Source organism: Furipterus horrens, unplaced genomic scaffold (genome assembly GCF_987537825.1).
Source record: "Furipterus horrens unplaced genomic scaffold, mFurHor1.1.pri manual_scaffold_4, whole genome shotgun sequence".
Taxonomy (NCBI): domain Eukaryota; kingdom Metazoa; phylum Chordata; class Mammalia; order Chiroptera; family Furipteridae; genus Furipterus; species Furipterus horrens.
The window spans coordinates 24,614,262-24,758,440 of record NW_028327174.1 but is presented as its reverse complement, the minus strand read 5'-3'; the positions used below and the strand labels follow the sequence as shown (position 1 = coordinate 24,758,440).

General features: G+C 38.9%; 4 protein-coding genes and 2 pseudogenes across 8 annotated transcripts; all 6 read left to right on the top strand.

Annotated features, from left to right (window-relative positions):
• Window positions 1-8,849: 8,849 nt before the first annotated feature.
• LOC150011386 (serine/threonine-protein kinase MARK2 pseudogene) lies at window positions 8,850-10,289 on the top strand (annotated as a pseudogene).
• A 4,501-nt stretch (window positions 10,290-14,790) lies between these two features.
• Window positions 14,791-16,230, top strand: LOC150011385 (serine/threonine-protein kinase MARK2 pseudogene; annotated as a pseudogene).
• Window positions 16,231-45,543: 29,313 nt separating this feature from the next.
• Window positions 45,544-68,318, top strand: YBX3 (Y-box binding protein 3). Of its 2 annotated transcripts, XM_090272847.1 has the most exons (10): window positions 45,544-46,020; window positions 50,018-50,081; window positions 51,100-51,133; window positions 53,777-53,866; window positions 55,283-55,405; window positions 58,876-59,091; window positions 64,384-64,481; window positions 66,088-66,256; window positions 66,928-67,027; window positions 67,950-68,318. In XM_090272847.1, exons 1-9 carry the CDS (start codon window positions 45,774-45,776, stop codon window positions 66,991-66,993), a joined length of 1,107 nt encoding a protein of 368 aa, XP_090128973.1. In that variant the 5' UTR covers window positions 45,544-45,773; the 3' UTR covers window positions 66,994-67,027; window positions 67,950-68,318. The 2 variants fall into 2 exon arrangements, with proteins under 2 accessions (XP_090128973.1, XP_090128974.1); XM_090272848.1 differs by lacking the exon at window positions 58,876-59,091 and having other exon boundaries at window positions 45,545-46,020.
• A 7,587-nt stretch (window positions 68,319-75,905) lies between these two features.
• STYK1 (STY kinase 1) lies at window positions 75,906-102,971 on the top strand. 2 transcript variants are annotated; one of them, XM_090272845.1, is made up of 10 exons: window positions 75,906-76,016; window positions 90,249-90,394; window positions 90,822-90,956; window positions 93,365-93,628; window positions 94,582-94,763; window positions 96,220-96,303; window positions 98,437-98,642; window positions 100,211-100,251; window positions 100,834-100,930; window positions 102,216-102,971. In XM_090272845.1, the coding sequence occupies exons 2-10, from the start codon at window positions 90,331-90,333 to the stop codon at window positions 102,418-102,420; spliced, it is 1,278 nt and encodes a 425-aa protein (XP_090128971.1). In that variant the 5' UTR covers window positions 75,906-76,016; window positions 90,249-90,330; the 3' UTR covers window positions 102,421-102,971. The 2 variants fall into 2 exon arrangements, with proteins under 2 accessions (XP_090128971.1, XP_090128972.1); XM_090272846.1 differs by lacking the exon at window positions 75,906-76,016 and adding an exon at window positions 83,266-83,335.
• A 4,556-nt stretch (window positions 102,972-107,527) lies between these two features.
• Window positions 107,528-114,753, top strand: MAGOHB (mago homolog B, exon junction complex subunit). Of its 2 annotated transcripts, none has more exons than XM_090275437.1 (5): window positions 107,528-107,684; window positions 109,672-109,730; window positions 110,427-110,537; window positions 112,819-112,901; window positions 114,355-114,752. In XM_090275437.1, exons 1-5 carry the CDS (start codon window positions 107,591-107,593, stop codon window positions 114,452-114,454), a joined length of 447 nt encoding a protein of 148 aa, XP_090131563.1. In that variant the 5' UTR covers window positions 107,528-107,590; the 3' UTR covers window positions 114,455-114,752. The 2 variants fall into 2 exon arrangements, with proteins under 2 accessions (XP_090131563.1, XP_090131564.1); XM_090275438.1 differs by having other exon boundaries at window positions 107,620-107,684; window positions 109,628-109,730; window positions 114,355-114,753.
• Window positions 114,754-122,194: 7,441 nt separating this feature from the next.
• Window positions 122,195-138,671, top strand: LOC150011381 (killer cell lectin-like receptor 2). 2 transcript variants are annotated; one of them, XM_090275434.1, is made up of 8 exons: window positions 122,195-122,347; window positions 123,687-123,803; window positions 124,845-124,934; window positions 126,099-126,299; window positions 127,927-128,069; window positions 129,603-129,703; window positions 131,603-131,752; window positions 138,380-138,671. In XM_090275434.1, the coding sequence occupies exons 1-8, from the start codon at window positions 122,251-122,253 to the stop codon at window positions 138,396-138,398; spliced, it is 918 nt and encodes a 305-aa protein (XP_090131560.1). In that variant the 5' UTR covers window positions 122,195-122,250; the 3' UTR covers window positions 138,399-138,671. The 2 variants fall into 2 exon arrangements, with proteins under 2 accessions (XP_090131560.1, XP_090131562.1); XM_090275436.1 differs by lacking the exon at window positions 138,380-138,671 and adding an exon at window positions 131,834-132,150.
• The last annotated feature ends 5,508 nt before the right edge of the window (window positions 138,672-144,179 follow it).

The window sequence follows — 144,179 nt, the reverse complement described above, 5'->3', positions numbered from 1 at the left end:
AAGGGTTGCTCTTTTCTCTGCCCATCATTTGGCTGGGTCAACAAGTAGGCAAGGGTCCCTCTTAGAGGCCTTACTTAACCTCCAATTTATACCAAATAGTCCTGCATTACCTGGTGCTTACCCAGATCATTTCAAGTATTATAAAGAAAGCTTTCTATACACACATTTAACTTATTGAAATAATGTGTATACATTAATCATATACAATCAAGCTGAAAAGAGCCAATATATATTATTAGCAAACCTCAGAAACAATATGCAATAGATTCAAAGAATTTTTGAGATTGGAAAAAAAAAAAAGAGGAAGAGAAATGAATGGTTCATGTAGCCAGACATGCAAGTCATGATTTATTTGTCAATATTCTTGGGAAATTGAAGAATTAACTAAGGGCATAGAATGCATTGACTAACAAAAGATTACAAGACCTACTATATAGTTATAAAAACAAAAACTGGTACCCAGTACTTTAATATGAGGGCAATTATAGGATTATCATGGGTAATTCTGTCAATACACAATTTTCCACCTTGTGTTCTGACTTTGGTTCTTAATTAACTTTGTATTAGGTGCATCTCCACTGCAGAGTGTTTTTTCCCTCCTTTTGTTCACTGTTGTTTTCATATAAGCTCCTTAGTCAAGAACACTGAGGCAAAAATCTCAGTGGCAGGATTGTAGGTGACTGTTTTAACACCCAAAGCCACCAAATCTCGCTCTGTCTTCCAATAACACTCCCTTAACAACCTTTCCCTTCTCCATCTATTGTAATAGCGTCAACTCCCTTGACTCCGTAACACTGCTCTGGGAAAGGCACCCATTCTCTCCACATACCCTGAATATTCTGCCCGGAAAGATGGCTTGTGGTGCTGGGGATGGGTAGTGACTACCTGAACAATATACCTGGCTGAAATACACTTGAGTTCACATGGATAGTTGCTTGTTAAGGGGTAAAATGTGAAGATACGTCAGGTCACCAAACATCACTGAAATCAGCAAGAGGAACATCTCTGCTGTCCCTTCCCTTGCTTGGAGTTTGCTTATCTTTAGTTTTCTCCCAGTTCTATAATCAGAAGCAAAGTCATGCTCTGCACTTTCACCTTTCTCCACAAAAACAGACTACGTGGAGAACTGTTGGCATTTTCTGTTATTTTAAGTACCTTGAGGTCAGAGATCTCTATCTGTTTTGCTCATGAACATGCCTCAAATGCCTAGAAGTGTGCCTAGGGCACAGTAGGCAGTCAGGTTATAGTGGAGAAACTGGAGGCTACTTCTTATTGACTCAACTGCAAGCAAAACATAGATTAATGCTACAAGTAATGAAAGAATTTTTGTATCCAGCAACCTCTCTGATCAATACATAGTAGTTTTTACTTTGGTGTGTCTTAGTCCACTCGGGCTGCTATAACAAAATAGCATAGACTAGATAGCCTATAGACAACAGAAATTTGTGTCTTATAGTGCTGGAGGTTGGTAGTTCAAGCTCAGGATGCATGCCAGCATGGTTGGGCGAGGGCCCTCTTCAGGGTTGTGGATCACCAGCCTCTCACTGTGTCCTCACTTAGTGGAAAAGTCCAGGGATCTCTGTGAGGTCTTTTTTATAAGAACACTAATTCTATTCATAAAGCCTCCACCCTTGTGGCCTAACCACCTCTCAAAGGCCCCACCTACTATAACCATCATCTTTGGCATTAGGATTTCAACACATGAATAGGGGGAGTACGAACACTCAGACCATAGTCATTTCCTACTATATGCTTACAATTCATGAACCCACTGATGCATATTTTCTGTTTTAGTCTCTCTCTCCCCAGAATCTTACAACACCAACAGAAAACCTGCCCTTCCCACAATGGAGTTCCTGTTGCCAAAGACCTGAATGATTCCACCTGTCAGATTTTTTTTCCCATCACTTGAATAGTAAAGGACAAAAATGATAGTTTTGTTTTCAATTATTTTGATAAAAGCCATGCTAATGCTGCCATAACATTTTATGAAGGCATTATTTTTCAGACATGCCTGCAGGGAGATAAAATTCCGGTTATCATAATTAAACATGAGTATTTTAAAGGTTTTTTTGAGCAATACATTGCCAAAAGATTTCCTGCTTTAAAGCCCTTAGTACAATAATCATTTCTTTAACACTCGTCTCTTCTTCTGGTAGGTAAGTTCAAAGGGAGATGGGAGTATCTTTCTTATTCAACACTATTTTCCTGACATACAGGGTGGGGAAAAAGGAGGTGTACAGTTGTTCATATGGAAAATAATACAATAATTAATAAATAATACAAAGATAAACTCTGTTTCACGTACTCACAACTATACATCTACCTTTCTCCCATGCTGTATGTTGTATTGTTTAGAGCGTAGGAAGCACCAGGTTGAGCTATCAGTGAAAATGGTTAGACGATACTTTTATATGTGTGTGCCTGTGTGTGTTTGAGTGTATTTGCACTTTTGTTATGTTCTTTTGTTTTTTCCCCTATTTCTGAGATCCAAAGAACCTTTAAAATTGGTCTTACATACAATGATATAATGTAGTAAAAGACATTGGATGTGAGTTCAGATTTAGAAATAATAATAATATAACAATTATTATTAATTATGTGCATATCAGGTTGGTACGAAAGTAATGTCTGACTTTTTTAAAGAAAGTTTTAGATAGCATTTATTAAATTTGTGCCTCTTCTTGTAATTTTTTGATGTCACAGTGACTAATTTATACTTTATTTTTCATTATTGAAGCATTGTTTATAATCATCTGCAATATTTGCACCCATGTTCGTCACATCTAAAGACCACATTAGAAATGTTTTACTCTATGAGTTTCATAAAGGTGCCAATGCAAGTACAGCAGCAAAGTCTATTCAGAGTGTCAATGGGGATGATGCAGTGACTGAAAGAAGTTGCAGGAGGTGGTTTTCCCATTTCCAAAGTGGGGATTTCAGATTAAAAAATGAGCCAAAAGAGGGTCGTCCAAAAAAACTTGATTCCGAAGTGTTGGAAGCTGTTGTCACAGAAAACCCCACTGTTACCTCTAGGAAACTTGCAGAACAGGGGTCTGCTGCTTGGGCAACAGCAGACCCTCCATATCACCCTGCCCAGGCTCTGTAGCTTCAGCTTCACTGGAGAGGACACTCCAGCGTCATCGCAAGATGTCGATTCAACACGGGAGGAGACAGATACCGTGTCACTCCCGAGTCGGACTGCACAGCCATTCTCGGCGGTGCAGAAAGACTCTTAAGAAGCTACACCATCGTCTCTCGAGACGGACGGCTGCCGACGACGACGACGACTTGCAGAACAATTTAATGTAGCCCATACAACCATGCTACACCAACTGAAAAGGACTGGAAAGGTTTCAGTAGTTGGAAAATGGGTTGCACACGCACTGTCTCCAGAGAATCTGCAACAGCATGTTGCTTATTGTGAATCATTGCTTTCACAACACCTTCAGGCACCATTTTTAGGTAGGCTTGTTACAGGTGCTGAGAAATGGATCCTTTACCATAACGTTAAATGCTGCCACTCATGGATCAGTTGAGGTGGAAGAAGAGTTCAACAACCAAGAGGAGGACTTCATCCAAAGATGATCATGTTGAGTGTATGGTGGAATACAGAAGGAATAGTCCATTAAGAACAGTTAGACAACAATCAAACAATTACTGCTAATCTTTACTGTGAGCAACTTTGTCATTTGAAAGCAGCTTTGAACCAAAAGTGACCCTCCTTAGTCAACAGAAAGGGTGTCATCTTCCATCATGATAATGCTCGTCCTCACACAGCTCAACTCACCAAAAATTTCTTGAAAGAGCTTGGTTGGGAAATATTTTTTCATCCTCCATATTCTCCTGACCTTGCTCCTTCTGTTTACCACTTGTTTTGAGGACTACAGAACAATTTTGATGGTCTTAGATTGACATCAAGAGAAGAGGTTGAAAAAGAGTTGGATTCATATTTTTCTTCAAAACCTAAAGAATTTTACAAGCGTGGCATTTATAAGCTAGTTGACAAGTGAAATGAGGTTCTAGAAAGCAAAGGAGGTTATGTTAAAGAATAAATATTTTCATGATCACGGCCTTTTTCATTTTTAAAATAGACCTCAAAATTAGACATTATTTTTGCACCAACCTTATATTATGTGGTTGGAACTGTTTTAAGCTCTTTAAATCTAATCTTTACTACAATATTTTGAGGGTAGTAAAATAATTAACAACATTGCACAGATGAGAAACTAAGAGATGGGGCAATTAAATAATTTTCAAAAGTGACACACAGTTGATAATTGAGGTGAATTTGAACCTTGACTGCCTGGCTGTAAATTTTGTGCTTTTTACAAAAATACTACTCAGGGAATTGAGTCTTTCTCTGTTGCATATTAATAATGTGAATCTCAGTTAAACCTTAGACATATTTTTTTCAACTTGAAATTATAATAATTACCTCAAACAGTGGGGATAATTTGGTGGTATATTTATGAATGTTTTGGGAAATGCAAGATGTTATTAATTTATATAGGTTTATGATAACTATTTTTATTCAATTCAGTGTTTATTTGATCTATGTATTGATCAGAGATTGCTGAATATAAATATCCCTTCATTAATGGTATTGTTAATGAATGTTTTACTGTCAATTGAGCCAATAATAAATAACTAGAAATAAAGAAAATGATTAATAAGTGAGTATTGATCATTAATAAGTGGGTATTAGTAAAAAGATGAGTAAATGACACAACCTTAACCTCACAACACCTTGAAAATGAATTTAAAAATAAGGGCTACAATCTGAACCTACTGGAAAAAAGAGAAAGAATATTTGACAGAGGCAAACAGACACAGGTGACTTCTGGCCAAGATGGAGGCCTAGACTGACACACTCCATCTCCCTCCACAACTAAGAAGGACTACAACTATCACAAAACCAGAAATAACCAGAAGTTCCAGAAAATAAATGGAAGTCCAACATATGAAGGTATAAAGACGTGGTGCTCATACAGACAGGTAGGAGGGGTGAAGCTGGGGTGGAGAGGTCAAGCTGTGCTGGTGGCAGCAGCTGCGATGATGGCAGTGGGACAGTGGTAAGCACAGGCACCCATATTTAAGGGGAGGCGAGAAGCGCCTGGGAAGCACCCCCAGCTGCAGATCAGACCCATCACCTTGCAATTCCAAAGCCAGGGAAGGCAGACCTCCGTTGCCTTGGACTGTGAGGCCTGGAGGGTATGGGGATGGAGGAGGAGGCTCCCGGTCTGTCAGCAGAAAATGAACGGCAGAAATCCATCTTGGACCCCCACCCCCACAGAAAACACCACAGCATGGTGAGAAGGGTCACCTGGTTGTGACGAGTGCATGGGGCTCCACCCCCTATAATGTAGGAGGTGTGACAGCCCCGCCCAGGAAGCAAAGGTAAACACAAAACTGTCAGGATGGCACAGATCATGATAAAGATCCTGGTGACACAGCTGACCAGGAAGCAAATATCTAATCTAACAAAGCAGCAGATAGGAAATCTTTCTGAGGCACAATTCAGAGCTTTGGTTATAAGAATGCTTATAGACCTAACAGTGGATCTTAAACAAGATGGGAAAGGAATGAAGGCTAGTTCTGCTGAAATGGACAAAAACACATATGACTCTAGTGGTGAGGGAGAGAAAACCAGGGATTAAATCAACAAATTGGAACATAGGGAAGGAACAGTCAACCAGTGCAGAAACAGAAAATGAAAAGTCAGAAAAATGAGGAGAGGCTCAGAAACTTAGCAACAGCTATAAGTGGGCCAACATCTGAATGACAGGGTTGCCAGAAGGTGAAGAAGAACTAGAAATTGAAAAATTATATGAGGAAATAATGAAGCAGAACTTCCCTAACTTGCATAAGGAAATAGACTTACAGATCCAGGAAGCACAGAGAGTTCCAAAAAGACTGGACCCAGGGAGAACCACACCAAGACATATTATAATCAAAATGTCAAAAATTAAGGATAAAGAGAGATCTGAAAAACACCAAGAGAGAAGAAGAGAATTATGTACAAAGGGGTCCCAATAAGACTATCAGTTGATTTCTCAAAAGAAACTCTGCAGGCAAGAAAGGACTGGCAATAAATATTCAAAGGAATAAAAAGCAAAAGCCTACAATTACGATTACTCTATCCAGTGATGCTGTCATTCAGAATAGAAGGGCAGAGAAAGTGTTTCCAGGACAAAGTAAAACTGAAGGAGTTCATCAGATCCAAACCACTGTTAAAAGGACTTGTTTAGGAGAAAGAGGATCAAAACTATGAACATTACAATGAAAACTGTATCACAACAACCAACAGCAGAAGCTAGGGAACCAAAACAAAGGCAAACTAAGTAGGTGACGAGAGTGGGAAAAGAATTATAGGTATGGGGAACATTATCGGGGGAAGTCAGCAGGGAGAGGGAAGAGGGGAAAGGGAGGGAGATGGTGCAGGAATTAAGAAACATAGTAGGAGGGAGTGGAGTAGACAGGAAGATGTTGAGAAGAACTATACGCACAACCAATGGGCATGGTCTAAGGGAGGGTGACAACTGGAGTGGGGGGGGGTCATTGGGTGGAGGTGAACAAAGGGAAAAGAAATTGGGACAACTTCAACAGCATAATCGATAAAGCATATTAAAAATAAAGCCCCCTAACTTGTACCTAATTTACCTAATTGAACACCCCAGCCTATAGGAAACCTCAAACTGGAGTTACCCAGTGCTTGGTTTTGCCTTGACAGTTTTACATTAAAGGTCTTATCTTTGGGTCTGTATTGTCCTTGCTGAAAGAGATCATAAAATGTTCCATTTTACCCTGGTTGGTGTGGCTCAGTGGATGAGCACCAGCCTGGGAAACAAAGAATCACTAGTTCAGTTCCTAGTCAGGGCACATGCCTGGGTTGCAGGCCAGGTCCCCACTTGGGGGCATGGGAGAGGCAACAGATTGATGTATCTCTCACACATCAATGTCTCTCTCCCTCTCTTTCTCCCTCTCTTTCTCTCTCTCTAAAAATACATCAATAAAATCTTTTTTTTCTTTAAAGCAAATGTTCTATTTTGTTGGTATTATTTCTTAAGAAACTATTAACATCAGTTTTATAAATTGATATAATTAACTCATAGACTGGAGCATTCTTTGAAATTTTCTCCTGTCTGAGCTTATTCTAATCTCCGACTGTAACTTGTAAACATCTGTCTATAATTGATGAAATGACTGTCCTTTGGGTCCCAGTCAGCTCAGCAACAGAGATTGTCATGCTCAGGAGCCAAGTAGCACTGATGTAAGATAAAAAGCAGCAAACTGAAGTACTGGGGAGGGAAAAGCTCACAGGCAAATCCCTCTAAAGAATCCCTTTACCTCAAAGCTGAGACTTTTGCAGAGACATATTAAAGGAAAATAATTCCTAGAATAACTTATACACATGATTAAAATACTCCATATACTGAAAGTAGGGAGATTTCTTCAGGATTAGCCTGAATATAACATGACAGAGGCTCCCCCTAAGTACCCTCAAGCCTGCCTGCTCCCTCTGTGCCACCCATAAAGGGGTAGAATTGAACCTAACATGTCACCTCACCCTCTGTATCTCTGCAGAAGTCCTCCCATCCAGGCGTTCCCAAGTGTTTTTTACAAATGTCTCTCCATAAGATGGTTTATTTAAGTTACAGAAATTTACCTCAATGGCCTACTCAGGGTCACCTGAGATGTCCTTTGTGTAATCTGGAAAGGGATGTTCAAAATGTAAAGTTACATTGCAGCCTCACTGCAGATCCTCATCACATCCTTAGCAGGTAGCACTGGAGGGAGGAACAGATCACCTTCTTGAATCTTTACAGCAAGGCTCCTTCCAGTTGGCTTTTCCTCAGGCTCCCCACATGCTCACATACCTGGAAACCCAGATTTCAGCTCTACTCTTTCCTATCTTATCTGTTCTGAAAGCTGAGTGAAGACAGAACACGAATTTTTAAAAGATTTTTTTAATGAATCACTTTGATTAAATAAGTAGTTGGTCATATAGTCTCTTGTTACCCTGAACTGTCATACTTATTAACCACTTATCTTATTGCTACTCACCATGCTAGACACAGGGAAGACTACAGGCATGCTCCTGCCTTCGTGGGAAGGTTGGACAGTGAACAAGAACCAGCTGCCTGTAGTCAGTGCTGTGAAGATGACAAACGTGGTGGGCTGGGCGAGGCAGGTAGGAATGGCTGGGTCAGGGAAGTTTTTCTCTAATCAGGTGATATTTGAACTATGACCTGGAGAATTAGACGAAATAAGACTTTTCATTTTACTTTATTTTATTTATTTTATCGTTGCAACTTACAGATTTTTACTTCTAAGAAAGTAAATTTCAATCTTTAATATCCCACATAAACAAAAATCTCATTGGGTAGGAGGGGACCCATTGTTTGTTTGTTTGTTTGTTTTATTCCAGAGCAAAAGGGTAGTGAGACCAAAAAAAAAAAAAAACACAAAAAAAACCCCACTGTAGTTCATCCCCAGCCATGCCTGCTCCACACCATGCTCTGACATCACAGGCACCATTGTGACACCTCTGCAAGCACATCCTACATATACGGGCCTTGGCAGGGCTGAGATTTTGTCCGTTAGAGCCCAGGGAGCTATTGTGGTGACCTGTTGGACTTGGACTTGCGAGCTTTGTTCTTGCTGTTACTTTGAGAGTTTGTTTTCTTTTCCTTACTGTTTTCTTCCCATTTCTTTTTTTGTTTTTGCATTTTTTCATTTTCCTTTATTTATTTTTGTTTCTTTTATTTTATTTTTATTTATTTTATTTTTATTTTTTCTCTTTGTTTTTGTTTTCTTTTTATTTTCATTCTTATTTTGAAGCCACCATGGCTAATGAGCTTGCAGCCACCATTGCCCCTCAGGAGCGTGTTATTGGCGATTACACGCTCCTGCGCACCATTGGCGAGGGATCCTTTGCCACGGTGTGGTTGGCTGTGCACGAGCCGACGGGGACAGAGGTGGCTGTCAAAGCCATTAGTCGGTTTGGCTTATCTAGATATCTGGAGGAAGTTCGTTGTCATAAAAGCTTAAATCACCCAAATATCACACAGCTGTTTGAAGTGATTGTCACTAAAACGATGTGTTATCTCTGCATGGAGCATGTGAGCGGAGGGAGCTTATATGACTACCTCGAAAACTGCGGCCCCAGGACCGAGGAGGCAGCCAGACCCATGTTCCGGCAGCTACTGTCGGCGATGCAGTACTGTCACCAGAAGAAGATCGTCCACCGGGACCTGAAGCCAACAAACATACTGGTAGATGGTGAGAGGAATCTCAAAATAGCAGACTTTGGCTTCGGTAAGAAATTTATCATCAGTAAGATGATCACTGTCTATGGCACCACAGCCTATATGGCCCCAGAGATCTGCAGGGATCAGATCTATGACGGCCGGAAGGTAGATGTCTGGAGCCTGGGGGTAGTTTTGTATAAGATGTTGACGGGGGCTTTGCCATTTGTGGGGGACACACGTGGGGAAGTGAAGAAGAAGATCCTGAAAGGGAAGTTCCAGGTACCACGCTTTCTTTCCAAAGAAGGTCAAAATCTCTTAAAAAAGTTATTGACCTTCAACCCCAGGAAAAGACCTACCCTGGAAGCCATACTACAGGATCCATGGGTCAACATGGGACAGGGGGGGGAACTGAGGCCATATAGTGAGCCACCCTGGGGTGACCTTGACCCCCAAGTGATAGACTTAATGAAGAACATGGGGTTCCCAAAGCACGAGATCCAGGAGTCGGTGACTCGAAAGAAATACGACAGGGTCATGGGAACTTACATGATCCTTCAGGCCACGACCATGAAGTTCAGGATCCGCACCATCCGGGTAAGGCCCTGCCCCACCCCTGTCTCTAACATCGGGGAGAGTACAGAAGAGTCTGCCGGTCCCTCAAGCCACCTCGGGTCGAGGACGTCCGTTCCCCTACCAGAAGCCAGCTCCAGCACATCGTGGCGCAGCCTGGAGAAGATGTTGACGGTTCCCCCACCCAGCCTGGAGTCCAGGACCAGCACTTCCCTACTAGGCTCCCCCACAACCCCCAGCCGCGACAGCACCAGTAACACTGCAGGAGCCCTAGAAGGAACCACGGAAGACCACCGCTCCCAGGCTTCACGGCCTGAAGGTGGGACCCCAGGCTCTCCCTCTGGCCCTAGCCAGGGCCGGCAGGGTGTGGTTCACAGAACCTTCAGGTTCCTCTTAAAGTGTGTGTGCTGTGGGCCGTCCACTTTCAAGCGTCGTCGCAAGCGGACAAGAATCACGCCAACATAATTTTTAAAGTTGTGGACGGCCTACAGCATCAAAGGTGGACACAGACAGCTGCCGGAGAGCGCGGTGCCGGTGACAGGCGACAGGACCCGGTCCGGTGGGCGACGGACGTTGGAGCTGCCGCAGCGTTCTCCGCTCAGGATTCACACCAGGAGGGGATCCCACATCTCTTCGGACTGTCTCCTCCTGGGGCCCTTCTCCCCTCCCCTCCTCTCCTTTGCTCCCAAGTTTCTGGGGGTTCTTAATAAAGTACTTGGTTTGTCCAAATTGTGTAATAAACTTGATGATGTGATCCAGAAAAATGTTTTGGATACTTTGTTTCTCATTCTCTGCGCACAGAATTGGGGCTGAGCGTACTGTGTTTGAGAAGCGTGTACTGATGTGGTCCCTACTTGGGCTTTACTGCGGGAACTCTCAACAGTTAGGAACGTGGTTTTACCTGGAAAAGGCCTCTGGGTCAACACAGGGCACGGGGAGGAACCGGGCCTGCTGGGCAGGTTCCAGACACCAAGGCACAGCAGGGGTGAAGCAGCTAGAGCTCTGCTGTCAGGCAGCAGGCAGCCTGGGTGCTCTGTGACATCAGCAGGGACCACCTCTCCTGACCTGCTGGCTTTGCTTGCTTCCCTCTGGGCTGGGGTCATTGTCAGGGGGGCTCTCCCTTTGTACATTCAGACTTGTAAAGCCCCGCAGGAGGAGTGCTCCAGAGCTCAGTGAGCTAAAGTGAGAGCAGCGGGAGACATGGCTGCAGATGCAGGCAGAGCCTGTGTGCCGTGGGAAGGGTGTGGGCTTTACTCTGAGAACAGTCAAACCCATGAAGGGTGTTTAGCAAGGAAGTAGTATGATCCAATTTATGTTTTTAAACAAGCAAATTGTGGCAAATATTCTTTCTCTGCAAGCATTTTTATCTCTTTCTACATATTATAATATTATTTCTACATATAATATGATTCACCAGGCAGGGAAGGTCTTGTTTTAACTGCTGAAGAAGTGTGAGTGGGAAACTATGTGTCTTTCTCACTTTAATTTTTATCACCCCAGTTCCATTAACACACAGGAATGCAAATTAATCGAATGTTTTAAAAGGGAAAGCCCTACCTGCCTCTACAGACCTGATTCATTGTTTTCACCTCACTGATCAGCTGATCTTGGCCTTGGCACTGAGGAGTGCTGCTGTGGTCCTCTGATTCATCTGTCCCCCTTCCCTGAGACCCCGGCAGCATATGGCATAGACCTGCGTGTGACTCCCATCGCTTTGTATTGTCATTACGTGGTTCCCTTGCTCCCTTGCCCTCATCTTCCATTCCTGAGTTCTTGGGGGCTGGGAACTACATTGTTCACCTTTGTATTTCCAGTGGTTATCAGAAAGCCAGGTCCAGAGTAGGGATTGTTCCCAATCAGGACACATTGGAGCGTAAAAGGGACTGTGGTGAGTGATTATGCTGCAATAGCAGTGTCAAGTTGGACTGGGCTTGAACTGGGATGTACGCACCTCGTGGACCATGTGAAGCATTATGAACAAAATGGTAAAATTTCTATTTCTGGAATCTTTTAGAAGGCCCTCGTACTCCCTCCATTTGCTCAAGCTTCTTTAGCCTGATGTTCCTCACAGCATGGGAAGCGTCATAATATACACCATGTTTCTAAGTAGCAAGGACATCAAGGTTAAGTCATATAGATTCACACTTCCACAACATAATTTACTTTATAATTCTACCTTAGTATTTTTAATTATTATAAAAAGAAGCTAGATTATCTTTAATCCCCTTAAACTCCCACTAATCTTCAGTTTTACATGACAAGTAACCTCAGGATCAGGACCTTTGAATAAGAAATGGTATTTGACTGGAATTTAACATTACTGTGTTAATTAATTTTATTTTTTCCCTTTCTTCATGGCAAGGGACTTGTTTAGGAGAAAGAGGATCAAAACTATGAACATTACAATGAAAACTGTATCACAACAACCAACAGCAGAAGCTAGGGAACCAAAACAAAGGCAAACTAAGTAGGTGACGAGAGTGGGAAAAGAATTATAGGTATGGGGAACATTATCGGGGGAAGTCAGCAGGGAGAGGGAAGAGGGGAAAGGGAGGGAGATGGTGCAGGAATTAAGAAACATAGTAGGAGGGAGTGGAGTAGACAGGAAGATGTTGAGAAGAACTATACGCACAACCAATGGGCATGGTCTAAGGGAGGGTGACAACTGGAGTGGGGGGGTCACTGGGTGGAGGTGAACAAAGGGAAAAGAAATTGGGACAACTTCAACAGCATAATCGATAAAGCATATTAAAAATAAAGCCCCCTAACTTGTACCTAATTTACCTAATTGAACACCCCAGCCTATAGGAAACCTCAAACTGGAGTTACCCAGTGCTTGGTTTTGCCTTGACAGTTTTACATTAAAGGTCTTATCTTTGGGTCTGTATTGTCCTTGCTGAAAGAGATCATAAAATGTTCCATTTTACCCTGGTTGGTGTGGCTCAGTGGATGAGCACCAGCCTGGGAAACAAAGAATCACTAGTTCAGTTCCTAGTCAGGGCACATGCCTGGGTTGCAGGCCAGGTCCCCACTTGGGGGCATGGGAGAGGCAACAGATTGATGTATCTCTCACACATCAATGTCTCTCTCCCTCTCTTTCTCCCTCTCTTTCTCTCTCTCTAAAAATACATCAATAAAATCTTTTTTTTCTTTAAAGCAAATGTTCTATTTTGTTGGTATTATTTCTTAAGAAACTATTAACATCAGTTTTATAAATTGATATAATTAACTCATAGACTGGAGCATTCTTTGAAATTTTCTCCTGTCTGAGCTTATTCTAATCTCCGACTGTAACTTGTAAACATCTGTCTATAATTGATGAAATGACTGTCCTTTGGGTCCCAGTCAGCTCAGCAACAGAGATTGTCATGCTCAGGAGCCAAGTAGCACTGATGTAAGATAAAAAGCAGCAAACTGAAGTACTGGGGAGGGAAAAGCTCACAGGCAAATCCCTCTAAAGAATCCCTTTACCTCAAAGCTGAGACTTTTGCAGAGACATATTAAAGGAAAATAATTCCTAGAATAACTTATACACATGATTAAAATACTCCATATACTGAAAGTAGGGAGATTTCTTCAGGATTAGCCTGAATATAACATGACAGAGGCTCCCCCTAAGTACCCTCAAGCCTGCCTGCTCCCTCTGTGCCACCCATAAAGGGGTAGAATTGAACCTAACATGTCACCTCACCCTCTGTATCTCTGCAGAAGTCCTCCCATCCAGGCGTTCCCAAGTGTTTTTTACAAATGTCTCTCCATAAGATGGTTTATTTAAGTTACAGAAATTTACCTCAATGGCCTACTCAGGGTCACCTGAGATGTCCTTTGTGTAATCTGGAAAGGGATGTTCAAAATGTAAAGTTACATTGCAGCCTCACTGCAGATCCTCATCACATCCTTAGCAGGTAGCACTGGAGGGAGGAACAGATCACCTTCTTGAATCTTTACAGCAAGGCTCCTTCCAGTTGGCTTTTCCTCAGGCTCCCCACATGCTCACATACCTGGAAACCCAGATTTCAGCTCTACTCTTTCCTATCTTATCTGTTCTGAAAGCTGAGTGAAGACAGAACACGAATTTTTAAAAGATTTTTTTAATGAATCACTTTGATTAAATAAGTAGTTGGTCATATAGTCTCTTGTTACCCTGAACTGTCATACTTATTAACCACTTATCTTATTGCTACTCACCATGCTAGACACAGGGAAGACTACAGGCATGCTCCTGCCTTCGTGGGAAGGTTGGACAGTGAACAAGAACCAGCTGCCTGTAGTCAGTGCTGTGAAGATGACAAACGTGGTGGGCTGGGCGAGGCGGGTAGGAATGGCTGGGTCAGGGAAGTTTTTCTCTAATCAGGTGATATTTGAACTATGACCTGGAGAATTAGACGAAATAAGACTTTTCATTTTACTTCATTTTATTTATTTTATCGTTGCAACTTACAGATTTTTACTTCTAAGAAAGTAAATTTCAATCTTTAATATCCCACATAAACAAAAATCTCATTGGGTAGGAGGGGACCCATTGTTTGTTTGTTTGTTTGTTTTATTCCAGAGCAAAAGGGTAGTGAGACCAAAAAAAAAAAAAAACACAAAAAAAACCCCACTGTAGTTCATCCCCAGCCATGCCTGCTCCACACCATGCTCTGACATCACAGGCACCATTGTGACACCTCTGCAAGCACATCCTACATATACGGGCCCTGGCAGGGCTGAGATTTTGTCCGTTAGAGCCCAGGGAGCTATTGTGGTGACCTGTTGGACTTGGACTTGCGAGCTTTGTTCTTGCTGTTACTTTGAGAGTTTGTTTTCTTTTCCTTACTGTTTTCTTCCCATTTCTTTTTTTGTTTTTGCATTTTTTTCATTTTCCTTTATTTATTTTTGTTTCTTTTATTTTTATTTATTTTATTTTTATTTTTTCTCTTTGTTTTTGTTTTCTTTTTATTTTCATTCTTATTTTGAAGCCACCATGGCTAATCAGCTTGCAGCCACCATTGCCCCTCAGGAGCGCGTTATTGGCGATTACACGCTCCTGCGCACCATTGGCGAGGGATCCTTTGCCACGGTGTGGTTGGCTGTGCACGAGCCGACGGGGACAGAGGTGGCTGTCAAAGCCATTAGTCGGTTTGGCTTATCTAGATATCTGGAGGAAGTTCGTTGTCATAAAAGCTTAAATCACCCAAATATCACACAGCTGTTTGAAGTGATTGTCACTAAAACGATGTGTTATCTCTGCATGGAGCATGTGAGCGGAGGGAGCTTATATGACTACCTCGAAAACTGCGGCCCCAGGACCGAGGAGGCAGCCAGACCCATGTTCCGGCAGCTACTGTCGGCGATGCAGTACTGTCACCAGAAGAAGATCGTCCACCGGGACCTGAAGCCAACAAACATACTGGTAGATGGTGAGAGGAATCTCAAAATAGCAGACTTTGGCTTCGGTAAGAAATTTATCATCAGTAAGATGACCACTGTCTATGGCACCACAGCCTATATGGCCCCAGAGATCTGCAGGGATCAGATCTATGACGGCCGGAAGGTAGATGTCTGGAGCCTGGGGGTAGTTTTGTATAAGATGTTGACGGGGGCTTTGCCATTTGTGGGGGACACACGTGGGGAAGTGAAGAAGAAGATCCTGAAAGGGAAGTTCCAGGTACCACGCTTTCTTTCCAAAGAAGGTCAAAATCTCTTAAAAAAGTTATTGACCTTCAACCCCAGGAAAAGACCTACCCTGGAAGCCATACTACAGGATCCATGGGTCAACATGGGACAGGGGGGGGAACTGAGGCCATATAGTGAGCCACCCTGGGGTGACCTTGACCCCCAAGTGATAGACTTAATGAAGAACATGGGGTTCCCAAAGCACGAGATCCAGGAGTCGGTGACTCGAAAGAAATACGACAGGGTCATGGGAACTTACATGATCCTTCAGGCCACGACCATGAAGTTCAGGATCCGCACCATCCGGGTAAGGCCCTGCCCCACCCCTGTCTCTAACATCGGGGAGAATACAGAAGAGTCTGCCGGTCCCTCAAGCCACCTCGGGTCGAGGACGTCCGTTCCCCTACCAGAAGCCAGCTCCAGCACATCGTGGCGCAGCCTGGAGAAGATGTTGACGGTTCCCCCACCCAGCCTGGAGTCCAGGACCAGCACTTCCCTACTAGGCTCCCCCACAACCCCCAGCCGCGACAGCACCAGTAACACTGCAGGAGCCCTAGAAGGAACCACGGAAGACCACCGCTCCCAGGCTTCACGGCCTGAAGGTGGGACCCCAGGCTCTCCCTCTGGCCCTAGCCAGGGCCGGCAGGGTGTGGTTCACAGAACCTTCAGGTTCCTCTTAAAGTGTGTGTGCTGTGGGCCGTCCACTTTCAAGCATCGTCGCAAGCGGACAAGAATCACGCCAACATAATTTTTAAAGTTGTGGACGGCCTACAGCATCAAAGGTGGACACAGACAGCTGCCGGAGAGCGCGGTGCCGGTGACAGGCGACAGGACCCGGTCCGGTGGGCGATGGACGTTGGAGCTGCCGCAGCGTTCTCCGCTCAGGATTCACACCAGGAGGGGATCCCGCATCTCTTCGGACTGTGTTCTCCTGGGGCCCTTCTCCCTCCCCTGCTCTTCTCTGCTCCCAAGTTTGTGGGGGTTCTTAATAAAGTACTTGGTTTGTCCAAATTGTGTAATAAACTTGATGATGTGATCCAGAAAAATGTTTTGGATACTTTGTTTCTCATTCTCTGCGCACAGAACTGGGGCTGAGCGTACTGTGTTTGAGAAGCGTGTACTGATGTGGTCCCTACTTGGGCTTTACTGCGGGAACTCTCAACAGTTAGGAACGTGGTTTTACCTGGAAAAGGCCTCTGGGTCAACACAGGGCATGGGGAGGAACCGGGCCTGCTGGGCAGGTTCCAGCCACCAAGGCACAGCAGGGGTGAAGCAGCTAGAGCTCTGCTGTCAGGCAGCGGGCAGCCTGGGTGCTCTGTGACATCAGCAGGGACCACCTCTCCTGACCTGCTGGCTTTGCTTGCTTCCCTCTGGGCTGGGGTCATTGTCAGGGGGGCTCTCCCTTTGTACTTTCAGACTTGTAAAGCTCCGCAGGAGGAGTTCTCCAGAGCTCAGTGAGCTAAAGTGAGAGCAGCAGGAGACATGGCTGCAGACGCAGGCAGAGCCTGTGTGCCGTGGGAAGGGTGTGGGCTTTACTCTGAGAACAGTCAAACCCATGAAGGGTGTTTAGCAAGGAAGTAGTATGATCCAATTTATGTTTTTAAACAAGCAAATTGTGGCAAATATTCTTTCTCTGCAAGCATTTTTATCTCTTTCTACATATTATAATATTATTTCTACATATAATATGATTCACCAGGCAGGGAAGGTCTTGTTTTAACTGCTGAAGAAGTGTGAGTGGGAAACTATGTGTCTTTCTCACTTTAATTTTTATCACCCCAGTTCCATTAACACACAGGAATGCAAATTAATCGAATGTTTTAAAAGGGAAAGCCCTACCTGCCTCTACAGACCTGATTCATTGTTTTCACCTCACTGATCAGCTGATCTTGGCCTTGGCACTGAGGAGTGCTGCTGTGGTCCTCTGATTCATCTGTCCCCCTTCCCTGAGACCCCGGCAGCATATGGCATAGACCTGCGTGTGACTCCCATCGCTTTGTATTGTCATTACGTGGTTCCCTTGCTCCCTTGCCCTCATCTTCCATTCCTGAGTTCTTGGGGGCTGGGAACTACATTGTTCACCTTTGTATTTCCAGTGGTTATCAGAAAGCCAGGTCCAGAGTAGGGATTGTTCCCAATCAGGACACATTGGAGCGTAAAAGGGACTGTGGTGAGTGATTATGCTGCAATAGCAGTGTCAAGTTGGACTGGGCTTGAACTGGGATGTACGCACCTCGTGGACCATGTGAAGCATTATGAACAAAATGGTAAAATTTCTATTTCTGGAATCTTTTAGAAGGCCCTCGTACTCCCTCCATTTGCTCAAGCTTCTTTAGCCTGATGTTCCTCACAGCATGGGAAGCGTCATAATATACACCATGTTTCTAAGTAGCAAGGACATCAAGGTTAAGTCATATAGATTCACACTTCCACAACATAATTTACTTTATAATTCTACCTTAGTATTTTTAATTATTATAAAAAGAAGCTAGATTATCTTTAATCCCCTTAAACTCCCACTAATCTTCAGTTTTACATGACAAGTAACCTCAGGATCAGGACCTTTGAATAAGAAATGGTATTTGACTGGAATTTAACATTACTGTGTTAATTAATTTTATTTTTTCCCTTTCTTCATGGCAAGGGACTTGTTTAGGAGAAAGAGGATCAAAACAATGAACATTAAAATGAAAACTGTATCACAACAACCAACAACAGAAGCTAGGGAACTGAAACAAAGGCAATGAGAGTGGGAAAAGAATTATCAGTATGGGGACCATTGGGGGGGTGGAGGTCAGCAGGGAGGGGGAAGGGAGGAAAGGGAGGAGATGGTACAGGAATTAAGAAGCATAATAGGAAGGAGTGGAGTAGACAGGAAGATGTTGAGAAGAATTATATGGACAATCAATGGGCATGGACTAAGCGGGGGTGACACCTGGAGGGAAGGGGATCACTGGGTGGAAGGAACAAAGGGAAAAGAAATTGGGACAACTGTAAGAGCATAATCAATAAAACATATTAAAAGGAAAAAAAGAGAAAAAAGAATATCATTAGAAAACAGAAAGTGTTCATATATGTCTTAAAGACAGAAATATAACAGGATTAAATTGAGGGAGGAAATTTGGCTCAAAGATAAACACCACATAAAATGTGAGATTAGTTCTTAAGACTCTTCTGACTCATAATTAATGAAAATGAAGAGGTATAAGGAGCCAAGAATAATAATTAGGGTGACTGCTTAGAGACGGAATGTAAAGCAGTCAGGCAGGCTGGCCCTGCTTCCACACCTAGAGAAACACAGACATTTCCCGCCCCCCCCTCACTGTCTGTCTGTCTGTCTGTCTCTCTCTACACACACACACACACACACACAGAGTTAAGCAGTAAGAACTTCAACACCTGCTTCCAGACCAAAGACGTTAGCGTGAAGAATAACTGGGTCACAGAGGCAATGCAGTGTTCCAGGGGACTGGCACCACCCAAAAGGAATGGAAAATCCTTATGAGAATGACAGTAAGGTTCTGTAAACTGTCTCTATTCCAAAAGTAAATTTAGAAACTCTCCACAGTCAAGGAAAGAGGAATTCTCCAATGTAAATATAAGTCTGTACTCAAGACTAATAAAACACACACACACAAAAATATTCATTAGAGACGCACCAAATAAAACAGCAATGAGAAAAAAATAAACAAACAAAAAAAGGCACAGATATTAAAAAGAAAACAAGGATAGATGAGAAGCTAGTTTTGTCACTTCTGAAAATTATTTAATTGTCCCATCCCTTAGTTTCTCATCTGCACAATGTTATTAATTATAGTACCGCCCTCAAAATATTACAGTAAAGGTTAGATTTAAAGAGCTTGAACTTACAATAGAAGTCAGGGGACAGACTATTCAAGTAAATATACAAGTTCACAAGGTAAATTACTAAAAAATTTAGAATAATGCCCAACACATAGTAAGTAGTATGTAAGTCTTAGTATACAGCAATGATAGATAGAAAATGAAAGTTTAGAAAAAGTTTACAAACCCTTAGTGTAAGAGCTTTAAAAGAAAAACATAAATGTTACTGAAGGACATAATACAGATGTAAATAAATGGAATGATAAACCATGTTTAAGAAGGAAAGAATAAATATTAAGATGTCAAGTTTTCCTAAAATGTTAGATGAAATCCCCAAACCTAAATGATAACAGGATTGTTATGTGAAATTTACAAATTGATCCTAAATTGTATCTAAAAGATTAAGTGACCATTGAGCCCATGGAGAACAGTCATCCCAGTTCAGTAACCGAGAATTCTAGATGCGGTTTGAAAAAATGCATGGCTGAACTAGCAAAAGTCAAAGACTATGCCTAGAGATTTAACAAAATTAAATAAGGCCCAAAATCCAGGGAGCGAAGTAAAGTTTGAAATGGGGGGCTGCCCTAGGAGAATCTGCTAAACCAGGATAAACTTGAGCTTCCATTTTATAACTCACAAGGGAAAATGACAGACACAAAAATGAGTACTCCCTCGTGTTCACTAGTAAAAATTTTTTAATGAGGTTGGAGACTAATTAATGGAATCCCCCCCCCCCCACACACACACGCAGGAGCATGCCTGGAATACAAGAAGCCTGTACTCTCATTGTCAGGGTGAACTACACACAAATTTAGAAAGGAGAAATAAAAACCTGTCCTTAGAAAATGGAGGAACAAATTTCAAACCTGGAAATGAGAGAGAAAATGGTCTCTGCTGAGAATTTATAACTACAAACCAACCTTCAAATATGTTTGCAACATTTAGTCCCCAAAATCTCAACATGAGAATTTGTTTTAAAGTGATGATACCATCAGTTGCTTCTAAAAAGTAAAAAAGAAAACTCTTGTAAAAGAAAACAACTTGAACACAGATCCCAAGGAATGTCCATAGCTAAGCTGCTCGGAACTGGAATTTATAGGGGAAATCACACACACACATGCACTCTCTCACACACACGCACACACACACTCTCTCAGCATGCACATAGGTGCACAAATTAGGAAACAGGTTTGCCACCAGTAAAAACCAGTAGAAACAAAAAGCAATATTTTGTTACTACTTAAATAGATGGTGCTTTTGTTTGTCTGGCTGTTGTTTTCTGCTTGCTTGGACAGATAGAAGCATGATAGAAAAAGGAAGCAAGAGTAGGGACACGACAATGGATCAGGAAATACATGTTAATCATGTACATATATATTGGGAATTCAAGTGCCCTAAAGACATAGTCTTTGCTTTCAAAGAGGTCATAGTCTAGCTAAAGAAATAATGACATGCACATTAAAATAACTCACATACATCAGTGATATGAGCCCCAAAGAGGTAGCATGAGGCCACTGCGGCCTGAAAGGCTCAAATGTAGGTGGAACTTGAATTTGCCTAAAATAAATAGTATTTTGCATAACATTAGAGAAGTGGAGGAAGCAGGAGGAATACTCAAAGGTGGGAATTCCCAAGAAATCTTCAGGGAATAGGGAGAGGCTATTGAACGATCACCCAATGCTTCCACAAAAAAGGACTAGAAAGTGCTTCTAAAGGAAGAAAATTGGCAGCACGCAGGAGAGGGACTAGAAGAGAGCGGGATCACACAGTGCGGTAAAGCAAGTTAATCGATCAATTAACTATGCCTATAAAATAAGTATATCATGAAAAATAACCATCAGCTAATTATAAATACAAACCTCTATTATCCAATTGTGTAAATGGGAAGTATGTTTAATTGAAAGTCAGGAGACCTAAATTCCAGTTATTTGGGATTGAGTTTTTATATTTGAAAACTGGATAGGAGGGAGGTCTGTTATGGAGGGTGGATTAATTAGTGACCTCATTCACGCTCTCAGCGCCCAGCACGGCATTCAGCCTTTACAAACCAATGCTGAGAAGAGGGTGCCGGCAAAGACAACTGAAACTCACTAAAGCCACAGTAAGCCCTCCTTGAATGTCTCAGAGGAAATGTTTCATTTCCCAAGAAATCCACAAGGTGGCAGTAACAGTGAAGTAAAAGTAAATTCTGAGTTGGATTCTAAGAAACAGGCTTCTTCAGTGACTAACGTTTACAGATTTCACTTCCCCCGCTTTTATGATGTCACTGAGGCCAGAGAAGCTGGAGAACAAAGGCTGTGCGCACAGCACCGGTGATGACCGCTCCCATGGGAGGGCCAGCTATGATCTAGACCGTTTGCAGTAATCACTGTCATCCGAAGGAGACTTTACCATCCTCTTTCTCATTTTACAGAGGAAACTAGGAACGTAGAAATCAAGCAAGTTGTCCATGGTAACAGAGACAGTAAGTGTTAGATCCAGATTCAAAACTTAGTGCCCCTGGTCAAGGCCCACGGTTTGCTCACCACACTTGCTAGGAGCTCTGAAGAAAACCCATTTGATTAACACAAAGTGACCTTCCTTCCTAACCTCTCTCCTCATTGATATAGAAATAAGACGTTTGCTATTTTCTTTATACTTGAAGGGATGCTTAGAAGATCGTGTTTATTTTTAGCACAGAACAATATAAATAACTTTCCCAGACACTATTAAACAGTGGTGTGGTCACTAATAGCAATTTCAGTTTTAAGATTTATTTCAAGGTTGTTTCTTTCTTTTCCACTTAGATGAAGCAGGAACATTTCTTTATTGGTTGTCATCTTAATTAAGGCACTTTATTTTGAATGAAAAAATGTAATTTCATTCAAACTGGTTCAAGAAAAAAATGAGGGATGATTTGTCAATAGAATAAAGGTTCATTTTAAAGAACCCAAAGATAAGAAGTAGTTTTAGGTGATGCAGAAAATTAGAAGCCAGGAAACCATTAGGAATTATTGCTTAAGTAATTCCTTAAAACAAATCTTTTAAGCATCCCTTCAGGTATAAAGAAAATAACAAATGTCTTATTTCTGTATCAATGAGGAGGGAAGTTAGGAAGGAAAGTCACTCATACTTATTCTCTTTGTGTCTACATTCTCTAGTCCAGGGTTTTCTTGGCATGTCTGGGCTATTGCCTCGTCTAATAACTGGTTTTCTTCACCAGAACCCACGGCTCTGAACTCAGACATCCTCAGCTGCAGTGACTGGCAGAGACTAGCTCACATCTTTACATTTAGGTTCCTAAGCTCTGAGAGAGAGAATCCCACATAGTCTGGCTACAGCTATAGAGTCGTCGTCGGCAGCCGTCCGTCTCGAGAGACGATGGTGTAGCTTCTTAAGAGTCTATCTGCACCGCCGAGAATGGCTGTGCAGTCCGACTCGGGAGTGACACGGTATCTGTCTCCTCCCGTGTTGAATCGACATCTTGCGATGACGCTGGAGTGTCCTCTCCAGTGAAGCTGAAGCTACAGAGCCTGGGCAGGGTGATACGGAGGGTCTGCTGTTGCCCATGCAGCAGACCCCCCCCCCCTCTCTTCGCAGCTGAAGGGTCCAAGGGAAAGACGGAGTCAATACAGCTCGGCTTCAGGTGCGCCGCAGGAGTTGCCGGTGTTGACTACAACGTCAAACCGCCTTAGGGACTCCGGCTCCGGATTTTCTGTCGGGGTTTACTCCCTTAGCCTTTCCCCTGAAGAGGTATGCCGCAAGGCAGCGGAGGTTTTTTGGAGTCAGAGTTTTCCTTCTCTGACAGCTATAGAGTAACTAAGCACAAACAAGGGTGACGATTTTCAAAGAAGGATGTTCTGAACCAGGGAGACAACCCAGAAAATGTATGTTATGACTGGCTAACCATCTTTCTGGGAAATTAGACAAGAAATTAGAAAAGCCATCAGGATGAAATTCTAAACCAATGGGCATGTCCACATTTCCCCCTATGTTGATGGTGATAACTGTCAAACCATAATCTGGGACAAAAATTTTGATAATTTTTTCAGTATAATGTTAGGTCAAAATTAGAAAATTTTGAATTTATATTTATGAGACCTATATCTCAGCTAATCTATTTTAATATAAATTATACAAATAAAAAATCTGCCTTGATGACTGGTCAAATAGCAATACACTTAAAATCACAAAAGATCAGTCAAGAACACACAATACAATATACAGATGATGCATTATAGAATTGTACACCTGAAACCTATATTAACCAATGTCACCCAAATAAATTCAATTAAAAAATTAAATCACAAAATACTAATTTAAATTTGACATACAGAAGGACTATTGACTAAAGCTAGAGTCACTGAAACAAGTTAAATTTGCAGTGGACACTTTTCACCTGGAAATCAGCTGTTAAATAATCCAAGCAGATCTAGCAAAGGATATTTAATGTCTTGATTAGAACCAAGTCAGTGAATTTTTTTAGTGACATTCTTTAATTGTTAAAATTAACATGTATTTTATTTAGCAAAAGAGCAATATAAAAGTTACCAATATGTTATAAATGTAAGCTACTATCAAAAGCCTGAATTACATGCCACTTAAACCCTGCATCTGTGATTTTCAAACTGGAGTGCACTTCAGAAGTGCCTGGAGGTCTTGTTAAAATACAAATTGATGCCTGTAGCACCCCATCCCACCCCTCAGGTTTCTGATTCCATAGATCTGACTGGGGTTAGTAATTTGTAATTTTAATTTCTAACAAGTTCCCAGATGACAATGGAGCTGCTGGTCTGGGAATGGCACCTGGAAATCTCCTGTTCTAAACCCTTCCTTCCTGCCTCCTCCCCTTCTTTCCTTCCTTCCTTCCTTCCTTCCTTCCTTCCTCCCTTCCTTCCTTCCTTCCTCTTTTGGTTGTTTCCATGTTGACTTTAAGAAGTTTAATGGTGTACTGCATCAAGTGCCCATCCTGCTCAAACAGCATGATTTAGGGGGCTCAGGTGATTATAAAAGACAAAGGAAGGATTTTCCTTGACAACACATTCATGTTACAGCTAACAGAGAGGATGGGGAGCTTCTGTGGAACCTGGAGTTTAATATAAGTCTGTATTTGGCATCTCAATTGGTGATCATCATGATGCTCTCTTCACAGTTTGTGATATAAGGTTTTCTCACAAAATTCACACCTGTCTGTGCAAAAGGCCTACACAATGCCGTGTGGTTTAAAATGTGTGCAAACATTCAAATCCTTGAAGCTTACCAATTTTTCTTGTATTTTAAGCTTTATTGAGGTATAATTGACAAGTAAAATTGTAAGATATTTAAAGCATACATCATGATAATTTTATATAAGTATAATTCATGAAAGATTTCTCCCATCTAGTTAGTTAACATACCCATCATCTCACTTATTCGTTTATTTATTGGTAAGGACATTTAAGTTTTACTCTCTTAGCAAATTTCAATTATACCATGTAGTGTTATCACTATAGTCACTAAGTTATTAGGCCCTCAGGCTTTATTCAGCTTGCAGCTGAAAGTGTGTGTCCTTTTGCCAAACTCTCCCTATTTCCCCAGGCCCAGCCCTTGGCAACCACTTTTCTACTCTCTACTTTCTTCCATTCCATCAGATGCCTTTTCATTCTGCTGCTTTTTTTTTTTTTTTTTGCTGTGTTTGGCGTTATTTTACCTTTGCTTTTAAATCCAAGAAATCATTGCCAAGCAATGTCAAGGAACTCTGAGAACTCTGAGAACTGCTGTAAGTTGAGGACAGGGAAACAATTTCTAACCACTGTTTTCTGGGTTCATACAGAATTACACCAAATACACCAAAAACTGTAAGCAAGCAAACAAACAACAAAATGTTTCATTGGCCTAATTTTCAGGATCCTGGTTCACCCAAATTGAATATGGGGATGATGGTACTGGGAGTGATAGATAGATAGGTAGATAGAGGATAGATAGAGGTAGAGAATAGATGATAGATAGGTAGATAGATAGATAATAGATGATAGATAGATAATAGTTGATAGATAGATGATAGATGATAGAAAATGGAAAGCTCAAAAGCTGGAATCAAGGCTAATAGCAGACATAATAAAAAGCAAAGAATATGTGTTCAAATTGTCACATATTTGTGACAAATCCTGGTATAATGGAATCATTACAGATTTTGTTGTCAAACTATCCAGAGTTCAAAGCCTAGGTCTGCCATTTACTAAGTATGGAATCTTGTATGTTGGTTTTCATAATTCTTCTTGAAAGTGATGTTGACAATGTTGTCAATGGGGTAGGCAAAAGTAGGTGTATGGTTGTAATATACATAAATAATACAATAATTAATAATACTAATGCAAGAAAAAACTGTTTTGTGTTCTTCCAACTGTAAACCTACCTTTGCGCATCCCTGTATATATGACATAGATATATGTCAGATAACATATTAAAATGTCTAGCATATCGTAGGCATTTATAAGTATTAGCCACATATACTAAGAGTTTTATTACGTACAAGGTACTCAATTAGGTGCACTGGCTTGTTTATGCCTTACAAGAGCCCTCTAAGTTGTTATCATCATTATAAGCATCAATCATCATTTTCATTTCACAAACAAGAAAACAGAATCTCAAAATCACTTAGGTGGAAATTTAAGATCAAACCCCTAACAGACTGAGGCCGAATGCTTGCTTTTCTATGAAGATGAGTTTTCTTGTGCCCTTTATCTTTCCCATCTCAAGTTCCCTGGCTATCATTATGAACCAAAGGCTCACTACAGAATGACTTCCTCATTTAGTTGATTTCCATGCCTTACCCTTCGCTTTCTTCTAAGTAATGTTCACTACTTTTATATCATAATGTATAAGGACCTTGTTGGCAGACCTTATCAGGCAAAAATAAGATGTGGGGAAATTTATTTTTCATAATATAGTCTTCATTTTTTTTCTGCATTGCTCCAATAATTTTTTTGTCTTTCTACTATTATATTCTGTTCCTAGGGGGAAAAAATCTGACCCTGAACTTCTTCGGAATAATTGTTCATCCTCTCTGGCTACTTGATACAAAGGAGTCTGAGTCTGTTTTATAGTATAATCTAGTCTATATTTTATTGTCAATGATAAAAATGCCATAGGAAGGCATTTTATTCTCCTCTCCTCTCTCTTCCTGAGGACAGTGATACCTATCACCTCTCTCAGTAAAATATTATCTATTTGTCAAGGTGTAACTCAAATATCATTTTCTTCTTGATTCTTTGCCTTATTAAAAATTTTTTTAGCCTCCAAATCCCCACAAATGTTCAACTTTCTATATTAAATATTACTTGTTTTCTCCTGTCCCCTCCTCCAGCCCCAGATTGTGATTTTTCTTGAGAGTTCACATTTACTCACTCATTCTTTTGACACCTGACTTTAGTTAGCCACTCTGCTAGTGCTGCAGGGACTGTCTGGCAAAGAAGATCGGGAAGCAGATTTCCAGAGGCTCACACATGAGGGTCTCTAGAAGATGATTGAAGAAGCTAGGGACAGGCTTCATAGAGAAAAGTAAATTTTAAACATAGTCTGGAAGGAATTGTGAAGGCTCTCAGCTGTGCAGAACGGCAAAGTGTGTTCCAGATAGAAGAAGCAGTCCGTAAAAAGGCATGCAGACATGACAGCACTAGAATAAAGAGGATGTATAGATGAGGCAATACATTTTCTTAGAATGTCAAGTCTGAGCCAGGGATGCCCCCACTATTCCCTTATCCAACCATGCTAGACATCACTAATCCACAAGGCTCTCCTTCAGGCTGAGCTCAGACAAGCTCTTACTGCAGAGTCCTCACCAGGGCAGTCCAGGCAGCCCTTACCAATCAACTGAAATTTGCACAAATATGCACTCTATTTGCCAAAAGTACCCTAACAAAAATGTATGAATTTCTGGACTCCAGGAGGTCGACAAGCAATTCAACCTTTGTCCTCCAGGATGTTTGCAAGCCATTGATGGAGATGGTATCTGAGCCCTTGTGTTCCAGGGAGGAAACACCAATGATGCAGATCAAGAATTGTTGATCTGCAGATAAAGAAATACTGTACTATGAAAGTCACTGCCAGACAGCCACTCTTATCTGATTAACCTTTTTATTCTAAACCCCTAACCTACCTTTCTGGATTCAAAACTTTAGTGAAGATTCTAAGAAGCACCAACAAACAATAGGAGTCACAAAAAACAAACAAACAAAAAAAAAAAAACAAACAAAAAAACTTTAGTGAAGGTCCTGGCCAGGTAGCTCAGTTGCTTAGAGTGTCCTACCAATACGCCAAGTTTGTGGGTTCAGTTCCTAGTCAAGGCACATACAAATAGCAACCAATAAATGCATAAATAAGTAGAACAACAAATCAATTTTCTTTCTCTCTCTCTCCCCTCTCTTTCTTCCTCTCTTTCTCAAAATAAAATAAAATAAAAGTATTTCTATGTGGTAGAATTTCAGTCCAGAGGGGCAGATACGGTAGGAGGAGATTGTAATATAAATAAATCAAATTGTTCTCACTGGTGACAGACAGCCTTCTTGTCTACATGTCTGTCAGGTGAAAGTAAAGAGATACCAGTGTTGCTCAAGGTGGACCAGGAGCTGGGAGAGAGGAAGAGTGATAAAAGGAGCAAGAAAAGGGCATGCTGAGTTGAGCGCTGAGAATTTTAAGTATGTAAAGCAACCTTCCTGGGCTATTTGAGTACTTACCTCTCAGAAGCTGTTTTGAAATTCTGTTCCATTATTCACTTGACTCTGCGTAGGTACACCATGCATTGCTCCAGGAATTAAGTCCCCAAATAATAACAGTACCTTACATCTTTACTGTCATGATGTTCACATAATAATATTATATTAATTTCTTTACTGCGTCCTATAGGCAGGCAGGTCTTCACAATTCCCCCTCGTCCCATCCTTTACAATCAGAGACTAAAGTGCTGCATGTGGCAGAGATACTCTGTCATTATTAACTCAGGTTTATGAGGCACTGCTAAGTTAGTGAAGTCTTTTACAGTTATTTTACAAGCTACTCCTCATAGCAATACTCAGAAATGGGTTAGCATTGTTATGGCCCTTAACAGATAGGCTTCTGTTAAGTTGGCTATTTTCTGAAGAGCTGACAATCAGTAGCAGAGCCTTTCTTATAGCTAAGATCTCTTTGGCCGTTTGGTCATGAGTACTGTACCTGACCAAGAGGAATTAATAAAATAATACTATTTACGTAGTTATCTTGGAATTGTATTAAATCTCTGAAATATGTTAGATGCTATACAGGTTACAAGTCTGACATATATTAAGATGGATAAATGACACAATATGTCAAATGTATAATGACCCATATTTATTATATGTGATGTGTTGTATATTTTAATTTGTGTGCTTATATGTAGTAAGATATTTAAATTATGCTCTTCTCTTCATCACCCTCATTACTCTCCCATTCCCATCCTCCCAAGTGACCATAAAAGCATAATCAATTACAAAGATTCATTGCTTGGAGGCCTGCCCCTATTGGCGCGCTATTGAGAACCACTCCAACTCCTCTTCAGTGCCTACCTCTGCGGTTTAATCATAGCAATGGATAGGCTAATTTAAAAGTAAATTTGATTTGTGATGCAAAAAAATGTATTTGACTAGATAGTCATATATATATATACACACATATAGTCTGTCCAGAAAAAGTCCAGCCAGTGTTAATATAACAAGAATGGTTTGTATGACATTGATGTAACCTGGAAGCCAAGAAGCCAAGAAGAGTGGACTGGAATGCACATGCATGAACAATGATGATTTCATTGTACTAGTCAGTAGGGGTGGTAGATGCCACTGAGTGAGCATGTGTACTGTGTGGCCATCACATTCAAAATGAGCAAGGAAAGCAACAAATAAGCATCAAATTTTGCATTAATCTTGAACATTCCTCTGTGGAAACTAATTGGAGAGTTCAGAAGGCTTTCAGGGAGGATGCAATGAGTGCAGGGCAAATAAAAGTGCGGCACAAATACTTCAAAGATGTTTGGACTTCTGGCCAAGATGGAGGTGTAGACAGACTTGCTGCATCTCCCTCCACAACTAAGAAGGAATACAACTACCTCAAAACTAGAGACAACCAAAAGTTCCAGTAAGTTGAGCTGCATGGAAGTCCAACAAACTAAGATATAAAGAAGAAATACTCATCTAGACAGGTAGGAGGGATGGAACCGGGGCAGAGAGGATGCAGTGTGGTGGCGGAAGTGGCGGCAGTGGCAGCAGTGGCAGGCTGGCAGAAAGCACAGTCACACATTTTAAAAGGTGGGGAGGGACACCTGGGGAGCACTCTCAGCACCAGACCAAACCACACAGTTCACAGTTCCAGCACTGGAGACAATAAAGCCTCATTGCTTCTGACTGTACAAAACAGTGGGGGTTGGGGCAGAGGAAGAAACTGTCAGTTTCTCAGCAGAATCTGCTTGTTTAAAGGGCCCCCATGGTCCTAGAATGTCTGCAGACTTATCCACTCTGTGATAGATGGCCAGAGTAATGGCTACAGAGGTGCCAGTCCCATACAGAAGTGGGAGAAGTGTCTGAAAAAGGGGCGAGTGCTAAGCAAGTGGCATTATTCCCTCTCAGACCCCTCCCCCATATATGGCGCCACAATTTGGCGAATGGGTTGCCCTGTACTGACAAATATCTAAGGCTCTGTCTCTTACAATGTAACAGGAGCAACAGCTCTACCTAAGACACAGAGACAGACAAACATAGGAGCCTGTCAAGATGAGAAGACAGAGAAGTATGGCCCAAAAGGGGGAATGGATCAAGGTTCCAGTGGGAGAACTAAGTGATGAGGAGATAGCCAACCTAACAAATGAGGAGATAGCCAACTTAAAAGATGCAGAGTTCAAAACACTGATGATAAAGATGCTCACAGACTTGACAAATATGCTTAAGAACAGCAGATACATAAGGGAAGAAGTGAAGGCTGTGCTCAGTGAAACAAAGGAAAATACACACAAAACCAATGGTGAAGAGAAGGAAACTGGGGTTCAAACAATGATTTGGAATATAAGGAAGAAAAAAAGTCAACCAGTACAAAATGAGGAAACAAGAATTGAAAAAAATGAGGAGAGACTTAGGGACCTCTGGGACAACTTTAAATGTGCCAACATCCGAATCATAGGGGTGCCAGAAGGAGAAGAAGAAGAGCAAGAAATTGAAAACTTATATGAGAAAATAATGAAGGAAAACTTCCCAAATGTCATGAAGAAAATAGACATACAAGTTCAGGAAGCACAGAGAGTCCCAAACAAGCTAGATCCAAAGAGGACCACATCAAGACACATCATAATTAAAATGCCAAAGGTTCAAGATAAAGAGAGAATCTTAAAAGCAGCAAGAGAAAAGCAGAGAGTTACCTACAAAGGGTTGCCTATAAGACTATCAGCTGATTTCTCAAGAGAAACTTTGCAGGCAAGAAGGGACTGGCAAGAAGTATTCAAGGTGATGTAAAGCAAAGACTTACAACCAAAAATACTCTATCCAGCAAGGCTATCATTTAGAATGGAAGGGCAGATAAACTGCTTCCCAGACAAGGTAAACCTAAAGGAGTTCATCATCAACAAGCCATTATTATATTAAATGTTAAAGGCACTTATTTAAGAAAAAGAAGATCAACACTGCGAACATTAAAATGATACAAAATCACAACTATCAACAACTGAACCTAAAAAAAAAAGAAAACAAACTGAGCAAACAACCAGAGCAGGAACAGAATCATAGGTGTGGGGATCATTTTCAGGGTTATCAGCTGGGATGGGGGAGGGGGGGAAATGGGGAAATGGTGCATGGATTAAGAAGCATAATTGGTTGGCACAAAATAGACAGGAGAAAATAAAGAATAATATAGGAAAGGGTGAAGCCAAAGAGTTTACATGGATGACCCATGGACATGCACTAAGGGGGGTTGGACTGCTGAAGGGGAGGGGGTACTGGAAAGAGGGGAGTAAAGGGAAGAGAAATTGGGACTACTGTAACAACATAATCAATAAAATATACTTAAAACAAAAGAAAGGTATTAGAGAATCTGTTGAAAGTGATCCACATCTGCAAGGCCTGCAACAAACAAACACCTGAGAATGTTGAATGTGTATGGGCTGCAATCAACAACGATCGGCAACTGACAGTGTGAGAACTGGAAGCTGATCTGGGGATTTCAAAAACTACTGTGTCCGAGATTTTGATGGCCGCAGCTATGGGCATCTGGTGACTGGCAGCTTCATTACAACAACGTGCCCACTTATGCATCACAAATTGTGCAGTTTTTGGTGAAACATCAAATCACTCAGGTGACTCAGCCACTCTGCAGCCTAGATTTGGTGCCCTGCAACTTCTGGCTTTTCCCAAAATGAAAATAACCTTTGAATGGGAAGAGATTTCAGACCATCATTGAGATTCAGGAAAATATGACAGTGCTGCTGATGGCGATTGGGAGAACTGTGTGAGGTCCTAAGGAGCCTATTCTGATGGGGACTGAAGCTCATTGTCCTATGCACAGTGTTTCTTGTACCTTGTATGTTCTTCAGTAAATGCCTCTTTTTCATATTACATGGCTGTGGCTGAGATACTTCCTGGACAGACCACACACACACACACACACACACATTGTAAATGTATAATATATAAAAAGGCAAAAAAGTAAAAAGCATGTTTTTAAAGTCATTTAAACTTTATATTAGCAAATAATTTCAAACATACAGAAAATTTGCAACTATAAGAATAGTATGAAAATAATCCACATACCTTTTACCCCCACTCACTTATTAACATTATACCCCATTTGCTTTATTATTGTCTCTTTTTTGCCTTAACTATTTGAGGGCAAGAGACATAAATCATGGTCTTTTTCTCCTGTACTTTTCAGTATGTATTTCCTAAGGATCATGATAATCTCTTACATACCCCTGTACAGTTAAGAACTGCAATACATTTAACACTGATATAATAATTATATCTAACCTGTCTGAATTCCACTTTTATGAATTAAGCCAACAATGTCTTTTATAGCATTTATTTTTTTCTCCTTCACACAAAAATTCAATCTAGTACTGCATTTAGTTGTCATGTCTTTTTTAAACTTTAATTTAGTCCCATTTATTTAAATCATTGCATTTCAGCTGACAACATTTTGTGACATATTCTAAGCATAATGATTCATTTATTTTTATGCTCTTTAGCCTCTTTCAATCTGAAATATTTCCATAGCTTTTCTTTGCCTCTTATAACATTGGCATTCTTTAAAAAGTCTCCCCTCCTTTTAATACGACATTCCTTATTTTGAGTTTGTCTGATATTTCCTCATTATTAGATTCAGATTATGCATTTGCAGCTAGAATACTAACCAGGTGATGCTGTGACCTTCACAGGCAGCTCATCTAGAGATACAAGATATCCACCTGCCTCTCATTGGTGGTATTAATTCTGATCACTTGGTCAAGGTATTCTTTATTCTCCACTGTATCATCACTACTTTTATTTTTTAAAATAGATCTAAGGTTCCCACGAGTCCCCTCCTTAGGTTTGATTAATTTGCTACAGTAGCTTAAAGAACTCAGGAAAACAGTTTTCTTACTAGATTACCAGTTTATTACAAAGGATATTAAGGATTATGAATGAACAGCCAGATGAAGAGACACATAGAGCAAAGTCTGGAAGAGTCCCGAGCACAGGAGCATCTGTCCGCTTGGAATCTGGGGTATACCACCTTCCTGGCATTTTTGCTCAACAAACCAGCTTTCCACACCTTATTTGGGAGGGGTTATGGAGGTGTTATTACATAGACCTCACTGATTAAATCATTAGTCAGTTAGTGACTAAACTCAATGTCTCCTCTTTCTTCCCCAGAGGTCAAGAGTGGGACTGAATATTCCAATCCAATAATCACATGGTAGGCTTCACTGGCATCCCACCCCAGATTTATTGCTCTCATCACTTAGGCAGTTGCAAGAGTTTTAGGAGCTGTGTGCTAGGAATGGGGAGAAAAACCAAATATATATTTATTATTATAAATCACAATATCACTGCAATACTTTCCCCAAAAGCTAAATACATTAGCTGAGCACAGGAGACATTTCCCATCTGTCCCTTTGAGGAACTGGGCCCTCTTGGGAAAATGTATTCCTCCCAGAATAGCCCCAAATTTTCCCAGTGAAGAGCAGGTTCAGAGTCGGTATTAGCCTCAGATAACTTGAAGTCTCAGATAATAGAGCAGCTCTAGGGGTGTTAAAAGATAAACTGAGGTGTATTAACAAACTTGAGAGTTTATCTGAGCAAAAATCCATCTGAACAAGGCAGAGCCACACCAGAAGTGGTTAGAAGCGCTCCACTGACGGGAGCTAAGAGAAGACTTTTATAGGGAAGACAGAGAAGCAAAGCCAGGAAATTGACCTACTCTCTTGCAGGGTTTGGGCCAATCGAGTGAACCTTTTCTGAACTTCACCTCCCTGCTGTTGAAGGAAATAGCTTCTTCTTCTCCTCCGTTTTCACCAGCAACACTACTTGGAAGAAGGTTAAAAAGGAGTTGAATTCAGCCAGTTAAGGTTTGCACAGGGAAAGAGGCTTATCTTTGCTACTGTTCACACGTGTGCTAAGTGGGTCAGCTGTACTCTGTACTCTCCTCTGGGATCTAAGGGCAGGTTCTTTGTAGCAGAGTCTCTAACCTTACTGTGAATACGGTAGTCCCCCCTGATCTGTAGGGATACGTTCCAAGACCACCAGTGATTGCCTTAACCACAGATAGTACCAAACCCTATCTAGATTAGGTTTTTCCTATACACACATACCTATGATAAAGTTTATCAGGCAGTCACCATAAGAGATTAGCAACAATGACTAATAATAAAAATAGAACAATGATAACAATATACCTTAATAAAAGTTATGTGAACGAACATGGTCTCTCTCTTTCTCTGATAAACAGGATATGCTGGACAAAGGGATGATTCACATTCTGGGCGGCAGAAAGCAGGATGGTGCAAAATTTCATCAGGCTACTCAGAATGTCATGCCACTTGAAACTTACAAATTATTTATTTCTGGAATCTTCCATTTAATAATTTCCAGATGGCAGTTGACTGCAGGGTAACTGAGTGTGGAAAGCAAAACTGCAGGTAATGGAGGTCTACTGTATAGTCAACTTTTCCTAACTCTCTCAACAGGGAGTCTTACCTACCATATTGTCTCATCTAAGCCCTGGAACCAGCCCTCCAGTACCTTCCACCATGACCACAGAAATGTTTTACTTGAGAACACTAGTGGCCTCTTCAGGTTGACTTCCTCAGACATGCCATAGATTGTGTTCTTTTTCTCAGCTCCCTGCCATCTGTCTTTTCTGAACTGTCTTTTCTCTTGGGATGGAAATTATATCACCTAAAAACACTCTCAGTGCTGGCAACCATCTCCATCTCAAGCTAAGTGACCTTTCCCTAGCTCCATCATCTGTTTCAATGTGTTATACCATGCCTCCGATGTCAGGTCTAGGCATGAGGAATCATTTTCACCTTGGACCCAGATTCTGACAACACTGCTCCTCCATCTTCATTCAAGTAGTGGGCTTAATTTTTAACAATTCATTCCAAAATGAGGGTCTCATGTCCATGCTCCACTAAAAAGTATTTTGAAACAATAATTCAGCAGAGATGCATTTATCTTAATTTCCTCCTGGACAACCTTATATGTAAAATTGGGTATTAACTTTCAAACTCTGTCTCATCATATTTCACTGGACAGAAGTCACTAGGAATTTCTTTGCGTGCACACACAACTCTACACCAGAGTTACAACTCGGTTGCCTGGGATAGAGGCATTTCCCAGGACGTGGAACTTTCAGTGCTAAAATCTCCAAATGATTTGGCTTCAGTGCTAGAAGTTCTAATCTACCTTTGGCCCTTGATATTGCCTGCACAAAGATTTTTGGTAATTCCGGGGGGTGGGGGGGGGCGGGGCGGGGGGGGGGGGAATTGCACGTAAAAGAGTTACGAATCCATACACTTCCATGTGAAAAAATAAAAATCTATATAATGCATTAGTCAGGGTCCTGTTAGGACAAAAATGGCACAATGAAAGGTACTTGATTGAGCGGATTTAAGAAATAAATTACATAAAAGGGGTAGATAGGATTAAAGGAAATCAACTGTGAGTAATGCAGCCCCCATACCCCCACCCCAGGCTAACAACAATGGAAAAGCATCTAAAGATTTTAGATTTGAGATGGCAAGGACTGGGAATGTTTGAAAGAACCCAACCTAGAGAGAGTAACTGCGAGGGAGGGCCACCAGGCAGGATCTGCTGCCTTCACTAAAAGAACCCAGTCAACCTCACAAAGGGATCCTTGGAAATAAATATCCTAATTTATTCTCCTCTCTTCCTCTGATCTCCTGCTAGTGCCTCCCAATGGCTGGAATCTGGAGGGCAAAGATGTCTGTAGCAGCGGTCCAGAAAGGTTAGCCCTTTGGGGCACAGAGCAGAGAAGAAAAAGTAGAAAATAGACGTAAGAGACAAATAAAAAAATTCAGCCTACATTATTTTCTGAATTTTAATTGGAGAACCTATCCCACCAATTCAGTAAGAAATTCAGTCAATAATGGGGCTCTGCCTCCCCTCCTCACCCATGTCCATCCCACATAAGACCCTTAGTCTGTAGAGCGAACTTTCGTCTACACTGGATTCACACTTGCTGCTGAGCTGGGCATTGTCCAAGCTTACAAGAACATCCAAGTCTGGTGGCCCTGTGGCTTTGCACCACAGTATTGACGGGAGCCTTTACCAGAGTTGAGAACACTGAGGGATGTGATGTTACCCAAATACACCATGAAGACATCTCCCACACCACAAGTCCTTCCAAGGGGCACTACAGGGGGCAGGCCACAGTCCCAGTTACTCACAGTAAGCTATTGTCTCTTATCCGGGCTTGAGAATCTTCTTGTCTTGGCTTCTGCGTTTGCATATCTCCTTACAAAGACACTAGCTCTTCTTCCCTTGCACTTGAAATGCCCTAGCATATTATCTTTACTGGGTTTGTATTTACACGATACACAACTGAGGTCTTCTTGAGTCAGCTTTTGCCTTCAGTCCTATAGGCTACCACCTGCCAAAATATTGGCTTTCTTTTTGGAATAAGAAGAAAAGAAAATTACAGAAGCAAATTCAGAATTCTCTCTTATTCTTCTATTGCAATGTAAATAATATGGAATTTAATTTACATACATCAAATTGGAAATTTAAATGGTATTGAGGTACTATAGCAGAAGAGATTGCTCCTAGCATGTAAGATAGGAACAATAATATATATGGAAGTCAGTATATAAAAAGACAGAAAAACTGCAATAAACTAGTCCCTTATTACATTCCACATAGATCCTTTTCTTCTCCTTACTTTTGCTTCCATGTATTTGAGCTTCTGAGTTTGATGGCAATGGAGGGATATGAGAGGAAGAAGGCAACCATACAGTGATATGACTTCATTACAAGTTTAAAACAAACTTGTCTCTGAATGAATGCTAAGTTACTTTCCAGCACTGATATCCTCCCATAATCTCTTATATATGGAGAAGAGCCATGGGAAGTATCACTGTAGAGTTGAATAGATGGTAGATGGTCCTGCCTTGGACCTTGAAAGATCCTAACTACTCTGGTGTGGTTACCTCCACTGTAAAATAAGGATGATGATACCAATATTGCAGAGCTGATGTAAGGATTAGAAATGATAAATACGAGGCCCCCGTTTAGTACCTAGACCATGACAGATAACAGATAAATGATGCCTCCTGTTAGTGTTCAAGTAATCGTGCCACCCTCACTACTACAGAACACAACGCACAAAAGAAAGATCTGAGAATTTGATGGATTTGAAAACGAACTGAACTAGAGTTAAGAACAAATGAAATAATAAAATATAGCAAAAGAAGAGGGTCAAGTGAACAGAATAAAGTCTTTATGTGGGAGATGTTTCATTTCCCTTTTTCATTGTTTGAGAGGGGGATTGGAGAGATCCTCTGATTACAAAATGTACTCATCTGGAGAAAAAGGTGTCGGTTATCCCAATCCATCATTTTCTTGACAGACTTCTATTTCAGACAGCACTGTGGCCTCTTTCTGTAGGTATGTACAGCTTGCTTAAGAGTTTCAGTCATAATAGAGGTCAGGTAAGTGCCAACTAATCTTGAAGGACCTGAATACATTAAGATCAGAAACTAGGGCTAAGGTGTGCCCAGTTATACCTGTTCAGTGGCCATAGTGAATCTTATTTCCTAAGCGATGAAAAAGAGTTGAGTGACACTGTGAAGTGTCTATCACTCTCCAGAGCAGACTCCTGCTCCTGTCAAGTCTGGGTAATAAGATTCCAGTTAAGCACATCCCTGTGGGCTTTTATAGTCAGCCAAGACTACATCTTGCCCACAAAAACTCTTTAGAGCCTTCTGAAACAGGGACACATCAAAGTCATTTTGTCACATGAATTACTCACCTTTTCACAGTTGGAGACTCTTTTTGGTACAACCTGTGTTCTTTTGGTTCACTCTTGTTAAAGATAACAAAAGAGCTGGCTAGCATTATTCCACATCAGTGAAAATTTTTTTTAATGGCATTCTTCTTCTTTCTTGGACCCCAATATGCCTTCTAGGTCCCTTTAAATGTCAGGTTCCACACTTTAGCTTTAGGAAAATATTTCATTTAATTATATTTATAAATTATAAACCTTGAATATGAATAGAAACTCGTGAAAATGGAACACAGGAGAATAGGAATGGCCACATTCAAACAGTGAAACGTGTATTACATGCTATTGCGTTGGCTTCAACTGCTGGCAGCCCTATGCATGAGTGAGAACCACTTGACAGCCCTGCTCAGCTCCTGTAGACTTATGCCTGTGGCTTCCTTTATGGAGTTAATCCATCTCATTTTTGCTCTTCCTCTTTTCTTCTACTTTAGGATGTCCATCATCCTGATGACATGTTTTTAGCCTAATGGAATTAATAATTATAATACATACATACATACATACACACACACACACAAATTCACCCCCAACAACCACCAAAACAAGGTAACTGTCTCAGAAAACAAACCAAATTATTCTACTTGATTCTTGCAATCTTGTTTTTAAAAATTAGCCTACCTTAGTTTGTTTTTCCTGTTGACATTTCACAGCTCTTAAGTTTTTCATTTCCCATGTAAACTCTTACTGTGGAGTATAGTCTTAAACTGTAAAATATTTACTTTCTTCTTTAAAAATTCTAAAATTGTTCCATATTTAACAAAGAAACCATTCTTTTATTACTGCTTTTCACCTTAAATGGCATAAAAAGCCAAAGGGAAGAGAAAACTGGCTTAAAAGTCAAGATGTTGAAAATCACTAAAAGTTTCCAAAACAGAAATACAAATAAATGAAAGAGTATTTTGCTAAAACAATTCTGAAAATATATTTAATGCCCTTATTAGGTGGATGTGTATTTGGGAATTTACAAACTTCTCTGTAATTGTAAGTTATCACCTCAAGGATACAAGTATCCTATTATAATATTTACTATTGCTCAAACTCTACTCCCTAATATCCTAATCTTATTAAAAGACCAACATCAATAGTGATAAATAGAGGTAAAGGCAGAATAAAAGGAAGAGGACTAGAAATAGTTCACTCACAGTGTAGTTAGCTTTCTAGAGACCTAAACACTTGGAAGAGGTAGATATTATTCCTTGTTTTTATTTAGTTCAAATATCAAAGTAAATACACACTCGGATCTACATTAGCAAATATTGCTACTTTACGATACTTTTTGTATGTGCATATATATTTTCTTCTTCAACATTGTGACCTTACCATCTAGAAGTCAAAACTCTGATGGCACTTGACTAATCTTTCTCTCTTGCAATTTTATTAGGATCAAGCTCTTCCTTGCCCTCCCCAGTTTTTTCACCCTCAATTTCTGCTCCAAAGTTTCCATGTTAGAAGACTATCAAAATTAAATTAAACAGGTATCTCCTTAAAATGAGTACTAAATAGATTATTACAGTGAGCAATTAGGGATGTTAATAGTAATCAAATGAAAGTCTGACTAAGAGGAAGAGTTCAAACTAAAGAGGAGAAAGTATTTTGAAGAGGAAAAACAGAAGAAGAAGTCTATTGGATGCTTTTCCTTTATTCTTTTTTGTCGTTGTTGTTCTTGAGGATCTATTTTCCAGAATTATCACATCTACCAAGAAACAAGACATTAGACCTTCTAGACAAGAATTCAGATTTTATATGCCATGAGATTTCCATGAGCATGTAAAGGGAAGTAATAAAGAGGATGAACATGAGTAGATAAAGTGATTAAAACAGGGAGAGAAAGAGGAGTATCCTACGTAAAAAGAGATAGAGGAACGCTGTTTCAGGAAAAAGAGAGTATATTTTATTCATTGTTTCAGGGAGTTAGTTCCAAAATGCTATAAAATAAAATTTCACATAGCTGTTTGGTTTCTTCTCCAAAGGTCCTAATTGGAAAGATATGAACATCTTGTAGTGGTCAGAGAGTCTTGCTCAGTTCACTCATGCTGAGGTGAGTTCAGAGTGTTTACAGACTTCTCTGTATGTTTCTTTTATTTTACCAAATTCCAATTATATACTTAATTAAAGAGAAGCATTCAAAAACCACTAGACTCAATGCCAGAGCATGGGAATTTGTTTCAAACAGAGTTGTGTAGTACAAAGAGCACTGGATTGAGAGTGTAAAGAGACTCAGGTTTTGGTTCTAGTTTGCCAATGAATTGATTAATTCGTTTAAGAAAGCTGGTAACTTTCCTGATTCTCATTTGTAAAATGAGTATGGTTGAAATGGTACTTTCTAAGATTTCTTTCCAGTTTTTATTTGTCTATTTGACAAGCTTTCCAAGTTCTTCAACCAAAAGTAAGCTAATTTGCTAGTCTTCAGAGAAACATCTTTATCTAAATAGATAACAACAACAGAAGCAAAACTAACTCAACAAAGTCTTTTAGAAGCTGAAATTTTTTATATAAAATCAAAGTATGCTGAAATAATCAGGTTTTTAAAACTTCTCAGTAATTGCTATCCCCTCTCAATAACCTCAGATCCAAAGGTGCAACATTTTCCAAATCCTAAGTCCAGCTTCCCATAGAAGAGAGTTAAGTCACAATCTCCTACCTTACTCTTAGTTTTCTTAATGAAAATGCAGAATATATCTGCATTTTGGAATGGCAATATATATTAAAGATAATGAAGAAAAGAGTACGTCTGCAAAGGCAGTGGTAGCAAAGAATAGACATTGTAAATTAACTTTATTTCTACACCCTAAAACTTATCAATAACACCATCATTTAGCTACTCAGAATTATGGAATAATGGTTCATGTAAACTCTTTGGTTATTACATGTCATAAGGAAGCTCAAGCAAGACCAACAGGTAGCATTATCTTGATGGGTTATCACAAACTGATGTGTAATCCAAATTAGAGGGCCAGACCTTTTTCACAATGGGCTTCTGGAAAATCATTTCGGGTAAACATAGTTACCTAGGAGACCTGTGCAACTCACATGGTAGCCACTCGCCATAAGGATCACTTTAAATGTGGCAAGTCCAAAATGAGATGTGCTATAAGTTTAAAATATACACTGGAGTTTGAAGACAATACAAAAAAAAAAAAAAAAAGACTAGAAAATATATCATAATGATTTTTATATTGATTACATATTAAAATGGTAATATACATTTTGGATATATGGTATTAACTAAAGTATATTAAATTAATTTAATCTATTTCTTTTTACTTGTTTATTTTGGCTGCCAGGAACGTTTTTAAAAGATTTTATTCATTTATTTTTAGAGAGAGGAGAAGGGAGGGAGAAAAAGAGAGAGAACTATTGATCAGTTGGCTGTCAGAAATTTTAAACTTAGATCTGTGAGTCATATTTGGGATTCAAATTATATTTCATTTGGACAGTGCTCGTCTAGACCATAAGATCCTTGAATAATAGGGTCATGCTGGTAGTGATTTGCATGCTGTTCTTAAACACCTAATGTGAATGATCAATAAATGTGTTGAATGTATTATTAGTGAATGCCAAACAGAGTCTTATAATCAGGATACCTTCTTCCCTGAACTTCATCAGAGACCATGAAAAAAACCTTTGCTTTCTTATTCCTCTGCTTTTGTATTTCCAACTGACCATATCTTTTCTGTGTTGTTTTAGCATCAATCAGGTTTAGATTAAATACTTCACTGTTTTCCAGTTTCAGATGTGCTTTATACCAATACATCCATACTTTAAGCTCTAGTCCCTTGAATGGATTAAAGTCCCCTCAATCTCCTTGGTCAACTAATTGCATTTTTTTCCTTAGGGAGACATGCTGGTTAGTCCTTTGTCAACTCAGCATCCTCCTCAGCTTCCTCAAAGGCAGTCACTACATCTTTTAGAATCTCTTTCCCTGTATGGTTCCAGGTCTGTCTATGAGAGGCACTTGCTCAAGATTTAAAAGGCAGAAGAGACCATTATTTTTCCAGAGTCGATTACAGAAGGATATGTGCATAGGGGAGGGTTCAAAACTGCTTTCAGATAAATTTCTTGAAGAAGTCCTGCATTTATGTTGCTGACTGAGACAGCTGATGTGGAAGGAATCGCTGAAGCTAATGAAGTTGAAACTTCAGGGCTTCTTTCTTGCATGGACCCTTTCTAGGATTCTGGGAGTGGTTTTTATGTACATCATTTTATTAATTTTTTTTTTTTTTGTGTGTGTGTGTGTGTGTGTTAAAGAGAGCTCTCTAAATTGCATAAGCTGTAAGCCTCACAAAACTTGGCTCTAGTCCTGAATGGTTAAGAGCCTCCCAGAGATCTTGTGACTTCGTGGCTTGAAGATGCTCCTGAGAAATACCAGCTTTGGGACTGCAGTTAGAAATTTTTAGTGGAGCCTCTGACTTTCTCTTCCCCTGCCTGCCGTTCCCAACAGTTGTAGAAGCTCTAACCCCAAATGCCACTGGGAGCTGAGTGACTTTTGTTTACATGACCAAATCAGTCATTGCTTAAAAATGATTGTGTCAGTGATTAGATTATGCGTCTTCTTTTGTTCCACTTAATCTCCAGTTTAATAACTAACATTTATTTACACTAGAAATGATAGAAAAACAATTATTTAACATCACATGAAAAAAGCATTAGAGTAAGCTCCATCCTGATCAACACTGGACACTCATCACGCAGCACTTTGTCCAGCACATAGCGTGTGCTTAGTAAACACGTGCTAATGTGCAAGTGCATGAATTAGTGAGTGAGTGAAGGAATGGATGACTTTATGAGTTGGTTCCTAGTTATGATTATTAAAACAATACAGATCATGTCTGTTCTAATTCTCTCAAGATTTATTTAGCACAGTATCAAGAACTCCCAGCTGCTCACTGCTTTTTTTGGATGAAAATAAGTAGATTCGGGAGCCATTCCAGCACAAATTCTAGGAAATTCCAGGATGCATCTGTAATTATTTTAGGGCCTTCCAGAGGTTGGAGGCCACACCTGTTAGTTATAAATTATTTTCCAAGGGTGAATATTGGTATATATATGTGTGTGTATATATATATATTTAAAGGCTTTGACTATTGGATCAGAGTTTAAAGAGTTCAAGCCCTCTCTCTGTTTTTCTTGCAATCTAATTCTGCATAGTAAACAGCAATAATAATCATTTTGTTGGATAGGGAAGTCAATGGCCAGTTCTCACCAGAATAAATCATGCTTATAATTTAATTTTACGACTCTAATCTTTAAAAATTAAGGAATAATTTAATCATGTTTAGAATTACACCAATTTTTTTATTAAAAATAATTTAAACCAATATTTTTTAAAGATTTTATTTATTTTTAGAGAGCGGGGAGGAGGAGAGAAAGAGAGACAGATGAACAATTGATCAGTTGCCTCTCAATCAGGGACCAACCAAATCCACAACCCAGGCATGTGCCCTCACCGAGAATTGAACCAGTGACTCTTAGCTTTGCAGGATGACACTCAACCAACTGAGCCACACTGGTCAAGGCTAGGCCAGTATTTTTCTTAACCATCCACATATAATAGGTCTGACCAGAAAAAGTCCAACCGTTGTTAATATAACAAAAACTGTTTGTGCAACATCGATGTAACCTGGCAGCCAAGGTGAGTGTACTGGAATGCACATGCGTGAACAATGACAACTTCACTGTACCAGTCAGTAGGGGTGGTAGATGCTACTAAGTGAGCATGTGTACTCTGTGGTCATCACATTCAAAATGACTGAGCAAGTAGAGCAACAAATCTGGATCAGATTTTGCGTTAATCTTGAACATTCCTCTGCGGAAACTATTTAGATGATTCAGAAGGCTGCAGCTATGGGCAACGAGAGATTGGCAGCTTCATCAAGACAACGCGCCCACACATGCATCACACCTCCTGTGGAGTTTTCTGGCGAAACATCAAATCACCCAGGTGACTCAGCCCTCCCCCCAAGGGCCCAGATTGGGTGCCCTGCAACTTCCCGCTTTTCCCAAAACTAAAATCACCTTTGAAAGGGAAAAGAGTTCAGGCCATCAATGAGATTAAGGAAAATATAACAGGGCAGCTGATGGTGATTGGGAGAACTGTGTGAGGTTCCAAGGTGCCTGCTTTGAAGGGGACTGAGGCATTATTGTCCTATGTACAATGTTTCTTGTATCATGTATGTTCTTCAGTAAATGTCTCTATTTTTCCTATTACATGGTTGAACTCTTCTGGACAGACCTTATGTATAACAATACTGTATGCTCTATATTGAAGTCAAACTAAAATATGACTCTAACATTTAGGAGTTTGCAATTCTAAAAAATATTGATGAATTATATGAAAAAGTAAAAAATCCTGTATTTTGATTTTTTCCTAAGAATTAATTTTCTTTAATTAGTAGCTTTCATGGCTGGAGTAAGAAAGTAATAATGTAGAATGGTTTTATAATTATTGATAATGAATGTATTGGCAAGTAATTACGTTTGGAAATTTTTGGTCTTTTTCTTTTCATTTAGTAAACATTTACTGTGTTCCAACTCTATACTAGGTACTCTGCTAACCAGTGGAAATATAGTGAGTTACACTTGATAGTTACCCTCCTGATGTGGAGCCACATAACATAATTCCAGGGGGAAAAAAAATAGGTAAGTGGTTTAGGGAAATAGGGAATGCAAAAAAGGAGCTTTTGGGAGACCAGACACTGGAGTTACATATGATAATCTCATCTACTTTCCATAGCACTTTTATGAAACTCTCCTGAAGGAGGAAACTGACCTTGTGACATTGAAGACCTGGCCCAAGTTAACTCGGGTTAATAAAAAGCAGCACTAGAAATTTAAACCTGCATTTGCCGGGACCCTAGAGGCAAAGAAGACAAAAGAGTTCTGTATTCCACGTAGTTCTTGGGTACAAGTCATAGTCCCTCTGGCATGTGTTTAGCATATAACCCAGTTCATTCTCTGTAGGCCATGTGGGCTCCTTCAGCTGGGAATAACGTTTATTGGGTGATGTTTCTCTGTATCTGTCATCCCTGAGGCTAAGAGGGTTCAGTTGCTTAAGCTTTTACCAGATGGCCCAGGCCATTGGAGCAGAAGGTAGGAGGTGGATTTATTTCAACTACAGTATTAAAAACATTATTTATTCTGTTAAATAGGTTTAAACTCTGATATTTACATTAATTCTCTAAGGGCTGGACTTCAATTTCCTCACCTGTGGGTTATAGATGAAATTAACCACAAATTATCTTTCAGGAGTAAGTCGTCAGATGGTCTTAAGATTTCATCATTTCTGTTCTTAACTGCTGTATTAAGTAGTTTCTGGTGCTTGATACATGTATAAAAACAACTGTTTTGGGGAGAGAAGCGCCGCGTAATTTAGATGCCCTATTTTCCTCTACTAAAGAGCAGTTTCAGGTGTCCTGAGATCGTGAGGGACAAGAGCACTCTGTCCCTCTCCACTAAAGATACAGCAGAATGTACTCCTCAGAAAACTCCAGAGTGCAATGCCGATCTCAGACTTACCATAACTTTCCTTTAATCCTCTCCTCGGGCCCCTGCGCTCAGCCTCGCGCGGATGGGTGGGTTGGAAAGGGCACCAGGCGCCTTTAAATGCTAATCAAGTCGATGCCCAACTCTGAAGCCAACTTTCCCCACCCTCTTCCCTCGCCCGCCCTTCCCTCCCTGGCCCGTGCGCCGCCTAGAAAAACTTGTGCGGGGCCATTTTTGGGGCAGTAAGATCCAGCGAGGAGCCCGAGAGCAAGCGCGCAGCCCGAGAGCTCGAGCCGCCTCGGCCGCGAGACCCCACCCCGGCCACCGCCACCGCCGCCTGCGCCGCGAGATCCGCACCGGCCTCCCCGAGAGCGAGCCCGGCCGCCGCGACCACCAGCCGCGCTAACCGCCAACCAACCGCCACCGAGGTGCCCGAGTGAGAGCAAAGGAGGCGGCATGAGCGAGGCCACCACCACCACCACCAGCACCACCGCCGCCGCCCTCCCGCAGGCTCCGGCGGAGGCGGCCGCCGCGGCCACCCAGGACCCCGCGCCCAAGAGCCCGGTGGGCGGCGGCGCGCCCCAGGCCGCTGCCACGGCGCCCGCTGCCCTCGCCGCAGGAAACCCCGGTGGGGACGCGACCCCCGCAGCCCCCGCCTCTTCAGCCCCCGCCGGCAGTGAAGACGCGGAGAAAAAAGTTCTCGGTGAGTCAGTGACGGGAGTTTAGGAGCTGCCCCGGGCGGGGCGGGCAGCAACCAGCAGTCGGGCGCGTGTGGGCATCTCCAGTTGCATTTCCCCCTGGGGAGGAGAGCACCGCTTGGGATCCCCAAGGGCGCTGGGTGCCCAGCACCTGTGGCTGCAGCCCGCCGGTCCTGCAGGCGCTCCCAGGTGAGCGCGTGGCGCCCTGCGCTCCTCGCCGTCTTGTGCGCGATACTCTTGGTCCTGGGCCAGTTGGGTCTTAACTTTGGTCACTGTCATGCATTCCCCTTGCTTGGGTCCAAAGAGAAAAGGAGTGGCGGTCTGGGAAAGGACTCAGGGTGGGGATGTAGGTGGATGTATGGGAGGAACAGACACGTGGGGCGGCGACTTCGGAGTCTTTGCTTAGGTTCTGGGTAGGGAGGGGGCGACAGGATTTCCTTTGGGGAAGAATGAGGCGCTTAGTAGGAGACTGGAAGGAAAGGTGGAAAGGCTCCTTGCGGGGGAGGTTCAGGTGTCTGTCCCTGACGCCCTTCCCACTTTGGCACGGGGAAGGCGCCATGCTTCTGTCGGCCGCATGCTGGGAAAGGGGTGTTGCAATCTCCTTGGGTCTTGGTCCCAAGCCCTCCTCCCTCCCTGTGCCCCCTGCTTCGCAGAACCTGTTTCACTGTTTACCAGTCGCTACACTTTTTCTTCTTCCTGGATTGTGGGAATGCACTTGGTGCAGCAGCTGGAAAAAGTTAATAGGAAGTGTGGGTATGGCGTTTGTTCACTACATCGTTCTCTTAGTAGTTGTAACTTAGGAAAGGAAACAGGCTGATAAGACGTTCCGGTTTAGGGGGGCGGGACAGAACATCAGAAAGAGTTTCTGTGATTCTTGTTGGTTTTGTCACATACTACAGTCTTCTTTCAAGTGTCCCTGTGTGAGGCCTTAAACAGGCTTACAAAGCACGTGGGTGGGGAATAAGCTTTCTCAAGTGTGTGTGCCCGTATTATTCACTCTTTTAAACAGGAAAGTTAAGAGATGATGTAGGATGCTTCAAAGAAATTTTCTGCATGTAGGATATGGAGTGTTTGATCTCTCAGAGCCTTCCCAATTTTCTAGGAAGAAAATTAAGGGGTTAATGTGAAGAAAGTAATATGATTTCATTTCCCCACCTTGAGAGGCCCGTCTGCCACCTATCGCCCTTCCACCCCTTGGGGTTTTACTCAGTTAATGCCAAAAACGGGCTAAATGTAACCTGTGTAGGTCAAGAAATAAAATAGCCCGCTTTTTGCTGGACTGAAAGTTGCTTAAGTCTAGTCTATATCAAACTGTGATATTTCCGATGAGTGCTTCTTGGCACACTTCATGCAAAATGTCTGAGAGAGAGACAACCTTGGGTTATCCAAAGTGGTGTTCAGAAATATCCTTTTTTAAAAATTCTGTTGTGTAAAGGGGATTTTGCAGTTTTTCACTTAATCCTCCTACTCTTCTGGATCTCAACTAACTTCTGGAATTTAAAGCAGGTATTGTTAAATATGAAGGAAATAGATAAAGTTAATTTTTTGTCCACAACTAATTGCTCTTAAGCCTCTCCCACATCCTGGTGATGAGTCTGGAAGTTTTTTTATCTTTCCACTGCAACTCCAGCTCTCAAAATGGACAGCCTGCTACATGACATTTCAGCACTGGTTGTCTCTGTCCACTGTGTTCTGCCATCTCCTTTCCTTTGCCAAGCAAACACGTGGGGTGTAAAATGTGCCAGGCGCAGTGCTGACTGAAATGGAATTCAGGTTTTGGATTCTCCCATTCTAGTTTTTACAGATGGTCTTTAACTTCAGTGCGCATATAGCCATAGGCCCAGAAAAGTAGTTTACCTGAGTGAGACAACACTTCTCTTCTGATGAACATTATGGAAACCATATGGTCTTCCTCTGTCTCCCCTTCTCCCCTTGCATTTGTGAAGTGAGTTTATGGTTTTAAAGCAAGACGTGTGGATGAATGTGTTTGGCCATATGAAGTGATTGGAAATCTGCGTGGGATTAGGAAAATTTTTAAAATTACATCGGGGAGTAAAAATAACCTTCAGTCTTGATTGAAGTTAGACTTGCAAATCATTTTTTAAAATCTTTTCCCCTATTATAGTGTTGCCTTTCTAATCAAGGTTATTCCTTTGACAGTGGTAGACATTAACTTATATGAAAATGAGTCAAAAACAATTCCTTTATACTTCCTAGGTCATTAATTTAGGGCAAATGAGAGGAGGCACCAATAGCAAATCATTTAAAATAATGGTGACTTAAATGCATATGATTTATAAAAAACAGGCCACTTCAGCCCTGGCTGGTGTGGCTCAGTGGATTGAGCTCCGGCCTCCTGATGAAGGGGTTGCCAGTTTTGTTCAGGTCGAGGCACCTGCCTGGGTTGTGGGCCAGGTCCCCAGTTCTCCAGTTGGGGGCGTGAGAGAGGCAACCAATTGCTGTTTCTCTCACACATCATGTTTCTCTCCCTCTCTTTCTCCTCCTTTCCCCTCTCTCTAAAAATAAGTAAATAAAATCTTTAAAAACAAAAACAAAAACAAAAAACAGGCCACTTCTATGTACATTTGGATGTAAAACATAATTTTTTCTTCTTCTTTGCCCTAATACTCTAATTAGAATGGCCTACCACTGAAGATTCCAGGGGTTTAACCTCTTCTTTGGAGAGGTCTTCTTACTTGGTGTTAGAGCTGGAGATTGCTCAGTTAGTAGTAGTAGGCTAAATGACTTTGGAGGCATAAAGAATAGTTTTTTATTTTTCTTTTTATTAAGAGAACTAAAATATTTCCTCAAGCATGTCAGTCTAGCAACAGTCAGAATTAACCATCCCCAAAAGAAAGTAAGTACTAATTATTGTTTTAGTCTTGAGTTTAAAAACAGAATCCTTATTGTTTATCCTTGGAAATTATAAATTTTGTATCTCAGAGAGGCAGCATGGATTAATGTTAATTGTTACTTTCATTCTCTGCTAAGTTTTTTTTTTAAGTACTCTATTGTCAGATTTCCTGTTTCATTGAGTCTTGATAATTGCTTTATGCACTTCCTGAATTTATACATAGGCATTTCCTTGAGGTACTGAATTTGGCATTCACAATTGATTTAAAGGAGTCATTTCCAATCATACATGGTGGCTGAAATAACTATGAGTCTATGAAGTACAGGTTTTATAACCATGCTCTTTGTTTTCTCAAGTTCTGTTAAAATCTGGTGTACAGAAATGCTCGTACTCATGATGGAAAGTAGAGACCATAATCAAGTCTAAGAGGGGGATTTTATAGAAAGTGCTGAGCTTGATTCCCACCAACTGCAGAGAGTAGGATAAACAGTGAAACAGAAGCCCAAATGCATCACTGTGGTTTGAAAAGTCCTGTTACATCATGTCTCAGGGTGGTGAGAACTGCACTGAGACAGCATCAGTTCTATTATTACTCTTGACTCCTCTGATAGGCCACCATGTGGCAACTAGACAAGTGACTTTATGTTATATCTCTGTAGAGTAACTATCAACAAGCAGCTACCATTTCACTTAATAGAGCTTGCCAGTATTCCAAAGTGTGAAAGTGGTGCCTTAAGGTCATTTGTATTCACCTGGTTCATCTAGCTGCATTTTCTTTCATTGTGGCCCTTCTTTTGCATTTATAACGTTTTTTCGGTGTTAAAACTTTGAACTATTTTTTTGTTTTTCCTTAAACACTGTTTCTCAATTTTAATTATCGCAGAATCAAATAGAGTTATGACCACTCCTTATTTGAGGACTTTACTAAAGGGTTGAACAGGGAAGAAAGGTTTAGTCTTCTGAAAAGTAGTTCCCTACAATATCTTTACTTGTTCCATTTTACTTTTCTAATATATTTTGGAATTCAGCTTTTAATGGTTTCCTCAGGTGTGTTTAGGCTTTGTATAATGCTAATAAGACCTTAAGTGATATGAGCTTTATCTCTTTGTATGCCAACTGCTAACTTTATCTACTTAATTCTATTTTAGCCACCAAAGTCCTTGGCACTGTCAAATGGTTCAACGTCAGAAATGGATATGGATTTATTAATCGGTATGTGTATGTGCATCTCTACATGGCTTAAATACATACTTACGTTGTAGTACCAGGAGTTATAACTTCTTTACCATACTTTATTAATGATTTGTATGAGTTTTAAGATTTGTAAGCACTGTAAATATTCCCATGTCTAAGATAATGGTCACTAAATAGTAATTAAAATACATTTCCAGAATACTAATAAATAACTTGTTTTATAAAATCTAGTCATTAAAAGAAAAAAAGGAGGGATAAATCAGAAATGGTAAGGGCCTAGGATAATCTGAGTCCATATCTATAATTTCCGAGATGGAGAAATGGAGTATTAGAGTGACTGGTTAAGCCACTTTCCTCAGGTCACACAACTAGTACGTAATTGTCTTGGAACTGTCACCCCGGTGTGGTCCAGCTCCTATAGAAACGCTAGTGTTTTCTTTAAACCATGGTAACGTCTAACCATATAGGAATGAGAATATAAGTGCAAGCTATTGGGAGTATTATGTTTTTATGTGATATTATCATTTTCTTTGCTCCCGATCCCACCTCACACTGCCTCCCCGCCCCCCCCCCCCCTCCCCAGCCCCTGTTCTTAAAAAATTCCTCCAATTTCTCCCTTGTCTGTTTCGGTGAGGGTGCGGGGGATGAGTTAGGGTGGGGTGGTGGTGGTAGGGACTGTTTTTGGTTTCAGTGTAAGGAGACCCTGGTTCACAGCTGTGCCCTGTCCTTTTAACCGGCTTGCTTTGCTTTTGCTGGGAGGGCAATCTGGGGCTCTGATTACATAGCACGTGACTCAGCGAGAGATGAGAGAAAGGGATATTTCTGTGTCTTGAATCTGTACACTTGGATCTAAGTGCTGTGGTAATGTGGAGGGGTAAGATGGTATCTCGGGGGTTTAGAAGTTTTCAATGTGGATGGATTCCAGGCATCTGAATTGAGTTTAGAGGATAAAAATTTTTGTTGTGTTTTGAAGTTTTAGGATCTAAACTCAAGTTTTGTTTGTTTGTTTGTTTGTTTGCTTTTTGTCTTCCAACAGAAATGACACCAAAGAAGATGTATTTGTACATCAGGTAAGAGGGTTAATGTTACATTTTATATGTGAAGAGAGGGGTGTCAGTAATGTGCTTTTTCCCATTCCTGAATGTAGTCCTGTACATCATTATTCTGCCCTAAACTTTGTGACTTTATTTTGGCAAAGGAGCTCAATTCCACGTTTTAAGATTGGCAGATAAGCTCTTCTGTCCCACCACAGCCACTGTTTCCTAATGGTTTTTATTTTTGAACAGCATGAAGTGATACTCAGACCCCTTTTTCATTTTTAAAGCCTTTGAGTCCTTAGCACAAAACCTGTTCCCCTGTTGGTGCCCTACTCACCCGACTGTGCAGATCCCCTGCAGTGTGCAGCTGGAACACATCTGGTTTGCCTGGGTGGGCATTGGTTAAAGGTTCTCCTGCAGAGCAGCCCTAACTTGAAGTAACCTGCACAGCGAAGCAAATGGTTGGGGTGTGTGTAAGATGAGAGAAAGCCTTCTGGTCCCAGAATAGTCCTCACTCCTGTTAAAGGTAAGCATGGTTAGCACATGGCCAGGTCAAAAGTCCCACACTCCCTTAGACTTAAAGCAAGTGTAGGAAATGTGTAAAAGGTGGAAAATATGGGCTTCTCTGCAGCAGGATCTCAGTCTTTCTTTACATTATTAGCCTAGGATGTTATTTATTCTATTACCATGTATCCTGGCCTTACTTTACAAAATAGATTAAAAGAAAACATATATACCTACCCTTACTGTTCTTTTTGTATATTGATTTCAATGAATTGTCTCAAAATATGTGTGTAGCTCTTAGTATATAACAATAGGGAAGCATAGAGGCAGGTACTGTTACCAGCACATTTACCTGCAGGGCTCTGTCAATCATTTGGTTTTCAGTGGTTTTGCTTCCTTCTTTTTAGGGGTTGGTTGGGTGTGTGTGTGTGTGTGTGTGTGTGTGTGTGTGGCATGGGGTAGGGTGACTGGCAATAGTGATAGCTAAGAATAAACCCTCTAGTTGTGGTTCCTGTTGTTTATATTTCTGCTTGACTGGATATATTTCAGTTGTATTTACATAATTCGAGTAGATTAACTTTTAAAGTCATAACAGACTGACAGGGAGTGTTGCTTATCAATACAGAGAGATTACTAGACATTTTGGGGTAAGAACTCCACATTTGGTGACTGCTAGAGTAAAAGGACCTCCCAAGTGTCTGTGCTGGTGGCCGTTTGGGTAGCCTGTGAGCGAATGTGTGACCTGATTCCAGCCCCTGTGAGGGCTGTGTGGTGAGTCATCTCATGGTGTTGAGGCCTGCCCAGTTTAACAGGAAAAAGGGAAGGAGCCGGCAGGGAGGGGCTGGCTTTGGAATGGCTGAATGCTCAAGCTGTGTGAGCGTATATCCTGTCCCGAACTGCCTTTTTCCTCTGTGGGTGAAGCCTCTGCTCTATTGGCTCATTCTCTTATTTTTTTTTTTTTTTCCCTTCCTCCTACTCAGAGTAAGGGAAGGGCTGGACTACACACGCCTAATCACTTTATAAAGTAAGGTTGACCTAATTCCATAGAAACTCAGAGCCCCTTTAACTATTTAGAGATGCCAGCTGAAGAAGTAGAAATTCATTGCAGGAATGATTCCGCTTCCTTCTGCTGGTTGAAAAAGAAAGGTCTATTCATAAGCAGATATTTAGGTGCAGATGTTTAATTCAGGATAATATCTTCATTAACCTTTTAATGTATTGTCAGGGATCTAGCATGGTGTGATGGGGCAAATATTGACTAAATTATATGTAAACACAGTACAGGGTCCCCGCTGGCTGCATCTTTAATTTGGCCTCAGATACACATCACTTACTAGCCTCATGTTTCCTCATCCATAAAGTGGGTGGTGGGGGTGGGGGATAAGCCAGATTGTCAGTAATGTTCTGATTCCTGAGGCAGTTTTGTAAATTCTATCAGAAATGTTTACCCCTTGGCATTTTCTGATTCCTTTTTCTTATTTGTCTTCCCTCCTCCCCTTCACACGTTCTTTAATACCTTTTGAGGTTAGCAGTTTCTCTTGTCTACAGAAACCTTTATACTTACAATGTGTTCGCGTGTGTATACAAGATTTTTATAGAGACGTCCCTCTGACCCACCCTAATGGAGCTACAGTCTGAATCTTGGATGATTACTAGTTTGAGGGAACTAATAAATCCAATATCATGATCAGGTGATCAGGCTGTTATAGAAGAGTAACGACTACACATTCTGTTTAATCTACCCACCAAGATGAATTTTGAAGGATAACATAAATCAAGAAAGTAATGCAGAACAGTTTTTATAATGTTTTTTTCTTGTTTTGTTCGATAGATTCATGTTAGAAGGAGAATGATAATTTTAAAAAAGTGTTGTCCTGGCTGGTGTGGCTCAGTGGATTGAGTGCTGGCCTGTGAACCAAAGGGTCACTGGTTCGATTGCCAGGCAGGGCACATGCCTGGGTTGCGGGGGCGTGCGAGAACCACACATTGATGTTTCTCTCCCTCTCTTTCTCCCTCCGTTTTCCTCTTTCTGAAAATAAATAAAATCTTTAAAAAAAAGTGTTAATAATAATAGGTCAACAGTTTCTTCAATATATGCAGTAAACTTGAAAGCGGTGAAAGTGCACCAGTATTGACATATACTGTAGGTGGTATTTTTTCTTCTCTTTACAGACTGCCATCAAGAAGAATAACCCACGGAAATACCTGCGCAGTGTAGGAGACGGAGAAACTGTTGAGTTTGATGTGGTTGAAGGAGAGAAGGTGAGAGCAAGTTGTGGCTGGGTATCAGAGTGAGCTGGCACCTAGTTTTCTTGCAGAGTAAATGGTCCCTCAGCCTCTTATGAATTCATATTACTTTTTTTATATGACAGGAAGAAGTGACTTTTAAGTAGAAATATTTTTGATAAGTATGCTTTTATATATATTATGAAGACATTTTACTGTCTCATTTAATAAATGATGTACCCTATTTAATTATGGAAGGAAGACCTAATTTTTCAAAGTTTAAAAGACATTTTGATACCAAATACATATCTAAGTAGATTAAAATTTAACTTGTTATGTATGAATAGCATTTTCAGGCTGTGATTTTTAATAATATCAGTAATACACAGTGAACAATGTTTTAATCTCAATAAAAGAAGATTCAGATTGAATATAATCACTGTGTTTTCTCTTTGGCTTGGATTTTGGAAAGCCAGAGGCTTCTTAGGGTTCTTAATGGACTATATAACAGCTTTGTTCAGGTGAAGCTAATTGATCATGTAGAATGTATCTCTGGATTTTTTAAAATGCTGTTATATATTTAATTCAATATTAGCAATGTCCTTAATGTCTTGTTTTAATCAACAGTGTATTATAGATAGCAGTAAAGCAACATAGCATTAAAAAAACATTTTAAAATCATATATGGTACAACCACCATGACAGTTAATCATGGCAGCTAAATTATAAGCTATGCAAGTGAATGACGGGTTAACTCCCATGCATGCGCTTGAGGTATGTACACACACACACACACCATTCTCTAGTCCATACTCTTAGTGGTTCCCAAGCTGTTGTATTTTAAAAGAAAAATGCATTATTTCATTTAATATAGTAATTTAAATGCTAAGTCTGTTTCAAGGATAATAGGAAGGTCTAAAGAGAGACTATGTGTGTGGAACTCTGTATTACTAAATCAGGGATCCTTCTTTCCTGTTGCTGCCAACTTTCACTGTCGGTCATTGCTGGGCAGAGCTACGTGAGCCCACAAATAGGGATTCCCCTGGTACCTATCAGAGTAATATAGGTTTCAACATTTTCTAGGAGGATGCCATTATCTCAGTTATTTTCCCCTGAGGAATATCCTTCCTAGCCTAGCATTTCTTCTTTTATAGTTTTATTATATTTACCCATTTAATGTTCTCCAAAGAGGTATATGCTGCTTTTGAACTTAGTGTGATCAAACAAGATGGCAGAGTTTAGGCTGTATGAGTAAACAAGCTGTATATATTTCAATCAGGACATCAAATACCTTGCTCACCTTATTAAAACATGGGTATATTTTTGAGGTCTAACAATGGGAATTATTAGTGCATTCTGCCAGTCTGTACCACTCTGGCTGTGTAGGGCTGTTTTGGGGGGGGGGTGGGTTTGGTGTCTTTTAAATTTTGAGACTGTTCTTTTCTGTGTCAGGGTGCTGAGGCAGCCAATGTGACTGGCCCAGATGGAGTTCCTGTAGAAGGCAGTCGCTATGCTGCTGATCGGCGCCGTTACCGACGTGGTTACTATGGCAGACGCCGTGGGCCTCCCCGTAATGTATGTTGGTGTCTCTTTCAAATCAGTGATTGAAAAAATGTTCACATCTAAAAGTGTGTCCATACTTAAGAGCAGATAAATGCTGTATCTTCTCCTGGAGATACAAAATGATCGTTTTCTTGATGGGATATTTTTAGTGTCCAGAGTTTATCCATAGCCACTGGTCTCACTAGAAACTGGCCATTGAAAATTTATATCAATTTGTATGTATTTGGCTGCAAGTAACAGACATTTAGTTATTTTGTAACCAGAAAGCTTAATTAAGGTAGGCTGTGCCAAGGTTGTCAAAAAGGCAATCACTTCATTAGGTTCTTTCACCTGTCTGGAACCCAGTGTTGGGGCATTCACTGGTAAAGGGAAATGGGGCCTCTGTGATTTCTCTAAACTGCTGTTCATCCCTTGGCGCTGGCACTGTTGACCTCTAAGAAAGTCAGCCTTCGGTTGGCCTGGAAGAACGGGGAATAGCTTGGGAATAGGCAATAAACAGTACTAGTCACAGAAATATTAAATTTACCTTGAGTAAGTGTCTATTTCACTTAGCGTAGCACTTCTTTTAACGTAAAGAAATAGTAAGGAACTCTGGATTTTTAGCTCTTCTTTTTAAAAATATTTATTTATTTTAGAGAGAGGGGATGGGAGGGAGAGAGGGAGAGAAACAGATTGGTTACCTCTCACATGTGCCATGACTGGGGATGGGGAAGCAAACCAGCAAACTTTTGCTTTGCAGGCTGATGCCCAGTCAACTGAGCCATACCAGCCAGTGCCTAATTTTTAGTTGTTTAGATTTCTACCAATCCAGGTGAAAGGGTTTACAACCATGTCTAGCTGGAGCTTTTTTAGGAGGCTCAATATAAATACTATCCCATCCATTTGTGGTCATGAGGATTCAGTAGATTTGAGTCACTTTTTGATGTTTCTAGAATTAGTGCCTGGGATTGGCACCACAGAATAAAACTCGAGGTGCTTTGTGAGCACGAGATTGTGGCTCTGTTAGTCATCAAGGAAAACTTGAAAAATCTCACCAGAATTCAGTATCTGCAGATTGGGAGTGATTTATCTCCATGCTTCTGATAGATTTATATCTTTGTGCTTAGCAGAATGCTTTTCCCCTTTATTCTGTCATTTTCATACCCTGCCCAAATTGATTTTTATCAGATTACTTATGATATCTTGTTTTCCTGTTTCTGTATTTTTCTTATCCATCTTTTGCTTATTTTGTTTGATTTTTAATAATAAGCTGTGCAGAGGGTGGAGGTAGGAATGAGCTACCGTAGCATTTACTATGTCAGATTAACTTAAGTTCATCAGATTCACAGAGCTCTAGGTGTGATTGTGTTGATTCCTAGGTTAATTCAGAAATAAAAGTGATAGAAAACCTTTAGTGAAAACTGTCTCTTTAAGGACTTTTCACCTCAACTGGAAATTGTGAAGTCATGCATGTAAAAGATATTTAGAAATGTCAAGATTCTGAAAGTGTACATAAAGGTTTTCTGTTGCAATGCTTTTAAGGCGTTACAGCTCAAGAGTATGTTTGGCAGTAGTGCTGCCATTATTTTTATCTTGTAAAAATGAACAATTTGGTTGTATATGACTCAAAAAGATATGGAAAGGCCTAAAAAGTAAAGCCATTTATCAAGTCTCACACTTAATATTTTGGTGAACATTTGCATGCTAATGCGTGTTTATGTAATTGAAGATCATATCTGATACAGGTTTTACAAAGTGTAGCATGGTTTGACTTGACTGAAATTAGATGAGCTCAGGCTATTGTTGAAGCTTTTCCTGTTGGGGAATTTAGTTGCCCATGTGCGCTTGATCTGGAAGGTTCTGAATCTTAAATATCCCCACCCTCCAAAAGAAATGGGTCATTATTTTGTTAGTTTTTTAATTAGAGAGAGGGAGAGAGAAACATCAGTCTTTTGTTCCATTTATTTATGCATTCATTGGTTGATTCTTAAATATGCCCTGACCGTGGATCAAACCCTCAACCTTGGTATATCACATTGATACTCTAAAACAACTGAGCTACCTGGCCAGGGCTAATTTATTTATTTTTAATAACTATATTTACTTAACTTAAAACTACCTTTGGCATTTTCACATCCCCTTTTAAAGGAAGATTTGAAATAAATTCTTTGAGGGATTTTTGGCTGTTTGTTTTTAATTTTTAAGTATAAAATATTAGTATATGATATGGTAGTTTAAATAAGAAAAAGTATAAAATGACTCAGTAATTCCCTTTGTTAGTAAGGCCTATAATTTATTTATTTATATATTTTTAAGAGATTTTATTTATTTTTCATTTTTAGAGAGAGGGGAAGGGAGGGAGAAAGAGAGGGAAAGAAACATCAATGTGTGAGAGAAGTTGGTTGCCTTTCACATGACCGGACCCCACAGCTCAGGCATGTGCCCTGGCCAGGGATTGAACCAGCGATGCCTCTGTTCACAAGCCAGTGCTCAGTCCACTGAGCCACACCAGCCAGGGCAGTAAGGCCTATATTTAGAAGCTACCTGTATATATTACTTACTAACATCTGGTAAAGTGCAATTAAAACTTTATTCCTAAGCAAATAAAAAACAAAACATGCCATAAGTTAGTGGTTCTCAAATTTTATGGTTTTTGAACCCATTTATATGCTCAAATATTATCGAGGATCCCAGAGTTTTTGTTTATTAAAATTTATTATAGTAGTTTAAAGCAGAAATTTAAAAAATATTCAATTGATGTAAAATAAGCTCATGTAAATAAAAATAACATTTTAATGAAAACTATATATTTTTAAAATTGAGAAGAGTGGCATTGCTTGATATTTTTGCAAATCTCTTATGCTTGGTTTAATAGGAGACGGCTGGATTCCCATATCTCCTTCTGCATTCAGTCTGCTGAGAGGTCACATGTCAATGTAGCTCTGGGAGACCCCACTACACACCCATGAGATGAGAGGAGATGGGAACAGGCAGCTAGAATCTTCACAGAATTATGAGAATAGTTTGACATCAATAACCTCCTGCAGGGCTTCGGAGACCCCATCCACACTTTGAGAACAGCTGCAGGAACTATATTATGTAGAACTATTGACAACACTATGAAATTTTTTTTCTTGACTCCCCTGACTTTGTCCCAGTGGGTGGCAAATACTGGGAGACACACATTTGGCTGGACTAAATATTATAAACATTGTAAATGTTGTTTGGGTGGTTGATTAGATGACTGTTAAAATTATAGATTGGTTGCTTTTGCTTTTCTGCTGCTTCGTATTTTATCTGCATAGATCTACTTTAATCTTAATGTAGTTTACCCCAGGTAATCACATGATGATCTGGGTTAAATGCATTTTGTCTGTATAAAAAAGGATTATTATTCCATTTGAAGAAATATTTTTCTTTTGGTGATATTCATCCTAAATGGTATTCTTTGGTTCTTTCCTTGCTGAAACTTCTTCTGAACCTCTGTTTCTTTGCTTCGCTAGTACGCTGGGGAGGAGGAGGAGGAAGGGAGCGGCAGCAGTGAAGGATTTGACTCCCCTGCCACTGACGGGCAGTTCTCTGGGGCCCGGAGTCGGCTGCGCCGCCCCCAGTATCGCCCTCAGTACCTCCCTCAATACCGACGGAGGTTCCCGCCTTACCACGTGGGACAGACCTTTGACCGTCGCTCACGGGTCTTTCCCCATCCCAACAGAATGCAGGTAAAATTGCACCTGGGACTTCTCTCTAGCAGTCCTCACCCTTCCATCCTTCCTCTGCCTCCTCTTCCTCCTCCTCCTCCAACACCAGCTGCCAGAAACAAAACCTTGCTTGTGGGTTCTCGATGCTACAAAAGCTGAGGCAAGGCCTTCAGTCTTTCATTCTAGTAACGTTTCTAAAAGCACAACCACATGAGCCATGCCTATAATTGAGGACCCTGGTGGATAGGGTGCACTTTCTAGTTTATGGAAGAATAAAAATAGAGAGAAGATACTGTACTTAGGAGCTTAAGCTCTGAAGTCAGTCAGACAGGTCCGGATTTGAATCTTGTCCCTACTACTTATTATCTGTGAGCTTCTGATAAAACCAAGCTTTAGAGAGATTAACTTGTTCCATCCATTAAATGGCTTTAATAACATACCTCTACTATGGGGTTTATGATGATTAAAACAGAAGTAAAGACTTGAGCACAGTGCCTCAGGATATCTAGGGTTTATAAAGTCCTTAATTTAGATGAGACGGTGTTGATGGGTAAGAAACCCTACCAGAGAGTCAAGATCATTGATCATTGGTTGATTCTTCTTTTTTACCACAAAGTATTGATACAGCTATTGTGAACTTGGCCTGTAATTAATAAGCCTTATACCAACTTTGCAGTCTCTGGACACTTGGAGAACTTAGGCTAGGACATCGTTTTTGTTATCACTAGCTCCAAGTTTTTCCTCTTAGTGTCCTTGGGTTGTTTTTCCACCAAGTGTTTTGACTGAACATGATGTTCAGTCTGTTCTTTGCCACCCTTCTCCTATCCCATCATGCATGACAGTGTTCTTTCTGCGTTACTTCTTTTTTTTTTTTTCCTTCCACTCTTTACCAGCTGTCCCTGACAAATGTGCTAAAAATAACAAGTAGACATGTATCTGGAGAGATTGGGTACACGAGACACAGTAGGTTTCTTTAGGGCAGCACTTTGGGCTTCTAGGAAATGAGGACAGGAAGAGTCAGTGAGATTGTAATACAGTTATTTTTAGAGTATTAGTAGTACTTTCCTGAAATAATCACTTGTAGTATTTAGTGTATACATATGTCAGTTTTTTGAGAATATGATGATTCTTTTTCATCTTGTTTGAAATAAAGTATATTTCACCTTAGAACTTCAAGGCTGAGAGCAAAGTGATTATTTAGTACCATGTAGAACAGCCTTTGCAGAAGCTGGTTGAAAACTAATTTTAAAAATATGTATTTATTCTGATAACAGCATGCAGTTGTTTTAAGTTGGCCTGGATTTCTTACCCATTTCGTTTCTGAAGTAAGAACTGGTTTCGACTCCTTCAACAGTTTTCCTTAGAGCCTTTCTAAGGCATACCATGTTTGGATATCCCCTGAGTAAGAGGTCTGCTGAAGCTAACCAATTTCACTAAGTGAAAATTCATAAAGCTTCCATACAATTGCATGGTTGTCAGTGTAATGACTTAAAATTATAGAGAGATCTCTAGATGGTAAAACTTACTGAGGTCAAATAGGAAAGTCCTCCAACATTTTCTACTGTAGACAAAATTGAAAGTCATTGGACACCACAGGAAAAAGATAATATGCAGGTCAATAGTATTTCCTTTACGTACAGAAGAAACAATATAGCACGGTCAGTGACCAAATGACTTCCATTTTTTAAAAAAGAAACTAATTCTCGGTGTCTGAAAATTAAGTAGAATCGGTTACTAGGCCAGTATCAACTATTTGTAGTCCTTGAGAAAAGAAATCTATGATAGAGGAAAGGGAGCAACAATTGTTTGGCATCTGCCAAGTGCTTGACATTTGAAATCAATTCTTCAGCTTCCCTACAACTTTATGCAGTTGGCAATGGGCTCCATCCTGTTATTGTTACAAATGAAGAGATTTGGGTATTTTGAAATGTTAGAAACTTTTACCTAAGGTTACATGGGCAAGAAGTGGTAGAGCTTCAATCTGCTTTTCCCATTCTATCATTCTAGTAAACTCTCAGCCTCTATTCAAGTTAATTGCTCTTTCTATTTGTCCTTTTTTTTTTCTTCTTCTAATCAAAGTTCTTGAGAAAGAAGCAGCTTTGCTTGTTCAGACAGCTAAAGGGAAGGTCGTGTGGTTGGGATGGTGTGAGTGGAGAGGGGAGGACTGGAAGGTGGGATTAGGGTGCTATCTTAGGGCCAACCATACATCCCTGGTAGACCATGATAGGGCCTGCTGACACACTCTCCGTGTGATTTTAAAGAAGAAACAGTTAAGGAATCTATACACGGAAAAAGCATTTAAGAGATCAGTGGGCTGTTTGTAGAGGCTGGGCCACAGGAGGCAGCAAGTAGGGAGAGAAGTTCTATAATCTCCCTCTGAAGAGATGGTGAGGATCCGGGCCTGGATGAGAGTGCTAGCGGTGGTGGAGGTGTGATACGTGTTCAGGTTCAGGAAATGATTTCAACATAAAGGTGACCGCATTTGATGCTGGAGTGAACGTATGACGTGAGGAGTAAAGTATGACGTATCATGTGTGTGTTTATTTAAACATATAGAAAAAGAATGAAGAAAGATTAGGTTTGGGTGAGAGGAGGAAATCATTTGGAGGTCTTTTCCCAACATTGCATTATATGTCCAGGAGGAGATGTCGGGTAGACATAAATAAATAAAACAAAGCGGAATCAAGACGTAGGAAGTGGCTTGAGTTAACAAGGTGTCATATTAGGGAAGGTGTTTGACAAAGTCTTTGGTGCTGCATTTGAGAAGAGACCTAGGGAGGCAAGGGAGCGGGTTGTTTGGGTGCTGAGCATGGCACGCATGGCAGAGGGATTGGCAAGTACAGAGGCTGAAGGGAACCTGAAGGGGACAAATGAGACTGTAGATATAACTCTGGAGACGTGAAAATGTACTGAAAGGCGTGGTGTGGGATGAGATTAACTATAAAATGAGTGAGGTAGAAAATAGACCCGGAGACTGAGTTATGGGGCGCACCAGCAAGGAAAGATTAGGAAGATGAGGAGTCTAGCAAATGACAATGAGAAGGAGCAGATAGAAAAAAAAAAAAAAAGTATTTCGGGAAGGAAATGCTGTGTTAGATGCTGCTGAAAAGGAGAGGAAGTTAGGTTGAGAATTGATTGTTGTGTTTGGGAACTTGGAGGTTAGTGGCACGGTAAGGACACAGGTCTGATTAGGATGAATTCAAGAGAGAGCCACGGGGAAGGAAGAAGAGGTGTGTTCTTCCCCTTTGAGGAGGTACCCGTGGTGGTGGTGGTGGTGGTGATGGGTTTCCTTTAGTATGTATGTCTGTAAAGGAGCCCAGAGCCATGGAGCAGGATCTGGAGGAGAACATGAGGTTGGGGCAAGGTTTTGGTTTGATTTATTTTTGTTTTTACATTGAGTGAATTCTGTCCTGGTTCCCTTTACCCCTTCCCTCACCAACAACTTGATCATGATGTCATTAGGTGGGCAGATCAAATGCCCCCCCCCCCATCTGTATGTGTGGAGTTTATAGTGTGTGTGTGCTCCTTATTTCTGTTCACTGAAATCAGTGACACATTAATAGCATTGAGCTTTCTAAATACCTTTCTCCAATAAAAGCAAGCTCCTTTGGAGAAATGGCTGATTTCAGATCTGGACCAGAGAAAGTACAATATGAACCTGGAACATCTTGTTGTTCCAGAAAGCAAGGAAGTACTCAAAAGAATGTTGGAGACATGTCAAAAGGACACAAGCCAGCTTGAATGGGTTCCCATTGGCCAGTAATGATAGTAACAGATTATAACTCATTGAAGAAAATAGAAAACCGTGATTCTGTACAGATACAAGTGAATGAATGAATGTATTGAGAATTTGATGAGAAATGAAATATGTATACTTTGAAAGTATGTCTTCAGAATCCTTCTTAATTACAAAGGGGAAAAGCGTAAACCACCTTAACTACTACTCCATGCAAGCACTGTCAGTAAGGGTACAGAAGGAAGCCATACACCACCTGGCAGGTGCACGGAGAAGAGTGCAGTGTCACTTTTGTGGCTTCCCTGGCATCTGCACATAAACTAAAGCACAGGAAACACCAAGCGACCACACGGAGGGGTATTTTAAAAATATCTGGCCTGTAATCTCAAAAAGTGTCATGGTCATGGAAGCCAAGTAGAGACTGAAGGACTGTGTCAGAATGAGAGACAACTAAATTCAGTGTACGGTTGTAAGTGGGTGGTGGTGCTGCTGTTGTAAAGGATTATGGGTGAGACTTGAACGGAGTCTGAGGATAAGATTCTATACATCCAGCTTTCCTGTAAGTGTGTGATTATTTCAGAATAAAATAATTGAAAGCGGTGGTGTTATTTCAGCATGTTTATATGCCTGGATGGAGATGACAAGAGTAGAAAAGGGAGAAAGTGTATCGTGAAGGGGAGGGATAAAGAGTAAACTAATCAAGTAGGCAAGGGAGATGGGTGGGCTTTGGATATGGGCTTAGGCCGCTTATCCAGTGCAATGATAGAGAAGAAAATTAATACAAATGTTGATAGCTTGGTAAAAAATGTAGGAAATACTTTGTGATTATTCTTTTCTTAGTGAAATATGGAGAAGGAAGGGATGCTAGTTTTGAGGGGAGAAAGGAAGGTTGAGATTGTGGCTGTATTGTAATGAATTTCAGAGGCTGCTGGTGGGCTTATTGTTTTTTGTTTTCATTTTTAGTTATTCTTCCTTCCCCTGGACGTTCTACAATAAAATTATTTTATTCCCAAAGCTTAAAATAAGTTTATCATCAAGAAAGTGTATTTTATTTTCCAAGATGTTATACTTAAATAGATAGTGCAAGCAGGTACAAGGAAGAAATTGTGAAAGGAAGAACTCAGAGGTGAAGGCATGGTTAAGAGAGGTGGGAGATGCTTTGAATGTGGAAACCATTAAATATTGAAGGGATACCTAATTTGTAGGATTAGTGGGTCTGAGTTTGAAAAGATTGAAAAGCTTTGCTCAAATGTAGTATAACATTGCATTTCCTTTTACACTACAGATTTTCTTTCAAAAGATAAAAGGAATACTGCAAAATATTAAATTATTGTGAAATAAAATTAGTTACTCTGGCATAATTCAGATGACTCTTCTAGTGAGAGTGAGTTTTCTTTTCTATCATTCACAAAGAACGAGTCAGTAAACAGTTCACTGTTATTGTTGAGAGTTCCCAGCTTTGTAAGGAAGCTTTTTTTTTTCCCTTTTCAAAAAAAATCCTGAATGCAACTGTGTGCTCTGTGTTTCCTGTATCTTGTAGCATGATGCTCATTTTCAGCCCTGTTCCACTCTTCTAGGCTGGGGAGATTGGAGAGATGAAAGACGGAGTCCCAGAGGGAGCACAACTTCAAGGTCCAGTCCACCGAAATCCAACTTACCGTCCCAGGTACCGTAGGTATGTAACATTTCCCACTAACTCATGACCAGCTGAAAGACTCGTGAGTGATGGCAGAATGGATGAGGATATTGTGGGTCTGTTCTGTGGATTTATTATGAAGTAGAAGTTGTGGCTGCTTTGAATGCATGTCCAAGTTTGGGTGGGACTCTGCAGTGTATGTTTTCAGATTACCTGTGACATTTTACCCCTACTTAAACAATTAGAATTTTTAGTTTTCCCTGTACCAAAGCATTATTTGTATTTGGTAACTTTCTTATGATAGAAGTTAATACTTATTTTTTTTATTTTTAATGAAAGAAGCAGAAATTAACTGATGGGTAATTCAATGGTAGTGCTACAAATGGAGGAAGAATGAGTGCCGGAGAATATTTGGGATTCTGGATATTCTGTTAGCTGAGCCAGTCTAGTGTAAGGGTTAAATCAGGATATAGATCAAGTTGTCTATTTAAATTCCTGCCCTTCCAATTAGTAGCTGTAACTCCTTTGACAAGTTTGTGAATTCTCTTAAGTCATCAGGTCCATAAAATGGACATTAAGGAATATTCTACAATTGTCAGTTAAGTTAAATGTATAATGCATCTAACATAATTAGTAAGTTTCCTGGTAGAATAAGCACTCAATAAATGATGTTAATATTAGTGGACTGTGTTATTTTATTTGTTCTTTATCCCTATGAAAAACTGCAAGTTGAGCTAGACCCCCCTAAGATCCTTCTTCAGCTTTTTATATTATAAGCCTTACTGTTTACTTACTCTATCTTTGAGGTAAGTAAAAAAACAACTTCATTCCTGAATGCCATTTATACCACCTTGAAGTCTGGCAATATGACTTTATTGAAAGGAGAGTAAGTGTATTATTAAGGGAAATGATTTGTATGATTTTGTATCCTTTTCCTCACAAGATTCACTCCAGTTTTAGACATCATCACTCTAATGATTAATTACTAAGGACTCTCAAATAAAAGAGACTTCATAGAAATGTCTTAACAGAAATCGAGGAGACAGGACAATATGTGAATCCCAACTCTGTCAATTCCTAGCTGTGTTATCCTGGCAAAGTTAGAGCTGACCTATAAAAGCAGCAAGTCCACGTGACTCAAACAAGTACTTATTTTCACTAAACCTCTTGGATTTCTCAGTATAAATCTAACTCACTGAACTGGCATTGAAATTAAATTACTTAACATGAAAACTCCCCAGCACAGGCTCTGGCACATAGCAAGTGGAGTTGGTTTTCTTCCCACACTTGATCCTCTTAGTCTCCACTGAACTCTGTTCATGGAGGGCAGATACCAGACCACTTTCCTTCCTTTATTTTCCTATCCTCAGTGCCAATCAGAGTGATGGGTAGGAACACAGTACGCATTCAGTATGTTTATTCACTACAAATAGGTATTCCAGATGAAGGGAGAAAATGATGGACAAAAAAGAATTTTTTTTTAACCAAAACCTTGTTGCATTTACTATATTAGCCTGTGCATAATTCTAGCTATACTCACCCGATCACTTGATGTTTTAATCTTGAAAAATGACTAAAACCTATGTTCTTGAGGACCCCCGTCTCATTGCATTTTGCTCTTTTTGTTTCATGCTCTCTGTTCTAGGGGACCTCCTCGCCCACGACCTGCCCCAGCTGTCGGAGAGGCTGAAGATAAAGAGAATCAACAGGCGGCCACTGGTCCAAACCAGCCATCTGTTCGCCGCGGATATCGGCGCCCGTACAACTATCGGCGGCGTCCCCGTCCTCCGAATGCTTCACAAGATGGCAAAGAGGTGAATCCAGCCAGTCAATAGGGGTGTTGCCAGATTAGCCTTAATCATGTCAAAGTTCAGTATTCTATTCTAATAGTGGTTTTGTAGTCTGATAACTGACACAAATATATATCTTTATATATGAGTTTATGTAAAATTTACTTAGAGAAAACATTTGTATATAATTATTTACACATAATGTTTTGTATAATAAGTAATATATGTTATATTCACATATTTTATATATATATATGTATATTAACATTACACTTAAGGTCTGTCTGTATATAGGGAGAATATGTATGCCTTGCACATAACATGAACCAAATATTTGAATTTAATTAATTTAACATTCTCTGAAAGAATTATCTACACTGTGGGGATTCGGAGCTAATGTATTTAGGGCTGTCCAGACCAAGGAGAGCATTTACAGAGAGGAGCCTGCTTCTAAGTGTGTGGGAAGTAGTTGCACGTCATAGATGTTTGTTATGGAGAGTGATGGTGTTCAGTTGCTGTGTGGAAGCCTTCTTCCGGGATACTACTTTGTGACTCACTTGAGAATAGATAAAATTTTGCAATGATTTGCCTTCACAGGCAAGAAGATTCCAACTTTTGAGGTCTTTTAGTCTTGAACTTCCCACTGTCACCTGAATTGTTTCATTTCTGGTCTGTGGTTCTGTTTTGTGTTACAGACCAAGGCAGGTGACGTGCCATCTGAGAACCCTGCTCCGGCCACCGAGCAGAGCAGTGCTGAGTGACACCAGGCTCCCCAGGCACCTTCACCATCAGCAGGTAAGAGTGTGGGCAGCCCGGGCTTCAGTCGACATGTTCCTTTAAATGTCACTGATTTCTCAACAGTCACACAGATCAGTCTAAAGGAGTTCTGCGATTCACCTGGAGCAGAGCGGTTTTGGTGGTTAAATATCTCTGAGACTGACCTTCTTCTGCTAGGCTTTCAGTGCATAAGCATTCACACAGTTAATCAAGAGTCCAATTCTTTTTTTCGAGACAGACAGTGTTTAGTTATTATAGTATTAAACATGGTCATACCAGGTAAGAAAACTCTTGAAAATTTTACTTTTGTGACACCTAGTGGCCAATTTGGTAATTTTAAATGCCTGACCAGGCCTCATTTTCATAACTGGAGACTGATTTGTAGAATAAACTAGAGTGGTATTCTCCTTCCCTTTTCCCTTTGATGAGAGGCATTGCTTTGGAGGCAGCCCAGTGCCGTGTGTATGAGCCACCAGGTAGTCTGTGTATCCAGGGCAGCATCTGCTGCTCATTTGCCTGGTGATCTTGAGCAGTTCATTGATTTCTCCTCTGCCTCAGTGATGTCTGCTGCTGGTAAAGCGGGAACACCCCCTAGACCTACTCACTCAGGTCCTCACAAATATTCAATGAGATAAAACCTAGGAAGTAAAACAGGGAGCAGTAAAGAATTACCTCTTCATAAAGGTTAGCTTATCATCTTCACTGTGGTTTCACTACTATGTACTGACTGTTCTGGTTTATAGAAATAGTCTATGCAAAAGAGTTTCCATTGAATCAGTGTTTAGTTTACAAATGTAGAAAAGATGAATGTGTAGAATTTGTTTAGAGCTTTTGAGATACTGTATTTTAAAATACATGAATAACAGTATTTTTGCCTTCATATCCTTTAATTCTTGGTCATTTTGTCCCTCTTTATAAGTCTGATTTTAATTCTTTCCAGGTGACCTAAAGAATTAATGACCATTCAAAAAGTAAAACAAAAAGCAGACCACAACCTTACCAACACCAAAGAAACATCCAAGCAATAAAGTGGAAGACTAATAACCAAGATGTGGACATTAGAATGTTTACAACTATTCTTTACAAAATAAACAAGTACAAAAGGAGAATGTCAGCCAATGTTTCCAGCAATTTGCCTGCACAGAAGACAAGAGAGCAGCCTCCCCAGTTTCAGCACCCACTAGGTTTATATTTTTTTCCTGGTTTTTACTGTTTTGGTAATATGAATTGAAAGAAGAAATATTAATACCACATGGGGAGAACCCCAGCCAAAGAAATCTGAAATATATAGTAAATGCTTTTTTTTTTTCCCTTTTGTGTTCATTTTGGATGCTGGTGCTAAACTCTCAAGTATCGTGGTTTAGAAGAAATTTTATGCCCTTCTTATTTATTTCTAGGATGAGGGGAAGATAACATTTTTGCTTTCTTATGTGACTCTCTTTGAAAATGTGCAGCATGAGGTTCCTCAAAAATAAAATTTTTACCCTTGAAAGGAAAAGGTGTGTAACTGGAGTATGTTTTCCTCTCTTAGCTTATGTTTTGTCTTTTTTCCCCACTTTTTTCACTTAATAGTGTAAGGGTACATTAGTGCTATTTAATGCATGTAGGCTTATGAGTTTGGGATGGTAGAGGGCGGGATTCCTTTTGGAAGGTACAGCTGGGAGTGAGCACGTGTGTGTCTGAGCTCAGCCGCAGGCATGCCTTGTTTTTGTTTAGGCCTCTGTTATCTTTTGAGTAATCTTTCTGGAGGTGACTGGATGGCATTTAGGCTAAACAGATTCCTTTAGGTTGAGGAAAGAGTCCATAGCTCTAACATCCTTGAACTTCCGGCCCGAGGCAGTATGGTAGGTTTATGTGTGTGTCTTTCAGAAAGAGGAAGGGTGGCTCTTTGCAACCACGTTACAGATTTCTTCCCCCAGGAAGTAGATGGTGCCCCCAAGCTGAGAAACCACGGCATACCTCAGTGCTGCATAGGCTACTTCTCAGACGCACTGCACTTTTCAAATCATTTATACTTGACTCAAGTATGTACCTGTGGAGCCTGGGGGTGTGCCAGTCGCCATTCCAGTGGCTAGGAGGGAACAAAAGACTCCAGGCACAATGACTTTAGTGAATATAGAGAATAAGCAAATATGTAAACAGATGTGAAATTTTATGTCAGATGGCAGTAAATGTTAAAAGGGAAAATAAAACATGGTAAAGGGATAGAAATAGACATAATTTCAGGTGGTATGTTTATTTTAACTAGTGGAGGGGCCCCCTCTCCTAAATGATAAGAGAATATATACACAGAGTCCTGACATGGAAAATCAATAACCACTTGAATACCTTGAGAAAAGCATTCCTGGCACAGGGAGCAGATGCAAAGACTAAGGAAGGGACACACTTGGCTTGTTCAAGAAATGACAAGCAGGAAAAAGTGGATTGTTAAAGAACCTTGCATTGCCTCACAGGTTTAAAAAGAAATCAAAATTGGTAATATGCACAGGGCATAAAGTATTTTATAATTTTTTTTTCCAATTTCAGTCCTGATTCTCTCCAGGCAAGCAATTAGCCTGCTTTTTCTTTTTTTAAATACATCTATTTCAGATATTATGTTTGTGAGTGGTGTGTGTGAAAGAGATTGGAGAACTGAACCAAAAACTGATCTAAATTTGGGAAGAGGGAAGGGATTTTAATTGCAGTTCCCTAACAATTCAACAAACATTAGAAAGAACTTTAAAATTCTGTGGGTAACTTTGCTGTCCAACTGGTCCTCGCTTAAACGTCTTAAAAATGTACCATGTACTTTTTGGCACTGAGGGGTTTTTTTTCCACCTAATATTTTTATTTTTACTGTTCTTCCATTATCTGTGTGCAGAGTATTCTCATCATTTGTACCGGTTGTATAACATTTAATTATAGTTTTCCATAATTTTGTCCTCTATTACTGGATATTGAGGGTTTTTAAAATTGCAATTATAAACACTTTATCTCATAATTCCAACACCCTTGCTTCTAAATGCCAGCTGTTTCAGGGTTACAGCCATTTTCACAGAAAAAAGAAATCAACAGTGTAGTGTTGGAAACAATAATCTTAGCTTTGGTAGTGGACAGAAATACGACCTGAAAACACTGGCTGAACATACAGAAGAAAGAAGACACATTGGATGTGATTTGAGGGTGGGCTTGAAATAAGTTCTTTCACAGCAGGGGATCAGGGACTTGAACTGTTTTAGCAAGACCCACAGGCTGCCCAGGGCGGAGCACAGCCAGCAGTGAACCAGAAGGCTGGCAAACCGGTTGCACATTAGCTGTGATTGGTATTTGAAGCTCCTGAGTTTTGCGTATTTGCTGGAACCGATGGAACAGCACCTATTCAGAAAGTAACCATACCCCAGAGTGCCTACTATTTGCTTTCATGGCACAAATCCCTCAGTCACAACAGAGCCATAGAGGATCCTGTGTTTACTGCAAAGAGGCAGTTTTTGGAAGAACTTTTGTTCCTAGTGGAGTGGAGAAATGTACTTTAAGGGCAAATACTTTTGAGATTTGAAGTAATGAAGTTCTTTAAGTCTTAGAGCTGACACAGATGAAAGCTTCTGGGAGCTGGTACTTGGTTTTAGCTGAAGAGGAAAAAACAAACCTTGACCCCATAGGAGTGATTTTTGTACTTTATGGTATAAGTGTCTTCTTTAATAGGAAAAATCTGTAAAGGAAATAGGTGCTGATGTAAATCTCTGAAAATAAGGTGGTATTTTTAAAAATTCAATCTTTATTGTATTTTTTTTATTACCATTTAGTCCCCTTTTACTCTCCTCCCCCCAGCAGTCACCACACTGCTGTCCATGTCCGTGAGTCCTTTTTCCTTTTAGCTCAATCCCTCCACCCCCTAACCGACCCCCCCAACTAACTGTCATCCTGCTCTCCATCTATGAGTCTGCCCCCATTTTTCTTGTTAGTTCAGTTTGTTCATTAGATTCCACATATGAGTGAAATCATTGGTATTTGTCTTTGTCTGACTGGCTTACTTCACTTAGCATAATGCTCTCCGGATCCATCCATACTATTGCAAAAGGAGAATTTTTCTTTTTTATAGCCTAGTAGTATTCTATTGTGTAAATGTCCCATAGTTATTTTATCCATTCCTAAGGTGATCTTGTCTGTGGCAACGGTAAGACTTCATCAGCTTTGTCTTTTCCCAGGGTTTCATAACCTAGCTCCAGAATCACTCAGATTTTCAGAATATGGATGGGGAGCTGTACAGTACAATGAAACACACATGTTCTTCACAGTGTCCTCTGTGACTCATAATCCTCTTACAAGGATCAAACAAGGTGATGAATCTGAAAGTACGTTGAGACTACAGTTTAAGATCATAACTGTTTTCTGATCTGCTTTCCATATTTGACAAACATGTGCCAGGCACTCTGCTAGCGTCTAGATGTACTGATAAATTGCGGTCTCTGCCCCAAGGGAAAATAAAGCCTAAAAGGAGAAACAGACAAACTTTAACAAGCGAGAAGCCCTCTAGGTGCTGAGAACACAGGGCAGTCTGTCCTAGCCGTCGTTTTGAGGTGAAGATCAGGGAACACTTGGAGGCAAGCTGAATGCTAAAGAATCAAGAGGAATTAGGTAAATTAGGAGGGAAAGGATCACAACAGGCACAGGGAACGGGTTGCAAATGCTTGTGGGATGAGAGGGCTTACTCATGTTTATTTTTTGTTAATGTGGTAGGGAATATGAATGGTATGACGAAGCTAACAAGAAATAGGAAGATGTTTATGGAGATGTGCAGTCATTAAGAGTTTTTATTCTGCAGTAATTTAAAGATTTTGAGTCTTCATGGTAAGACTTGCTTGTTGGGGATATTCTGGCAGCAATATGAAAGGTTAGCGGAAGAGTGAGACAGGAATGGAGGCCGACTGGAAGCCTATTACCGAAATTCCGGCAAGAAAAGAGGGAGTGAACTCAACAATGGAAAAGACAAAAGAAGGATGATAGAGATTTAAAAGGTAAAAGGACCGTACTTGATGCCGTTTGATGCAGCGGAATGGGCTGCAGAAAGTAAGTATCGATGCAACATTTCCAAGCTTTCTAATTTGCAGTTAGCTGAGCTGTGGTACTCAGCTTGAAGCTTATAGCCCCATAGGGAGATAAATAACATTTTGGAAAATCATATTCAGAGAGTGTTTATCAGTTAGTATCAATCTTTATAGAATTATTTAATGGCATTTATTAAAACCCTCTTTACCATTATCCATGAGGTAGGCAGAATTTTTAAAAATTAACTTGTAGTTGGCCTTATCTCAATAATTTAGGCAGAAAGGTATGTGTCAGAGATTTGAGTCAGGATTATTTTTAATATGCTCAAAGAGGATTGAAATGAAAAATTTTAAAAGATAAATTTATTAACTACCATAGATTGCACAAGTACACACCAATAAGATTATTACTATCAGATGATAATATGGCAATTATTTCTGTAGTACAATTGATTTTTGAGAAGTATTTTAAGTGTATTATTTGAACTAAACATCTCTCTGAGATAGATATTTATCTCCATTTTATGAATAAGTTTGGGTTAGAAATGTTAAGTCACTTAGTATGAGCAAAAATTTCTGACAATCAGCTTTATGAATGGAATGAGCTGCCTGATAGCAGATCCTCAGCCCTGATAAAGCTGAGACAGAGCTGATGTCTACCTGCCAGGGATGTTCGACTGTGGTAAGTGGCTCCAGGAGGCAAGAATTTGGACCATATGAGGTTTTTTTGAGTTCAAGGATTAGAGAATCAGGGGATATGAAACTTGGCAAGGACCTGGGGCTAATTTATTCCAACCCCTTATTTTACGAACCAGGAAGCTTGAGGCCCAGAAAGGTCAACCTGTCCATGTTGATGTAAGCTATGGAAACTAAATGTAGGCCAGTAGTTTCTAAATTACACTGAATGGTTCTGAGGATCTTGGGGAAGGGAGAAAAAGGGGAAGAAAGAAACTAGTGGAGCATATGGTTGGCAGAATGTCCCACAACATGACATTTTTAATAATAATCTTGTATATTTTGAGCTACCAAGTTGGTCATAACTTGTTGCATTAGCAATAGAAAATGTACACACAATGTAAAAAGAAACAACATGTGCATGGAAAGTTATATTCCCATAATCAGTAATCCTTCAAGCCTGAGAAAACACAAGGCTATACTGAGAGGTACAGTCCATGTTCTCTTGTCTCTTGCAGAACCTCTGGTTTCTTTGAAAAACCCTTTCCTCAACTGTCCCTGGGAGTCCTCAAGGCAGTGGAATAATACCTCATCAATTTTCACCCACCCAAATCCCAGCTCTTACATAGCATTCCCCATTTTCCTGCTCTATTGCTGTCTACTGTCCTCTCGGTGCCTCAGCGGCCCCATTTCGGTGCCGGGCATTGCTGCTGACTGGACTCACAGCTTCCAGCCAGGCTGCTGTGTCCCTGTGCCAGGAAGCTTGCAGGTAGGCCCACATCCCGTGGAGCCCCTGCTGCCCCCTATGCTGAGCTGAACTGTGTTTTCAGATAAAGTTGGAAAAATCTGACTGCCTCCTATTTGTGTTAAATTTCTTTGGAACAGTTCCAAAGCAATCATACCCAAGGTTTAACGTAGGGTATTTTTGTTTGTTTGTTTGTTTGGTTGGTTTTTTTTTTTTTTTGGTTGTTTTTGTGTGTGTGTGTGTGTGAAATAACTCTACCAGTTGTACTTACAGTCTCCTTTCCTTCCCCAGGACTCAGTTGTAAATCATGAGGCCTTGGCCAAAGGACTTTAAGAGGCAGATATAATGCTGAACACCAAGCTATTCTTGTTATTGGGCAAAGCCTTCAAGCTCTGACGCATTTTTTCTTCTTCTTTATAATGAATCATTTCCCAGGGATTTCTCAATGCCTCATGTAAATAGATCTCAGGACTATTCATCCCACCAGACGTCAAGCTGGGATACCTTACAAATGCAGAATTGTATAAGAGAAATACACTAAATAACACGTGGGTAAATGGCTGTTCCAGGGTTTAGAGGAAAGCAGGATCTAGTTAAGGTTCATGTGGAGGAAACTAGAATGAAGAGATCCCCAGTGTGTATTTCAGTCTGACTTCCTGCTGTCCAGTACTTAACATGAGCAGAGCAGAGAATGAGCACTCTTAAATGCTTATTGAATTAATACTGAGGTAGGAATAACCATCTGACAGGGATGGCGGGACTGCAACATTGCCAAAAATTAGTCAGAGGGCCAGAAATGAGAGACCGAGGTAACTGAAATTGTGAGGGAGTGAACATTTGGAGAGAAAAGAGAAATAGCAGATTTCTAACCACCTTATTCATGAGTATAATGAGTGGGACATTCTGTTTATATCTTCTGTTTAGCACTCTATTTAGTATGTACTTTGTTGTTTCTATGCCTTGCCATTTCCAGGGTCTTCCCTATCAGAAATTATAAAGTTCTTAGGTCCTAGAAGTTATAACGTCTTCCATTGTAATAGCTCCTTGACAATAACAAGATTTTTGAGCATAATTCTGTATATCTGAATAGGTATCTAGCAATAAACTAGGGTATTGCGGGAATTACAAAAATCGGTAAGCCACAATCTCTGTCCTCAAGATTAGGGCGCTTGGAGGAGTAGAGTGGGAAGTTACATAATAGTTTCAATCTGTTCATTTGGCTTTTATTACTCAATTACGACATAAAGGATAGGAAAAGCAATTGGCTGATGAGATGTCATCATTTTAAACAATTGAGATAAACTCTGACCAGTGTGGCTCAGTTGGTCCAGCATTGTCCCACAAAGCAAAACATGGTGGGTTCAATTCCCAGTGAGGGCACATGTCTCAGTTGCCAGATCGAAGCACGTATGACAGGCAACCGACCATGTTTTTTCTTGCATATTCATGCTCCTTCTCTTTCTCCCTCCCATCTCCTCTCTCTAAAAATAAAGACAATCTTTTAAAAAAATAATGTAAAATTTATATGAGAAAGTTAACCACTAGCCATTTAAAAATGTTTAGTTCAGCAACATATAGTACATTTTATTCTATTTAAAAATAGCTCTGAAGGAAATAAAAATTTTAATAGAGAAGACTGGAGAACGGAAGTACCTGATTCTCTAAATACTCCGCATTACATTGCACGCTGACTCCTGTTCTAATGGCAGCCCCTTTCTGCTTGGTATGCCATGAATGCTGAACAAATCGGTCACCTATTCAAGTTATCAACGGACCTATACTTCTTTAACTGAATTTGTTTCAGGTGTTAATATCTAATTTACAATTCCTTAATTTTTTTTCTTTAGTGTTTCCTATGATTGTAAATTCCACGTGGGCGGGTCAGATAACTCCCTTGTATCACCTCTGCATCTCTAGACGAGAGCCCAGTATGTATTTAAAAAGTATATGCTAATGATTGATTACCTAACTCTGGGATTTTTGTTTCCACTTATTCCTTATCGATTTCCTTATGTCATAGCCATGGTCAAACTCCCTGATAGACGCAGCAAAAACTCGGGGTTGCGATTATCCCTAGGTGGGACTAATCAAGCTTAACGTCGAAGCCTGACGGGTTTCAGCACCAATGAAGGCGGCAGCGATGGGGTCGGGCCTGAGGAGGCGCTGTTGCACTTTACCAGGACTTCCTATTTTCACCTGGCCTGACGTTTCCTTTATACCTGATCATCTACCAATCAATCACCAGGGAAGAGAATGAGCAAGTAGATCAGCAGCAAGTCCAGCTTTCACAGTTGCAGCAGAGGTTTCCGGCTGGCTGGTGTGTGGTGAGCCCTCGAAACCTCAGCGCCCACAGACTTCCCTTGTGGGGAAGCCCGCCCAAACTCCATCCTTTGCAGGCAGCCACGCCCCACAGGAGGGACTGAAAAGCACTTCCTTGAGGCTAGCACACCTTGCCCTACCCAAACCGGTCATTTTATTTATTTTTTCTTCCTTTCTAGCTGGGCTAGTTCCATCTGAAACCAGTGACTGGAGGAGGGTCACTGTAGTGCGTGGAGGTTTGGAGGTACGAACGGGGGGGGGGGGGCGAGGGGGAGGGGGGATGCAGCTGGGGGTGGACTTTGGCATTAGGGAAAAATAGAGGGAGGAGGTCGAGAGTGGGATGGTTGTGAGCGGCTATTGGTATTTCATGTGAACAAACAAGAATCAGCAGGTGAATGAGTCTGTATTTCTTTTGAACAAGCATCTTGTGGGTTTTGCCTGCAATGTTTTGATGACTAGAGACTAACCTTGCCTCAGCGATTTTGGCAAAGAGCAGCAGCACCAGGAAGCCCAGTGATGTGGGGTCTCTGTGTATTCCTGGAGAGTGAGCAAGGGGGCGAAGGGAGGTAGAAACCAGCAGAGTGCAGCAATTATGTGTCATAGGACTACAGACTCATTCAGATGTGCGGCCTTGGGCTCAGTGCACTCAGCCTCAGCTTTCTCGCCTGTAGCGTCATGATATTTAAGTGAGATGCTTAACAACTGGACAGTGTGATATGCTGTTCCCTGTTGACCGAATTTCTGTTTTCTCTTAGTCTGTCTCCTCTCTTTCTCTTTCCTTTCTCATTATCCAAACCTTGGCCTCAGCTCCGTTTTGTCTCCTTTCTTTCCCTTTCATTTCTATGATTGTGGCCTCCTTCTATTACAGATCCTATAGTGTTGCTCCTATATTTCAGACCAAGCTTTCTTCCCACTACTGAGTGAGAGCCATTGGCTGCTGTGGAAACAAAGGCAACTCTACTGGGTAGCACACCCACCCTGACCTGCAGCTGCAAACAGGGAGTTTTTGCTTTCAGTCCTGTGTACCCTCCTCAGTACACCGGACTCACCCTCACAGCCAGTATGGGGCCATCCGGGTCTTTCAATTAGAATTTGCTTCAGTGCCCTCATCGCTGCATTGGGGTGCTAGGGCTGCCATACAAAGTACCACAAACTGAGTGGCTTAGATGACAGAAATTTATTATCTCTCCGTTCTGGAGGCTAGAAGTCTGAAATCAAAGTTTTGGCAGGGTTGTGAGGGAAGGATCTGCCCCAGGCCTGTTTCTTTGGTTTGTAGATGGCTGTCTCTATGTTCATATGGTATGTGTCTGTTTTCAAACTTGCCCCCTTTTTAAGGACACCAATCATACTGAATTAAAGCCCACCCTCGTGGCCTATTTACTTTGATTACCCCCATTATATTTCAATTCCCAAATATGGTCACATTCTGAAATGCTGGAAGGTAGGACTTTCAACATCTGAATTTTGGGGCAGCACACTTCAACCCATAACAATGACTAGTTCTCTAATTATGCTTTTGTTCCAAGTTAGTTGAGCATCTGTTTCAGTTTTCTTCTGCAGAAACTTGGTTTTCCTGTATTTTGCAACCCCTCTCAACTAGCTCCTAGACGCATGTGCTCCAGAATTCCACAGGGAGTTACATGATCCTGCAGTTCCGTTTTTTTTTTTAACCCAAGTGTGCTCTTTTCTTATCGCTGCATTAACAAATTATCACACACCTGGTGGCTTCAAACAACACAGATTTTTATCTTACAGTTCTGGAGATCAGAAGTCTGGCTTGGGTAGGCAGGTCTGTGTTCCTTCTGGAGGCCTTAGGGGAGACTCTGTGTTCTGGCCTTTTCCATCTTCTAGAGAGGGCTTGCACTCCTTGGTTCATGGCTCTCTGCCTCCATCCTCAAGCCACATCAAGTCTTTCTCACTTCCCATGTGCTGACACCAACCCTTCTGCCTTCTTCCCCATGTCAGGGTCCTTGTGATGACTCAATGAATAATCCAGGTTAACCTTCCTATTTTAAGGTCAGTTCATTAATCTGTCTGCACTCTTAATTCCTCAGTGCTAGTTTAACACTATTAAAAACTAACATATTTATAATTCTGGGGAGTTGAACATAGACATCGTTGGTGGGTGGGTGGGTGGGGCATTATCTGCCTGCCACACAGCTTTTAATGCCTGGGTTTTCTTTATTGGGTTTATTGTTCTGTTTTCACTCTGAGGGATCAACATTTTTGCTTGCTATGTGTAGTAAAAACTTTATATTCCTCTTATAGAGAAAAGCAGCAACATCTCTGATGACAGAACTAAAAATGTCTCCCTGTAGAGGAGAAACCTGGGTACATGACATTTCCCATATAACACTTAACATCACTCCCCATTCCTATGTGTACTTTTAGCATTACAATTCAATCCTTCATACCTTATTAATTTTTATGTTATTTCCCTATAAAATTTATTTCAGATCCAATGCTGGTTTTATAGATGAATTTAGCTATTTATTTATTGAACAAGCATATGAAATCTTGATATGTGCCAGGCACTGGTCACCTCAGGTGCTAGGGTTGCGGCAATGAAAGAGGAACACAGTGATGAAGAGAATAGCCGTAGTCACCAAATTCTGGTCCTCGTGAAGATTTCTTGCTTTTTCTTCTAACGCCATCACTTTATTTTTGTTTCCCCCACCAGCCTAGGTTGAGTGGTCTCAGATCCTCAATACGCCATCTGACTTTAGATGTGGCTACCTACTGCTCTGTGTCCACTTCTTGGCTCTGCTCAGAAAGAACCTAAAGACGCTGACTGTGTTCTTAAGGAAATTACTGCTGATTGGGAAGAAACAGATCATAATAGGCAACCTAATTAAGTACTGAATAAATAGGTTGGGTCGTCAATGCTCTATACTAGCATATCATTTCTTGGACACAGTTTCTAATGTGGGAAAATGAAAGTAAAAGCAGCTAATTGCACAGACATCAGTGTAGAGCCGAAAGAGCTGTGTCCTAGGTCCAGGGACCTGCAATCTGTTTAAAGCTCTGGCATATTTTTAGAAAATGAAGGGTAGAGATAGATTGGGAAATTGATACTTATGATAGCCTGTTCTGACCATGGGGAGCAGGCTGAGGGTGGGGAACAGGGGGGGCCACCCGGGGAGGCCATGGGAATGGGACCTGGGAGCCACCTGTGCACTGAGCCACACCCCTCAGGAACAGAGAGTACTGAGGGCGTGGCATGCAGCTGAGCCAGGTTGCATTTCTGTGGGACTGTGAAGCCACGTTGCCTGGGTTACCCAGCACATGCGTTGTACACACTCTGCCTCCCATGCAGAGGTCCTACTCCTGGCTGCAGATGCCCACCCTTCTTGCTAAGGCCACCATCAGCCTGAGAGGCCATGTGGGGTTTCCAGGGTTCCTTTACTTAGGCCTTGGTTTGGTCACTCTCTGTTGGTGGGCCCCAAGTGTGGGCAACTCACTGCACCCAGGAACTAAGGTGTGGCAGGGTATGGAGCTGATGGAGTTCCAGGGAGTCTCCCTGCCCCCAGCCAGGATGGCAGCAGTGGGAGGTTCTTACAGTGAACATGCAGAAGGCTAGCAAGATAATTGGATAGAGGAAAAAGCCCTCCTCCCCCTTTCTGGTACCAGATTGGGAATGGGCCTCGGGGGAAGGCAGGCACATGCGCCATAGAAGTCAAAATGATAGGAGGGGAGGTGCTGGACCAAAGAGGCCTGTCAGTTTAGCCTGGGGAAATATGGATGTGGACCCTCCTGAAGTGTGCAAAAGTTTGGGAAGTTAATTCTGAGAAAGCACCTGACTCATCTGAGAAAGCATCCGACCCATCCCACACTCAAAATAAATACATTCCCAGGAGAACAGTGAAATGCTCCCTTGCTCATGTCTTGCTGTTCAGGACTTGTCCTCTCCATGGGTCACATGACCTTAGCAGTCACATGGCCCATGGCCTCCAGAAGGGAGTCTTTCTTTCACTTGCTGACCTGGTGAAGCATTCACCCATGCATTCACAGCTTTCCCATCTGTGAGCACGTGACCTTGTGGCCCTGGCCACAGGCTCCACACACAGCCTCTAGTTAGCCTGGAGCTAGCCAGCCAGCAGCTGGGAACAAGCTCAGCTCACTGGATGACTGCACATCTCCAAAGGGTAGTACTTTAAAGATTTTATGTACTTACTTTTAGAGAGAGAGGGAGAGAGGGAAAAAGAGTGGGAGAGAAATATCAATGTGTGGTTGCTTCTTGTACACCCCCAACTGGGGACCTGGTCGACAACCCAGGCATGTGCCCTGACTGGGAATTGAACTGGCAGTGCTTTGGTTTGCAGGCCAGCACGCAATACTCTGAGCCACACCAGTCAGGGCAAAGAGCAAAGACAGTACTTTAAAATGGAGCAGTAACTCTGGGCCCTGCCTTTTGTTTTCGTCTTACTGAGAAAGGCTGGGTTTTGCTGGGATTTGCTAGGTTTTGCTGGATTTTGAAGAGGAGATGAACTTTAAGACGAGGAGTCCCTCATTCTCCCAGATAACTCAGCATCTGGATAAAAACTTCTTTCCATTCTCACCAGCCTCTACCTCTTGCGTTTGCCTTTTGTGGCAGTGGGGAGATGAACCCCCTTTTTGGTTTGGTAATAAAATCTTAGGATTCTTCCAGGCTTAAGAAAAAATGAGTATTTTATTTTTTAACATCTCATAATATCTCTGAGTTTCCTAACTAGAATAGTAATAAGGAGGTAGGTTAGAGTTTAATCACCCCTGGATATGGAAAGGAAAATGGGGATGGAGTGAAGCAGTTCCTATGCAACCCTTTTCTTGAGCTTCTTTTCCTAAACTTACTCTTCCCCCTCAGCTCCTGTGGCCTTCTCCACTACTTTCCGCTCCCTACAACTGCAGCTGAATTGGGCAGTGCAGATTCCAGCTTTATCAGGCTGTGAATACCACTTCCTAAGGGTGAGTCTTTAGACAATAGGCCTACACTTCTATACTTTTGTGGACTAAACTACTGGCAAGAATCATAAATGAAAAGAAAACCCATTTTAATGTTTCCTTCTACGGTAGTTAGCATCTGATAGACTCAGCCATAGTAAACGGACCCATCTTTATGTATCTAACACTGGTTCTTAAAGTTGTCAGGTAACAAAATACTTAGAAATATACTGCTATTTCTGAATATTGATCTAAGTTAAAATGACTATATATATAATACTGTAGCAAATGCTAAAGATTAAGGAAAAAAACATGTTTTAAAAGGTACATTGGGGCCATAGGAAAATCTCAATAATACACATGTAATGCTCATATTTTAAGCCAGGATGCTTTCTGGAGAAAGTTTCAAAATTATTAGGTTTTGTTGTATAATCAGTTGTTGAATGATTATCTTAGTTGTATAAATTATGAGACCAAGGCTTTACAAGGTTAAGATAAATCTGTCCTGTACCTCTGACTTTGTTCCCTGTGTTCTTTTTACTATACCACAGTTTGAGGGGGATGATACACTAACCTTGTTCCTGACAATTCCAACTTGGCTCTCTCCCAGGTAGGAAAGATAATGCCTTTAGCAAGCAACAGGAAGAACTTAAATTCCAGGTCTTCACTTGACTTTAGGCCAAGAGAGCCTTCTATGAAGCCATAAGTTTTGATTTAGTGATTCTCCCTCATCTTTAATTCTGATCCATAGGTCTTTGGGAAGATCTTTTCCCCTTCTGTATTTTCTGTCACTTTCAGCCAATTTCTTCTTTTGATGTCTCTGCTTTCAAATTGTTATGCCTTCTAGCCTTCTTTTCCATTTCCTCATTGCAAAATAATTAAGGCTTAATTCAACCATACCTGATTGGTATAGCTATGTGACTACTCCCAATCTGGGAGACAGGTGAAGAAGGGAGGGAGGAAGGGAGAGACTGATGCCTATTAATTGTCTGTAATGGGCCTGGCACTGTGTATTAGGTATTTTACATGAATTATCCCATATAACCTTTGTGGCTAAAAAAAAAAAAAAAAAAGGATTCTATGGAAAGTAACCTCACAGGGTGATTTGATCATAAATTCCTAATTGAGCAGGTCATGATGAGTAGCTATGCCCCAGGTACAAAACTTTTTAGTACAGGTTTATCGTTGCCTTAATCAAGCCCTGACCATTGTTATGTGCATCGAGGTTAACATACCTTTGAAATAAGCACCCTCAAGAGAGCACATAATTTCATTAACTATTCTGTGATCCAATCCCTGCCTTGCTTTCTCCCACCACCTTAATGTCAAATGCATAAAAGCAGCTGCAAAACTGTTACTTTCTGGAGCGTTTTAGATATGTTTATCAGTTTGGCTCATAGAAACTCTTAAAACAATTCTCTACATGTTTGGATGTTTTTTCACATCAACGCTTTCATGAGTCTTGGATGGCAGGCATTACTGTCTCCACTTTACAGAGAGAAAAACAGGGGCTCAGAAACTGAGTACCTTACATATGCTGAGTGGTAGAATTGAGATTCAAATAGAAGCCCAACTACCACAGCCTCCTTATCCTATCACTCCCCCTTAGGAAATTACAGTCCGGGTAGGAACAGGAGCAAAAACTTGGGAGATTCTGGGGCCGCCATGACATGGGTAGGAAGATGAAGGTGCAAGGGAGCCTTCAGAATTTGAGAGGTGGAGTTGAGGGGACTTGTCACCTGGCCTGCCCACTTCTGTGATTCACTTCCTGTTGCTCTCTGTAGCTCTTCACTGCCCTCAAGAGAATGTCCTGGTCCTTAAACTAGGAAGGGAAGGAATGACAAGGTCAGGTGATATGCCTCCAGGTAGTCGATGAATTACTTACCAAACCTGAACTAGAATTTCAAACTTCTGACTCGGTCATCATAGCACCAGGTCAACGCTGATCCCACTTGCTCCAACTCCCTGGGGCGCCCAGCTGTGGAGCTCTGCACCACACTCACCCACGCCGAAGGGGAATCTGCCATTTGCTCTTGGCTGTGCGGAAGGAGGTGGTGAAGTGTCCCTAGAAGTGTCTTTAAAAAAAAAAAAAAAAAAAAAACCTTGCCAGGGATTTGTTTTTGTTTACCTGGGATCGCAGTTCATGTTTGGCATCTTCACAGTGACACACCCCGTTTGACACAGGGCTGAGGTGAACAGCCGCTGAGTGCATTTCCTGATTGTGAAACCTCCTGGCCATTCGTCTCCCAGCCTGCCTGGGTCTGGGACTCATTAATCAGAGAATGAGAAACTGCGTGCGCGCGGGGATGCAAGCCTGTGAGTGAGTGTGTGTGTGTTCCTGAAATCTCTTGCAGACTGTCTTCTCTCCTCCTCAGCTGGGCTCCTCTCTGCCAGAGGTCAGTGTGCTAGAACAGGCTGGAGGAGAGGCCAGAGTACAGAACGGATCTCCTTACTTATGAGGGAACACTAAAAGGTGTTTAACGTGCTAGAAGCCCCCGCTTTAGAAGAAAAAGCCAAGCAGGATGAGTTGCAAAGAGGGAGACTGATCCTTGAAAATACAGTGTGACTGGCAACAGTAGGAACAAGGTGTTCGAAAGAACCCTGGGAGCAGCACGTGCAGGCGACTTCTGGAGTATTAACCAGGTAGGAGAGAGGAGACACGGATGGATCAGAAGCAGATCTGTGTTTAGAGAGGGATGTCCTTTGTGTGTTCTTGACTTTTCCCTCTTCTTGATAGCCCTTATTCTGGGCTGGGGTAATTGCTGTTGATTTGTAACCCCAGGAGGAGAAAATAATCAGAGGGAGAATATCTAATTTAAGATCTATTATTTCTGAGTCAGACAGAGAAAGACAAATCCCATGTGATTTCCTTATATGCAGAATCTTAAAAAAGAAAATAATTGAACAAACAAAACAGAAACAAACTCGTAGATAACATTTTGATGATTATCAGTTGAGAGGGAGTGGAGGTGGGGGGGGAGGATGAAAAAGGGGACGGGATTAAGATGTACAAACTACCAGTAATAAAAATAGTCACAGGGATGTAAAGCGCAGCATACAGAATATAGTCAGTAATACTGTAATAACTGTATAACGTCAGATGGGTACTACACTTAATCAGGGTGATCACTTCATAAGTTATATAAATGTCTAATCACTACACTGTAAACCTTAAACTAATGTCATATTGTATGTCAATTGTAATTGAATTTTTTTTAAATTAAAAAAAATCCTGAGCCTCCCCTCCCCTTCACCCGCCCCCAACAACAACAACAACAACAAAAAAGCATTTTGTGGGACATTTTTTGGGAGGTGATTACAACCCATTAGACTCTCATGAAAGCTAAAGAACATCTGCCTCAGAAACATGAAAATGTCGATAAAAATGTACTTGTGGGCTAAGGTTGATTTGTAAATGCTATTTTGATGATAAAAATAAAGCAACAAATAAAATTAATGTAAAAAAGGGTATATTATTATTATTATTATTTTTTTTTTCCTTTTGGGGCCTGGGTCTCTAGGAAGGTAGGGGAAGGTGAAGGTCGGAATAATTGCATTCCCTCTGGGGAATCTCCTTCCTTTTTGCCTCCTGAACATTAGGAGGTATAACCAGGCATGAAGAAGTTATCTACACAAGTCTGAATCTCTGAATTTTAAGAAGGTCACCTCTTCAGCATGCCCTTCCATTCGCTCTGTTCTGCCACAAATTTGCTTTAGGAGAAAGGTGGAGCCTGGGCCACTGAGTGACGACCCTAATTTTTAGGTCAGTGCTCCCCTCCTCTGGGACTTCTGGCCCCTTCCTGGCCTTCAGGCTCACTGTGAAAGATTGCTAGTCCTGGAAACTATGCCCTTTCCTTCAAAAAGCAGAAGATACAAAATAGGACTGGGATCAGATCCAGGAAAGTGAGCAAACAAAGAAACTGACCCAAGATTCCATAATCTGGTGAGCACTAGGAAAAAATTTCTGATTCTACTCTTACTTTCAGAGTCTCTTTTAAAGACAGACAGGCAGGCATCCTCTGTCCCCCTGTAAGACCTTAGAGCACACGCTTACAGGCAGATTCTACTCATTGCTCTTTCCAATTTATGGCACTTGGGTGGTGAAATTTGATTTCAGCATTATGGTTTCCATGGTTCTTTTGGATTCTGACATTAATCCTTTTTCACCACTTACTGACCTCGTGCATTTGAGTGAGAAACACATATGTGTAGTAAAGGGGTTTAAGGAACACTGGGTTTGCCCTTAAAGGACAATTATGGAACCTTGCTCCAGCATTTACTTGGTTTTATTTATTTATTTTTTATTCCTGGCTGTTTCAGAACTTACTGTCCCTGAATCTCAGCATCCTCCTAGCATCATACCCAGCATATTATAGTTGTTCGGTATATGTTTACTGGATGTGAAAACAAGGAGGATGGCTTCTTTTCAGAATGCTGTAATTCTAGAATCCTCTAAGCTGAGTGCTTCTCTATCTTGCTTCCAACTCAACATGTTTATTCCATTAGAGGTTTTTGTTTGTTTGTTTTTGTTTCTTTTGCTAGATAGCTTATGGGTAAGGATGGAGGAGGGAAGAGGAGGGAAGGCTGAGTGACTGAGCTAGAAGGCAGACATCAGTGTGAGGGCTGCTACCTCCATATATTTTATCCCTTTCACTTTAAGTCTTTGCATCCTCTGCCCTGTAGTTCATAGCTCTTAATAACTACTTTAACCCAGTGTGGCATCCACCTAGGAAGGTCGGTCACTTTTCTCTATAAAAAGAGTGTGGCTGGCAGATCCACTTGTGTTGATATGCAGGTAGTAAGGTTGAGGGTGAGGCTAACATAACAGACTTAATCACACATTATGGGAACAGTAACAGATGGTCTACAGAGGTCAATCAAGGAATTACTCACAGCACATATGTGGACAGTGTATGGGAGAACAGCTCGAATTTTTCAAGATTTACCTGTAGGTATATTTTGGTAAGAAGAATTCCTTTTGGACACTCATGGGCAAATTGCTGATTATGTCTGGGAGACTATAATGTGCTAACTGAACAGAAATATTACTATATTGTTGCAGACAACTGTCTTGTGTGTAAAACAGATGTAGAGATGCAGTGTGGCATTGTGCTTGCATTGTGAAGATTTGTAAGAGTTTGGAGAGTTAATTAATATTTAGTTCAATTCTAGTTATAATTATTAACTTCTATGGTTTCCAAACTATACATTTGCTAAGATTTGGTTTCCCCATTTCACTCCCATTCTCTTCTTATTTGTATGTCCTTCTTCATTGTTCTGTTCGCCCCTCTATGTTCCCAGCTCAAAGGGAGCTAACCTTTTAAATGTGCTAACAGAAAGTCAGAAGCAACTTAGTAAAAATAAGAAATAACAGTCATAAGTGAGGCGATAATATTGTTTTAATTAGAGCCCTGCCTGAAGAGATTTGGCAGTATAGTTTTGTGTAAACTGCAGGCAAGATATGTAGTTATTTCCCAACTGTCAAACATAGTTATCAGAATACAGTAAACAATTTTACAGCTTCACTTTATTCTTTATTTCAACATCCAGAATTTCAGAATACATGGCACGCAAGTGAGAATTTAAAATCTGCCAACTTTGTCTTGATTAGCACTGTATAAAAATGAAATGAAATATTTTGTTTAAAAATTAAGTGATACACAGCAAAATAAAATTAGACCTGTAGAAGGACTATAGGGGACCACAATTGTCTGACAGGTGCTGTGACCATGCCCTTGAGCACTAGAGCAGGAGTCTTGAGTAGGAGGAGAGCCTTTAATAATACTTCAGGAAACAATGGCATGAAAGGATAAGGCATATGGGATTATATTTTATATACTTAAGAACTGAACAGTTCAGTTAAGAGAAGAAGCAGTAGCCAACATAGTTTTGTTTTGTTTTTTAAACACAGTGAGGAACTGTCTAGATGTAATTGAAGGGGACAGAATATAGGCCATATTGTAGAGAAATGTTGGTCAGCAACACTCTTCTGATAGTCAGAGGGGTTAGAATCTATCCCATTGGAAGAATCGTCTCAGAAGGTTTTGGTATCAAGGCATGCCTTTTCTCAGCCTGACACTGAATGAGCAGGCAAAGTCATGTGGTGACCAAGTAAATATTAATTGCAGGAAGAAAAACAATGTAGAGAGGAATATTGTTAGACGTGAATATGAGCATCTTCTGATAGAGTGCTTTGGTGCGCTCTGTGAGGTAAGCTGGTTTCCTGCGTGAACTTTCATGGATATGTGGGTATATGCCTGGTGTGTATATCTTAATATTTCTAGATTTATTTGGTGTATTTCATTTGCCTCTAGACAAACTGTAATCATTGGAAAGAGTTGGAAAAGCTATTTATTAAGTGGGCTCTACCACACTATAATATTTATTTCCTTGCTCCAGCATCCAATTTCATTGGGCAGCTAGGTGTTATTAAGACTAACTCTTTAACTCTCTATGCACAAATAAGACAGATGTTGAGAACGTTTTCAGAAAATGTAATAAAAGATCATATCGTATGCAAAGGTGGCTGCTCTGTAATAAATGTGCTATCCAGGCGCAGGAGTATAAACATGGATGTGAGACATTGGGTGTGGGTCTGTTTGGCCATGTGCTTATATTTGAGAGTGGCCCACCATGAGCAGCTCTGTGTGGGGGCACATCTGCACACTGGGCTTCAAATGACTTTCTTCAGTATGTGTTAGTGGGTGGGGAGTTTGGTTTCTGGGCAGAGCTCACAAGTTTGAGCTGTCTGCTGACTGACCTTTCTTCCACTTGTACTATGAAGACATTATGCACACAGAACCTGTTCCTCAGAGAGCCAAACTCATTACACTGGCTGCTCCCTGAATGAAAATAATTACATTTGATAATGCACTGAAAAGGAAGTAAGAAGAAAGGAAAATAAGAATGCAAATGGTAGTGAGAAATTTCCAAATAGCTTTTGAATTCTCCTAGTTGAATGCATGTTTATTTTTAAGACTATCTCCTTCATTTCACGCCCTCAAGACTCTGTTTTTTGTTGTATTATTAGTACTTTTCCTTCCACGTGGTCCTATGGAATTGTGGAAAATTTCTCAACTACATTTCACCTTACCTTTTTGGCTTACAAACTAAATGAAATGGACTTTGCTGTCTTATTATTCATTGGCTTCATAGATCCCTTGGTATGTACACACCCAGGGATAAGAATTTACTTCTCCTCTCTGCAATTTTTCTCCTTCAGGCTACTCCTCTGTTTACTTGGGCTTCTGTCAACCAGCTACACACTTGTCTTTCTTCTTCTTTTTTTTTTTTTTAATTTTATTTTTTTGGTTTTTCAATTACGGTTGTCCCATTTTTTTCCCATTGCTCCCCCCACCCAGCCCACCCCTTCTCCCACAATCATATCCCTCCCCTTTGTCCATGTCCATGAGTCATTCATACACATTCCTTGACTAGACCCTTCCCTTACATATCCCCTTTCTCTCCCTCCCCCCTCCCTACTATCGACTACTATTCTACTCTTTGGCCTACTTAGTTCGTTTGTTTGTGTTGTTCTTTAGTCTCCTGTATTGGGTGATAGCATATGGTATTTGTCTTTCATTGCCTGGCTTATTTCGCTAAGCATAATTCTCTCTAGTTCCATCCATGTTGTCGCAAATGGCAGGAGTTCCTTCTTTCTCTCTGCTGCATAGTATTCCATTGTGTAAATGTACCACAGTTTTTTAATCCACTCATCTACTGATGGGCACTTAGGCTGTTTCCAGCACTTAGCTATTGTAAATAGCGCTGCTAACACCGGGGTGCATAAGTTCTTTTGAATTAGGGTTTTAGGATTTCTTGGGTATAATCCTGGCAGTGTAATCGCTGGTTCAAAAGGCAGTTCCATTTTTAGTTTTAAGTTGTAAGGAAATTGTTTAAGTCTCATCCCCCCATACAAGCTCACGGAGCTCCAGGAATAGTGAAAATGGGGCCTTGGTTGGAGCTGGGAAAAATATATATTTTTTTATTTTAGAGAGAGAAGAAGAGAGAGAGAGAGAGAGAGAGAGAGGAACATTGATTTGTTCTTCCACTTATTTATGCATTCATCGATTGATTCTTGTATGTGGCCTGGTAGGGGCTTGAACCTGCCCCCTTGGTGCATGAAGACCGTAACCGACTGAGCAACCTAGGCCAGGTCAGGACATTTCTTTACATGTGTGTTTCAGGCACTAAAAGACTCTGCCTCATTAGATAAAACTTTGGTTATTAGTATCAATAATAAAACACAGCATGTAATATAATATAGCTAATGTAACATATGTATAATATAGTATATCACATAAGCTACAATTCTAATTTAAAAAATTATACCTTGTTACCAAATGACTGCAAAAGGAGATAACAAATTTAAGATTACCTAGACAGTGGAAAATCACCATATTTTGTATCAGATCAATCAGAATTAAATAAGTAGGCTTTGCTGACCATAGAGCCAGGGGAGACTCTTGTTAACAAAAGTGAAGTTTGTAGATATGTGGAATGGTGGTAACCACCAGTGCTCTTCAGAAGGAATGATCCAGGATTTTGAAGGTGTCATTTCAAATATGTACTTATTATAGAGAATTAAAAGTGATTCACATAAAGAATCTCTATAGTAACTATAACCTACATGAAGGAGAACTGGGAGCTGGACAAATGGAGAAGGATGGGTTGAAAGAAAGATTTTTATGGTATATCATTTTACATTTTTACTTTTGAACCATATGAATAATTACCTTTTTTTAAAAAAAGAGAGGCAGAGAAGATGGCTTGATACTGATATTCCCTTTAATCTATATTCTGGTAAGAATGAGTGTCTCTATATATAATGGGCAGGGGAAGCTCCCTGGAACTCTGAGAACTGCAAAACTAAATAGCTTTTATTGATAAATGCTGTCTGTTTATTGATTGTGAAGCTGCAGTGGGAAAATGTTGCTGAGAAAGAAAGCAAATGCATAACTCAACTCTTTTGAAATCTGCAAACTGTTTATTCATTGTCTTCGTTAGCTTTGTATGAAAGTGAAATGAAATACAGGGTCGGGTAAAAGAAGGTTGTATGTGAAACAGAGTTTATTCTTGTCTTATTACTTATTAATTATTGTATTATTTTCCATATGAACAACTCTAAACATACTTTTGTCCCACCCTGTGTTTTTAAAAAAATAAGTGATACACAACAAAATAAAATTAGACCTGCATAAGGACAATAGGGGAGGTAAATCTTTCCCACATAACCCGTGGACCACAATTGCTCAGACAGATGCTGGGAACATGTACTTGAGCACTGGAGCAGGGCTCTTTGGTAGGAAGGGAGCCTTTAAAAATACTTTGAGAAACAATGGCATGAAAAGATAAAAGTAGATCAGGGTTGTACTTGCTATATAAAAGAGAAAAATGCCAAGAAAAGAATAAAGTTCTTCCGGCCTGAATATCAGGTAGGTGGACAGAGATTAATGTATGACTCAGTTTCAGGTTGCTATGTACTTTATATCTAGTGATCTGCAGATGTGTTTCAGAGTGCATGAGTTCTCTGTGTACTCCATTTTATATCCTTCAGAACGACTCAATCCTTGGGGATTCTCAGCTGTGCTCTGTGCATTCTCTGTGGACCAGGCCTAGAAGTGGACAGCTGTGGGGCAATGGGAGACCAGAAGGGCATGGCACGAATGCTGCTGGAATGCAGTCTCAGTGACAAGTTGTGTGGTAAGTACAGATGTCTATGTTCTGACCTTAGAATAATGAAGATTAAGTTCTGGATGGATTCTAGAAGGAGGATAATTTGATTTGTAGCAGACATAAGGACAGTATTGATAAAGAAATGGGCATTAGAGGCTATTGTTTTTGAGAAGTGGCAAGTGTCAATCAGAGATCCAGATGTTACACTCTTCATCTCAGTAGGAAAAATAAGAGAAGAGCCACAGAACACACTTTTGGGGCTAACAAAGAGGGACACTGACATTTCCAATAGAGAGTCACTCCCAATAGGGTTTCCATTGAATGGAAGTGGAAGAGAGAAGAGATGACCATTTCAGTATGATGAGCTGAGGACTGGTGGGTAAGGGAACTTGTGTGGACATCAGGTTAGGCTTCTTCTTTCATTTCTTATCTTCCTGTTTAATTTTCTACACAGTTATCTCGCAGCACCAGTATGAAATCGTCATCATCCCAGTCCTTCTGGTTGGCATCTCCCTTATCATCCTTGGGGTCATCTTGTGGCTTTTTTTCAGAGGAAAAAGAACTCAACAACAGTTTCCTGGACTCCAAGGTAAAGCTCAAATTGGGGCTGGACAGAGGCTCAGGGAAGATGGAGATTGCAGAGAAATAAAACCCAAGTCTCAACGGGTCCAGCTATAGATGTCTAGGTTTCTGTAGTGAAAGAGAAGGTGTAGGTGCCCTCCTGTGGAGTTGAGGGAGAGATGAACTCTTCCCTAGAAAGTAGAAAACTCATGAATAGAAACTCCATATATACCTGTTAGCTGAAACCAGAATAGGCAAGAGGCCTCATATGAACTGTTTCTGTCTTCTTGGTCTTATTGTACTATCAGATCTTTGGCTTCATGAATATCTTAAGGATCTGGGAGGAAGACCTAGTGGGTAAAGCCCAAGGCTTTGTAAGATGACATCTTACTCTATAGTACATTCCAGCAGTACTCTATGCCCCTGGAATATATGATGGAAAGGGGTAGCTTTCATAATAATCTTTGCAGTGTTAGGTAGGAGATGATAACATGCTGTTCTGCAGTGTCACTGAGCTTATAATGAAAGACAATTAGCTAGTACATGAAACTCAGAGTAAAAAGAAGGAAAAAATCTGACAATAATATGAAACTTCATAGTGGTTGATCCTTAATCCCTCTTTAAATTTTATTCCAATTCTCTTATAATTCACTCTTGTAGAAAAACTTCTCAAAGAAGTTATTTAAACTTACTTTCACTACTGATCAATGCATTCTCTCTTGAATACACTAAAATAAGGCTTTTAACCTTACCAGGCCACCAAAACTACTCTTTCCAAGATCACCAATGACAGCTATGCTGAATTCTCATCTTATTTGACCTGTCAAAAGCATGTGAAACAATTTTGTATTTCTTTCTTCTTGAAACATCTTTTTTCTTTAAATCTCCAGTCACATTCTAAATGGTCTTTTTTTAAGCCTATAGATTCAAATGCTTTCTCTAGTCTAAGTTTAATTTCCCTTGAACTCCAGATTCTTATATTAAATCACCTACTTTGCAGTTGAAATCTACTACACTCTCATATGTAATATGTCCAAAGCAAAGGTACTGAAATCCCCTCACAGATATCCTCTGCTAATAGTCTTCCCAATCTTAGTAAAAGGCAAACCAACCTATCCATGTGTTTAGTATAAAATAGTAAAGATGTCCTTGAGTCCCCCATCTCTCACACTTCGTATCCAATTCATTAGCAAATGTTGTTAACTCTGTCTTCAAAACTAACACATACCACTCTCATCTCACATGGATCATTGTAATACACTCCTAACTGGTTCTCTTGCTTATGCCCTATCCCTTTATGGTATATTCTCCTTAGTAGCAGAATGATTCTTTTCAAATGTAAGTCAGTCCTGTCAATTCTCTGCTTGATACTCCCCAGTAGTTTCCCATCTTGGAATGAAAAGAGACAACATTCTTTCAATGGTGTTATGTGATCTGGGCCCTCCCTGGCCTCTTCTCCTATAATTTTTCAGTTATTCCATTTGATTCCAGCTGCACTGACTTCATTAGTCTTCTTCAAATATGCAAAGTATGCTCCTCACTCAATGCCTTTGTACTTGTTCCCTTTGTCTATAATACCCTTCCTGATACCATATGGTTTACTCTCTAACTGCTTCCAGGTATTTCTCAGATGTCATCACAAAGGCCTTTCCTGACCTTCAAACATGAAGTAGTATCATGATGCTTCTTATTCCCCTGTTTTCCTCCATAACACTCATCATAACCTGGCATATTATTGTTTCCTCTCTCCTACTGCTAGAAAGTACTTTCCATAAGAATCTGGAGTTTGCCCATCCCTGGCACCTAGAATAGTGCTTGGTGTGTAGAAGGTGGTATTTGTTGAATAAATTGATGAATTAATGAATGATTAGAGATTTAATACAAAGGATGAATATCTCTATTCCCATGGAGAAAAGTTGGCTTAGGAAAGGAGAAAGTACCAAAAGATTTTTTAAATAAAACTAAGAAACATGGACTAATTTGATGATGGAGAAAATCTGGAGTTAGAATAGCCATAGCTTAGAGTTGAGTAGTTATTCATACCTCCCCACTACATTTGGGAGCCATTTGATTGAATTAAATGATAGTCCACTGGCACTTACCACCACCTTTAGGTTTGAATACTTATTCAGAAACTTTCTCAATTGTCTCCGTACTATATTCATACTGAACTGTGATCCTGAGAAACACAGAAAGGAAGTGCCATTACCACTTTCCAGAGGTCATCTTAAGTTGTCTTAGCAGTAATGTCATTATTATAAAAGTTCTACAAGGTTGGTATTGATGCTGGTTCATAGAGAAGCATTAGGAGATAGCCCCACAATGGCTGGAGAAAAAAAATTGTTAAAGGACCTTTCTTGACATTTTTTTCCAAGCTCTGCTTTTCTGAAGTCGAGAGTAGGAAAAAAGCTGTTCAATACTGTGTTTTTGTTCTAGGCATTGCCCCTGTGCCATCTAGGAGCCTAAATGGGGAAGCAGGAGGACATGGAGGAAGTGTGTTTGTGCCACTTAAGGAGACATCGGTCAAAAGCCTTCTACAAACTTCCACACAGACCCTGGCTAAGTTGCAAGTGCCCCGGGAGCAACTCTCTGAAGTTCTGGAGCAGATCTACAATGGTAGCTGTGGGGCCATCTATCGAACCAAGATGCACACTCGGGATCCTGCCAAGTCCAAGATTATTGTTCTCAAGGCTTTAAAAGGTAAAAGAAGTGTTAGACTTCCCTTTCCCTTTTTACTTTTCCACTGTGAGCCTCCCTAACAGTAAATGCTAACAGGCTTTGCAGACATTAAGATGTTAATCAATAGATAGGTGTGATCAGAATTGTGTGCAGAATAAGAAGGGATTAGAAAATGAAAACTCAAGACAGAAATGTTCTTCTTAGGCTCTGTCAGGTAGCTCAGTTGGTTAGAGCATCGTCCCAATATGCCAAGGTTGTGGCTTTGATCCTTGATCAGGGCACATAAAAGAATCAACCAATGAATGCATAATTAAGTGGAACAACAAATCAATATTTCTCTCAAAAAAAAATCAATAACAAAATTATTCTCAGGTCCTACCTCTGAGGCACACCAGGAGTGATATCTACTCCTTGGTACTAGAGAATCTGTTTATAAAGAAAATAGAAAGAAAGAAATATCTTTCCTTAGCTCAACCTTGCCTATCAAGGCTGTTCAAACTGATTTTAACATATTGGCTATTACTTGGATGACGATGTTGAGGTTGATTCTTCATTTTTCTTCATTATTTGATATCTTTTTCTGATATTGTATTTCCTTTGTTTTTTTTTGCTGATACTCATAATATGGGCCAACCATGGTGGATGTATAGAACAAAGATAAGATAAGCAAGAGTATTAATCAAATGGCCTGGACCATGATAACTTTTTAATATGAAGAGAACACTTGCCTATTTGTGCAGATGAAAGCCTACCTAGTTGCAAGACTTATGATTCCATGTTACCTCTGATAAAAGATCAGTGAGGATCATCTTCTAATTTGTTTCCTTCATATTTATTTTTTGTCCATATTCACTCCCCTTCAGAGCTTTGAGAATTATCATCTGATGTTGCTTCCTGCCTCAAATTTCCTGTTTTATCCAAGATGTTTTGACTGTTCACTGGTTCACTGCCCATGGCTCTTCTGTTTTCCACAGAACCAGCTGGGCTCCGCGAGGTACAGGATTTCTTAGGGAGAATCCAATTCCATCAGTACCTGGGGAAGCATCAGAACCTGGTGCAGCTGGAAGGCTGCTGCACAGAACGAGAGCCACTTTATATGGTGTTGGAGGATGTGGCCCAGGGGGACCTGCTCAGCTTTCTCTGGACCTGTCGCCGGGTGAGTAATAGAGTAGAGATGTTAGAAAGGAAAGGCTTGACCTGGCTGATTAGATGTTCACATGTCAATGAGCCTAACAAGTGACAAGGCAGAAAGGTACTATAATGGCATGACAGAGGAATTGAGTTTCACATTCCAGTAGAGCTTTTTATGATGACAGTAATGTTTTATATGTGCATGGTTCATTATGGTAGCCACTAATCCCATGTGGCTATGGAACACTTGAAATGTGGCTGATGTGGCTGAGTGCCTGAATTTTCAGTTTCATTTCATTGTAAATAATTCACACTGAAATGGCCACAAGTGTATGATGGCTCAATCTGGGCAGCGCAGATTGAGAGTACAGATTTTAGGCTCCACCTCCTACTAGCTACGTGAATTTGGGCAAGTCACCTCCCTGAGTCTGAGTTTTCTGAATCTGTAAAATGGGAGTAATAATAAATTATTATTAACACTAAAAGAAATTATGTATGTAAAAACATAGCAGTGATTGGTATATAGCAAACACTCAAAATGGTAGCTGTTATATGATACTTACATAACACCATTACTATTTAGTACAGATTGCTACTGTTATTGTTAAGTGTGTTTTCCATTCTGTTACATCACCCTAGTATGCCACGGCTGCATTGAGGAGAAATTCAACTTTTAAGCTTTTGTACTTCGAATCCATTTATTAAAATATTAATTTCCAGCTGATGTGCAAATCTTTTTCCTTACAGTTCCCCTACTTTTCTATATATTCCTCTTTCTGAAATGCTACGTTTCCTTAGTTAGTTCTTTACTTGCCAGTGAGCAAGTGTGATATTAAACAAGCCTCCTCAATATACTGATTATTTTACTGTTGAGATCCTTCAGATCTCATCAAAAGCTTTTCTTGTTCACCACTGAATTGGTTATCTTTCCCCCACCATCGTATGCTCTTTTACATTTCCTTCATGTGCTTATAGATATGTAATTATACATTTACATATGATTCTTTGATTTTGATTCATATGCGTTTGCCATACTATAAACTCAGAAGGCAACATACATGTTTACTTTGCTTATTCTTATTCCTAAGATGGAATCTGGCACATAGTAGGCATTCAATAAAAATATGTTGAGTTAATGTGCTTAACACACACACACACACACACACACACACACACACTACCCCAGGAAAACTAATGATTTATGTGATAGATAAAGCATGTACCTGTCTTTCTTACCTGCTATTCTGGTCTTTCTTCATTCTGCTATTCACCTACATTCTTTATTATTTTTACCAGTCCAATAAATCACTGTATTTCTCTACCTAAGAATCTCTAATATCAGCCTCTCCTTGAATCCTACAATTCTGTTTTAATATCTTTTTCTTTGCTTTTATATATGCATTTAAGAACATCTCTGCCCATATTTTTTCCCAAATATGTTTGTGCCATTTTTATATAATGCCTTTCTCTTGTCTCTTTAGGATGTGATGACCATGGATGGACTTCTCTATGATCTCACAGAAAAACAAGTGTATCACATTGGGAAGCAGGTTCTCCTGGCTTTGGTAAGCTGGGAAAAATGACAACAGATGGTAGGGGTTTTTCTTGTTAGCCTGGGACTTGATGTCACATTTTTCATATATATATTCCTAAGTGAAGTATATATTATAACAAAAATCAGACGGAAGTTAGCGGACAAAAGCTCAAGCACTGAAAAATTATATTCAGTTCAGTCTTTATGAAATCATTTAGATAACATATTATAGGACTGATAATTCCTGATGGAAAGTAGTCAACTTAGGGTTTTTAGAAGGAACAGGAAGGGGTTTAAAGGTCTCTCAGTCTTAAAGTTCAAAAACCAGGGCCCAGAGCTTACTTCCCCATATATATTAATATTCATAGATGTAAAAGGGGCAAATAGACAAATTAGGAGAAGATATGAGATATAAACTAAATGGGTAAAAGGCTAAAAACCAGAAGGAAGTATATTTATACCTGAAAAACAAGAAATACTAGTTCAGAACATGTCTGGTTGGAGACCTGCTTTGATACTGAGTGTGATAGGAAATACATATACTTTAAAAAGAAGAAACAAATGTAAGAGGAGGAATAAAAAGGGGTAATATTGAGATCATTCCTTTATTTTAAACCGACAAATAAAGGGGTAAGAAAAATAACTTGGGGTTTAAGAGAAAAAAATTTATCTTTACCTTAATGACTCAGGAAATTTAGATGACTATGTCTACAAATTATTTAGATAATTGTATTTAAAACAGCATTTGCTATAGAAAATCAGAGCTCTGTGAAGCTTCTACTTTAAGTATTGTACATATATTGCCATCTGGAGGTGTGAAATATACCAGGGATCTAAATGAAATAGGGGAAAGCTTAGAAAAAAAGAAGTAATGAGATGAGAAAAGAGTAGCAGTTATAGTTAGAGTTCCCATGGGGCAGAGGAGAGAGCACATCACATTAATGAGTATTATCTCTGGTGGCTGGAGGACCTCGTTGGTGTATTTCTTTGGTAAAGTTAGGTGTCAGCATACCACCTGGATTCTGAACTATAAAGGCAGAAGTGCCCTATCGGGATGCATTGATTCCATGGATACATTCGTCAGGGCCCTAGGTTACCAGTTATGAGACAATATCATACTGTTTTTTCTTACTTTTCACATCCCCAAAGTTATTACATTATTTAATTCTTCTGATTGATGTATAATTTCTTTGTTCTAAAACATCACCAGAGACAGAAGATTGCTAGTCACTGTTTCCTTCATCATCAATGATTGGAAATTGCCATCTTAATCTTTTACTTTTTCATACCATGTTGTTTGGTAATCATAGACCTCAATCTCTACCTCTTTGGTCATGTGTAGCTTTCCAATTTCTCCCCATGCCTTGAACAGCTTGATGTTGGGGCAAATCCAGTGTCATCCAGGTGCAATGGTTCCCAAATGCCTTGTTGTCTGTGCTTAGTATCATTTAAATATTTTTTTAAATATAAGATTACCAGACCCCTCTGCCTAGATTTCAGTTAAGTAAATATGGAGTAAAAATCTTATATTTTTAAAAAGCTCTCAGACAATTCTGGTTTTTAGCTTAGCTGAAACTATGTGGCCTTGTGTAATCATTTATATTTATCTAAAAGATCTTCCCTCACTCACTTCATGCAGTTATTTTAGGAACAAAAGGAAGTGATGTAAAACTCCATATAAAAGTGTTATTACGACACTCAACTTTTCTATGTATATATTACCTTGTTTGGGGGATTGCTGCTGGAAACTTGAAACCTACTCCCTTCTCCAGTTGCTAGCTGGATCCTGTCTGAGAGGACGGAATCAGGTGGGGGTTAGGGCATGACACAGAGTGGGTGGCTAGACATTCCAAACCCAGTATTAATGTTACTCGGATATTTGCTCGGTTTCGTAATCCTAAACAATTTTATAGCTAAAAAATGAGAAATACTAGTTTGGAATACATTTGGTTGGAGAAGTGCAAAATGTTTGGTTCATTATTATGACTTGGAAGTGTGTGTGTGTGCGTGTGTGTGTATGTGTAGAGAGATGTCAATATTAATGAGACTTGTTTGGAGTAGCAAATATTTGTATATTTTGGTGATTCCTAGCACTGCTTCCCCTTATGTGTGATCCAAGCCATGACCTCAGACAGCTGATCTATCTTTGATCTTACATTGGCAGGAATTTCTTCAGGGTAAACATCTGTTCCATGGGGACGTGGCAGCCAGAAATATTCTGATCCAGTGTGACCTTACTGCTAAGCTCTGTGGACTGGGCCTGGCTTACGAAGCCCACACGCAAGGGGCTATCTCCTCCACTCGCACACCTCTCAAGTGGCTCGCCCCCGAACGGCTCCTGCTGAGGCCTGCTGGCATCAGAGGAGACATGTATGGTTTGTCCCTGCCCTTTGGAGTTCTTCCCTTCTCGACCGGAGTTTCCTCTCGTTCCTGACCATGACAGCATCTGTTGTCAATTATGTCTGCAAATGAAATCTCTACTTAGGAGCCAGAACAGACTCTCAAGCAGAAATGAGTATTATGTGACAGAGCTCGCTCGTATTGGGCATCTGGCTGCAACCCTTTTTAGTGCCTTATGAAGTATTCCTCTGTATCAGATTAACAGCCTTAATTAAGAAAGCACAAAGAAAAAGATTATTCGCAATGATATTCTAGTAGAGTCCTTTTTATTTGAAGGATGTGGGTCCACTTAATCAAAAGTTCAGTTTATTTTTATTAAAATAAAAAGAAATATATATGTCAAATAATTTAACTTAAAACATATAAATGAATATTTATTTATTGATCTTTTGGAGGAGGGCCAAGGTTTTTTATATGAGGATGGACCTGCAAAATGGCGTTATATGTTGTTTCTTGTATAAAGAGTATCCATAATTGATTATTTTTGCATTTCACTTTGGGATGATTCTGAGTGAGAAACTGGAAAACAGTTGTGAAGCAACCACAACATTTATTGTTATTTTTGCTAATATTTTATAGTTGTGTCACCCACACAATTGGAGACCACTTTCTTTTTAGCAGCTTATTTTTATAGAATATTTTCAAAGCATTTAGCTTACTTTTCAGGGAGCTAATATGTTTTTGCATTTATACTTAATTAGCTTGCATAATATTTAATTGATGATATGTTTATATGTATGATTGGCATAAACAGGACTGCAAAGAATGATGATTGAATTCTGGTAATCATATAACTCAAGTGCTTGGAGAAGTACACAGGTGTAACATAGACTTTTACTAGCCATGAATGTCATGAGCAGCAGAGGAAATTTAGAATGTCAGTTCATATGGTTAAGAGACTTCTATTACTGCTTCACTGACATATGCTCTTCAGTAGAAATCTGGGAGTAATAAGCTTAACTGGGAAATAGACTCATTTAATGATGATGTTATAGAATAGTGAAATATACATCTCTCGAATTATATTGCTTAGGGAAATATGTATTTCATTATATATAAAGCTTGTTCTGTTAATATTTTTCCTAGATTTGGACTGTTAGACATACTGAGGAAATAGTTGGTTAATTATACCTCTCATTTGGCCTTGCATTAAGAATAAAAGCTAGAATTTCAGCAGGAAGGAATGAATGAAAAGGATGAAAAATGTGCAGAGGGGAGTTTCTTTATGTTTGGGTGAATGTGCTTGTGTTTTTGCATAAACACATGCCCATAATTTAGTCAATAATAGTAAATACATATGAATATGAAATATAGGAAAAAGGAGACATAAATCCAGTCCTCAAAGAGATCAGATTCTAAGGGGACTGGACAGAAATGCTTTCTAATGGCACTATTATTTGGGTTATTTTATCAGACACCTTCTGTTCCCTTTCATTGCTTTCTTTATGGGGCTCTTACGGAAGGGCTCTGATATTTCAGTGAGCTCTTTACGAAAGGCAGAAATAGAAATAAAGTAAATGACTTTGTTTCTTTTATAGCTGGTCCTTTGGGATCCTGCTTTATGAGATGGTGACTCTAGGTATGTATCTGTATGCAAGTATGTTTATTTGAGTGATGGATGACGTGCTACCAGAAGGGGCTTCAGTAAAATCTCTGAGGTTGGGACCCAGCTGGCATAAAATCCTTCTCCTTTTAACTGTCTTTCGCTTTCTTTCTCTCTTTTTCTTTTCCTCAACGCTTTACCAAGTCCAAGGATGTTTTAAAATCCAAAGGATAATTCCAAGAGTGATCTTGCATAAACGTAAAAATGTTGTCTTCAGATATATTAATCCATTTGATTGAGAAACTGCAATATCTTTCCACATTTCGGGAGTGGATGGCAGGTGTTAGTCTTTGCTTTATTTTACTTTCCTAAAGACTCAACATTTTCCTAAATTACCATTTTTTTCCCTCAAACACCCTTTGGCCCCCCGATTTCTCTAAGCTATATCTTTAGTTGACTAGGGAGCAACTGTATTATATCTAGTATTTTTCTTATGGTTATATTTACTTACCTTTTGCAGGCAATTAGCACAGATGGATGGAGAGTAGTCTTAGTTATAGTTCATGCTCTAGAGGACCTAAAGCTCTCTTGCTACTCTCATTCTTTCCATACCAACAGGGGCACCACCATATCCAGAAGTCCCTCCTATCAGCATTCTACAGTACCTCCAAAGAGGGAAAATCATGAAGAGACCCAGTAGTTGCACACAAACCATGTAAGCGGCTTTTAAGGGCTACTCTTCTGTCATTCCAAATCTCTTTGATCCCTACCAGTCATGCCCTTTTCAGGTATAATCCCCAGCTGTCCTTTATGTACTAATGTTCATCCCTACACTAATGCAGCAAAACACATCTGCTCATATGTTATATATCATACATATACATACCATTTATATGTATAATGGATATGTGCGACTATATACTCATGCACAGTGTGGAGGCAACCATCGAGAACTATGTTAGGAATCAAAGCGTGATAAAGTTTAGTTCTCCCAGAAGCTTCTAAAATAGGTAAGAAGCAGACCAAATCCAATGCATGAAGCATTTTATTTGTCTAAATGCTGTCTCAGTCAGAGACTGCCAGCCTCGATTTTAATACAGCTGTCATAAAATCCATTGCACTAGAGTTATTCATTGGCTCTTATTTAGTATTTAACTAAATATGTTAGGTAGAGGAAAACCACTGTGGGTTCTTCCACAGGGATGGGATATGATGAAAGTGCTTGAAAACAGACAGCATTCTACATGCTCTCAACTGGACTGAAGAAAAAATAGATTAAAGAGGGTGAGCACTTTTATCTAGATTAAAGCAATTTCTCGAAGAAGGTAAATTACAAAGGGGGAAAATGACCTGGATTAATAGAAGGAAAACCTAATCACATTATCCAAAATTAAAATGAATAATATTATTCCATAAATTCTAATATGTATTTTTATAATTTTTTAATTTTTCAGTTACAGTTGACATACATTACTTTCAGGGGTACAACATAGCAGTTGGATATTTACATAACTTATGAAGTAAGCACCTCAATAATTTTAGTACCCATCTGATAACCATACAGTTATTACAATATGACTATATTCCTATGTTGTACCATAACTTCTTATTTTCCTGGCTGTAATATACCTTTTACTGGGAGATAAGTTGTAGCAATTTTCTGGAATGCTGCAAGTTAGTAACATCTAAAGATGAGAACACACTTCTGAAAGAGCTTTGGCCAGTGGGATGGGGTAAAAGCTGTTCTGTCATACTGATTGTAGCCTGAGAAATCTTCAGGCATTCCTATCATAAAAAGGGCCCTATTGAGAAGATGATATTAAGAGACTTACTACTAAAAGGATGTGATGAATATTAATCTCTGGGAAGGATATAAGAGTCAGGACAATAAGAAGTACATTAAAGAATTGGAGGGTTTTTGTTAAGGTTTGTTAGGTGAGGAGACATGTTCTTTATACACTTGCCTTGCCAAGCAAGTCAGTTTCTCATTTCCCTTTCAGGTATAGTCTAATGAAGTCCTGCTGGCGCTGGAGAGAGGACAGCCGTCCCTCACTTAGAGAGCTCCGCTCACGCCTAGAAACTGCTTCTCGAACTGCTGATGACAAAACTGTGCTGCAAGTACCAGAGCTGGTGGTTCCTGAACTGTATGCAGCAGTGGCAGGCATCCAGGTGCAGAGCCTCTCCTACAGCTATAGCATCCTTTGAAGATCCCAGGGAAAGAACATGTATGTGTGATCACATACCCTTGGAACTAATTCCTCTAAGAACAGAGGATGGACTTTCTAGTGGGACGTGAAGGGAGAAGTGGGACATGGAGCCTGGATCTTCCCCTATACATTTCCCTGGATATGTGAAATGATGCTTGGGTGAGACCCTATGCACCTTGTACCCTTAAGGTTGATAAATACAGTTTCATTTATGCTGTCCCAATCCTAAAGACTCAGGGTAGAAGGGGCACACAGCATCACTACAAAGGAGGTTTTAGAACCCTGCCATTTTGGAGGGGCATGGCACAAAGAAGCTGGTCCCTCCCACCACAGGCTAGTGTCCTCTTGAAGGATGCTTTTATCTACACTGTTATAAGGTCCAGAAAAATTAGAACCAAATGAGGAAAGAGAAAGCAAAAAAAGGAGTTGCTGAGAAAGAAAATTAAAGGTTCTATTTGCTCAGGGATATAGATGTGGACCAAGGTCATCCTTCAAAGAGAAGGTGGAAGAAAGATGTGAAGTTCTGAGTAATGGTCCCTTCCTGCAGGGCAGGAGAACCATGAAGGGAAGTTTCTGAGTTTCCCTCTGGTATAGGTAAGGGAAAGGTGGTCCCCCTTATCTAATGCTGAAGCAGGTGAACTCTGTTGATGCAATTTTTAACTAGAAGCTAGAGAGGTCATTTTACGATTAAGGACATTTCAACATGTATTTTTTTATCAGGCTAGCTTCCTGATCCCTGTAAGACTAAGGAGACTGAGCCTAGAGTCAATTAGGCTGATGACTAATACACTGTGTGTGTTTAATAAATAGGAGAGGTAGAGACCAAGCAAGAATGCTTAGTAGGCCAGAAGGTCTTTAACAAGGCCCAGCAAAGGATATCCAAGAAAGAAGGGTGGTAGCTTCCTATTTTCCATCATACATTGACGTACTGTGAAATGTATTTCATTAAATTAATATTTATTGAGTGAAAGTGGGCCTTTCAGGTATACAGTTGCCTAAATCTCTACAGTAGAGATGATAAAAGTAAACAAATGGAAGTGAATGTCAACAGAAAAATTCAAGAGATAATCTACATTCCAGAAAAAGAATAAAATGCATATAATACTTACCTCACAGGGTTGTTGTGAGGACTGAATGAGAGTGTGTATTTGTATAGTATCTGGTACATAATATGTGCTCAATAAATATTAGTTTCTTTTCTCTCCCTCTTTCTATCCTAGAATCTTTCATATCTTTTTCATGTAAAATCTAATGTGGCCAAGAAGAAAATCTTGGTCATCAGTCACACGTAAAGGCAATGGTATGGTTCAAGTGTCATATGAGTAAAATGTTGAAGTCATCATTTTTGTGTGAGCTTCTATATGATGATAATAGTCTCCTATTGCAAAACACTGAAACTATGATGACGGCAGTTCAGTTGAACATGTGATCTGTGATTTTAAAGAATACTCACTCTGGGTACTCGGGGAAGGACATCTAAGACAGCTGTAGGAAAGATGACTGGTAGTTGAATTATTTTGTAGAAGTTAAAATCCTGATGAAGTCATGATGAGTTATCCAACTAAGTAATGATTCTTATACCTGTAGGAATACCACAATGACTAGTCAGAATGTAAATGGGTGATAAGTAGCAGTAGAGAGAAGGGAGGTTGCGTAGCTTGGCACAAAATGATAGTCTTCATGGAATCTCATTGCTTCTAGTCTGTTCATTTGAGTCAAATTTACACAATATTTCTTTATTCAAATATTTGTTTTCAAACTGAGTGTTAAGGACAATGCCAGATATTGTGCTAGGTGTTGAATAAAAGAAATAGAGAGCTTTTGATCACAGTCTAGAAAGAGACATTATATTCATATTTGTGTGAATATTCATAAACTACACATTGTGGTTAAGTGCTGTGAAAAAAGGTATAGAATAGTAGAAGGGAGTATAAAATTGAGGAGCTGCCTGAAGATCTGGCATTTAAATTGAGACCTTAGGGATGGGTAAGTCTGACTGAGGAGAAACTTCCAGGACTACACGTGTGAAAATTCTGAGGCATGAAATTGTTTGTGGAACTGAAACGAGGCAAGTGGAATGGCAGCATAGTGAGGTAAGAGGACACTGGAACATAATAGAGTTGTTCTTTCATACTGTATGTTAATTTTTGTTTTTGGAAGAGGGTAAGAAGCAGGCAATGACTGTATTAAATTTTTTACCCATAATTTTGTTTTCCTGGATACAGGTCTGGAAAACTGGATACACTGGTTGTTTATCCTAAGAAAATTGGGTTTTGGACATGGACAATGATGTGGGTGGGGATTGACTGTGGGGTTGACAGAGGGGGATGAAGGGCGAAAATTGGGACAACTATAACAGTATAACAAAAAAGAAAACTGGGTCTTTTCCTCACTTGGCTAGGCTTTTTCTAAAAGAGAGATTATATTTGTGGAATCTTTGACTTATCAGTCATACCAGGTATTTCCAGCATTAGATCATTGTATTAAGTGTCTTAACCATTTCTGGCACATAGCAAGACATGTTATAAAACTCATTATATAATGCTTTATAAATTTTAAATCTATTTTACATGCATTATCTAATTTGATGCTCAACAATTCTATGAGCTTGGCAAAGTTGATTGTAGTGTATTTATTTGGCTGATAAACAAACAAGCTTAGAGACAGTGACTTAACTGAGGTTAGGTAGAGGTAAGTGTTGGGAATGAATCTCAGGTCTTCTGACTGCCACTCTTCACTAAATTCCACTGAAGGCTAAAGGTCATCAATAGACAGGATTATTCTGTATGTTGGTAAAGAATAATAATCAATATTAGATGAAATACAGAATTTCTGTAGAAGTTCACCTTATCTTTCCCCATCCTTCAAAACCCACATCACATTGGAACATTCCTCACTTCCCGATTTAATTCTGTCTGGTAAGAAACATGTGCTAAACCATTCAATCTCTTTCTTCTTTTTTTAATATTCAATTTTATTTTTTTTAATTTTTATTGTCTTTTTTCCATTACCGTTAAGACCCTTCTACCTCCCTCCCCACTGCAATCACCACACTGTTGCCCATGCCCATGAGCCCTTTTCCCTTTTTGCTCAATCTCTCCACCCCTTAACTACCACCCCAACAATAACTGTCATCCTGCTCTCTATGAATCTGTCTCTATTTTGCTTGTTAGTGCAGTTTGTTCGCTAGATTTCACATGTAAGTGAAATCATATAGTATTTGTCTTTCTCTGATTGGCTTATTTTCACTTAGCATAATGTTCTCCAGGTCCATTCTTGCAGTTGCAAAGGGTAAAATTTTCCTTTTTTATGGCCAAATAGTATGCCATTATGTGAATATCCCATAGTTGTTTTACCCTCTCATCTACTGATGGACACTTGGGCTGCTTCTATATCTTGGCGATTGTTAGTAATGCTGCAATGAGCATAAGGGTTCTTATGTTCTGAATTAGTGTTTTGGGTTCCTTCAGATACATTTCCAGAAGTGGGATCGCTGGGTTAAGAGGCAGATAGATCCATTTTTAATTTTTTGAGGTGTCTCCATACTGCTTTCCACAGTGGCTGCACCAGCCTGCATTCCCACCAACAGGGCAACAGGGTGCCCCTTTCTCCACATCCTTGCCAGCCCTTCTTTGTTGATTTAGTGATAATGGCCAATCTGACAGGTGTGAGATGATAACTCAGTGTGGTTTTAATTTGCATTTCTCTTATGATTAGTGACGTTGACCATCTTTTTATATGTCTATCGGCCATCTGTACTTCCTCTTTAGAGAAGTGTCTACTCAGACCCTTTGCCCACTTTTTAATTGGATTTTTTTTGTTTTTTAATTCTTTATAAATTTTGGATATTAACTCCTTACCAGATGTATCAGCAAATCTATTCTCTCCTATTCTGTTGATGGTCTCCTTTGGTGTGCAAAAACTTTTAAATTTGATGTAGTCCCATTTGTTTATTTTTTCTTTTGTTTCCCTTGTCTGGGGAGATATGTGAGATAAAATATTGCTATGAGCAATGTCTAAGATTTTGCAGCCTGTCTTTTCTTCTACACTTTTTATGGCTTCAGGTCTAGTATTTAAGTCTTTAGTACATTTTAAATTTATTCTTGTGTGGTATAAGGTGGTCTAGTTTCATTTTTCTGCTCTTATCTGTCCCATTTTCCCAACACCATTTATTGAATAGACTATCTTTAGCCCATTGTATGTGCTTGCTTTCTTCTGTTGAATCTTAATTGACTGTAAAGGTGTGGGTTTGTTTCTGGGCTCTTTATTCTGTTCTGTTGATCTATGTGTCTGTTTTTACACCAGTACCAGGCTGTTTTGATTACTATGGCCTTACAAGTATAGTTTGATATTAGGTAGTGTGATTCCTCCAACTTTCTTCTTCCTCATGATCACCATTGCTATGTGGGACCTTCTGTGGTTCCATATAAAATTTTGAAATATTTGTTCTTGTTCTGTGAAATAGGACATTGGAATCATTTGATCTTAAGTCACTGCCACAACTCCAGAGGGCACTGAAGATTAACCTTTAATGAACGAAGTTTTACTATCAAAAAACCCCTCTCTTTTATACCATGACTGTCTGGGTTTTCAGTTTCAATGTGTTCAAAATTTCAGATCTCTTGTTGGATGGATTCTCTCCTTTGTCTATTATTTATAGGTTTCAAGTTGCCGGTTAACTAGTGTGGTCCCAACGGGAAAGCCCTGTGTTAGGACTTAGCAGGAGGAAGAGCTGTATCCAGGTCTACCTTCCTATTCCCAGGTTTAGCTTTACTCATCCCGCCAGTTAAAGGGTGATAATGATACACTCAGCTCACAAAATGCCACAAGGATTAGACGTGAAAAGCAAATGCGACTTGCAAACCTCAGCTACAACCCCTTAAAAAACGCTATCATACTTACACACTTCCGTGCTTTTCTAATATAACATGATTTACTGAATTCTGAAAATCTACCCCCATTAAAGCGAAGTTCAAGTCACTGCTGCCTTCCCTCCTGGGCATTCAGGGCTCCGACTCCAGATGGAGAGCCCCTCCCTGCTTTCCTCTGGCGACCGAGGAGGTAGAAAAGGCGCGCCCGCAGTGACGCATTAGCCTGCGCGATGACGTCACTGCCAGGCGCCGGGTGGCACGTAGGCCGAGCCTTCCGCGGGCTTTCAGGGAACAAAAATGTCTATGGCCAGCGACTTCTACCTGCGCTACTATGTAGGGCACAAGGGCAAGTTTGGACATGAGTTTCTGGAGTTCGAGTTCCGTCCGGACGGTGAGCGGAGGAGGCGGGGTGGGGCGAGCGGCCCCGATGGGGGCTGAGGCCACTGCTTTAGGCGAAATCAGTAGGAGCTTGAGAATACAAGACGCATCCATTGGTTTTGTGAATAAAAGGCAATTCATCGGTGTAAATTCAGAAAGGCTAATCCTGACAGATACTACGGTAATTAGCATCCTAGCGTTAGTCACCCGAAAGGCCCTGAAAGGACATCTAGTTTTTCGACCTGATACTTGAACATTTTTAAAGAACATCCCCAACGCGTGGTGGTCCAATGGATGTGTGAAATCTTTCCGTCGCCACTAACCTTCCGACTGCCCATTCTTGCGGTCTATTCATTCAGGCGTTGTACGTAAGGCAGCGTAAACGAATAAGACCCGCCCTAAAGTGGGGAGCCCAGCGTGTAGAAAAATGAGTCTAATGATGTGCTTTGGGGTGCTTAAATACAGTTGCTTTCCCTACGATGCATTAAGAATACAAAAAAGGGGTGTGGTTAGTTCTGCAGGAATGAGTGGGGAAAGCTTCCTAGAGAGGGTAGCAGTCGAAATGACTTGAAATACAAAACTTTACTAGCTAGAGAATAGACTTCTCTTTTTTGAATACATATTTTGTTTTGGGAAACATGGAAATACAAAAACCGAAGATACAGTAATGAATAAGACTTTTTAATTTCCCACAAGGAAAATAATATCTTGGTGGCTGACACAGATCGGACACTAACCATAAATCGGTTTGGATATTACGTCCTAAGAGCTATGTTCCTCTTTTGGACAAAGTTCTGTGAGAGCATGAAAGAAAAGTTACGGATGGTCATATATTAGGAGAGCGGAAGAGTATTGGACATTTCAGGCAGAACCCAAAGTAATGACAGACCTGCAATCATTTAGAATCTGTAATTATCTTATTCTCCTTTGTTCTCACGTTTCAATTTAGCCAAGGAACACTTTTATATAAATTCTGCATGTGTTCTTTTTTTTTTTTTTTCTTATGTGCTATTGTTTTCAGTGCCTTTGCCTATGAAGAGTTCTCAGCTTTTGGCTTTCAGCCAGTCACTTAAATTAAGTAGCTAATATTATCAGGGAAATTTCATTCCAAAACAGTGGTTCTCATCCATCTTTCTGCCATCCACATACTTCCATTAATTACAGAGTCCCCAAGGCAGTGATTCCTGAGGGGCTCACCTCATTAGGTTTACCAATCATTTTAGAGGATCAGGATCACATTACATGTGTACTTGGGAAGAGGCATGCATCAGGGAGTACAAAGTCATGATGGATTAAAATTAAATATAACCAAATTGGCCATCTTTTATCTAGAAGCAGCACATAGTTTGTATGCTTCCTAATCACAGTTCTAAAATATTACCCTTGTCATATCATCATACATACATTAATTTGAAGGAAAATAATTAAAAGAGAACATTTTGGAGTAATGGAGAAAGCATGAGTGTTGAAAGAAGGTAGATCTAGATCTGAATGTTGTGTGACCCTGGGCAAGTTACTTAACTGTTTTCTCATCTAGGAATAAGTGGGAGAATAAAACCCCCCTTTTAAGGTTTAATTAGATTAAATGTTCTTGGCTAATCAGCAGCGATGCAGACATAAAACAAACTTTAAAAGAAACGTTTATTCCCTTTTCAGATCCCCTGTCTAGTTCAGGACATAGTTTAAGAAAATGGGCCTTAAACATGGCCTTCCCATTATACTGAAGGCATGAAATACTTAAAAATTGTATTGAATATTTAAAAATTATATCAAAGGCATAGAATGTTTTAAAAATTGCCTAACTTCAACTGCAGCCAACTTACCAGCAAATTTCTGAGTGTCTACATTCTAGCATTGGTTTTATGCTAGGAGGGAAAATAGTAATAAAAGTAGTAGTGTAAGATGGACTTTATCTTCAAAATTGCTTATGATGTAATTTCTTTATTTCTTTTTTAGCAGTTTTTGCTGTTATAGATTGAATTTTTTTCCACTCCCCACAGGAAAGCTTAGATATGCTAACAACAGCAATTATAAAAATGATGTCATGATCAGAAAAGAGGTAAGTTCTTTTGGAATGTGTAATTTTTAACAATTATCCATTTTTCTCATGTCTGTGTTGAATTTACAAAAGTACATATAAGGCTGTATTGTAAAGAAGAACCCATTTATAGATTGAAAAGGGATTCTACTTAAATTAGATATAATTGTAGCATCTATAACAACAAAAGAAGCAATCTGAATATAAGTTGTAGTCCCACATTTGAGCATATCATTTCATTCATTTTATAATTAATTTGTTTTTTTACTCTAAATTACTTACTATTTTAAATAATAATCATGATTTAGGGGCAGTATGAACTTTAAATCAGAAGCTTAAAAGTTAGGGATAATAAAAAGTTCAGATTTCTATGATGTGTCCTTGTGTTTGTCTGTTTACCTCATAGATTTTTTGTTGTCTCTATTAACCAGTTGGAGAAATTTAAGTCCCGTGTTACCAAGGCAGAATAAAAGTTTTGAAAAGGGGGTAATTGATGTTAAGAAGGAAAAATATGTATTAAAGAAAAGGGCAAGAGAGTGAAGAAAAATCATAAGAAGGATGAGTGATTCTCTCCCATCTTGTACTTTGGAATCAGATTTAAAATTTTCTGTGATATTCTCTTTGAATATTTGGGATTTGTAACTCTGTTTAATTATTTCCTTCTGAATTGAGAGAAGAAATAGGCATTATGAAATTTTTATTATAACTTATTTTCAGGCTTATGTACATAAGAGTGTAATGGAAGAACTGAAGAGAATTATTGATGACAGTGAAATTACAAAAGAAGATGATGCTTTGTGGCCTCCCCCTGACAGGGTTGGCCGACAGGTTTGTATTTAGTGATTCTTTAAATGCATAAATATTAAATTTGATAGGATCATTGTTATGTTTTTCCTTATTTATTTATAATAGATACTCACTGATTCCTTAGTTTTCCATTTAGTAGGTATCTGGTAAGTACTTTCTTTTGCTTAGCCTTATGCTACCTCCTAGTAGTAAAGGAGCTGCTGCATAGCTCTGAGTATAAAAATATTTCTGAACAGTCTTCTGTAGCTGCTCCAGCCAAGGTTAGGATGTTTTCACACTGTTGTGAGTAATTTCTATTATATGTTAATTAATTTTATTAGGAATAAGTATAGCTATCTGTTAAATTTGGGACTTAAGATTCTCATTGACTATGTAAAATTTACTTTGTCCAAATTTATAACTTTGAGAACTCTTTATTTGCATTTCTTGCCCCAGAGAGGGATTTGATTGGTTTGTTTGTTCGAACTGACCACTGCCTTTGCCTCTCATGTTCTCCTCAGAGTAATTGCTATGTCTCAGAGGGCTGCTGAAGAGCTCTGAAGGCTGATTTCACTCAATAGAAAGATAATTTCATTTCTGAATTGGGTCTTTTGAACTCTTGGAGAAAAGAGATATGACCCTTGGAGAAAGAAATATTTAATTTCACTTTTGTTTGTCCTGAGGATTATACTTTGTAACACCTTCTTTGACTAGAAGAAAATGTGGAGAAAACAGATGTTGACCCTCTGTACCAGTAACTTAACTCTTCTATTTAAAGAAACATTATTTAGGAAATCAAAGGTAATAGTAAACAGTATTTATGCATTGTAAACACTTTAAAAAGTAAGTTTAGATCTTTTTGTTTTATGCGCATGTACATATGTACTAAGAAACTCAGAATTCAGTATTTTCATTTGGCCACTTGATGATGTGGTCGTGTGTTTTGCTTTATAGGGAGGATTAGGCATGCTCCAGAAATTGTCTGTTGGTCTTTGAGTCAAAGATTTCTGATCGTTTGAGAACCTTAGTTAATTATGCATTTTTTATGTGCCATAAACTGTGCATAATTAACACATTGCATACCGGGGTATAAAAATGCCTTTTAATCTTCTGTTCTGGCAGGTTTTAAGATTTAAATATGGTTATATGGCTAATATTAATGAAATGACTTCATGAAATTAACAATTAAGCTACTACTATCCTTAATAAAAAAAGCAAATGAAAAATTACTACTGAAGGTCTAAATAACCTTATTTAATTGTTTAAAATTACGTGATCAAATGACGAGAATTCTCGCCATCTGAACACAACGTGTTAAGTCTTCTGATCAGTTATATAGCTAACACTGTCTTGAATGGCATGTTATTTAACTTGAAAAATAACCACAGATATTGCCTCTTGTTTTTTTAGATTTGCAGATAAATATAGAGAAAAATTTATACAATAAGTATGGCACACGGGAGACATCTACATTATGTTTACTTTACTAGTTTTTAATTTTAATATTTTATGAAGTCAAAGTGTATCATTCTTTCAGTCTTATAGCCCAGGATTCAAATATTAGTACCATCACTTATTGGTGGTTGTAAATATAAGTTTTTTCCTGTGCTTTCTGAGTCTTGAGATTTCACAGTTGTAAAAGTAGGCTAATAAAATATTTGACAAGCATGTTTTAGGGATTACAGATAATATTTGTAAGTTCCCTAGCAGCAGGGCCTGACACAGAGTAGGTACTAAAGTGGTACAGTAGTCCCTCTCTATATCGCGGTTCACTTATCGTGGCCTCACTGTATCGCAGGATTTTTAAAATTATTATATTTAATTATTTATCGCGGATTTTTTGCTATATCGTGGGATTTTGCAGTACTGTACTATTATTAATATTGTACATTTTATTTTTAGAGCCTGGTAAAAAGGATAAGGTGTTTTTACTTATTTTATTAAAATTGGCTTATATCCATATTATTTTTATAACATTGTTCCTCAGAATGATGCCTTAGTTTTTAGTGATATTATAAGAAACATATATGTATCACTTAAGTGTGTCATTCATTTTTTAGTATCTTTATGAGATCTCTGGAGAGTAATTTTGGTTAGCCTTCATAGTGGGGACTCCTTTGCAGGCAATGAAGTTTTTATTTTTTTATTTTATAGACACAGTTTATGGCTAACAGGTTAAGTTTTTTTGTTTTTTGTTTTTTCCCTCCTCTTTTACTGTTAGAAAACATACAGCCAACAATAGGACCCCTTGGTAGCAAGAATAGAGATATCTGGGAGGATGGATTGTTGTATTACTTACGTTTCTCTATTTTATTTTCTTCAGGAGCTTGAAATTGTAATTGGAGATGAACACATTTCTTTTACTACATCAAAAATAGGTTCTCTTATTGATGTAAATCAGTCAAAGTGAGTATGTTAAAACATTTTTATTAAATTGATAAAATTTATTAGAGAGGTTCATTTTAGAGCTATATCTAGTTTGCTAAGATTATTTCATTGGTACCCTATCAGTTTATTATGCAGATGTAATTCTGATTTTTATGTCATTAAAGACTTGCTGCCAAAGAAGGTAGCAGTCAGTGTATCTATCGATTTCCAAAATAAAAAAAAGAAAATAATCTTAATCTGACAACTATGAATAATAATGCCCAAGTTTTATTAGCGACTTTTATAAAAATCGGTGCACTGTCACAGTATTTAAAATAAGTTCTTGTTAGATATCAGCCTCCTTGGCCTCACATCACATCATTCTCCCCCTTGGGTTTAATCTTCAAATAAATGGAAAAAGTCCAGTATAGCTTAATGGCTTTAGCCACGTGTGTCTCCCCAAGTTCTGTAGTCCCTGTAGCATGTACCTTTTCTGAAAAACCTCTCTGCCTCCAGTTATTTCTTTCCACTTTGTCCCTTTAAAATGTCCCCATGGTGTTCTTTTTTCTATTGCTAAATTGTAATAACTTGTTTGCTTTACTGGTTTGAATATAAGCTCCATGAGAACATGTGTATCTCCAAAATTGGCAGTGTGCCTGGTACATAATAGATGCTTTATGTATATTTATTAGAGGGAAGGAGAGAGGAATGATTGCCTAATAACTATTGGATGTAAAAGGCTATGTTCATAAAGGCTGATCAGAAATTTGAAACTATCCTATTAATTTTCCTACAATTGGTGAGGATGCAACATTCACAGCCTACTGGGATTATAAATTGGTACAGTGTTTTTAGAAAGCAATTTGATAATTTGCTTCAAAAGCTATTAAATTTCATTTATCTTTTCTCTTCACACTAGTAATTATTTTCTGAGTGTTTTATGGAAATAGTCTCAAATAATGAAGAAGCTTTATTATTTAAAAAGATGGTCATTGAAGCCTTATTTGTCATTGGAAAAATATCCAAATGTCTAACAAGGAGAGAATTGTTAAATTAACTAAAAATTATTTGTGAATTTTTAAAAAATATAATGGAAAAAGTAATGTCAAAAAGGGCACAGGGAATAATTTTTAATTATTTTAAAAAATAGAGAAACACCAAAATGTTTATAATTATTCTGTGAGAAGTGACATTATATTGTGAATATAATATAGTGACATAGTATTATGAATATTATTTTTTCTATCTTTATTATCTGCTTTATACATTTGTGTGATACATAGCTATTTATAAGAAAGTAAACACTTTAAATATGAGCTGAATACTGGTGAAGAGAATTTATATATTTTTTTCTTACAGAAAAGATAGAGATCGTAATCATGGACTTCTTTTACTTGATTGTTTTAGGTTTTTTGTTTTAGGAATTAATTTATAGAATTATGTTGTTGCATTCTAGGAACAAAAAAGTAACTTTTATTTTTTTAAATTTCAGGGATCCTGAAGGCCTTCGAGTATTTTACTACTTGGTACAGGACCTGAAATGTTTAGTTTTTAGTCTTATTGGATTACATTTCAAGATTAAACCAATCTAAATTATATGTTTTTTGAAGCTGTTTTTATATTTAATTAAGGAATTGGTAAGGGGGGGTTGTTATTTGTCACTCACAGTATTTGGATTTTTATGTATGTAAAGCAAACATTTTTTGTACGCAAATTGAAAATAAGAAAATACATAAACAGGCTTAGTGGTCATCTTCACTGTGTCCAAGTGGGTTGGACTGTCCCCACACACGTTAAGCTCTGTAAATAAAAGCTACCCTTTGTTGAAATTTTGCCCCAATAAAACTTACCAAAGCCTGGATGGAGAGTGCTTTTTTTTTTCAGGAGGCTGTGTCTCATCACTTTAAAGAAAATAAAAAAATTGTTGTAGGAGGTACACGCTATGGCAGAAATTCTTACAGGTAGAAATATGTAGCCAGAATAAAGGCAATTATAGATCTTCCCTTATTTCTTTCATACTGATGGGTTTTAATTCTTTGGTAGTTATAGAGGTTGTTGAGAGAAGGTTCTGGATTTTTTACATGTATCACAAACTCCTCAGGGATTATTTACATTGAAATGTTTTTGGTATAAGCAGTGATTTCCTCAAGGATGACAAAGGTAAAATCAGTACCCTAAGTTAGGCACATCTTTCATTGTACCTTCTCCTTATTTCACAAATAAATATTTTGTGTATCTTTTGGAACTAATGGAGTTCTCAGCTTCAAAAATTACTTAAAATTTAGACTTATATATACATATTAATATATTTATATTTTAACTCCTAATGAGCACAGGTCCCACTCATATTTCTCAGTTTCCTTCAACCTCTGTCTGGTAGACTTGACCTTTCATTAGTCTGAACCTCCACTCTAAAAATTTGCAGCCCTTGTAGTATAATCCACTTGCCCCAGGGGACCAGTCAGGCCTGACATTAGGATGAAAGAATTGGTCTCTGCAGTCTTGACTGGGCTCCTGAGCAGCTAGACTAGAGCAACTCTGTCCAGTAAACTTTGAGATTATAGAATGTTCTGTCCATGCAATCCGAAAGAGTAGCCACCAGCTGCCACATGTGGCTGCTGAGTACTTGAGATTTGTCTAGTGTAACAGTTTTATAGTCCTATTTAATTAGAAACCATTTTTTCCAACATTATATTGTGAAAAATTACAAACAATTGTAAAATGAACATCCACATGCCAATCTAGATTCTGTAATTGACATTTTTTTTTTTTTTTTTTACTGTAATAACTCTTAAATCATATCCTGCTGATTTTTCACCGAAGGGTAGAATAACTAGTGTAATTGGTGCCAATACACAACTTTTTTTTTAGTACTATTTAATTTTTATTAAATTTAGATACTCACATGTGGCTTGTGGCTACCCTTTGGACAGTGTATCTCTAGAGCATGGCTTGGTAGCCTGTTTGCCGTGAAGCGCTGTCTGGTCCTTTACATTGCATGAAAATGCATGGCCATCCTCTTCACAGATGCCCTGGAAGGTCACCTGGTCTCTGCTGTGCAAGACTACACTGTCATCCCCTTCAGGTCCCTTATGTGAAAATGAACATTTCTGTTCAACTTGCAGACCTTGATAGATGTGTAGTATAAAGTCACATTATAATTCTCTTACACTTAGCTGCTGGAAAAAGGGAGAAACAATCGCTCTTTGAACCTCCTGTGACCCCACCATTTTTGCTTGCTCCTCAAAATAATCTTTATCTGTGGTTCCTGTTGAATAAGATGATTCACTCAAGACAGAGCATGGTTGGGGGGAAATAATTCTTAGATTAAAATATTCTCTAAGGTATTAACGTTTTTCCCATTTGTAACTTCCCTGTAATGCTGATTGATTTACTAGGCTCTATCCCGACTGCCTACTACGTTCTTTTTTCAAACAAGATTAATTATTAGGAAAAATGTCATATTGTCTGATTTCTTACACCTTGTTTGAACTGGCTCTTACTTGATTGTAAGCTGCTAGTAGACAATGATCATTAAAAATTAAATTTTGTGCAGCACTCCTGGCTGCTGGGGCTCAGTGGATTGAGCATTAGCCTGCAAACCAAGTGTCACTGGTTCGATACCCAGTCAGGGCATGTGACTAGGTTGCACGTCAGGTCCCCAGTTGGGGGTGCGAGAGAGAGGCCACCACACAGTGATGTTTCTCCCTCTCTTTCTCCTTTCCCCTCTCTAAAAATAAATCAACAAATTATTTTTAAAAAATTTTGTGCAGCACTTGTTCTATAAGAAATGATTTTTATAGCACTCACATCAGCAGATACACGTCCCCACCCCCATGTCCCATAATAGAGACCAGTTGGAATAAGCAAAAATCCATTCCAAGTGTGGATTCAGTGCCCCATTCCTCCTTTTCCCCCTTCATGGGATAGAGTGTCACTACCCAGCAGCTAGCAGTCTTTTCCATATCATAGGTGCTTTGTAAAAGTTTATTCAACTGCTTATCTTGTAGTTACTGCTTTCAGATTATTTGTCTTTGTACTTTAGTCTGAGATGGAAGATACTAATTTCTGTTGCTATGGAAACCTTTCAAGAATCATGAATTGTGTATACGTGCATACTCATACTGAAGAGTTACATATTTGAACACATTGGATAAAGCTGTGTCTTGAATGTGGCCTGACTGTGATTCTGATCTCTCATGTATAGTCTGAATAGAGCACTTGAACCTTGACCAACCTGTAAACATGAGTTGTGCAGTAAGTTCAGCCACTGGTCTATAAGATTTTTTTTTGACTTTTTTTTTTTAAAGCAGGTTTAGTTTCACAGTAAAATTGAGAGATTTCCCACATACCCTCCTCCCCCTCGTATGCATATTCTCCCCCATTAACATTCCCATCAGAGTGGTACATTTATTACAATTGATGACCCTTCATTGGCACATAATAATCACACAAAGCCCATAGATTACATTAAGGTTAATTCTTGCTGTTGAATATTCTATGGGTTTGGACAAATGTATAATGATGAATCTCCCATGATAGTATCATACAGAATATTTTCACTGCCCTAAAATTCTCGGTGCTCTGCCTATTCATTTCTCCCTATCTTCAACTCCTGGCAACCACTGATGTTTTTTACTCCATAATTTTATCTTTGCCATGATTAGTTGGAGTCATACAGTATGTAGCCTTTTTCAGATTGACTTTTCACTTACTAAGACATATGTTTTTCTTATGTCTTTATGCCTTGATAGCTCATTTCTTCTTAGTGCTGAGTTGTATTCTGTTGTCTGTTTGGATTTATCACACATTATCCGTTAACCTAATAAAGGACATTTTATTAATTTTATTAATTAAAATTAAATTTATTCCAAATTTTGACAATGATGACTAAAGCTGCTATAAACATGCAGATTTCTGTGTAAATTTTAAGTTTATTGAGTATTTTAATAATTGGTTTTCTAGTATTATATAATGAGATAAAATAGAAAATCCAAAAAATTTTGAAAATAGGTAAATGAGGACTTTGGGTGTGAGGTTAACATCTGAACCATGTGATACAGTAGAGAGAACACTGAAGAATCAAAATTCGTAATTATGGCACTGCCTCACAGAGCTGTTTTCCCTTTAAGTCTGTGTAAGTAGGCTTTATCCCTTAGTGGCACAAAGCCCAAGTAGCCATCCAAAAATCTTTTTTGCCCTTATTTTTTCATGCTTACTTATTTTCTGAGGTGGCTCTTTCATTTAGTTATTGTACTTGGAAATTGAAGGAAATATAGTTTCTATTTGATTGACTGTAGAGGCTGGTTAGGACAACTTAAAGGATTTTAATACTAGAGCAGTAAAATAGCTTTTATTATTATTATTATTATGGTATTTATTTTTATTTTTTATTTATTGGGGTGACATTGGTTAATAAAATTATATGTTTCAGGTGTACAATTTTATAATACATCCTCTATAGTATGTTCACAACGCCAAGTCTAGTCTCCTTCCATCACCACTTACCGCCACCCCTGCTTTATCCTCTTCTACTTCCCCCATCCCCTTTTCCTCTGGTAGTCACTATACCGTTGTCTGTGTTTATGAGGTGTTCTGTTTTGTTTTGTTTCGTTTGCTTAATCCCTTCAAAGACAAAAAGACAAAGGAGGTAGCTAATTAGGGGAACAGGAAATGTCAAACAAGAGGTCTTTGGAGTTCCTAGAGCCAGGAAATGTAGTTTGGCTCAGTGGCATAAAGGTTAGGCATTAGGACAAATATCTATGGAGGTGAGAACCTGGCCAGGTGAGTTTACTCTTCCAGTAGAATGATGTAGAGCATCTTTTGGCGGGGGCAGATCTGGTGGTTATTCCAGACATCCTTTACTTTAGTGTAGGACAGGAAGAACAGCATACTGCTGTGAAATGATAAACAAGTGAGGTTTGAAGCTGTGGGCAGAAAGCTTGAAGGTGTGACTGTAAGCTACGTGCTAAACTTCTAGCTGACGTAGTTAATGTTGTCAGTATGGGATGTGTAAAATCTGTGGTTTCCCAAATGAAAAAAAGCTTTGCAGCAAAGTAAATATTAAGTATGTAAATAAATGCTTTATGTAATTATATTAGGCTTGCATAAGTGTGTTTTGCACAAAAATGAATTTGGAAGACAAAAGTATAAGAACATTCAAAATATTCTTTAAATTTATCATCTTTGTTTTATTAACAGTGGTTGTGATGAAGTTTGGTGCTTCCAATTTTGTACGTTTAATCAAAGGCCATTCTGGGAGTTTCAGTCCCATCAACTGTTCTGATGCTGGTTGTTTTCTCGTTTAGGAAAAAATCTGCTTTTTCTAGAAATCACAGCTTAGGAAAACAAACCAAAAATCAACTAGAGCTTAGAGGAAGCAGCAACACAATGTGGCTTTTTAGTCATTAATCTCATTCTACCCCACTCTAAAACTATGAAAAACCTAGATTTTGTAATCAGTTCCTCTTCACTTGAACTATTTGGTTCATCAAGTTTATATGTAGGCATTGTCTCTCTTCCATGTGCAGCAGTGACAATAATGAACGAGATGATGTCGTGCTCCCCTGTGGAGTTTATATAGAGGAAACCGACAACTATGTACATGTACAAAAGTGTTCTGCACCTGTGTGGCCTGCATCATGAGACTTACCCACGTTCTCTTCAGCTATAAGGATACAAATTAAAATAGAAAAGCTCAACATCTCCAGTAACTCCAAGGGCTGTAAGATAGATGTAAAGAACCAGATCTCAGGGCACAGAATGGTTTTGTTGAGAGGTAAGCAGTATGCTGCTACATGTTCCCTAGCTCCTAAACTGTATTAATGTGTCCACCCCTCATCCCCAACTCCCCCCAAACACTCTTTCAATTACCTGCATTTCAAAGCTCAGTGTCAAGATTTCTGGCCTGTGGTCCTGCATTGGGAGAGAGAGAAAGAAAGAGCATTTACTTGTTTTGAGGTCTTAAGAAATTCTACCTGAAATGCTAATCTCATTAAATTTGTCCAAGTCTATGCAGTGAGTAGTACTCTCATTGAACATATGAGAAAACTGAGGTTTGGAGATTTGGAGTGACTTGTTGAAATTTTTATAGCTAGGTAGGATTTGAATCTTGGACATCCAATAATAATATTTCACACTTAATGAGAGCCTACTATATATTTGCCAGGCCTGCCTAAGCTCTTTATGTGATCCATCTCCTGTAATTCTCACAGCATCCTTGGAAGGCAAATATCACTGATTTTCTGTGGTAAATCTGAAGGTTAGAGAAGTGAATGACTTGCCTCAAGTCACACATGGAAGCTAAGGCTGATGTTTCAAGCCAGATCTTTCTGGTTGCAGAGTTCATGCTTTGCGGCCAAAGGTTTGCTCAATATCCAAGCCCTTCTAAATTCGTAGTCTGTGCTCTATGTAGTCAGTGAGGCCTGATGCTAAACTTGGGTCAAGAACTAGCAATAATGTGTCTGTCCTTTGGCAAGTCAGTTAACCTCTTAGGATTAGTTTCTTCATTTGTAAGATGGGTGCAATAAGAAATAGCTGTCAGCATTGGGAGGTTTTAGTATGCTTATACACAAATAGGTCCTCCAATAAATGAGTGTCTCTCTCTGTCACCTTTCCACAATCATTAGTACTTCTCCCACCCTAACTCCCTATCTCCCCTCAGCAGAACTATTTATTTATTTATTTATTTATGGCATTGGGATAGAAGGCTGTGGATCTTCTTCCTGTTTTGAGATTGAGGAAGCCAACCCAGGGTTAAAGGAAAGCGAGAAGAAAACACCCAGCAGCAAGCATTCCTGAAGTGTCCAGGCTCTACCCATGAAACCTGGCTTACGTTAGTGAATGCAATTAGTCTCTGGGCGGAATTTCAGCTGTCTGCTGCATGTGATGAGAAGTGGCCGACCTCAGTAGTCATTCAGAGATGAAGGATGGCATCAGAGGATAGAGGTAGGCCCAACGAGGACCAAACACCAGGCAGCATAACCTAAACTGGGTCCTAGGGGTCAGTACATTCAGAAGCTGGTATTTGCAGTTAGTTTGGAGGAGAGGTGAGAGGATGAGCTAACTGAAGGACGGGGAGGCCATCTCAAGCAAGATGTTTGGTGGTGGCTAGAGGCTGGTAAGGGAAGAAAATAAGCAAAGAATATCAAAGCCGCTGAAATAGGAATGGCCTTGTTTCCACATAATTAATTCCCCTTCTGGTCCCCACCTCGCTCCTCTTCCCCCACGCTCCATATCAACCACTGTAACATGAAAAACAACTTAAACTGGTTCCATAGAACTGTATGTGAGAAGATCGATAAGGCCTATACGAAATGAAAGTGAGTAATTGGCTCCTAGAAACAGTTGCAGAAGTGCATTTCTTTTAGCTGCTAGGCTGTAGATATCCATGAAGTAAGATTCGTGGATAAAACTCAAGTATAGGAAAAATTCACCAGTATCTCTTCTTAAATAATCAAATGTGAACATTTTCACACCCAACTAGTGTATAAATGGAACAACTTTTCTGGAGAGCATTTGGTAGAATGTATCCAAGTTCTAGAATTTATATACCTTTTCATCCCCCGATCCCCCACCAATTTCATGTTTAAAATTTTTCCTAAGAAAATATTCAAAAGTACATGCCAAATATTTTTATACTAGTAAAACATTGGAAACAGCCTAAATGTCCCACAGCAGGGTATTGCTTAAATAAATTGTGATATAGTCCATGTGGGTAATAATATATGGTTTTTAAAATCACATTTTAGGCATATTTTTAAAATGAGGAAATATTTATCAGAAAAAATATGTGTGAAGTGACTGGATAAAACATACATTTTGTTACTGTATAGATAAAAACTAGAAGAAATACACCAACATTTTTATAGTGGAATTATGGATGTTTTAGAATAATTTCTAAGTGCATTTATCTGCAATAAACATGATAGAAAAAAAGAAATAATCTTTTATTTTCTAAATGGTAATATGCATGAGAAAGTTTCTGACAGGCTAGTTAAGAGTTAAAGAAGTTAGTCATGATATTTTTATGTATATTGATATATACATATTTATACATTTACATTTTAATCATTTGTTTTTACTACTAGTTTCTTTTAAGTATGATAGCTTTTTAAATGTATCAGTTCTTGGTTTCTTGAAAGCTGTGCTCCTTTATCTTCTTGGCCCTCAAATGTTGATTTTAAAGGCAATTTTGCAGAGTACCAAGTAGTTTGTTAGTTGAGATGAAGGAACACATAGCTCATGACCATCTTTCCATCCCCGTCAACATCAGCTTTCATCATACAATTTCCTTTCATCACTTTGGTGAAGAGGAGGGGCAGAGAGTTTTGTGCTGGAGGACGATTTCAGAGACAATTCATTTCTGCCTTCTGTCTTAAAGCCACTCATGCACCCAAGGAATCCGGGTTTGGAAAGGCCAAGTTCTCCCACCTCATTTTTGGATCAGCTTTCTCCACCTGCGTCACTGCATGGTGTAGATACAGGTAACGTGCTATTATTCACTCGTAGCTTTGTACCTGAGTATCCTGTGTATCCTGTTAGTCCTCCTTACAAAGGAAAGATTCTAGGAAAATTATTTTAGGAATATGGATTTTATTAATTACAAGTGACTAGACACGAGTATGGAATTGATAGGAAAGCATTTTCAATTGATTGCATTAGAACTGCATTAACTCTGAAAGGAATGTGAAAACTGTAGCTCAGCATTCATGGAAAGTTATTTTCTCTTTTTAATGTGCTACAATTTGTGCTTAGTTATCAAAATAAAGAAGAGGGATTTGGGGGGTTAATCACTTTTAATTTGAACTTAATGATTTGCATGTTATCTCTCTTGAAGGATTTTGTAATAGGAAAGATTCCTTTTATTTAGGAAATTGGAGAAAATGTGGATAGTCAAGTTTAGAAAATTTTGTAAATTAAAAAAACATTTTAAAAGAACAGAGTTCCATGTGTAATTTGTTTTTCGTATTTTCTGTTTCTTCTATATCATGTTACATTGATTGATGTAAGAAGCAAGGTACATTTCAAATATTTGTTATTTAATAATTTCTTTTTATATTGATATTCATTAATAAATTACATTTTTGTGGATATTACCTAATGACTGCTCTTAAAACTTAGAACATTATACACAGAAAGATTATTTCTAAAATTTTAATGTACATTTTTTGGATTAAAAATGCAAGTGTTTGGCTTCAACCTGAGATTTTTATTCAGTACATCTTGTATGGGGCACTGGAATCTGGAATGTTAACCAATCTGCAACGTTAACTCTCAAATAATTCTTTTGCGGATGGTGTATGAGATACATTTTGGGAAACACTCTGGTCTAGTCCTTTTATAATTGAAAAGAATGCATGAACTCTTGCATTGAAATATGTAGAGTTGAACATGAATATTTTAAAAGTCAAGACATTTATTTTTTCCTGAATTTCAAATATGTAGAATTTATTTGTTTTAAATTGATAATTTTAAAGGCGTTTTAGTTATTTGGGATGGTATCGATGTTGCTTAATATTTGTATGTGTATGTTGAACATTTTGAGCTAGACTGGCTAGGTGAATAGGACCCAGCCTATTCAATCTATTGGTAAATATTTTTAAAATTATTTCATATTTTCTAATAGTCACAGACATACTATCATAAAAAATTCTTATATAAATAAGTTTCAGTCTGTGTACTTTATGCATTCATAGTAGTTAAAGAGCACACATTCATATTATAGGCAGATGTTTCTATAGGCTAACATTTAAAATTTTTGTTAGACAGAAAGCATCCTGATGCAAGGTTTCAATGCAAAACATTTTTCTCTTCATACTCTAGACATGAGCGACCAGGAAATAATTTACTCAACCCCGATGTGCCGTCAGTGTCCTTCAGAGTCATCAAATAGATTAAGGCCTGGTGGTACTCAAAAGCCTGGGAAAAGTGATGAGAAAGGTATACGCATTAAGAATCTGGATTCATCGGTCTCTTATGGATTGTCAAACTCCATGTTTGAAAAAAAAGTTTTTAATCTGTCCTTTAGGTTCTCAGATGGCAAAAGGGGTGTAGAGTAGTAGAACATTTTTTTTTAAGTTTGTGAGAATGGAAAAATTAATGAATTGTTTAAATTTGAGATGCTAACAGAATGGTTTCATTTAGATTTGGTTAGAGGAATTTTTGAGGCCTTTAAAATTAAAAGAGCAGACTAGAATCTCAAGAAAACATTGCATTTCCTAAAGAAATAAAAGTCTAAGAGAACGTTTAAGAGATGAAAAATATGATTTTATTCAGACAAAAGATATTTTAGGTGTCTTAAATATTTATGAGACCTTGATGGCAATGAAGCTGCAAAGGTGTTCAAATCAAAAGGATTCTAATTTTTCTGTTTTCTCTCTACTTTCAAATATTATCACACTAAACTCTAAACTGAGAATAACTTTTATTATTTTAATATAGTGATTATAAGAGACACAGCTTTCAGATACTGAGAACACAAACATAGGAGGGTATATATAGCATTGTCTAGTGAAAAATAGAATCGATGAGAAAGTTGCTTTCTAGAATTAAGGATGGAGCCCAGTCACATCCGCAGCTCTAGATTACCCATGACTGGATACCAATTTCTCAAGAATTTTGACTGCTTTTTCTTTCCTCTTCATGATTAGTTTGATCACAGCCAGGACGTAATACACACAATAGTGTGGCTTCTCATGTATGCGTGTTGTGTCTATCGTCATCTGTGCCTTTGTAAAGGGATGTACGTTTGAAATCCTATAGGGCTGTTCTTGTGTGTAGGATTTCTACAATGGGTGTTTGTCAGTTAAAAATCTGAAACTTTAAAACTGTAACTACTAGATTACAAACAATTTGTATGGTAAAATTTTATAAAATGTTTGAAGAACAGTTCCCACTTTGTTTCCAATGGTGTCCCAGTGAAGGTTAGTAATGGGCTAAGCTCTATCCCTGATGATTATTTTCTTTTTTCTTTATTTAAAGAGTTTTCAGTACCCTGGCGTTTCATTGCAGTGACTCTTGCGATCCTTTGTTTACTTCTATTGATAACAGTCATAGTGTTGGGAACAATGAGTAAGTAATTGAAATATATCCTTCAAGTCTGAGTGATAGTACTAATCACTAATTTTGCAGGTATTAATGATACTGCATCAATTGTACCCTGGCTGTTATAAGGGAATGTTTCAGATGGCTCTTTCTTGGTGATTTTTCCCAGACACATCACAGTGTTATTTTCATTCCACTTACCTATTCCAGTGATGCTACAGCTGTAATGAGCTGCCTCGTTCTTTATAATACAGGTAATATTCCTTTTGATACAGGACTTAGAAAATTCTGCATTATGAGTTTATTTTAATCGTCGGCAGCCGTCCGTCTCAAGAGACGATGGTGTAGCTTCTTAAGAGTCTATCTGCACCGCCGAGAATGGCTGTGCAGTCCGACTCGGGAGTGACACGGTATCTGTCTCCTCCCGTGTTGAATCGACATCTTGCGATGACGCTGGAGTGTCCTCTCCAGTGGAGCTGAAGCTACAGAGCCTGGGCAGGGTGATAAGGAAGGTCTGCTGTTGCCCATGCAGCAGACCTTGAGTTTATTTTAGATCATTGTGAATCTTAGATAAACATTCTTTGACAAACAACTGTTCAAACGAAATTATAGTTTTCTCTTATTTTTCTAAGAATACAATGAAGAAATGATTCAGTGAAAAGAGTGATTCTGTACATGGATGTTAGAATCTTTAATTCATCAAGTTTTATCTTTTATTTGAATTTCTTTGTATCTTTATAGGAAATCACTAATATATTACACTCAGATAAAATGACATACTTAGATCTCCCTCCTTTCTCTTCTAATAATAATTGTGGTATTTCTTCATGTTTCTTAGTGCAGATTTTCATAGTCAGAAGATATGTTGCTAAATGTTGACTGTCTGATTTTTACTTACTTTAAAACAATGTGCTAACTATTAAAATGAAATTAAACTGAATGGCAAGGTGCTGCCATCATAATTTTATTCAGATCTCTTATTTTATTTATTCTACACTTAAGTTGCTAATAGTGAGAAGTTTGTTGTTTCCATTTCTATGGTCAGTATACTGAGGTGTTACTTTCTAAATGTCAGATTGCTAATTAAAGTAATGATATGGGCTGATTGTGAAAGTGGTATTTTTCTCTTTAATTTCAACATTTAGGCATTATGAGTACAGTTTTGTATTATGTCTATTCTATTAATTTTAGTTTTTCAGTGTATTCAAGAAAAACTTCAGCAGGATGAAGCTCACCAAATCCTCAAGCAAAAGTATCACGTTATGCAAAATGACAGCTTAACAAAGCAACTTTTCACAAATGAGACTTTAACATCTGACATTCTCAAAAATGAAAAAAGGAACCGCTGTCATCGGAAAAAGACAATCTTTTCAAAATCTATGAAAAATACCGGTATGAAGGAAATCTTAGTGAAAGATTGCGTGATTTTTCATTATTTATTCTTCTGCGGAAGCTTCAAAGCTAATAACATGCTAGTTCTAATATATGCTAGTTATCCAGGTCTACTGGAAACTTTTAACTTATGCCTCTTAGAAATAATAGGGGTATTTGGGATTGCTTATTTTAAGTATGGGGTTGAGACTGTAGGAGCCATGTTTGCATTATTGGACCCCTATATATCCTAAAATTTAATTGCAGTTCTTACATTCCTACTGCTCCCAGAAGGTAGCTCTCCTTAAAACTTATATCATTTTCCATTTGTGGGCAAATTAGTCACTTCTATTTTGTTGCTGACATTAAATATGGATGCTATAAAAAATAGACTTAGCCTAGAATGGGCACACGGCCTTTTATTTGGATGCTGTTGTGAAGACAATTGTGCGTGTCTTTCCATCCTGCCTTGATTTGAGCTATTTGGTCTGCTTGTGATCAACATGTACTCCTCCAGTACATCTGCAAGACTTGTCATAGTGTTGATGTTTGTGCGACTCTGTGTGGTGATGCTTGTAAAAAATTGCAAGGGGTAAAAATATCAAATTGCATACAATAAATTCTATTATCATGCATAACAAAGGAATGAATTGACCTGGTTATCAACATCTAATACATGTTTGTTTAGGATTTAGAATTTGCAAAGAGCTTTTGCATATTTAATGTCATTTAAGCATGGTAATCATTAGAAATTATTGTCTCTTATTAAAGCAGCAATAATATTTTAAAAATTTAGTATGTTGTAAAATATATGAAAAAATATTCCAAATCATGTTTCTTTTATTTAGAAGGTATTACAGATTTTTTAAAGTTGTTATTCTTTAAGCAGCTTTTTGAGTTGTTAATAATATACAAAAAAACTGTACATATTTAATGTATACAGTTTGGTGAGTTCAAACATATATACACACTTGTAAAACCATCCACAATTAGGGTAATACCTTCACAAGTTTTCTTATATACATTATTTTTTCTTTTTGTGATAAGAACACTGAACATGAAATCTGTTCTCTTACCAAGCTTTAAGTGTACAATGAAACACTGTCAACTGTAGGCACTGTGTTGTACAGCAAATCTCCAGAACTTATTCAGTTTGCAAAACTGAAACTTTCTCCCTCGTACCTGCCCCTGGTAGCCGCCACACTACTTTCTGCTTCTCTGAGTTTGACTATTTTAAATACCTCATGAAACTAGAATTATGTAGTGTCTGTCCTATGTCTGGCTTATTTCATTGAGCATAACATTCTCAAGGCTTATCTGTGTTGTTACATGTGGCAGGATTTCCTTCTTTTTAATACTGAATCATACTTCAAGTATGTATAGACCACGTTTCTTTTTATCTGTTCATCTGTTGATGGACATTTTGGTTGTTTCCTTATGTTGGCTATTGTGAATAATGCTGCATTGAACATGGGAGGGCAGATATCTCTTGGCATTCCAGAACCACGATGAACCTCATGTTATTATTATTGATATTTATTAATATTTTATTTAGTTATGTATGGCTGGTAAATAAATATTTATTTATTGCTCTGCTTAACGAAATGCCATATAACAGAAGTTTAATATTTTACGTTACACATTGTAGGCACACTTGATGAAGAACACTGGTCCTGTTGTGGAGAAAACTGTTATTTGTTTACTAAAGAAGAAAAAAGATGGAATGAATGTCAACAGGCTTGCCAAAGTTATGGATCATCTCTTTTGAAGATAGATGATGAAGATGAACTGGTATCATGGGCTATTATATTCACTTTTATTTTCCTGGACTCTGTCTTACATCCTTAGACTCAAGATATTGAGGACTGGGGGAGGGGTCCAGAAAAAGAGACCTTCAGCTATTTTTTGTGTTATATCTGTTGAGTGAGCAAAAATCATATAGTTAAGAGTTTCCCAGGAGACTGTACCTGCTGATAGTAACACGGTCTTGCTATTTACTAAGCATTCAATATGTATTATCTATCATGACCATTATTATGTCCAAAAGGAAACCCCTTTCAAGACGCAGTTTGGATCTTTGCAATCATCCTTCTTTCCAAAGCATTTGCAAGAAAACTACTCACAGAGAAACACAACTTTCCTTTGATGAAGTACTTAATTGTTTAATAAATACAGACTGGGATCAGTTGTTATTTCTCCCAGTAAGGTGGCAACTAAAATTCTGGAGTAACATGGTCAAGAGTTACTCTATAAGGAATCCAGGAACCAAACTCCTTGCCGTCAAATCCAGCTCTGGCACTTACTAATTAAGCAACCTTTGGTAAATTACTTAACTTCTCTCAGCCTCAGTTTCCCCAACTGCAAAATGGATATGATGAGAAACATAAAACTGATAACAGTTTTACACATATTAGCCTCATGGTGATTTTCATTGCATCTGCAGACAGCATTTACTTGATCAATATTCCTATATATTATATCAAGATGTGTATCTTTCAAAAAGAATTGTAAAACGGTAAAATAGTGAAAAAATATACTAATAAAAACTATCCATATACATACAATGTATTTTTACAGAGGAATGTTTGCAAAAGTCAGCCTTGAAATATCTATTTATTATTTAGGAAGACAACACAAAATTTATATACAAATCTAACATATTTTAATAATTCAGAAGAATTTATGTTGTCAAGTCATAAAATATTTTTTATGTTTGATGCAGTAAAAAGCACAGTTAACATTAAACCTGTATTTTAAAACACATTCATTGTGTAATATGTCACTAGTAAATGTTTCTAAATTCAGCACCCTTTTCTTTACCTCTTCCAGCTACTGAACTACAGAAGACTTTCTCTTATGAGGCTGAAGGCTCTACTGTATACCTCCCACATGTGCTTGTTATTTTAATATATTTGTTTTGAAGATTCCTTCTTTCACTTAAAAATGTGTAATAATTATTTTTTCTATATCCTTAAATATTTTTCTGGGGCATGATTTTGAATTGGTGCATGAAGTATCATAAATTACTTAACAAATGTCCTATTGTTAGATATTATGATGTTAATTTTTACCACGTTTTAAATAATCTATGACACTGGCAGCCATTTTTGATATAAATAATCTCCTAGGAGAAAATTATGTTGAGAAATGAATATATAGGGATGAAGGGTAGAAAGGGCCTTCTAGGAAGGAGGTGCACAGGATGATGTAGAGAGTAACAGAGTACTGTCCACCAAAACAGCTGGCCACTCTTCCTAACCTCTTCATTCATCTAACAGATGGAAATCTAGTCACATGACATGTTTTGATTTTTTTTTTTAATAGGCCTTCCTTCAACCCCAGACTTATGGAAATAGCTACTGGATTGGATTATCATATAATGATGGGAAACATAAATGGGATTGGACTGATGGCACATCTGGAATGTAAGTCTGGAATGCATTTAAACTCTGACACTGGTGTTGGGATTGGAAGTATTATATCTAAAAAGTTATTTTCTCTCATTTCACACAGTTTCACTCATTTTCAAGTAGAGGTTATTGTTAAGAATAAGTAGAATGATTAAGAAAGTGTTTGGGCAGTATAATCGAAAAGGAAGAGAGAAGTGTCATACAGAGTTACTACTAATAAAATTACGATGCTAAACACATGCTTGGAAGGATATGTGTTATGAGGCAAACAAAATTAACCAAAATTAAAGTGATGTGAAGTGATTGGATTATCCTGAGTTAGCCTTTACTATAGTCCTATTAGAGGTATAGTATTTTGTAAACTCTTGGATTTACATTAAATATAATCTGCTATTAAACTGTTCAATAATTTTTAGAAATCTTAACTATTGTGTTTTACTTCTAGAAATTCTGTTTTCAAATCTTGTTGCTAATTACTCATTTTTTCAATCTTTCTCTTATATCTTTAATGATAGAAAACATACTTATTTTATACTTGATGTATAATAATTCTAATATTTTAAGTTTTATGGGTCTAATCTAGTTACTGCTGGTTTTGATACCATTTTCTTTGTAGTGCTTAGTGATTTTTTCTTTTTTCTTTTTTGAACTGCTGTGGAAATTGAGACCTGAGATGAAGGCGACTTCCTCCAGAAAGAATTTGCTTTTGTTGAAAGTTTTGGGGCACTGTGGATCTGGGCCATTTTTAATTCTAAATTTGGGCACTGCAAGTCATGTGGTTCTGGGCTGCAAGCCTCCACAAGATATGATGCATGAAATTATGTTGACGTACTCATAGTCTGTGAGTGTATGCTAGGCAACTATCTCAGCTGTCATAGAGCAGGAAGGCTCATAGCTCATTGTAAGATGCTCAAATTTTATGGTAAATTAAATCAATTTGAAACACATCACACTCTGCAAGGGGGAAGAAATGGGACAGCTTATCACGCTCGGGTGGGATGGGGTAGGTTGTCACATTTAGGATTAGGTGCAAGTACATGAAAGGATAATTTGCATCCTAGGTTATATAGTCTTTGTATAGCCTCACTCTACTTGCTGCAAAACCCCTTTGGCCTCAACCCTATGGAATTTTCTTCTGTTTAGGACAGTGGGTGGAATTCCTCATTCAGCCTTCAAAATCAATTCAGGGAAAACTTGCTGCAGCTCTTCACTTACCCTCCTGGGTTCCCACCTTTACAGAATAACCCTTGGTCTGAGTGTGAATTTGCTTCTTGCCTGCCAGTTCATAGATTTATTCAAGAAGGTTTAAATTTTTGTTGTATTTGACATTTTAAAAATTATTTTAATAGAAAGTTTTCTGGGACCTAATCCACCACTGTACTGAAATAAAAGTCCTGCCTTTAGATATTTTTCAATAGATTGAAATGATTTAGCTAAGGATTAGCTATGGGATTAAGAAGAAAATGAAACAGCAAATAAAATATTGATTAAACAACCTAATTTCTGACTATATTCAAATTCTGCTTTTTCCTCATAATGTATATATACATGAGACCTGGTTATCTGTTTCACAGAAATTCAGTTCTTGTATTTAATCTCTAGCTCTTATTGAAAAAAAATAACATAAGAAAACATATTTGCTATATCATAATTCCATAACAATATTGCAAGTAATTTTGCCTCCTGACCAAAAATTTCCATTGTGGAATAAAATGGGAAATTATGTGTGTAATTACGAGGCTGAGTGTGATTCTATCTGATGGGTTAAGAGCCCAAGACAGTCTTCTAGTGATGAAGTTATGATTAACATTTGTATATTCCTGATCTTTAGGCAACTGCCTTAAAAAATTATGATTTATGTTATTGTGAGCTTCTGAATTAAACAATTGACTGTATGTGTTTTCTGTTTTACAGTAATTTTTCAATAATGAATATGAACTCTGGGAGAGGACAATGTGCATTTTTAAGCTCAACAAGAATAACAACTATTGATTGTGCTAGAACCTACAACTGTGCCTGTGAGCAGAGCATTTTCCCTGCTTTTAAGGCACTAAGAGGAAAAAGGTAATATGGAATTTTGTCATTTTTAGTGTGCTTCCTCTAATAATATGTGATTACGTTACAAAGTAATGTTTTTGACTGCAGGACTTAGTCCGGTTGTGAAGTAGAGAGATAAGCAGGAAAAGGAGAAAATGCTCCTTTGGACAACAATTTGAGATATCAGACATCATTGGTGTTCTTGGAAAAGAGGAGATTTTGCCTTTGGAGAGCAGCTACCCCTCTCTTTAACAGGCCTGTGGATTTTTTTCTCTTCGTCTTTCCCCAAAGTACCCACAGAACCAATTAGAAAACTCATAAATACCTGGGTCTTTTTCTTATTTTTAGAATAAACCGTTTCAATAGTCTCTGGTTTTGAGAGAAAGTACAATTAAGAACTAAAAATATAGTTATCATTTTCCCCTATCCAGCTGTTACCTCTCATCTTTAAAAATATATTTTGCTATAATTCCAAACTTACTGAGTAGTTCAAACAATGGTATAAGGAACTCTCATATAACCTTTACCTGTAGTTACCATTCATTTATATTTTACTATCTGTACTTTGTTGAATTCTCTCTCTTCTTCTTTCCCACTACCGATTCATTTGATAATAAATTGATAATATTATGTCTCTTTGTCTAAATATTTTACAAGAACAAGGACTTAGCCTTGTATAACTATAGCAAAATTATCAAAATCAGAAAATTTAGCATTGATATAGTACTATGCTTTCATCTACAGTCCAAATTTAAATTTTGTCAGCTGTCTCAATAATGTTATTTATAGGTGTTTTTCCTCCACACTTGGATCATGCAATGTATATAGTCCGCATGCCTCCTTAGTCTCCTTTAATCTGGAACAGTTCTTCGTGCTTTCACGGACTTTCTTGATCTGCCCATTAAAAATAATCAACTTTATGGAGTTATACTTTGCATGCAATAAAATGTGTCCATTTAAGTCATGAGGTCAATGGGTTTTCAATCAATGTATATACCTCTTACACACCATCAAATCAAGATATAGAACATTTTCATTATCTCCAAAAGTTCCTTTCTGCCTTTCTCCACCCACCTGGACCCAGGCAACTAGTGATATGCTTTCTAACACTGTATATTTGTTTCATACCTTGTGTACTCTTTTGTGTCTGGCTTCTTTTTGCTCAGCATGTTTTTGAAATTAATTTATGTTTTCCTTGTATCAGTAGTTTATTCTTTTTATCACTGAGTAGTATTCCACAAATGTGCCATAATTTGCCCATTTACCTATGGACATTTGATGCCTTTTCAATTTTTGAATATTATGAATAAACCTGCTATGAACACTTACGTACAAGTAACTGTAAGGACATGTATTGGCACTTTTTTTTATTATGTACCCAGGAGTTTGGTTGCTGAGTCCTATAGTAAATGCATGTTTAATTTTATAAGAAACTTCTAGATTGTTTCTCAATGTTATTACATCATTTTATTTTTCCAGTAGCAACATATGAGAGTTCTATTTTCTCCACATCATAGTCAAAGCTTGTTATTGTCGGTCTTTTTAATTTTAGCCACAACAGTGGGTATGTAGTGGTATCTCGTTGTGGTTTTTAATTTGCATTTCTCTGAAGATTAATAACACTGAGCATCTTTTCATGTGTTTATTACCATTCATATATCTTTTTATAAAAAGTTTATTTATGTTTTAAAGAGAGAAGAAGGGAAAGAGAAAGAGAGGGAAAGAAACATTGATCAGTTACCTCTTGCATGAGAATTTTCTTAAACTCACCTTTTTCAGTGTCTTTATTGAGCACTGTTCCACATCATGCTGCATCATCTCCAATAATTTTATGCTTCTGTATTTTTTTTTTACCCATATGACTAATACTTGTTTCTTGGAACACTGCTGCATTACTATTTTTAACTTATACATTAGTTTCTTCATTTGCTTTATCATCCCAATCTGCTCTTGCTTTAATCTAATCACGAATTGGTTATTGCAGGTCAACCACAGTCCATGTGCTATGCTAGGTGTCAGTGATACTTAAAGGATATTGTGTTTTGCTTGTTGTTGTTTATTGCAATGTTTTCTTCCACTAATTTAAAAAAAATCCTCAAGAATGGAAATTATGATCAAATACCTATGTTAGTGCATCTGAGGTTTCAGAGGAGACCAGTGTGAAAGGCAATCACAGATAGTGGGGAGAGATACTTTTGGATATTCATCTTAAGTTCAAAAGGAAGTCAGTAAAAGCTTTTTGTGGAAGAGAGAAAGAACCAGGGCTTTTAGTAATTTAGGTGATTTCACATTTTGAAGAGGGACAAATTAAATTGGATCAGGAATATCTCCTTGTTATCAACATATAAACAAACACTTAAGACAAGTCAGCTTGAAGGGCTTTTGGCGGGGGAGGGGGGGCAAGTTGTTACACTCTGAGCATTTATAATAATAATTTATTAAAATAAATGAACATTTTACATGACATGTTCATGATACTTAAAAAACTTTGTAGAAAGGTAGTGTAATCTGAAAGATGAACTATAATTGATTCTATTTTTTAAATGTTTTTATAATAAGCTAATAATTTTATTAAGTGTGTTGATATATCTAAATAAATTTGTTTCCTCTAGACAAGGAACATATATAAGTGACCCATGGACATGGACAACAGGGTGGGGATTGACTGTGGGGAGGGGGGAGGTGGGCGGGGCAGGGGAGAGCAATGGGAGAAAAATGGGGCAACTGTAATAGAACAGCAATAAAAAAAAAAACATTACCTTAGTCATCTCTAAGTTATTGCTGGGCCATTGTAATACATTCAATGTGATGTTTGCTAAGCAAGCATGCCTGCCATCTGGTTACTGAAACTGTATTTTTGCTACTTTATAGATACACATGGCCCAGCAGCCTGAGATGTAGGGAGCTGATATCAGCCTGTGGATCAATTCCAAAGCAATTTGAGAGTTCAAGCCATTCATTTGTTCGCAACACAAAGTGTTCTCCACATAAGAAAACAATAAGTCTAATTTATCTGTCTCTTTCCTGTCCTGGTATCTTTAAAAATGTCCCATCATGGGTTTACAATATTAAGCCAGCTTTAGGGACCATGAAGGAAAATGAAAAACTGTGCTGTTGGTGCCACATCCTTTGGTTCTGGTGCCAGTGGGACTATTACTGGTCTTCAAAGTGCACACAAAAGAAATAGCTGGATCATATAGCAAAGTCCATATGTGCGTCTGGTAGAGGGGGTAAGAGGTTACCAAACCAACCTTTCATCAGGCCCCTGGCAAGCACTCCTTGCCCCAAAACCAAAGCCAGAATTAGTAGACTGAGTACAGTGCCTGACACATAGTAGGGGCTCAATAATTGTTTACTAAATATCATCATCTGGGAAGTCTGCGAATAATAGTATAAATAGCTGCTAAAAGACAGCTTATCTTAGTCTCTGTGGCCATTGTACTATATGCATTAGAAGTCTGTCTAACAACTAGTCTAGGCTTTCTTAACCTTGACGCTGTTGGCATTTTGGGCTAATAATTCTTTGTTGGGAAAGGGAGGGGTGCTGTTTTGTGCGCTGTAGGTTTAGCAGAATCCCTGGCTTATTAATAAATTTGGTTCTCAAGATAATACTGTAAGAATAGTGTACAGAAGAGAGAAAGGGTTAAATTTACTTTTCCAAGATTATAGAACTCGTTAGTAGCAGAGCTAAAATTTGAACTCAGATATCATAATACCAATGTCCATGCGCTGAACCACACTATCATGTGTATCTTCTCATACACCTACTCAAAGAAGCATCTAGCATAAGTATAATACACCACATAATGACAGGTAAGGTTATACTGAATGCCTTAGAAAACAGTGAATAAAAATTTTTTTCATATTCAATAAAAGATGATGATGAATCTAGAAGATTATTCAGGCTTTTGCAGTTCTGCAGAATTGCAATGATAGTTCACAGGAGAGTACATGGAAGGGATACAACTCAGACTAAAGGGTGAACTAGGATAGGAATTCTAGCAGGTTTTATGCCTAGAAATATACCTTGATATGTAGTAGAAGTCTTAATTCATTTTTTGAGTATGTGATAAGTCAGGTTCATAGAGAAATATTGTTTGAGACAGAGATTGTTTTTATTAAAAATCCTTTTGATAGCAACAATTTTTAGGAGAGAAGGACAATATTAGACAGAATAAGCTGTGATAAACTCACTACTAAGCCTCAGCCAATATGATAGGGATCTCTGGAGCTAGCAAAGTCCTTCAGAATAATCCCAAGTTGGCGTGTGGGCTGTGTCTTTATACCTCTTGTATCACCGACGCATGGGTTGCAAGTTACCCACCAGAAGGGTAATGATCTTGGATGAGGCAGATACCTTCAACTGGGGACAATGTCTTTGGGTTGCGACCTAAGAGTTGTCATGTATCAGCATTCCTAGCATCTGTGGAAGTTAGTACTGTAGTCTTGAAGGGGAGTGAGGGTACAGCACAATACTTATGACAGAATTTAAAAACCCTCAAACCTAAAGGACCGAGCTGGAATTTAGGCAGAAGAAAGTCAATGTAATGGAAAAGGAGTTTTCTGTAGAGAAAACAGTATATGCAAATGACAGAAGGAAAAGGTTGAATCTATTTCACCTGAAATACAATGTAAGGAAAGACTGAAAAGTGTTAAAGAATCATTTATGGCTTCATACTGCTTAGCCATGTTAAAGAGTTTGTACTTGGTGGGATCTACTCAAGTGTTTTAGGTAGAAGAATATTTAATCAAATTTGTGTTGTAGGCAGATCTCGATTGCTGTGACATAGGCAATAAATGATCTAGGATTAGTGTTGGAGACTGGGAGTAGTAAAGCTGTATTACAGCGATAAAAAAAGAGTTGTTGTTCATATGATAACAATAGGAGCATAATTATGAATTAAATTGGGAGTCAAAGTTATATTCTAGGGTGCTTAGACATTACCTATTGCATAGAAAGGAACACTCAGTAACCATTCAACTCCTGAGTGGAAGGTGGTGGAATAAACGGGGACATTTTGTATCCATTTGAATCAGGTGTTTAGATTCATGGATTCAGTCCAATGATTCGGTTGGACAGCCATTGGCTGATGACTCCATTCAGGAGGGAACACAGGAAGAAGGAAGGTCTGCGGAAGTGTAGAATGTAGAACAGTAAGATCTGGGTATAGCAAAATTGATACCCGTGACCTCTCCAGCTGAGAACAAATTTAGCCAAGACAAAAATGCTCAAAGTACATTTTATTTAGCAATTAAACTTTATTTTCACCAGTAAAGAGAGGGTTTTAAAGAAATGCACCCATGAAACAGAAGCAAAACAGAAAAAGGCACTTTTGAAGTCTTCTCCTACGTATTCAGAATCGAATGCCTCTCAGCCTGTTTCAATGCTGAACACGTTTTATTTTAAAGAAGAAAAGGCAAGAAATTTCTAATGACATGAAGAGAGATATAATTTATTTCATCCTTGGGTAGTGACAATGCTTTGAAAAAATTCAAATTGCAAATGCTTTTTAAAATTGACTTTAATTTGATATTGTTTATTTGCAGGAGGAGTAATCCACTTCAGTGGGAATTTCAGTCATTTTATTCATCTTATTTCTTAATCGTTGTAATGAAAATGCGTCCACAGGGCAACATCAAAGATGGGGGGAAGTTTATACCTCAGGTTTTTCATTCATACATGTCCACTAAATAGAAAAAAAGGTCAAGAGATCTAGAATAGTTAAAAACCAGAAAGAAAGTTGGTTTTGCGATAATAATCTAAGTTTTAAAAATAACCTGCATTTGCCAGTGAAGCTCTGAAAGTTTCAGTTTTATGAAACATATTTGCCCAAATTTAAAATTTGTTTAAAATCTCTTGTCTTATGTTGACTGACTAACTTCATAGTTGGATAGATTGCCGACCTGAGGGCACAAGGTGTCTGTTGATATTACAAATACTATATTCCCATAGCTTCAGAGCCAATAAAAAGAAGAACTTATATTTAATAGTTCCTGAAAAGACCCAACTTTTCCCAGGATTGAGAGGCATGTACTGAAACAATAGTGGAGACCAGGGGAGAGCAATGCGCAGTTTGACGCTGATTGTGAGTTCTCTTTTGCATTTCACCAAGGAAGACAAAAGGGGAGAGGAATCTTTCTTCTCTCTGAAACCTAGCATGTGAAATGGAAAGGCTTCACCTGGGACTTGCGGTTTGGCAACATAGTCACAAGGGTGTTTGGATGTGAACATCATTGGGCGCTACCTCCTCTGCCCACTACAACCCTCAACTCCCTGTGGGAAGACTTTGGAACTGTGTTCTATGGCCTACTTTCCCCGCTGGGTAAATTCTTAGGGCACAGGTCTGAGGCTGGGGTGCTTATGTTAGTGACACTTCTGCTCTAGCAGCTGAGTGCCTGGGGCAGATGGGAAGGTAGCAGCATCAGGGTGACTGCCCATATTAACAATTTATTTTTCTACAGACATTTTAATGGGATGTTAATAGCAGCTGTGTTGGAGATAGTCTACAAACAAGGTTTAGAACTGGAAATGTCCTAATATATGTAGGACGTATTTCTTAACTGAATTTAAGATTATAATTATATTGGTTCAAGACCATATTTTTTTAATTCTTATTTTCAACACATATTTACTGAGCTTCCCTTTCATTCCAGGCACTCTTCTGGAATCTGAAAATATATAATTGGAAAAAACTAAGAAGAATCATTATCCACATGGATTGGGTTTCTAGTGGAAAAAAGAGACAGTGAATGAGAAAATTACATATGTAATGAATGGTCATAAGTGCTAGTGAAAAAATAAAGCAGTGAAGGGTATTTTGCATTGTCAAAGGATGGACTGCATGTTTAAAAAATGTAGTCAGGGAATGTTTTGGCTAATCCATGTTAAAATTCTGTCTTAATTTTGATAATTCATTAAATAACCTATATTTTCACATTCTCTTAGATAACTAATTCTCCATCTTTTCTATTGTTAAACGCCATCTTGACAGTATAGTTATTCTTTATTAATAAAATACATGATAGATTAATAGGGCTCTAATTTCTGTACAAGAAATTAAAATAATTTACTGAATTTAACCAGGTTGTAGAAAAGCAAAACATTGATAATGTTCTACCCTTTTGTTGTTATTGTTACTTTATGACATGAAGGCCATGAGTAAGGAAAAACAAGATGGGCTACTGACTGTTTTCCTTCATAATTTCAAAAGGGGTAGAGAGTCAATCCAAAGAATACTGTTAGAGAGAGAGAAAGAGAATGGCAGTTATCTAAATCCAACTTTCCTAAAATAGTTTTAAGAACTAGTAGCTATGACATGAAAAAATAAACACGAAGTTCATACACATTTAACATGACTAGGAGCCAGAAAATAATAAAACTTCAAATAATCTGTCAGTCGAAAAATAACCAATTTCTAATGTAGTTATTTTTAGTTAACCTTTTATGAAGCTCTAGGGGTTTTAGAGAAATCGGGACTTACCCAGAGAGAAAGAACACATTTGTGTGAAAATCCTGGAAGGGAGTCCCAGTAGATCAGGGACGGTTTACAAGGAAAAAACTTGAAAATGCATTTTGGATTCTCACCCTTAAGAATCTGTCTTGGAAAGGCCACACTCTGGGGAGAAAAGGATATAAAGAAGAAAAAGGCACACCTGGAACCTGTGCAGTGAAGGGAAAAAGAAGCAAATATGTATGTGCAAAGTAGGGAGGGTAGGAGGGTATGTTAGGCAAAATATTTTTAAAAACACCCACCTTCTTGTCTCAAATCCAGTGAAGAGGCTGCATTGCAATATACTGACAGAAGAGGGCACTCTTGACCTAGGAATCTAACAAAGTACCCAACTACTACTCACTCCACAAAAAATATTTTTCACCTAATTAAAGATATTATAGAAAGAACACAGAAAAGGAGAATCAAAACTTTTAAGTTGATGCAAATTCCCCCATAAGAAACAATCATGAAACAAGAATACCAAGACAACACTCCAAATTGATTTAAATGTCCTAAAGCACACACAATTTGGACACAAACTAAAAATTCATGAGTTAGGGAGCAAAACTACAGTAGAAATAAATATAACAATTGTCCTTTATCCCATTTTTAATTATCTATTTTTAGAATAGAATGTCTAGCTGCAAGGTTCTTTCTAGGATCATTCTTTATTTCAGTCTCTTTCAATATTAATTTTCTTACATAAATATTTACCCAATTTACTTTTCATCATCATGTGAGACTTTTTTGAAAACATACAATGTTAAACTACTCCCTAAAAAATTGACTTTAACCTGATATTGTTTATTTGCACAAAGAGCAATCCACTTCAGTCGGAATTTCAGTCATTTTATTCATCTTATTTCTCAATTGTTGTAATGAAAATGCGTCCACAGGGCAACATCAAAGACGGGGGAAGTTTATACCTCATGTTTTTCATTCATACACGACCACTAAATAGAAACAAAATGTCAAGAGATCTAGAACAGTTAAAAACCAGAAAGAAAATTGGTTTTGCAATAATAATCTATGTTTTAAAAATAACCTGCATTTGCCAGTGAAGCTCTGAAAGTTTCAGTTTTGTGAAACATATTTGCCCAAATTTAAAATTTGTTTAAAATCTCTTGTCTTGTGTTGACTGGCTGAATTTGTTTTTCCTATGTAGAGAAGAACATGTATTCTGTTGTTGGATGAATTATCCTATAAATATAAAACAAAAGAGATATGAGAGTTATATCTTAAATACTATTCTGTGCTTTTCTATATGTGGTACAGGATGAATAGAAGTTTTTTTCTATCCCATACCATGTATTTATTCACTGAACTCACACTCACTGAGTTAACATTCATATGCAGTTACTCTGTTGGGCTCAGGATTACAAAGATAAGTAAACATAGTCCATAAAGATACTTACAGTTTATGAAGGAGCAAGACACAGACATTACAGTATAGAGAAATAAGTTGATGGTAAATGTGAGCCTAGGTTGTCTTAAAAGGATGCAACATAGGCCTCACACAAATGTAGGCTATGGAATGAGTTTTTCTGAAAATATTTTGTGTGATATTAAGATTTAACCAAATGAAAGTCTGTAAAGAATATTTCAGACAAGCCATAACATATTCAAAGACATACTATTTTTAAAAAATATATTATTTAATTCCATATTAAAGATAGATTATCATGGTGAGAAGAAGGAATGAAAGTGGAAAAAGACTGAGCAGTATGGATTGGTAGTTATAAGATAGTCATGGGGGATACTGCATAGAAAATATAGTCAATATATTGTAATGGTGTAAGGTGGGCCCTGGTGATAACAAGAAAACTCGTTGTAGAGCATTTGATTGTCTAACCACTATTCTGTACATCTGACCCTAATACAAAAATAACGTTGAATGTAAATGGCTATTGAAAAATATAAAAAATTTAAACTGGAAAAGAAGAAGCAAAGCTGTCATTATTTGCAGGTGACATAATACTGTATATAGAAAACCCTAAAGACTTCACCAAAAAACTACTTGAATTGATAAATGAATTCAGTAAAGTAGCAGGATACAAATTTAATATTCAGAAATCTGTGGCATTTTTATACAACAATAATGAACTATCAGAAAGGGAAACTAAGAAACTAATCTCATTTACAAATGCAGCAACAACAAAAATAAGGTACCTTGGAATAAATTCAACACAGAGGCAAAAGACCCATATTCAGAAAATTACAGGATACTGAAGAAAAAACTGAGGAAGATACAAATAAGTGGAAGCATATACCATGTTCATGTATAGGAGAAATTAGCATCATTAAAAATGTCCATACTACCTAAAGCAATCCATAGATTCAACACAAGTGCTTTTAAAATACCAATGGCATATCTCACAGAACTAGAACAAATATCCCAAAACTTTATATGGAACAACAAAATAACCCAAATAGCCACAGCAATATTAAGGAAGAAGAACTAAGTTGGAAGTATCAGACTACCTGATATCTAACTATACTACAAGTTCATAATAATCAAACACCATGCTACTGACATAAGAACAGACAGATAGATCAATGAAACAGAATAGAGAGCCCAGATATAAACCCACTTCTATATGGTCAATTAATATTTGACAAAAAAGACAGGAATATATAATGAGGTAAAAACAGTCTATTCAATAAATGATGTTGGGCAAATTGGACAGATACATACAAAAAAAAAAAAAAAGAAAAAAGGAACTAACCACCACCTTACACTATACACAAGAAAAATCTCTTGGGGTGGTGAATACAAAATACAATACACAAATAATGTATTATATAATTATACCGCTAAAATTTATATAATTTTATTAACCAATGTCACCCCAATAAATTCGATTAAAAAATAAACTAGAAATGGATTAAAGACTTAAGTGTAAGTCCCCAAACCATAAAAATCCTAGAAGAAAACATAGGCAGTAAAATCTCACACATTTCATAGTAGTATTTTCTTGATATATCTCCTTGGGCAAGGGAAACAAAAGAAAAAATAAACAAATGTGATTACATCAAACTAAAAATCTTTTGCACAGCAAAGGTGACCATCAACAAAATGAAAAGACAACCCACTAAATGGGAGATTATATTCACCAATGCAGCTGATAAGGGCTTAATAAATCAATTTTTTAAAGAATCTATACAACTCAACACCAACAAATAAACAAACAAAAAATCCAATTAAAAAATAGACAAAGGACCTGAACAGGTACTTCTCCAAAGAGAACCTACAGATGGCCAATAGACATGAAAAGATGCTCAATGTCACTAATCACCAGAAAGATGCAAATCAAAACCACAAGGAGATATCACCTCACATTTGTTAGAATGGCTATCATCAATAAATAAAAAAAAAAACAAGTGTTGGCAAGGATGTGGAGGAAGGGGAACCCTCGTGCACTGTTGGTGGGAATGCAGACTAGAGCAGCCACTGTGAAAAGCAGTATGGAAGTACGTCAAAAAATTAAAAATGGAACTGCCTTTTACTCAGTGATTCCACTTCTGGGAATATATCCCAAGAAACCCAAAACACGAATTCAAAAGAATATACGCACTGCCATGTTCATTGCAGTGTTATTTACAGTAACCAAGGTTGGAAGCAGCTCAAGTGCCCATAAGTAGATGAGTGTATAAAAAAGCTGTGGTAATTTACACAATGGAATACTACTGGCTATAAAAAAGAAGGAAAGCTTACATTTTGCAACAGCATGGATGGAACTAGAGAGTATTATGTTAAGTGAAATAAGCCAGTCATAAAAAGTCAAATACCACATGGTTTCACTTACATGTGGTATCTAATGAACAAAATAAGTCAACAGACAAAATAGAAACAAACTCATAGACACAGAGAACAGAGTGACAGCTGTCAGGGGAGGGGACTTGAGGGGCTGGGCAAAAAAAGGTGAGGGAATTAAGCAAAACAAAAGAAAGCAATAAAAAACAAGAAAGCAGACACAGAAAACAGTGTGCTGATTGCCAGAGGGAAAGGAGGGTGGTGGGGGTAGAAGTGGATAAAAGGGGGAGAAACAGTGACGAGAGGAGACTACTTTGGGTGGTGAGCCCATGATGCAATATGTGGATGATGTGCTGTAGAGTTGTATATACACTTGAAAACTGTATGGTTTTATGAACCAAGGTCACCCTAATAAATTCAAAAGGAAATTCTGAAAGAAAAATAAGTCAAGTGGGAACTCAGACAGCCTGAGTCTGTGCACATTAGGAAAGACAGGGGTTTAGATGAGAAGCAGATCCCATAAAATGTCTCTGCAGGCTGAGACATTTGACCTCTGTCCTCCGAACTGCTTTTAACACCTCTTTTATCAGGTCTTCCAGCTGGAAGGGCACTGCTCTGAGAAAGACAGCTACAGGAACCACCGGAGGAAATTCTTTGGATTGAAGGATAGACGCCCAGAATCAAATCATGCTCAGGACTGGACCAAAGCGGACCCGTGTCCGAGGAGCCTGACCCAGTGGCAGTGCTCACACGTGCTCCATGGGGACGGACCTCCCACATACACCAACTCGGCGCATGTGCAGAGGCAGGAAACTTCTAAGCTCTGCTCCCTCCGGCAGGATTGGGTAAAGTGTATGTTTAAGAGCTGAGAGGAGTCCGGCTTCCGGCAGGCACCCCACATCCTCTCCTGGACTGTCACACAATCTGGGGAAGCACAGATTCAAGGAAGTAAACAAGTGCCCCACTGTGTCGGAGCAACAGGCAGACCTCCCTCCAAATATGGCTGAACAATGATGCCTACATTGCCATTTCCTGATGAATAAGTCTAGGAGGGGCTGCATCGCCCCCATCCCCCGAGGCTTGCTGGGGGGGCCAGTCCTTGCGCTAGTCACTAGTCAAAAGGTCAGACCCCAGCCATGTTGTCACAGCAGAGAAGGAAGCACAGCTCTTGGGAGAGATGCTCAGGGGATACGACAGAGCCAGGGTT

Excerpts from the sequence above, each read along its gene's own strand:
- LOC150011381 (XM_090275434.1), top strand. The coding sequence starts at position 122,251 with ATGCACCCAAGGAATCCGGGTTTGGAAAGGCCAAGTTCTCCCACCTCA. Across the intron at positions 123,804-124,844 it reads TGGGAAAAGTGATGAGAAAG|AGTTTTCAGTACCCTGGCGT; the intron begins GTATACGCATTA and ends CTTTATTTAAAG. Across the intron at positions 128,070-129,602 it reads TAGATGATGAAGATGAACTG|GCCTTCCTTCAACCCCAGAC; the intron begins GTATCATGGGCT and ends TTTTTTTAATAG.
- YBX3 (XM_090272847.1), top strand. The coding sequence starts at position 45,774 with ATGAGCGAGGCCACCACCACCACCACCAGCACCACCGCCGCCGCCCTC. Across the intron at positions 51,134-53,776 it reads AAGATGTATTTGTACATCAG|ACTGCCATCAAGAAGAATAA; the intron begins GTAAGAGGGTTA and ends TTCTCTTTACAG. Across the intron at positions 55,406-58,875 it reads GCCGTGGGCCTCCCCGTAAT|TACGCTGGGGAGGAGGAGGA; the intron begins GTATGTTGGTGT and ends TTGCTTCGCTAG.
- MAGOHB (XM_090275437.1), top strand. The coding sequence starts at position 107,591 with ATGTCTATGGCCAGCGACTTCTACCTGCGCTACTATGTAGGGCACAAG. Across the intron at positions 107,685-109,671 it reads GTTCGAGTTCCGTCCGGACG|GAAAGCTTAGATATGCTAAC; the intron begins GTGAGCGGAGGA and ends CACTCCCCACAG. Across the intron at positions 112,902-114,354 it reads ATTGATGTAAATCAGTCAAA|GGATCCTGAAGGCCTTCGAG; the intron begins GTGAGTATGTTA and ends TTTAAATTTCAG.
- STYK1 (XM_090272845.1), top strand. The coding sequence starts at position 90,331 with ATGGGAGACCAGAAGGGCATGGCACGAATGCTGCTGGAATGCAGTCTC. Across the intron at positions 93,629-94,581 it reads TGTTCTCAAGGCTTTAAAAG|AACCAGCTGGGCTCCGCGAG; the intron begins GTAAAAGAAGTG and ends TGTTTTCCACAG. Across the intron at positions 96,304-98,436 it reads AGCAGGTTCTCCTGGCTTTG|GAATTTCTTCAGGGTAAACA; the intron begins GTAAGCTGGGAA and ends TTACATTGGCAG.